Source organism: Silurus aristotelis (genome assembly GCF_946808225.1).
Source record: "Silurus aristotelis genome assembly, chromosome: 12".
In the NCBI taxonomy this organism is placed as follows: domain Eukaryota; kingdom Metazoa; phylum Chordata; class Actinopteri; order Siluriformes; family Siluridae; genus Silurus; species Silurus aristotelis.
In genome coordinates, this window is record NC_139585.1 from 24738033 (window position 1) to 24882211 (window position 144179).

At 39.6% G+C, this 144179-nt stretch overlaps 3 protein-coding genes across 7 annotated transcripts in view; 2 read left to right on the forward strand and 1 right to left on the reverse strand.

The window, feature by feature from the left end:
* The window catches only part of dnah9 (dynein, axonemal, heavy chain 9), a 145416-nt gene extending 130271 nt beyond the window's left edge, over positions 1 to 15145 (forward strand). The window contains exons 65-69 of the mRNA XM_083556808.1: positions 5049 to 5240; positions 8532 to 8702; positions 9719 to 9901; positions 10901 to 11290; positions 14700 to 15145. Of these exons, the coding sequence (XP_083412934.1) occupies positions 5049 to 5240; positions 8532 to 8702; positions 9719 to 9901; positions 10901 to 11290; positions 14700 to 14927 (1164 nt within the window). The 3' untranslated portion in view covers positions 14928 to 15145. The remainder of the gene's footprint in view (positions 1 to 5048; positions 5241 to 8531; positions 8703 to 9718; positions 9902 to 10900; positions 11291 to 14699) is intronic.
* Positions 15146 to 42857: 27712 nt separating this feature from the next.
* On the reverse strand, positions 42858 to 108876 carry shisa6 (shisa family member 6). Of its 5 annotated transcripts, XM_083556971.1 has the most exons (8): positions 108590 to 108875; positions 107186 to 108018; positions 105090 to 105250; positions 102229 to 102327; positions 60909 to 60947; positions 55344 to 55406; positions 49643 to 49795; positions 42859 to 44192 (listed from the first exon to the last, which is right to left on the reverse strand). In XM_083556971.1, exons 2-8 carry the CDS (start codon positions 107728 to 107730, stop codon positions 43387 to 43389), a joined length of 1866 nt encoding a protein of 621 aa, XP_083413097.1. In that variant the 5' UTR covers positions 107731 to 108018; positions 108590 to 108875; the 3' UTR covers positions 42859 to 43386. The 5 variants fall into 5 exon arrangements, with proteins under 5 accessions (XP_083413100.1, XP_083413097.1, XP_083413098.1 ...); XM_083556972.1 differs by lacking the exon at positions 60909 to 60947; XM_083556973.1 differs by lacking the exon at positions 49643 to 49795.
* Positions 77055 to 78427, forward strand: LOC310734902 (uncharacterized protein; the record flags this gene model as incomplete). Its single annotated transcript, XM_083557375.1, has 3 exons — positions 77055 to 77637; positions 77760 to 78042; positions 78179 to 78427. Exons 1-3 carry the CDS (start codon positions 77507 to 77509, stop codon positions 78425 to 78427), a joined length of 663 nt encoding a protein of 220 aa, XP_083413501.1. The 5' UTR covers positions 77055 to 77506.
* Positions 108877 to 144179: the final 35303 nt, after the last annotated feature.

Consider the following 144179-nt stretch of genomic DNA (forward strand, 5'->3'; position numbering starts at 1 on the left):
CATTCCAACTCAATTAACGGAGGTCATATGAACTTCACACAATGCAGATCTTTCTTCGTATTTTCAGCCAAGGGTCAGTGCAGGGTCAGCCATGATACATACTGTAAGGTTAAGGGCTACGGTTAAAGCGCCGAAGATTGGCAGCTTCCGATCAATAACCCAGAGCCTTAACCACCGATCTACCACTTCCTCCATATCTTTATGGAGCTCTGTGCACATTGTCATGCTGGAGCAGGTTTGACTCTCCTAGTTCAAGCAAAGGGAAACTTTTTACTTCCACCACATGTCCACCAAAGACATCTTATGGCTGGAAAATGTCTGATGTCCCATTAATTTTATTGGGCATTTGGTGCAACCCAGATGAGGAGGGGTTCCCTCTTGAGTCTGGTTCCTCTCAAGGTTTTTTCCTTATGCCATCTCGGGGAGTTTTTCCTTGTCAAAGTTGCTCATCAGTTACAAACATACTTACAAAGAACATATTTACGTTTAATCACCACATTATCTGTGTTAAGCTGCTTCGAGACAATGTTCATTGTTAAAAGCGCAATACAAATAAAAATGAATTGAATTGAATTGAATTAATTTCATGTATGCTGTCCATAATAATCTAATGGTAAGTTTCTAAACCCGATCCCTTTTTATCATAAACAATAAATAAACTATTTTGTTCCGTTCTGCAAAAAAATGACATATTTTGGAACACTTCATTATAAGGGGTCGTCTGCATTCGATATCAATTCATAGCTGATTAATAGCATATGATTAATTATTGCAGCAATTTTGCAACCAACGTATTACACTTAAAGCGGTTCATATCTATACTCAGTGTATATTGAAGGTTTTAGGAGCTACGTTTTGGAAATGCACATGATCCCGAACCTACATTTGGAATTTAAATAAAAATCTATTTTGTATATATATATATATATATAATATTTCTCTTTCTTTTTTTTCTTTTTCTTTTTCTCCATGGATATCCAAAAACCTGCCAAGCTCATTTAGTGTTTCTGACTCTAGGGTTCTCTCTCTCTCTCTCTCTCTCTCTCTCTCTCTCTCTCTCTCTCTGCCCCCCCCCCCCCCCCCCCCAAGGGCTATGTCAATATTTAAACAAAGGAACGTTACTCGTATTTAAGGTCGGCTTATGCTGCCGCTGAGGTTGATTTTCTGAGCGGCCTCTAACGAATATTAAAATCGCCCGAGTTTCACACCAGATTTGAGTCGAGAAGTCAGTGAGAACCTTGGACCGGTATTCTTCCTCCCTTTAAATGCTGTTCAATAGCAAAAACGTATCATTTTGTATAGTACATTTATTGTCCTTTCTTCAAAACTTAATATATCAACAGATACTAAATGGAGGTTATGAAACACTAATATGTGTGTAGCATATTAGCAATTTTAACACACATACTACTAACGATGTTTATTTCTCTTTTTTGTTATAAACACGCTTTCCTAGAGGAATCTGGCAGGTAAGCTGACCAACATTCACGTTATAACTACAAATCGCTTTCATTTCAAATGGATGATACTATTGATTCATTAATGAAGGATTCTGTATAGAATATCACAGCCCATTACATGTGGATTGTGTCTCTGAGGTTGCCAGATTTTAGCTGAGAAAATACACTCGAGTCAACTGAGAACCTTTAGACATAAGGGTTGCTTTTAATCCTGCAAATAAAAAAATAAAAAAGGAGGAGGAATGCAAAGTGGAAAAAGAAAGCAGAAAGAAAAAAAAAGCTGAAAGAAAATTGTAATGATTCATTACATTCATCACAACGCAACGAGAACAATAATAATAATGAACAAGAATAATAATTATTATTATGTAGGTGCTCATGAAATCACTTGATCCAGCAATTGTACTGATTCAAGATTTTATTTGTCACGAACACAGTTATATACAGAATACGACCCGCTGTGAAACGTCACCTGATGAAAATTGCGCATTAAATTAAAGTAACCATAAATAAATATAATGTAATGAAAGTAATTAGAAAATAAGATAAAACATGAGCGGTTAGCATAGAGGTTATTTATGGCATTTATCCAATACGACAATGATCTCAGTTATACTGAACAGCTAAGCACTTAAGTGTTAAGGGCCGTGCTGGGGGGCCCGGCGGTGCTGGGATTTAAACCCTTGAACTTTTCAATCAGAAGTCCAACATCTTATCCACTCAGTTACCACTCCTCGTGGTTATGTCACACTAATGTGTGTGCAGGACATAAGCAGTTTAAACATGCTTTATAATAATGCTATGCTGTCCTATGGAAAAAAAATGGCCTATGCTATGCTATGCTATGCTATGCTATGCTATAATAAAAAGAACCAGAATACGCTGAGGAACTGCAACCCAACAATTTGTAATGAAAGTAAAAAAATAATAATTTATACAACTTAAATAAATATACATATTGTTATATATGAAGTGAAAAGAAATTGCAGCAGTGAACCAAAAGCCAGACTACAATTATACTTATACAAGTTATTGCACATGTAAATCATTATTATTATTGCACTGAAATTATTGCACACAATTGCCCAAGATATTAACACTATACAAATGTGGCATGAAAATCAATAACTCTGACTATATCTATATACTCTTGTAATGCCTGCGATTATAATTTATAAATCCTTAATTAGTCTTCATCTGGGTTTTAATTCGAACTTGAACGTATCTAAAGTTCAAATGACACATATTGGTTATCAAATTGTCAGTGGTGATGGACCTAATAGTGCTGTGCACTTTGTAATAGAGGGCAGTGCTGTGCATAGAGTATATAATTAAGGACTGTTATGCTAAATCTTTTATAGTTTTCTCTTAATACACTGGATTTAAAGCACAATTTGGGTCCTTCTAACGTTTTATTAATTCGCATGAATTAATTTGCTGTACATTTGCAGAAACTGATGGAGAAACAAGGCGAAACAAAGTATAAGAGCAAAGAACAAAGTATGAGAGAACGCTAAATATAGGTACACTATAGGGATAAAGGTTTGTGAACATCTGATGTGCTTTTTGAACATCTTATTCCACATTTAGTCCCCGTTTGCTGTTATATTAACCACCACTCTTCTGGGAAGATGTTCTACTAGATTTTAGAGTGAGCTTGTGGAGATTTGTGCTTATACAGAAACAAGGGTGTTAGTAAAGTCTGTTTCTGATGTAGTGAGGGTGAGGTGAGGAGGTCTGGGGTGCAGTCAGCGTTCCCAATTATCTCGAAGGTGTTCAGTACGGTTGAGGTTGGAGCTTTAGAGCAGAAACTCAGGATCTTTCACTCCAATCCATGTAAAGCATATCTTAATGGAGCACAAGAACAGGTTCGGGTCTCCTAGCTCAGGTGAAGGGAATGTATATGTACAACCCTAATTCCAATAAAAAACTTTCTTTCAGCTTCTCCCATTAGGGGTCGCCACAGCGGATCATCCATATTCATGATCCGCATGTTTGATTTGGCACATGTTTTTATGCTGGATGCCCTTCCTAACGCAACCCTGCCCATTTATCCTGGCTTTGGACCGGCACTAAGAGTGCACTGGCTTGTGCAACCCTAATGGCTGGGGTTGGTTCCCTGACCGGGAATCGAACCTGGGCCGCAGCAGTGAGAGCGGCGCATCCTAACCACTAGACGTAAATTAAAAAATTTTTAATACAAATAAAATGCAAAGATTTGCAAATCTCATAAACCGATATTTTAATGACAATAGAACATAATAGAAAACTTATCAAATGCTTAAACTGAGGCTTGTTATCAGCGCTCAGTTCAAAAAGCCGCATCTCTGATGATGTTAGACTGGAATAGGCAGTTTACACATTTGGAAAGGCTTCATCAATGCTGAACGGTATTTACAGGTTTTAGAGCAACAAATGCTTCCATCCAGAAAATGTCTTTTTCAGAGAAAGTTGCATGTTTGAGCAATAGCATGGCTTTGTAGTAGAAGAGTCCGGGTGCTGAACTGACCTGCCTGCAGTCTAGACCTTTCCCCGGAATCAGAATCAGGTTTATTGGCCAAATGTGTTGACACACACAAGGAAATTGGTTCTAGATATTGGTGACCCCAAAAGTACATACATAAATAACACTATACATGTAGCTTATAGACAGACTATTCAAGATAATACAGACCATAAAGATTAAATAAGAACACACATATACAGAACATATGACAGATGTTTGAAAACATTTTGCTCATCATGAAACGAAAAATACAACAAAGGACACCCAGAACTGTTGAGCAGCTAGAATCCTGTATTATACATATGTGGAATAACATTCCTCTCCCAAAACGTCATCAGCAAGATTTCCTTAGTTCCCAGATGTATACAGACAGAAGACGTGATGCTACACAGTGGTAAACACGGCTATGTCCCAACTTTTTTGAGACCTGTTGCAGCCATCAAATTCAAACTGACCTTATTTATTTTCCTTAAAATGGTATACAGTCAACCCCTGTTAATTTGCGATTTGGAACTCGCAGCTCGGAAAATGCCATTTACATGGAAACGTAAAAATTGGAATCTTACGGAAAGTTGTGGATTATCTTAAATTGGCATGTTAAGAATAGCATTTTAAATGTTTTGACTAACAAATTTCATACAAATTTTTAAAACACTACTGTATTAAATGGACATAATGTCTAGATACATTTTCGAATTTTTGGAATTTGCAGAGGGTCTTAGAACGTAACCCCCATGAGTTCCGGGATACCACTGTATATTCTCAGTTTAAACTTTTGATACAGTATGTTTTTTTCTTGTTTGTTTTATTGTGAAGAGAATATGGATTTATGAGATTTGCAAATCATCGCATTCTCTTTTATTGACATTTTGCGCAGTCCAGTCCAACTTATTTTAAATTAGGGTCAATTTATTTTTGTAATAAAAAGGTATTGCCATTTGATAATCGAACCTTATTGTACACAGGTTATGATGTGCAACCTAGCTCTCTTTACTGCTTAAAAGATCAGAATTGAGCTTAAAGATCCACCGAACTCTCCAGAGTGAAAACGGGAAAAAAACAGCCTTTTCGTTTTTGTTCAGGTGCCATACGACGACCTTCGCTACCTCTTTGGAGAGATAATGTACGGTGGCCACATCACCGACGACTGGGACCGCAGGCTCTGCCGCACCTACCTGGAGGAGTTCATCAAGCCTGAGATGATGGAGGGGGAGCTGTACCTGGCCCCAGGCTTCCCACTGCCTGGGAACATGGATTACAACGGCTATCACCAGGTAAATGCTTCTCCTGCCATTTTTCTCTCATAGAAACCGAATGAAAGTGAGAAATCCCTGAAGGGCTATAGTTATTTTTGCAGAGAGAAATGACTGTAGGGAAAAAATTGCAGCAAGGCTGGTTATTGGAACATCAGGCACATCGGGCTAAAATACTGGTGAAATAATGGACTACAGGTGACAAAATTTAGGCTATAGGCTTCTCCTAAAAGCAGGAAAATATGTGTAATTATACTCAAGAACGTTTGGGTAGAGTTTTCGAGAGACCTTTGCATTTTCCTTTGGTTTATATGCATCAAACAAGGTCATTTAATAGTATTAGAATACGTTTCTCTGAACAATCAGCTGAAATACTTTGACATGCCAAGAGTGTTCTTCACTAGTAGATTTCTTTCTGACCTTGTGATCCAGTTAATCCCAGAGCAGTTCAATAAGATTTACAGTGTCTCATAAAAGTAAGTACAATACTATAGAAATAAAACTTGGATATAGTTTAGAGTAGTCAATGTGCAGCTTGTATAGCAGTACAGATTTACTATCCTCTGATAATAACTGTACATTATTGTCAAAATTAGTGAGTACACCCTAAGTGATAAAGGCTGTATGTCGAGTAATCATGCAAAGCCACCATACAAATTTGTGTATCTTGTATAAGACCAGTTAAAATTTGGTGTTTTAAATACAATTCTCTCGAACCGACCACTGGATGTTCAACATGGCACCTCATAGCAAAGACTCTCTGAGGATTTGAGAATTCGAATTGTTGCTCTCCACAAAGATGCTGAGGCTTTAAGATCAGTAAACATCCTGAAACCGAGTTACAGTAAAGTGGCCGGGGGCAAGACGGGTCTCACTCAGAACAGGCCTCACAAGGGTCGATCAAAGAAGTCGAGTCCTCGTGTTGTGTGTCAGGTGTAGAAGCTGCTTCAAAAAACAGACACGAGTGCTGCAGCATTGCTTTAGAAGTTGCAGAAGTGGAAGGTCCACTTGTCAGTGCTCAGACCACACACCGCACACCGCACACTGCTACAAGACGGTTTGCATGGCCGTCGTCCCAGAAGGAATGTTCTAAAACTGGCTCAGAAAAAAGCACACAAATGGTTTGCTGAAGACGACCTACCCAAGAGCATGAATTATTGGAACCATGTCCTACGGTCTGATGAGACTAAAATAAACATGTTTGGCTCAGGTGGTGTCCAGCATGGGTGGCGACACCCTGGTGAGGAGGACCAAGTAATTGGTCTTGCCTACAGTCAAGCAAGGTGGTGGGAGCATCATGGTCTAGGGCTGCATGAATGCTGCTGGTACTGGGAAGCTGCAGTTCATTGAGAGGAAACATGGATTCCAACATGTACTGTGACATTCTGAAGCAGAACATGATGCCCTCCCTTTAAAAACTTAAAAAAAAGTTTTCTAACATAATAACGACCCCAAACACACCACCAAGATAAAAACTGCATTGCTGAAGGCGAAGGTGATAAGGGTCTCCAGACCTGAACCTTGTTATTGTTGTTGTTGTTTGTTATTATCATATTATTATTTGTCTTCCTCTTATATTTCATGAAACCGCATCACTGTCAGATAGCTTTCTTAAATTCCTTAAGCCATTCACATGACATCTCACTAACATATGAATTCATTAACGCTTTGTGTGTTTTCGAGCTTAACTGCATTACATAATAGCTTAACCCAAGACATAATGCATAATGTGCATGCCATTTTTCCAACCTTTCAGAAATACTTAAGGCATATTCTAAACAGTACTGTAATGTTTGTGTATGTAAAGTCTATGTTTCCCTACAGTTGGTTTCTAAATCCTTATCAGGGAAAATGACTTACGAGTGATTTAGGGGGCACTGCTGGATAAGATCGGTTCAAATGATTTACTTACTGGGGCTGTTCTACCCTCATTAGACTTTAAGTCATGAGCAAAAAACAACTGAGTGGTTAAAAACACTAGTATTGATCTTAGCAGCAGCTTTTTTTCTTTTCGTTTGCTGCTAGATGCACAGCCTTATAGTTGCTTTTAATCCAAAATTGTGTTATATTCTTATACAGCAGACCATCATTACTTTGACAAGAGCTTTGTTTTTTCTGCAATTATCAATACATCTCTCAGACTAGCTTCCGATTATAATTATGGCCTGTGTGTTAGTTCATTGGCTATATTTCTAATTAGTTATACAAAAGGTTTTTCAATGGTGCCTATTTGATTATGTGTCAGCCAGCAAGGACTTGCCTTAGTGCCTGGTATATATTGAAAAATAAGCAGTGTAAAACAATTGTAGTGGTTTCTTACCCCAACATGTTCCAGCATAATGGTGTGCTCAAAGCTAGCTCCTTGAAGATATGCTTTACATGGGTTGAAGAGGAAGGTCCTGAGTAGCTTCGACCTCAACCCTATTGAACACGCCTTTTCATGAAATTCCGGAGTCAGAACGGGAGCTTTGAGGATGGATTTGGACTGTAGTTAATGTCAACAGTCTGCTACATTAACTCAGGACTATGCTTCTGATCATCATCACTGTACCCCACAACCGTTTATCTGTAATAAATGGACATTCGGTGAAACCCAGACGAGGATGGGTTCCCTCTTGAGTCTGGTTCCTCTCAAGGTTTCTTCCTTATGCCATCTCGGGGAGTTTTTCCTTGCCAATGCCGCCACTGGCTCACTCATCAGGGACAAACTTACTTATAAAGAACATATTCAGTTTTAATCACCACATTATTGAATTATTCAATTAATTGAATTGAATTGAACACCTTTGGGATGAATTGGAAAACGGACTGCACCCTCGACCTCCTATCCTCAGCTCACCTACATCAGTACTTGAATCTCCACAAATCTCCACAAGCAAACTGCAAAATCGGGTAAAACCTAGAAGAAAAATCTAGAAGAGTGAAGGTCATTCTAAGAGCAAATGTGGAGGAATTTTGGAATGGGACGTTTAAAAAAAAATATACAATTCCGATGATCAAGTGTCTACAAACACTTGTCCATAAATTGTAGGTCCATATAGCAAAACTAGCTAGGGATTTTGAGAAGTCCAAATGCTTATGGAATGTTACACACATAATTTGATGTCATGATCCTCAAGACTAAATCCTTGGGATCCTGCCAAAGCTTTCATTAAGTCATTGTTTGCTTTCTGTGGGATGTATATCAATAACCTTCCTAACAGGTAAATTAGTGAGCAATCTTCTTGATCAATTTAATCCATGATTCCTGAATTGTACCTGTGAATGACACAAATGCTCATTTTTTTGCTGGTTGTTGTTTTTTTCTCTCAGTACATCGACGAGGCACTGCCCGCAGAGTCGCCCTATCTGTACGGCCTCCACCCCAACGCTGAGATCGGCTTTTTGACTCAGACGTCAGAGAAACTCTTCCGCACCGTTCTCGAGATGCAACCCAGAGACGGCGGCTCCGGCGAAGGCAGCGGGACCTCACGAGATGAGAAGGTACTCGTACATCCTTCTATTAGAGGGTTTCTTTGAGTTTTCCTACACAGCTCTCAGTAATACGATGGTAATTCACTAGTGATGAAAAGATTCACAGATTCTCGTTCGCATAAAAGGTTAACGATGCGATGTGACGGAGACCGAGGGGTGTCCTGAGAATCACATAGAATACAGATTACCATGGCAGAGGTAGAGCTGCATCTTCCTGGAGACAGAACAGGAAAAGAACGTCTGTTTTTTATTTCATTAGAAGGAACTTCTGTCTGTCTGAAGCCAAGTTTTCCACTGAATCCTATTGAATTGAATCGCATTGTGTCGAATCGAATCGGATCACACCGGTAGCTTCTTCATATGTATCGTTAATGTGTCGGCCTCAGTTATAGCACATCCCTAGCTGTAATTTTCTAGTCAGGTCCACCCCCCCATTGCGATCTGTACCCGTTATTAGCCATTAGTCGCACTTCATCTTCATCGCCGTATGTCACGGCCTCTATTTATACCAAGGCATCAGTTGATAAAAATCGACGGGATCCTATTTGCTATATTGTCTCTCACTAGGGTCGTCGACCCTTAAAAGGGTCAGCTTCATTATGCTGTCACGTCCGGCCCCGTTTTAATGCAGCGAAATGGAGCCCCCAGTTCTGTCTGGAGAGGTTAAGTGGAGCTAATTCTCCAAAAGCAAGCTCGGTTTGGTTCGCTGTGACATTTAAAAGATTAGATATGGGTGCTGTGGAAGTGTGTCTGGATGCATTATGACAGCTGACCTTTTTGAGGTAAAGAGATTGGGATTTGTAAGCAATCGCCATTTCGCATTAAACAGGTCACGCAAGTGACAGAAACAAATGGGTCTTTTTTTTTTTCTGCACGATATTGATTATGTTATCCACTTCCTCTATGGAGTTCAGGTGAACTTGATGTTCAAGAGAAGACAAACTTCTACTGTTTAATGCTTTTTTTTTATGTGTGTAAGAGAGAATTGCGCTTCACTTGCTTACCGGAACATTTCCATGTTAAAGGTAAAAACTGTCCTAGATGAGTTCCTTGAGAAGCTTCCAGAAGAGTTTAACATGACAGAGCTGATGGGAAAGGTGGAGGAGAGGAGTCCGTATGTTGTAGTGGCCCTGCAAGAGTGTGAGCGTATGAACGTCCTGACTCGGGAGATCAAGCGCTCGCTAAAAGAGCTAAATCTTGGTCTGAAGGTACTTTACAGCACTTTTACACTCATTTACATACACATGCCATGAACTACAATATATGAATATTGATTTTTTTTTCCCTATTAGGATGTGGTTGTCGCTTTGGTTTCTTGGCCAATCTGATAGCCTGACATTTCAAATGTGCTCCGAGTGCTCCATTACAGGTTGTTCAGGATAAATGAAATTTAAGCACCGGGGTGCCACGAATCGATTGCGCCGCTCGTCCGAAAGCTATTTTAAGTGCATTATATCACGGAATGTCGTTACACTCTTGATTAAGGAGAGACTGGGGCCCATTTGAGCCTTGCCAAAGCGTAATCTGATTTAGTAGGTATTGACTTTCAGGATTTCGTTCTCATCAAGCGTAAAAACAGTTAAAAGCGCTACATTGTTCATGACTATCACGGGGGTCAGAGTCTCCAGGAAACACAGATTAGACATAACATCATGACGTTCTAACATCGTGACCAGTGAAGTGAATAACGCCGATTATCTCTTCATCATGGCACCTGTTAGTGGGTGGGATATTTTAGGCAGCAAGAGAACATTTTGTCCTCAAAGTTGACGTGTTAGAAGCAGGAAAAATGGGCAAGTGTAAGGTTTTGAGCGAGTTTGACAAGAGACAGATTGTGACGTCTAGACGACTGGGTCTGAGCATCTTTAAAACTGCAGATCTTGTTTGGTGTTCCTGGTCCACAGTGGTCAGAATCAATCAAAATTGGTCCAAGGAAGGAACAATGGTGAACCAGCGACAGGGTCATGGGTGGCCAAGGCTCATTGATGCACTAGGGAGCGAAGGCTGGTCCGTGTGGTCCGATCCAACAGACGAGCTCCTGTAGCTCAAATTGCTGAAGAAGTTAATAGATCAGGAGTGTTTTGGCAGCAAAAGTGTTTAGGCAGTGGGCCATAATGTTATTCCTGATCAATGTATTCATGTATAGCAACTAGAAAACTATGCCATATGGGAAATATTGATGAATTAGCTTTTTTTTTCCGTATCAGGGTGAGCTCACCATGACCAGCGACATGGAGAACCTCCAGAACGCCATCCACCTGGAGCAGGTTCCTGACTCATGGAGCAAACGTGCCTACGCGTCCACGTGTGGCCTAACGCTCTGGTTCACTGATCTGCTTTGCCGAATCCGTGAGCTGGAGAGCTGGACTTCAGACTTCGGCCTGCCATCGGCCGTTTGGCTCGCCGGCTTCTTCAACCCGCAGTCCTTCCTGACAGCCATCATGCAGTCCACGGCACGCCGCAACGAGTGGCCTCTGGACAAGATGAGCTTGCAGTGCGATGTCACCAAGAAAAGCCGCGAGGAATTCAGCTCTCCGCCACGCGAGGGGGCGTACGTGCATGGCCTCTTCATGGAGGGAGCACGGTGGGATACTCAGGTACGAAGACGGGTTTTGCACAAATCGAGGCCCGAATATGACAAAGATTTGCTCTAAAATGATTAGATCTAAAATGTCGATGAAGAAGGTGACCGGTGATGACGATAAAAACTCAGCTTGCTCTTCACCTTCTTTTAAAGGCTGATTGCAATTTGTGACTACTAGTAATCATTTATTACATCATAGTCTTATGACATTTGTCTCTACAATTAACTGCGGACAATTACACACCATAATTACACTTCTCTTGAGTTGGTGCGCTATACAGTCTTCTTCTTCTTCTTTCAGCTGCTCCCATTAGGGGTCACCACAGCGGATCATCCGTCTCCATACCACCCTGTCCTTTACATCTGCCTCTTTCACACCAACTACCTGCATGTCTTCCCTCACCACATCCATAAACCTCCTCCTTGGCCTTCCTCTTTTCCTCCTTCCTGGTAGCTCCATCCTCAGCATTCTCCTACCAATATAACTCATGTCCCTCCTCTGCACATGTCCAAACCATCTCAATCTCGCCTCCCTTACCTTGTCACCAAAACTCACTTCTAGTTTTGTCCATTCTTGTCACTCCCAACGAAAACCTTAACATCTTCAGCTCTGCTACCTCCAGCTCCACCTCCTGTCTTTTACTCAATGCCACTGTCTCTAATCCATACAGTAACTGACCAAATTCCTAGAAACAGCATTCATGCACCTTTTTGTTCAGCCAATCATATGGCAGAGCTTTAAGCTTTTCATTAATGTTCACATCGGACACCTAAATAGGGATCATTGATCAGTGACTTAGGCATGGGCTGGTTTGAGTAGTTCGGAAACAGATTCATAGGGTTTTTAGGTAGAATTAATTCACTGATGCTAGAGGTGAAAACTTGGTATCAAAAAGTTTCAAGACTAGTTTTGTAACACGCCAGCAGATGGCAGCACAAGGCTGTGCCCACAGTCACAGGGAGCACCGACCTTCATAAGTCAGTGTGCCAAAAGACATCATCCTGTGTACACCGAGAGCTGTGGGACTGGTGGAACACATTACAGAAGAACGTTGCTATTCAAGGGGACTATTTTAAAGGGGATAGTGGGTAAAACGATGATAAATAAAATACTTTATTACAATACCACCTCATAATGGGCAAACTATTGTAGTTTGAGCAGACAGGAAGGCAACCGCTCTGAGAAGAAAAGCATCAGTAAAACATTGCACAACATGTCAAACCTTGAACCAAATACACTACAGAAGAGCACACAAGGCTTCAACCAATAAATGAATCTGAGAAGACCCAGAACTGCTGTTCATCAGATAACAGAGCCCTGTTGTGCATTTCAATTCAAGATGATCAGCAGTTTACTTGCAGATACTCCACAAACATGAGATCCCCTAATTTTTGTTGAAAGCTCTTGACCTGTATTTGGTGGTTTTTTTTTCTTTCTTTATAGCACTTCCTCTACGTGATTAGCTGATTGGATAATTGCAGGAATAAGAAATGGAGCTGATGTTCCTAATACAGTCGGTGGCGAGTGACTAAAATTGGCCTACATCACACACGCACACGCACACACACACACACATGGTCATAGAGTAAGCCAGAGTCCATAGTGTGCATGTAGGAGGCAGAGGGATAATGCTATAGCGTGGGTTCTTGTGCTGATTTCATTGAGTTTTCGGTGCAAATCGATATCGCAAAAACAAAAGAGTTTCAGTGAAAATGATTTCCCGTGTTAGTAGGTGGTAAATGCACAGGTCTAATAAAACCAGGGGTGCATCAGTAACCCACGTTTGAAGTAAAAGCATTGAAAAAAATCGCATCCAGAGCTGTTATTAGGATACGAGTAAGAGATGTTTAACATCTGCTAAGGGTTGGGAGACGCATCCAGCAGTTTACATGCACACACACACACACACACACACACACACACAGCGCCACATCCTTTGAGAGCCACGTGTATGTCTAATGTTCCTTAAGTTTCTTTACCCACTTATTTCTAATAAGCGTTTACATAACGTTTTTTTATTAGCATTATTCGCAGGCGAATCCATAAATGTGGCCTGGTCACAGCTCTAGAGTTTCTGCATGGGATGAGTCTGTGGTGTAAATGTGTGCTCCTTTCCCAGGCCTCTAAAGGCGGGTTTTAATTACAGCATGTGAAAAGTGCACATGGATTCGTTTTAATTGCTCGAAGCTCGGCTGCTTTTTTTTTTTTTTTTTTTCTTTCCTATACCTTAAATCGACTTCAGACGGAGAGCCAGGTTTGCCGACGTGCCCCGTGGGAACACCCGCTCTGCAGCTCTCCAGCTGTAAAAGCATAAATAAGCACAGGTGCCTCTGAAACAGAATGGTACAAAAAAAAAAAAAAAAAGAAAAGGAAAATCTGGCATTATGTTAGAATTTGCATGGCAGAATTTTCCGGGAGAGAAAAAAAAAAGAAAAGGTATTTTGTTTTTAAGCCATGTACCTGCACCGTTTTAGGCGTTTGATATTCTGAAGTGCAGAACATGCCTTGAGCTAAAAGACATGGAGAATCAAGTTCGTGGAAATATATATATATAAAATAAAGAGAGCGAGAGCGAGAGCGAGAGAGAGAGAGAGAGAGAGAGAGACATAAGTCCTGAGTTACTGACCGTCTTAAGTAGGAGTCGTTGAATAGTAGACGGTGGCGACGGAGAGGTGGGTGGGTGTATAAGGATAGAAGGAGATGGAAATGTGGAAGAAAGTAAGTTTGCTAGGAAGTGGGCGGAGCTTCACGCACGTTTTTCTGTTCGATTTATTTCATAACACCGTATTGTGCACTCGATCTGTGGGTTTAATAGCTGTGAGTGGGCCATCAGGTAAAAAGGCAGCTCTCGGTGCAGAGGTGATTTTAGCGCGAAGGAACCCGACCACGCGTGTCTCCACATTGTGAAGTAATGTGATTTATGTGACTGTTCTAGAAGAAAAAAAAAAGTTACGACTAAGCATTAAAAGTCGCGTTAAAATTCATGCAGAAACGGCGATTTCTAACATGTTGCCTACGCTATTACTAATTGAAGACGAGAACCTGAACTGCACCTCTTTTTTGTAAACCTGAATTCGGCCTGTTGTTCATGATGTGCGAGATTCACGCGTCGGAAATTAATAAAACCTTCGGTTTTTAACGCTGGCTGTACCTGAAAATTTGCGTTTTTAAAACCCTGGGATTATGAATTTCTTTTCGGAATAACAGAAAAAAAATCTCTTAACCATGATTAATTGCATGTTTTTTAAAAGGCTTGTCGCATATTCGTTTCGCTTGAACGTATCCGTGACTCTTACTTTATTTATTATCGTTTAAGTATAAACTGTGTACACGTTTCCTATCTGTGTATACTGTATGTTTCCACCTAACAAATCCCCTAGTACTGTAAAAAGCTCTTTTCTCAACCTCTGATATCTTGTAGGCCGGCGTGATCGTTGACGCCCGACTGAAAGAGCTCACCCCGGCCATGCCGGTCATCTTCATCAAGGCCGTCCCCGTAGACAAGCAAGAGGTGCGTAACGTCTACCAGTGTCCCGTCTACAAGACCAGACAGAGAGGACCTACCTACGTGTGGACATTTAACCTGAAAACCAAAGAGAATTCGTCCAAATGGACACTGGCGGGAGTGGCATTGCTCCTCCAGATCTAGAACGCAGTTGATACTATAAGGAGCTGCATGTACGCACTTTTACCACAAATCTGCTACTTTTTTCGATTCGAATCATTCTTTTGTAGGAAGTAGTTACAGAAAGAATTTGCTATGATTCGATGCCAAATATTTTTCGATTTCAAAATTGCACATTGTTACTTTATGCTGATTTCACGAACACTGTATGTTCAGGTCAATAAATACCCAATTCTAGACCATGACCGTGTCAATTGCCTCTTTCTGATTGGTCCTGTTCAGTGTGGATTCACTTTTTCTGTAAAAGCACCACTTGGTGAAGTAACAGTAGTTCCATGTCTTGTCTAAGGGCTTGTCACGTGTACCTGACAGTACAGTGAAGTTCTTCCTTCGCATATCCCAGCAATGTTAGGAAGCTCGGGTCAGAGTGCAGGGTCAGTCATGATACTGCGCCCGCTGAAGGACAGAGGGTTAAGGGCCTTGCTCAAGGGCCCAAGAGTGGCAGCTTGGCGATATCAGGATACAAACCCTCGACCTTCCTGTCAGTAACCCACAACCTAAACCACACAAGAGTGTACGAAAAGTTCGAATCCAGGATTTAAAAAGGATTCGTGTTGAAAATACCGTAATGAAGCTATAAAGTACACTTTCTAAAACAAAGGCATCAGATTTCTATGGGTTAATACTTTATCCAGAGTAGCAATTCTTTCATAGAGACTTAGTTTTAAAGAAATAGAAAGTTTTAATAGAATCATTAGACTCACAAGGAACACTATGCATTAAGCTTATGGACAAGACTATACAGGACAATACACATTAAACAAGTCTGAATCAAACTTTAGTGGCCACATGAGAAACCATGTGAACGTAACTAAACTAGGTTTCTTCCTTTAAATCAGGATTGTGATTGGTCAATAGGTCTGGATGCATTTTCTCATTCTAACATCTTATCTTTTCTATAGTAACAGCTCATTTCCAGAGACGCTGGACGCTTCCCTATTAATTGAGACATTTCTGGAATGGTCACGACTTGAGGAGGTTACGTATATCTAGGTTCCTCAGGAACATGACGAGTTGAATCATTAAATGTGACTAGAAAAAGAGGATTAAATTTACATGAATGATTTGCTACAATGGATTTGGATTTCCACAAGTTTTGTGATGGAACTAAAAATGAATGGATATCTGGTGTCACTCTGGTTCCGCTCAGGCTTTCTTCATATCCTCTCAGGGAGTTTTTTTCTCACCAGCATCATCCCTGATTTGCTCATTAGGGTTAAAATGATAGGGACTGATTTGTGATTAAAAATGTATATCCTTAATTTATTTCTGCAAAGCTGCTCCACTGTAAAAAGTGTTGTATGATAAAATTGAATTGAATGTCTGAATTGGCAAATAAACACAGATTTTTGAATGGCTTTTTAAAGTATTATGCAGTTGGACCAAATTCTTTGTATAAACAATACCCTTAGAGTATGTTATTAAGTAAAACGGGTTGGAATCCAGACCTGCTGCTATAAGAAGATAATCTGGAGCATAGGAACATTGAGCCATAGTATCGTTCTACTGCTAATTTCCCAATAACAGCACTGTGTTATCTCCCTTACTGAGAATCCTCCCATAGCATCCTCACACACGGTTCACACAACCTCCCTTTTTTATATTGAAGTCATTTGTCTGTTCTGTCTTCACGAGTCCTTATCCTCTGAGTCTTTCTGCTCGGACTCTCAATATCCCATATCCCACCGAGCCACAACCATAAACACTTCCACTAACCTTTTCCTCATGAAATGTCTCTCATCCGCATTCAGACAAAGCTGCTACTGGTTCAGATCCTACCATGTCCTGAGATAAGGGGGAAAAAAAACCCCTCAAAACTGCTCCCCTGAAGATATTGCAATCCCCGCAATTCGCTATTTTATTTATTTTTTTCTTCCTGTGAATCGTTTCGTACAGCGATGGGCCTCAGGGGAACTTCATATCTGTTATTGAGAAAACCTAACAGCACATTGAGACACTGAGGTATGATACAGAGCCATACGGAAAGGGAATACGGGAAGAGCAATAAATATAGCTGGAATCCAATTATAATGATCTAGCAAGAGTAATTTTAGATAGCGTAAAGAATTTCTTAGTTCTGGAATCTGCGAAATCCCATTTTTTTTCCGTATGCTGCTTTTATGTAAAAAAATTTAAATAAAAATAAAATAATAGGCAAAAGATTTCTTTCTGTATTTCCGAGGCCAATGCATGAGCTAGAGTAATACGGACGTCAAATGAAGGTCTTTCCAACAATAGTAAAACACGGATATGTGATAGTGTATATCTGCTAAAGAAGACGCATTCTTTTCTCTATAAATTACGTTTCCTTTTTTCTTTTTCTTTTTTAAACATCAAACAATCCTGTAATGCAATCCTGATTGCTTATTAAATTGTACCACATCGATCCCCCCCACACACACACTAGGCGAGTGCATATTTACTGAATTACCGATATAAAAAAAAAAAAAAAACAGGTTTAAATAATAATCTAGCAATATGTAAAAGTGAATCATGCTTTGCCTTCTCAAAATTTCTCCACAACTGCTGGTGGTGTGCTGGCATGCTGGCATCTGTCCATGATTAAATGTATGGTGCATTGATTAAGGCAATTAATCAGATAATCAATACAGATTATACAGCAGTAAGAATGGTCAGACCAAGGGCAGAGAAAAAAGGAAAGAGGGAAAGTTCGACTGCAGATGCAGAAAACTTCATGTCGTAAAAGAATTCAAATTCACATTGAATAAAAATCAGCTTGAATAGAATAGAAAAAAATAATATAAAAAAGTGTTATAAAAAAATGTGCGATATATATATTAATATTATTCTATATTATTCTACCTAAAATGCTAATGATTCTGACTCATTCTGCTCTCTGGACCTGCTTGATCAGTCCAGGTGCAACACTGCTGTTAAGGATGGCTGGCCATGGAAAGCCTGTACAGTTTATTGTGGATGGAACAACATTCTGTATGTATGAACCCATGAAAATGACTGTGGAGATTCTTTCTTTGCTGGCTTGCTAAGAACACTTTGCACTCCAGCCTCTATCACTGAACAGTTGTTACTTCGGTTTAATGTGGTAGACTTGAAGCTAAAACTATAATGGATTCTGAAACTAGTATTCAGTCTCTCATACACATACAAGGTGGTAAAAAGTTTAGAAACTTCCTCTGTTTACTTCATTTTTCTATGTGTACACACAAAATAGTCCTTTTGCACAGCAATACAGCACTCTCAGTGTTCCAGCTACTACTGAAATGTGTCTTCATTTCGAGCCAAGCACCTTCTGCGCTGGATCTCTGCAACGATGATAAAAAATGGCGACCTCCGAGCCGGATCTTCATCTTCGGAAAGAGTCTGCGCTCGAGTGGAGTGTGTGCAGAAGTGAGATTGTGTGGATCATCATGCACAAGTTGCTGAATGGTTTCGACATATTCGTGGGTTGAGCTTGTTGAAGGTCTTCCAGTGATCATTGCAGCGTCGCTGTATGTCAAATGTAATGTACCGTATTTAAGCCGCTACTTTTTACCCACGTTTTGAACCCCGTGGCTTAAACAACGAAGCGGCTTATTTATGAAATAAAAAAACGCACCTCACCTGTGTTCTGAGCTGCAAGGCATTGGGAGAAAAAACGTTTTTTTTTTCAACGCACGACGATGCCAAAAGATAAACTCCCGAGAGAAATAGTCGTGAAAGGAAGACAGTGAACAATGACTTTCTTGGTAGGCTACTGTTTAGATACAAGCCGTTGTAACGCGTTGAGTCTGGGTGAAGGGAGAGCTCGCTAACTCCAGTTGCAACAGAAATCATATAAGACTTGTTTCCAAAACTCGTGCTTTTTTATTTTTCTTGGCAACAGCGTTACGGGTTAGTCAAAGAAACTTAGAAATGAGCATCAGAAAATAATAAGGACATATTCCTCGGTCTTGCACACATGCAGTAATAGCGGAAAAATGCGGTGGCAGGCTATTCCCAAAATGCGGCTCTGCTCTTAAAGGAGCCACAACATATTTCACCTGCTACACCGTGTAACAGACACTGTCTTTCATTAAATCCTGTGTAAAGTTCATTAGTTTCAGTGTAGACACCTGCGGCTTATAGACAGATGCGGCTTATTTATGTTCAAAATAAAAATCTTTGTCAAATTCAGTGCGTGCGGCTTATATATGGGTACGCTTTATATGTCTCTGTGGCAGATTTGCCCAGTTCAATGCAGAATTTCACATTTGCTTTTCATTCTAATTTGCTTTCCATGATGAAATCGCAGACGGGTCAGAAAAGCACCAGTTAGCACCATTAGTCTTGAAACTTTTTAAGACCACATTGTACATTATATAGACTATGCTATAATGGTTGTATGATGTATAGGATGTCGATGGGAGTGGAAGCATGACATTTTCCACTGCACCTAAATCCTATTGAACTGCTCAGGGAAGAACTGGATCACAGGGTCAGAAAGAAATTTTCAACTATTGAAGAACACCTTTGGTGAGTTTTACAAGAAGTGTTTCAGCCGAATGTTTGGATAAGCAAACTGTCTGGATGCTAATCAGGTGTTAGCAGATGAATGAAAAGGAACCTAAACCTTCTAAAAGAATCTTTTCTAATAAAAAATAAAATAAAAAATGTTTTTGACATTTTCTGTGGCTCAAAACATCCTTTGAAAAAAGTTATTTCAGAATTTGACACCTGGATGCAACTATGATAAGGGAATTTCTTATGCTAAACAAATATCCTAAAATAATGCCATAAACACAACAGAACAGCTGCGAGATCTAAGAAAGTGAGACATCACAAGCTTTAGTTTATTATCTCAACATCTGGAAACTGACTGCAATCACTGTGCTCTTGATCACTGGTCATTTGCATAGTAAAAGTTTAAATGATTACCTGCTATGCAATAAATATAGATTTATCCTTCTTTTATGTGCCAATTTCGTTCATTTCAGATGTAAATATAGTCCTCAAGTTATTCTACAGCCAACCTGGATTTGAAGCTATTGCTGCTAATTAGGAGCTTTATCATATTTTACCACCTGATGCCATAACAAGATGATATTCTGTAGGAGGAAGACGATATGACCAGAGAAGAAAGGAAATGGAGGAAAAGTCACAGTGCTGTGGCTTTAAGGTGAATACAGTCGAGCAAAATGAAAGCCCATCTGCCATCACACTCGCTGCTCTAATTTTGTTCTGCTAACCCGGAGAAATGCTTTACGCCTCCACCATGGACCGAGCTGCCATTTTAGAGCTGATAGATGAATGTTGTATTTCATATTTTATAGTCAAACTAGCAGCATCATTCATTGCCTTCAGTAACCTCCAAGAGCAATTTTGAGTTCTGACCATGAAAACCCATAAACATACCCATATGTGTTACTTTCCCAAACTGTTACCACAAAGTTGGAAGCAGACAATTGCATAGAATGTAGTATTCTGTCTCATTACACTTTTCCTTCACTGAAACTAAGACGTTTAAACATGTTCCTGTACTACAAAGCCCTGCACACAAAACAAGCTCTAGGAAGACATGGTTTGACCTACATGACCTGTACAGAGCTTTTGAACTGAACACCATTGGGATGAATTGGAGGCCCAACTGAACACCAAACCTCCTAGACTGACATCAAACCCTCTCCTCAATTCAATTCAATTCAATTCATTTTTATTTGTATTGCACTTTTAACAATGAACATTGTCTCAAAGCAGCTTAACACAGATAATGTGGTGATTAAAAATTAATATGTTCTTTATAAGTGTAAGTTTGTCCCTGATGAGTGAGCCGATGGCGATTGTGGCAAGGAAAAACTCCCCGAGATGGCATTAGGAAGAAACCTTGAGAGGAACCAGACTCAAGAGGGAACCCATCCTCATCTGGGTTGCACCGAATGTCCATTTATAGCAGATATACAATGTTGCGGGGTACAGTGATGATGATCAGAAGTGAAAAGTAGTCCTGAGTCAGTGTAGCAGACTGTTGACATTAAATTCAGTCCAATCCATCCTCAAAGCTCCTGTTCTTACTCTGGAATTATAAGGAACCACCCAAAGCGTTGATGAGAAACCATCCCCAGCTGCACAGAGTGGCCTCCAGTCGAAGAGAACACTATCCAGAGGCAGGCCTGGACGAAGTGGGAAGATCCACGGAGGGGAGAGGGGCAGGAACAGTGGTCATTGGAACCTCAGGAGCATGTTTAACTCTCCTCACTAAGTTTATGTTCCAAAAACTAGTGGAAAAAATGTGGAGGTTATTAAACCAGGAAATCGGGGACACAACCTGGAAGGTTTGTTTATATGCACCAGAGTAGGTATTCTAATGGTATGAAGATTTACCTTGACCAAACAAATATATAAATGTACAAACATTCCATTTTGTTTTCCTTGGAAAATCCTCCATTAGAATGAATTCCAGCTTTACACACTCTTGGTATCCGGACAGCTAGTTTCTTCAAACATTCAGCTCAAATACTTGACCATGTAAAAGTGTAAAACTCAACAAACCTGTCTTAACGAGTTGGCAATTTCTTTCTGATGCAGTTTGTCCCAGAGCAGTTCAATCGGATTTGGGTGCAGCGACTGGGCAGACCATTCTATGATACATAACACTTCAACCATCTGTTCAACCATCTAAAAACAGATCTTGGATGTACGCTTCAGGTCATTCTTTTGTTGTATGTTGAGATCAGTACCATTTATCCGCAGTCCAGATGGAATTGCATGGCGTATGTTGAAGTATGGAATGGTAGCCATGTTGACTTACTTTTCCTTTCCCCCGGAATAAGTCTCCAACTTTCCCTGGTCCAAAACAACCCGAAACTATTAAGCTTCCACCTCCATGTTTGACTGTGGCTTTGAGGTATTCTGCTAACATCTTCTCTCCTGGTAATACAGAAGGTTTTTTTTCTTGTTAGAGCTAAAAATTTCAAATTCAATCTCACTGTCCACAGAACTTTTCCTTCGTTCACTTGTCTTTTTAAACAAATAGAATATAGAAGATAGAATATACCATTTTATGTCTTAAAAACATAAAAGACTGGGTGTTTTCAGACTTTTGACAGGCACTGTATGGACTACGAGCATATTTTGAGAAGTGGGAAGAAAGTGAAGAACTTAGAAGACACCAAGTGAATACAGACAGTATTTAACCAGAAACCCTGAAGCTGGATGTTAGCAGTTTTCTGCACTGATACACCATCAGCAACAAGTTAACTGGTAGAACGAGATTGTTGACCAATTCAATGCTTTGTCTTCATCCTTTAAAGGGTTTGGTAAACTAAATAACTAAGTATGTTTAGAATTACAGAATTGAACAAGATTTCATTCGGGAAAGCAGATACAGTTGTGGAGCAGAGATCAAGGCTTTACAATAGTTTGCACTATATTTCATATATTTCCAAATATTTGCTTTTCTTTATGATTTTGTCCGTCGGAATCGTTTCAAAAGAGTCCTCTTCACTAGCTACTTCCAAGCGTCCATACCCTTTAGTTGCACTCTTTCATCACTTATTATAGTGACATTTCTTTTATGCAACGTGACTGCCATTCAAGTTTTTTTTAAAAGGCTACATACAGGCTGACAATTAATTTTTCATATTGCATGGGGCATGTTTGCTCAGCGGAAAGCGTACACCAAGGGGGGAGAAGTGTCAGTCCTCGTTGCGAAAGGTACTAAGGCTTGTGGCTCGGAATGAGAAAGAAGGTAGCTTTAATAATTTTTTTTTCTGCGGGAAACGTTAGTTGCTAGGTTACAGGTCAGTGCTGAGAAAGGGCTAATGCAAAAAAAAAATAATAAATGCCACTGAGAGCACACTATACATAATTACGGCTGCGCTCCAGCGTATCTGGGTTCTAACTAGAACGCTTATATAATGTATAGATTCCCGGCTTTCGATGCTGACGTGTCCCGGAGTGTTATTACATGACACCAAGTGCGCTGTAATTGGCTTTGTGTGCCCAAAGGAACCCTTTCGGGACCTGGCAGGAATTTTCACTTCTAATTATATTAAGGCAGACAGTTGATGGGATTGACCCATGATATTACAAGTGTAGTTATCTGTTTCTACGCAAATTCTAATTCTTTTTTGCGCCATACAATTATTCTATTCCATTATGTGCCAGATTCAGGTTTTTTATATTTAACAGTTACAATTATATTCATGTCGATTTCCATTATGAAGTCGAAATTTTTTTTTTTTATTCAATATAATTCCATTTTATCTGTATAGCGCTTTAACGAAGGACATTACCCTAAAGCAGCTTAACAGAGATGAAACAATTTTTATATGTATATTAATGCCTATACGTTTTATCCCTATTGAACAAGATAGTGGCGACAATGGCAAGGAAAAAAACTCCCTGAGATGGCATGAAGAAGAAACCTTGACAGGAACCAGACTGAAGAACTCTGGAATTGTAATGAATGCACATTTGGTGCCATCCAAATAACTATGGGGTCCCTTTTTGACTCTGGTTTCATGGTTTCTTCCTTAATGCCATCTCGGGGAGTTTTTCCTTGCCACAATCACCACTGGCTTGTTTATTAGGGGTAAACCTTTTATGTATTTACAATTATAAAAAATATACTCATTCTTTTATACACCTTTATACCCACTTTGTCTCTGTGAAGATGTTTTGAGATAATATCTATAGTTGAAAGTGCTATACAAATGAATTGAATCTGGTAGCCACCAACTGTCCATACATTACAGGTCCATTTTGTTGTGGTGTTCAGTGATGGGTGCTTAATTTCAGAACTGTCCATGCAACCTGTGGTCCCAAACCATTTTAGTAGACTGATATCAATTTTATGGCCATTGTCTCAAAGCAGCTTTATGGAGATATAAAGCTTATAAAATCCTAATATGAAAATTACTGTCTGTACGTTGAAGCTCTTTAAGTTCATCCCTAATGAGAGAGCCTGTGGTGACTGTTGCAAGGAATAACTGAGAAGGTATTAGGAAGAAACCTTGAGAGGAACCAGACTCAAAAGGGAACCCATCCTCATCTATGGCACCTAATGTCCATTCATTACAGTTCCATCATTGTTGAGGTGTTCAGTGATGCTCATTTTTTTCACCTTGGTTTTATCACCACAGTAGGTAACAGCCTACAACTACAGCTCCAACTTAAACAGTATCAATTCTATAAAATTTGATGTTCGCTAAAATATAATTTGATGGATTCTATTGATTATTACATGCATTTGGTTGATCAGACATCAGAGACTTGTAGTATGAAAAATACAATAAGTATAGGAAAAAATCTTATTGTAAATAAATAAATATTTTAAGACAATAAGTCTTTATATTAAGCCCCTTTGCCTGCACTGAATTCATTAATAAAACTTTTTTGCAGGTCCCTCAGGTCAATCACGCAGTTACTGTACAACTCGTCTCTTTTGACATCCCTGTTTTGTGCAGTGACATTATATCCTGAAAATGACATCATTATTTTTTGCTGGAACAATAACCCTGGATGTTGAGTGAGTAGCCTTACTTGTTAACGTCATGTTACTGTCTTACTTGTCTCGCTCATGTACTACAAGAGCTAACAGGATGGTGCACTGTGTTGTCTCACAAAACCTAACAGACTGGACATAGACTATATTTGTGTAAAAGAAATGGATTTAAATGTAATGCTTTTTAACATAGTAAGGTTTTTTTGACAATAGATTATTTCTCAGTAATAAAATATAATATAATATAATATAATATGATATATTTTAATATAATATAATATAATATAATATATTATAATGTAATATAAAGGGGTGTCTTGAATAATCAAATAATTGATAATTGATGCTTTAATAGGAGGCGCCTGATTGGACTACCAGTCTCACAGTCAAATCTTTGTTATGAAAACGAGGATCATACCATTTTGATTATATGGGGGTGCTAATTTTACATAGATCTACTGGTTTTCTTTTAATGTGAATATACATCCTATTATAATAATGCTGTTCTAAAAATATGAAAAGAAAGACGTGTTTAATAATACAGGAGCATCTTGGCAGGGGGAATTTCAATATTTAACAATGTCTGGAATATTATATTTTAACAGTATATTCTTTTGTAATTTAAGTCTGTAAATTAATTTCGAATGGTTTTCGGTGCACTGATGTCGCGCTGTACTTAGAGTGCCCTCGCACATGCCGATTTATTTAGATTTGCCTTTATGTGGAATGCAAATCCTGTTTGCAGTGTGGCATTTCTGCAGTTATTTCTAAGGTTTATTGATTTAAATGTTTTTATACATTTTCTTCTATGTCTTAGTGTGTTGTTCTGTATATCTTTAAAGCAATTTTACGAATGGACAATTTCTGATTGGACTATGTAAATCTTTAGTTGAGGACACATCCCTAATATAATATCATATAATACACTGATCAGGCTTAACATTATGAGTGGTGAAGTGAAAAACACTGACTATCTCTCTTGTTAGTGAGTGGGATATATTAGGCAGCAAGAGAAGATTTTGTCCTCAAAGCTGATGTGTTAGAAAAAGGAAAAATGGGCAAGGGTAAGGATTTGGGCGAGATTGACAAGATGTCTAGACGACTGGGTCAGAGCATCTCCAAAACTGCAGCTCTTGTGGGATGTTCCCGGTCTGCAGTGGTCAGAATCTATCAAAAGTGGTACAAGGAAGGAACAGTGGTGAAACGGTGACAGGGTCATGGACGGGTATAATATCAAGGCTAGCCCCATGTGGTTCGATCCAACAGACGAGCTCCTGTAGCTGAAATTGCTGAAGAAGGTGGTGTTAATGCTCGACTGGTCAGGACTGTTTTGGCAGCAATATCGTATTGTATTGTATCATATAGTATATAATAATATAATATGATATTATATATGTTCACTCATTTGTCAGTTTGTGTTTGTATATATCCAGCATCATTACACCAAGTGTTCTATGTAAGTACTTCTTTTCTGGCATAAAAATAGGTTATGGTCTCTTATAAACTGGTAATTTTGTAGAGGACATATATTTTTTGCCTGCTGAAAGCTTTGCTTAAAAGTAGCGCATTCTCATTTAAAAGTTGCGGCAGACTGACAAATGTACCCAATTCTGAAAACGCACTTACAAAGCCTCGTATTCGGAATTAAAAATGCAAACGTAAAAACCACGGACTTGAACTGAACAAGACATTGCTTTTAAAAAGGCAGAGCTCCTGAAAGGTTTTCATTATATTGCAGAGGCTCCGTCTCAGCCAGCAGCCGTTTGCACAGAGCCAGAGCACCGATATGACCCTCAACCCTGTTTCAAAAAGCAGAGGATTTTCAGGCAGCCTGCTTTACATTCTCTGTGTCAGTTCGATGTCATATTTTCATCTGCATGCTGATGGGATGGAACAGGGGCCAGGAATGTAATGTTTGCCATCGCACCTGAATGTGTGGAGAGCCGGTACTGCAAATATCGCCGCCTTTGTGGGGTGTGAAGATACCATTTTCTTCCTATGGAGTTGGATGAATTTAAATGAAGGCTTTGCACGATTTGGTAGGCAAGTCGCAGGTGCTTATTGTAATGTGCGAAAAAATGCTTTAAAATACATGTTCCTAAGAAATTGGTATATTCTACCTTTTCTTATATTCTGGTGGTGGTAGAAGAGGGTGGTTTTGGAGATCTCAGGAACCACTACCATAGAGGACCACGTTTACATATATAAGTGCACAAATAATGCATGTGGTGTAGTTCTATGACTAAAGTAGAGGGTTATCATAGATTTTTTCTTTTGAAAATAAAATAATGAAGTTCATTTTAAATCATTTAATGACCATATACTGAACCCCACATTCGAAAGCGTTAAAAAATCCCTACTGCACAATACAGTAATATTCCAGTTGATCATATTCTGAAGTGTACATATTCCAAAATGTTGTGCAGACACCTGGTCATAAATACGATATGTGCTTTTTTCGAGCATCGCATTCCACATTTAGTTCCGATTCATCCCAAAGGTGTTCAGTAATTCAAAACTACCTTGTGTAAAAAAGTTTTTGCCCCCTAAACCGAATAACTGGCCAGCAACAACCGCAAACAAGTGTTTGCGATAACTTTTAATGAGTCTGTTACAGCGCTGTGGAGGAATTTTGATCCACTCAATTATACGCAGAATTGTTGTAATTCATCCACATTGGAGGGTTTTCGAGCATGAACCGCCTTTTAAGGTCATGCCACAGCATCTCAATAGGATTCAGTTCAGGACTTTGACTAGGCCTGGTGATGTATTTATTCTCTTAGTGTCTTTAACATGAATGTGTCTCTGCAGGTATAAAACGAACGATAAACCCCCAAAAAAAAGCAGGTCAGTGTGTGGGACTTGATGGCTTTGTGGTAAAAGCCTTTGCCTCTGGATTCAGAGGTTGCTGGTTTGAATCCAGCTTGTCCTGACACTGGGTGAGTTGTGAGCCTATCTGTGTCTGGTGGGAGCAGATCAGGTGAGTGGAGGGTGAAAGGATGAGTGTGGTGAGGACAAGATTGGGGTAAATGGTGCTTCAAAAGCCCAGAAAAAGTCAAAGTGATAGTTTTTTGCAAAACTTTTCCCCTTTATATGCAAAACTAAGTCGAAACTTTTTCCTGTTTTTTTGCTGCATAACCACCTGCCTTCATCTCCTCAGGGGCCGGGGGGGCAGATGCCCGGATATTGTCCCCCCTTCTCAGCTTACGCCCTCCGATACCGACTCAACCGTCCACGCAACTCTTTCCAGAACCTTCATTATTCTCAACCTGAGCCTTTCACATCCCAGAGTCCTGGCCGGGATTTGAACCGGCAACCTCTCAACCCAGAGGTGAGGCTCATCCAACTGAGCCACAGGATCTGATATTAACTAGCTGTTTAAATGCATATTTCACTTTTTTATTCAACAAACTACACCAACAAAAAAGCTAAAGCTAAGAATCGAACCAGGGACGTCATGTACCAGAGACACTGATGATAACCACTACACCACACTGGTACAAGAGTGAATGTTGCTTATTGCTCTTTTCTCCTGTTCATTTCTGGTCTTACACAATAAAAACAAACAAAAACTGAAGGTCAGACTCGAACCAGGGACGTCATGTACCAGAGACTATGATGATAACCACTACACCACCTGAGGGCTGGACAAAGGCTGGACAAAGGCTGGACTTTTGGACTTTTGGCTTTAAAAATGTTTTAAACATTAATTAAGTTTAAGAGTAACAATACAATTTAACAATACAATTGTGTGTAATATTCCAGTTAATCATATTGGTCTCTGAAGTGTATATATTGCAAACATTTTTGCAGACACCTGGTCATAAGTATGATATGTGCTTTTTTTGAGCATCGCATTCCACATTTAGTCCCAATTTGCTCTTATAATTCCCTTCACTCCTCTGGGAAGATGTTTCACTAGATTCTGGACTGTGCTTGTGGACATTTGTGTTCATCAGACACAAGGGTGAAGAAAACTTAGCTACTGATCTAGGTGAGGTGAGGAGGCCTGGAGTGCAGTCATCGTTCTGATTCATCCCAAAGGTGTTCAGTAATTCAAAACTACCTTGTGTAAAAAAGTTTTTGCCCCCTAAACCGAATAACTGGCCAGCAACAACCGCAATCAAGCGTTTGCGATAACTTTCAATGAGTCTGTTACAGCGCTGTGGAGGAATTTTGATCCACTCAATTATACACAGAATTGTTGTAATTCAGCCACATTGGAGGGTTTTCGAGCATGAACCGCCTTTTAAGGTCATGCCACAGCATCTCAATAGGATTCAGTTCAGGACTTTGACTAGGCCTGGTGATGTATTTATTCTCTTAGTGTCTTTAACATGAATGTGTCTCTGCAGGTATAAAACGAAAGATAAACCCCCAAAAAAAAAAAAAGCAGGTCAGTGTGTGGGACTTGATGGCTTTGTGGTAAAAGCCTTTGCCTCTGGATTCAGAGGTTGCTGGTTTGAATCCAGCTTGTCCTGACACTGGGTGAGTTGTGAGCCTATCTGTGTCTGGTGGGAGCAGATCAGGTGAGTGGAGGGTGAAAGGATGAGTGTGGTGAGGACAAGATTGGGGTAAATGGTGCTTCAAAAGCCCAGAAAAAGTCAAAGTGATAGGTTTTTGCAAAACTTTTCCCCTTTATTTGCAAAACTAAGTCGAAACTTTTTCCTGTTTTTTTGCTGCATAACCACCTGCCTTCATCTCCTCAGGGGCCGGGGGGGCAGATGCCCGGATATTGTCCCCCCTTCTCAGCTTACGCCCTCCGATACCGACTCAACCGTCCACGCAACTCTTTCCAGAACCTTCATTATTCTCAACCTGAGCCTTTCACATCCCAGAGTCCTGGCCGGGATTTGAACCGGCAACCTCTCAACCCAGAGGTGAGGCTCATCCAACTGAGCCACAGGATCTGATATTAACAAGCTGTTTAAATGCATATTTCACTTTTTTATTCAACAAACTACACCAACAAAAAAGCTAAAGCTAAGAATCGAACCAGGGACGTCACGTACCAGAGACACTGATGATAACCACTACACCACACTGGAACAAGAGTGGATGTTGCTTAGTGCTTTTTTCTCCTGTTCATTTCTGGTCTTACACAATAAAAACAAACAAAAACTGAAGGTCAGACTCGAACCAGGGACGTCATGTACCAGAGACTATGATGATAACCACTATACCACCTGAGGGCTGGACAAAGGCTGGACTTTTGGACTTTTGGCTTTAAAAATGTTTTAAACGTTAATTAAGTTTAAGAGTAACAATACAATTGTGTGTAATATTCCAGTTAATCATATTGGTCTCTGAAGTGTATATATTGCAAAAATTTTTGCAGACACCTGGTCATAAGTATGATATGTGCTTTTTTTGAGCATCGCATTCCACATTTTGTCCCAATTTGCTCTTATAATTCCCTTCACTCCTCTGGGAAGATGTTTCACTAGATTCTGGACTGTGTTTGTGGACATTTGTGTTCATCAGACACAAGAGTGTTAGAAAACTTAGCTACTGATCTAGGTGAGGTGAGGAGGCCTGGAGTGCAGTCAGCATTCTGATTCATCCTAAAGGTGTTCAGTAGGGTTGAGATCAGAGCTCTATAGCAGGCCACTCAAAAGCTTCCTTTCCAAACCATGTAAAGCAGATCTTCAAGGAGCTCGCTTTCTGCACGGGGCTTTGCCATGCTGGAACAGGTTTGTGTTTTCAAGGTCAAGTGAAAGCAAAATTGTATTATATCGCATCCTGTACAATTGTGTGCCGACAGCTTTGTGGTAACAATTTGGAGAAGGTCAGGTCTTCCAATACTTGTGCCCATATAGTGTGTTTATACAGTACAGTAGTGTGAATCCTGATTTCGTATTTTTTTGCATGTTTGTTACAGTTTAATGTTTCAGATCATCAAACTAATTTAAATATTAGTGAAAGATAACACAAGTGAACACAACATGCAGTTTTTATATAAAGGTTTTTATTATTGAGGGAAAACAAAATTCAAAACTACCCTGTGTGAAAAAGTGTTTGCCCCTAAACCAAATGACTGGTTGGGACAACCTTAGCAGCAACAACTATTTATTTGTTGCATAACCCCCTGCCTTCATCTCCTAAGAGGCCAGGGTCAGATGCCCACATATCTCCCCCCTTCTCAGCTTACACCCTCCGATACCTTCTGAACTACATTCTGAACCTTTCACGCAACTCTTTCCAGAACTTTCACGATTCTCGACCTGAACCTTTCAAGCAACCGTTTCATATCCTAGAGTCCTGTCTAGGATTTGAACCGGCAACCTCTCAAACTAGAGGTGACGCTCATCCAACTGAGCCACAGGATCTCATACTAACAAGCTCTTTAATGCACATTTTACTTTTCTATTCAACAAATTACAACAAACAAAAGCTGAAGCTAAGAATCTAATCAGGGACATCATGTACCCGAGACAGTGATGATAACCACTATACCACACAAGAGCAGATGCTCTTTTCTCCTGTTCATTTCTAGTCCTAAAAAATAAAAACAAACGAAAACTGTAGGTCAGACTCAAACCAGGGACGTCACATACCAGTGACTATGATGAAACCACTACACCACCTGAAGACTGCACAGAGGCTGGACTTTTGGACTTTTGTCTTTAAAAATGTTTTAAATGTAAATTAGGTTAAAGAGTAATAGATTTGGTTTTAAAACACAAGACAAGAATCTGATTGAGCTACAGGATCTCACACTAACCAGTTTCACTTTTCTATTCAATGACCTACAAAAAAAATAAAAAATGCTACAAACAACAAACAAACCAGGGAACAAATGGAAACTAAAGCTCAGACCTCAGGGACCTCAAGCTCAAAAGACCGCAATGCAAACCATTACACCGTCCTGAAATGTGCTTACTGGCCTTATGTCTTAAAAAAATTAAAACTAAAATGATAAATAAATTATTGAGAAGTGGCTCATATGAAAACTGCAAAAAAAAAAACCCTGCAGATTGGACATTGCCCTCTTGTTTCACCACTCACAACACTCCAACTTCCAAACCACCGACTGCGTTTATCTCCTGCACCCCTGGCTGGGGTTTGTACTAGAGACTTCTCAAGCCAGGAGCAACTCCCAACTAATTAAACCACTGGACCTCATACTCACAAATGATTTCTACAAAAACAAGTCAAAGCTCAGATACATGAAGAGACATCAGGCACCAGGGACTGTGATGCAACATTACTCAACTCATGTAGACTCCAACTCCTAAAGCCAGTAGAGGTATAAGACAGACAACTGCCCCAAAAGAAGAGTCCATGCTATAAGCCTCTGGTGGTGAAATTGATTAAATCCTACACCTCTTTGAAGGTTTTAGTCAGGGTTCAAGTCTGAATATGGGGAACGTCTCTTTATTTATAAAATCTTTCTTTTCTATTTTCTTAAAAATCTCGTGTAGATCTGAGGCTACACAAAAAGAATCACAACCACAAGTAGTGAGGTACAACCCCACTGTAGCAGTCACACTTCATCTAAACTTCTCCAACAGTGACGCAGCTGCTCAGAACCTACACATCACGAGTCGCTACAAATCACTACTGAATCCGTCTGGATAAAGTTAAGGGTCTGCTTTCCTGTGACTGACACCCAACAGTGTATTCTGTGACTCAGTGGCTCCACCCAGGTGCTTGGTCCCCACAAATTACTGCCTGTGTGGTTTATTAACAGGTTCCAATTCCGTTTTTTTTTTTTTTTTTTATTACAAATGAATAATAATGGGCTCACCACCTGCAGGAGGGACCGTAAGGGGCTGGTGCTGAGAGGATCGGGCAGCAGTCGAAGGTGGGGGCCTCGACAACCCGATCCCTGGAGGGGCGTGATTGGGAGGAACGGCCCCCCTGATCTGAACCCGAGCGGTTTTCATTTATTGAACTTCTGTGCTAGTTACAGTTTGTCCATAACGAACACCATGTTCAAGCATAAGGGTGTCCATCAGTGCACGTGGCACCAGGACACCCTAGGCCGTAGGTCGATGATCGACTTTGTGGTCGGTCGTTTCATCTGACCTGCGGCCGTATGTCTTGGACACTCGGGTAAAGAGAGGGGCGGAGCTGTCAACTGATCACCACCTGGTGGTGAGTTGGATCCGATGGCGGGGGAAAAAGCTGGACAGACTCTGCAGACCCAAGCGTACTGTGAGGGTCTGCTGGGAACATTTGGCCGAGTCTCCTGTTAGAGAGATCTTCAACTCCCACCTCCGGCGGAGCTTTGACCGGATCCCGAGGTAGGCCGGAGATATTGAGTCCGAGTGGACCACCTTCATTGTCGAAGCGGCCACTCGGAGCTGTGGCCGTAAGGTCTCCGGTGCCTGTCGAGGCGGCAATCCCCGAACCCGGTGGTGGCAACCGGAAGTAAGGGATGCCCTCAAGCTGAAGAAGGAGTCCTATCAGGCCTGGTTGGCTTGTGGGACTCCTGAGGCAGCTGACAGGTACCGGCAGGCCAAGCGAACTGCAGCCCGGGTGGTTGTGGAGGCAAAAACTCGGGCCTGGGAGGAGTTCGGTGAGGCCATGGAGAAGGACTATCGGCTGGCCTCGAAGAGATTCTGGCAAACCGTCCGGCACCTCAGGAGAGGGAAGCAGTGCCCTACCAATGCTGTTTACAGTGGAGGTGGGGAGCTGTTGACCTCAACTGGGGATGTCGTTGGACGGTGGAAGGAATACTTCGAGGATCTCCTCAATCCTGCCGTCACGTCTTCCATTGAGAAAGCAGAGGCTGAGGGCTCAGAGGTGGACTCGTCCATCACCCAAGCTGAAGTCACCGAGGTAGTAAAGAAACTCCTCGGTGGCAAGGCACCGGGGGTGGATGAGATCCGCCCTGAGTACCTCAAGTCTCTGAATGTTGCCGGGCTGTCTTGGCTGACAAGCCTCTGCTGGTGGTCGGGGACAGTGCCTCTGGAATGGCAGACTGGGGTGGTGGTCCCTCTTTTTAAGAAGGGGGACCGGAGGGTTCCAACTATAGGGGGATCACACTTCTCAGCCTACCTGGGAAAGTCTTTCAGAAGGAACAGTGTGGTTTTCGTCCAGGCCGTGGAACACTGGACCAGCTCTATACCCTCTACAGGGTTCTGGAGGGTTCATGGGAGTTTCCCCAACCAGTCCACATGTGTTTTGTGGATTTGGAAAAGGCATTCGACTGCGTCCCTCACGGCGGCCTGTGGAGGGTGCTCCGGGAGTATGGGGTCCGGGGCCCTTTACTAAGGGCTGCCTGTACGACCGAAGCAGGAGCTTGGTTCGCATTGCCGGCAGTAAGTCAGACTTGTTCCATGCCATGTTGGACTCCGGCAGGGCTGCCCTTTGTCAACGGTTCTGTTCATAATTGTTATGGACTGAATTTCTAGGCGCAGCCAGGGGCCGGAGGGTGTCCGGTTTGGTGACAACACGATTTCGTCTCTGCTCTTTGCAGATGATGTTGTCGTGTTGGCTTCATTAGACCAGGACTTCAGCACGCACTGGGATGGTTTGCAGCCGAGTGTGAAGCAGCTGGGATGAGAATCAGCACCTCCAAATCCGAGGCCATGGTCCTCAGTCGGAAAAGGGTGGCTTGCCCACTTCAGGTTGGTGGAGGGTTTTTGCCGCAAGTGGAGGAGTTTAAGTATCTTGGGGTTTTGTTCACGAGTGAGGGAAGGGTGGGACGGGAGATTGACAGACGGATCGGTGCAGCTTCTGCAGTAATGCGGTTGATGTACCGGTCTGTCGAGGTGAAGAAAGAGCTGAGCCGCAAGGCGAAACTCTCGATTTACCGGTCAATCTATGTTCCTACTCTCACCTATGGTCATGAGCTCTGGGTCATGACCGAAAAGACAAGATCCCGGATACAGGTGGCCGAAATGTGCTTTCTCCGCAGGGTGGCTGGGCGATCCCTTAGAGATAGGGTGAGAAGCTCGGTCACTCGGGAGGAGCTTAGAGTAGAGCCGTTGCTCCTCCACATTGAGAGGGGTCAGCTGAGGTGGCTCGGGCATCTGTTCCGGATGCCTCCTGGACGCCTTCCTGGGAAGGTGTTCCGGGCACGTCCCACTGGGAGGAGACCCCGGGGAAGACCTAGGACACGCTGGAGAGACTATGTCCGGCTAGCCTGGGAACGCCTCGGTGTCCCCCCGGAAGAGCTGGAAGAAGTGTCTAGGGAGAGGGAAGTCTGGGCATCTCTGCTTAGACTGCTGCCCCCGCGACCCGGCCTCGGATAAGCGGGAGAAGATGGTATGGTATGGTATGAATAATATTTATATTTATCATGAATAAATTATAAGTGTGTGTGTGTGTGTGTGTGTGTGTGTGTGTGTGTGTGTGTGTGTGTGTGTGTGTATTTTCTTCAGCCATTCAGAGGTGGACTTGCTGGTGTGTTTTGGATCATTATCCTGCTGCAGAACCCAAGTTCACGATTTTTTGGTAAACAGCAGAATTCATGGTTCTATTTATCACAAGTCTTCCAGGTCCTGAAGCAGCAAAACAGCCCCAGACCATCACACTACCACCACCATATTTTACTGTAGGTATGATGTACTTTTTCTGAAATGCGGTGTTACTTTTACGCCAGACGTAATTGAACACACACCTTCCGATAGGTTCAACTTTTGTCTCGTCAGTCCACAGAGTATTTCCCCAAAAGTCTTGGGGATCATCAAGATGTTTTCTGGCAAAACTGAGACGAGTATTCATGTTCTTTTTGCTCAGCAGCGGTTTTCACCTTGGATCTCTGCCATGCAGATTATTTTTGCCCAGTCTCTTTCTTATGGTGGAGTCATGAACACTGACCTTAACTGAGGCAAGTGACTCCTGCAGTTCTTTGGATGTTGTTGTGGGGTCTTTTGTGACCTGTTGGATGAGTCATCGCTGTGCTCTTGGGGTAAATTTGGTCGGCCGGCCACTCCTGGGAAGGTTCTTCATTGTTCCATGTTTCTGCCATTTGTGAATACTGGGTCTCACTGTGGTTCACTGGAGTCCCAAAACTTTAGAAATGGCTTCATAACTTTTTCCACACTGATAGATCTTAATGACTTTCTTTCCCATTTGTTTCTAAATTTCTTTGGAACTCAGCATGATGTGTAGCTTTTGAGAATCTTTTGGTCTACTTCACTTTGTCAGGCAGGTCCTATTTAAAAGATTTCTTGATTGTGAACAGGTGTGGCAGTAATCAGGCCTGGGTGTGGCTAAAGAAATTTAACTGTGATAAAGCACAGTTTTAACAGGGGGACAAACACTTTTTCACACAGGGCCATGTAGTTTTGGATTTTGTTTTCCCTCTAAAAAAGTAGTACAAATATTTTCTGAAATTTAAATTAGTTTGATGATCTGAAACATTAAAGTGAGACAAACATGCCAAAAAATAAGAAATCAGGAACAACACTTTTTCACACCACTGTATATGGGTTTATAAGGTCACAGTGAAATGTACCATTACTGTACTATATTTAGGAATGCAAATTGTTCAAACAGTACAGACTACACAGGCTGCAAAGAAGCAACATTCTGTCTATAAAATCCTGCAAAGGCAGATGGCTGAACTCCATGTTTCATGAATATCCATGACAATCCAATTACTGCAGCCCAGGGCATAGCCATAATATGTGTCAAATGGTATTTAAAAGAGAAGAAAAAAGTTCTTGTGTTTAAGAAATGTGTTCAAGAACTATCTTCCTGTCTACAAAAAGTAGTGCCTCCACTAGACACTGGCTTGGACTGGGCAACATTTTCTATAGACGATGATTGATATGAAGCAATTATAGCCATTCTTACAGTTGAATGTAATATTTTCCCTCACTTGTTATATTGTGTTTATGTGACAAGAACAAAACAGAAATTAATTGCGTTTCCATCACTTGAGGTAGTGATGCAATGCAGGTGTAAGACAGTCAACAAATAACATGCAAAAAGAAGACCTCAAGCAATAAAGAAACTTTTCAGCCATGTTCTTGAGGTTTTGCTCAATTTGACCAATTTCTGTTAAAAGCATTTGATAATCTGAAGCTTTTATATTCTTTTACCTTGTAATACATCTTATGCAATCACGGCGGCATCGATTTGAGAATATGACCAAAAGGTTTGTGGCACATCACCATGACACCTATGTGTCAGTCTTCTCCAAAAAGTTGTAGGAACTAAGAGCCCAAGGCACTGGAACTTAGAAAGCGAGCCCAAACATTTTTCCAGCACAATAATGCTCCTGTGCACAGAGACAGACATGGTTTTGCCAAGGTTGGAGTGAAAAAAACTGTTCAGTGCTCAGCCTATTGATGATCTTCTGGCTAAATGCATGGAACGCATTTTTAAAAGAATGGAAGTTATAACAGGGTTTGGTCTTGAACTAGAATGTTCAACAAGCATTTATAGACATAAAGGTTTTGGTGTCTACAAACCTTTCGCCTATATAGTGTAATTATAATTACAATTATAATTATTTGTATGACATTTAATAATCAGCTACAGTTTCCTGATTAGGACAGATCGAGTCAGTAATGAACTGATTTGCATTGATTAGCATGGTAGAAAGGTAACAAAGTTGGGACTTGAGTTGGTATGAAAACTTTTTTTTATATTAATCATGCTTCACTGTTTGGTAGTCAAAGAGAAGCAGCATATATTATATATATATATATATATATATATATATATATATATATATATATATATATATATATATATATATATATATAAAACTCCAGTAAAAGTGAAAGTGCTCCCTTTAAACTTTAACTTGAATAAAGTTTTTTTTTGCCCTAAAATTGACTTAAGTTTACAAAGTAATATTATTTATTATGGCAATAATGTTCTTATGTCACAAAATTATTAATGTATTTTTCTGACTATAAGCGGCTACTTTTTTCCCACATTTTGAACACCGCGGCTTAAACAACGAAGCGGCTAATTTATGGATTTTTCCTGGGTTTTTCCCGGTTTCACAAACTTCAAGCCAAAAAAACTGAGCGGAAACGGAAAAAAACGCATTTCACCTGTGTTCTGAGCTGCACGGCATCGGGAGAAAAAACTTTTTTTTTTTTAAACGCACGACGATGCCAAAAGATAAACTCCCGAGAGAAATATTTTTGAAAGGAAGGAGGAAGACAGTAAACAATGATTTACTTTGTAGGCTACTGTTTAGATACAACCCGTTGTAGCGCATTAAGTCTGGGTGAAGGGAGAGCTCGCTAACTCCAGCAACAGAAATCATATAAGCACAGACAGGTTTGCAAAACTCATGCTTTTTTATTTTTCTTGGCAACAGCGTTACGGGTTAGTCAAAGAAACTTAGAAATGAGCATTAGAAAATAATAAGGACATAATCCTTAGTCTTACACACATGCAGTAATACCGAAAGAATGGAGCGGCAGGCTATTCCCAAAATACCGCTATGCTCCTAAAGAAAGCGCAACATATTTCACACGTTACACTGTGTGTAACGTGTCTTTCATTAAAGCCTGTGTAAAGTTAATTAGTGTAGACATTACTATTTCATTACTATGCGGCTTATTTATGTTAAAAATACAAATATTTGTAAAATTCAGTGGGTGCGGCTTATATATGGGTGAGCTTTATAGTCCGGAAATTATGGTAGTCAGTTTATGTGTGCTCTTCGCACACTAATCTATTAATAGAATGATATGAATTAGGCAAACACTGATTGATGTCTATTCGATTGATCATGAGCCCAAAACCTTCTTCTCAACTACTTAAAAAAAAAATAAGGTCACGGGTGTTGTGGCGAGTTCTAGTCAGGAGTTTCCTTGTCATTTTTTCCTCTCTAAATGTTCTGCTTGCTGTTGAACTGACTCTGAACTGTATGTTGGTGATAAGTAAGTACAGTAAAACCCCGTTGGACGAGCATAATTCGTTCGTGAAAATTGCTCGTACGTTCGAACTAATATTCCCCATAAGAATTAATTTAAAAGCGATTTAATCCATTCCGAGAACTTATTGATCGCTTCTTTTTGCACTATTAAAGTATTTGTAGCCTATTTTAACAAACAAATACACCACAAATTAATGTAAACATAATTTAACACTTACCCATGTGGTAGTGGTTGATTGCGAGTGTGAGACGCACACTCGACTATTTTTCGACTATTTTCTTATTGGTTTCAATGGTAATTCTATTTACTTTCTTTTTCCCAGCACCATCACTGATTTTCTTGGGAGACATTTTTCAAGATTTCTAGTGCTAAGTGAACTAAGTGACTGATGCTACCCTCGGCCAAAAGCGGGGAACCGGCAGCATGGGTTTGCTTGTGTCTTCGAGATTTGCTCGCGAAATAGGGTAAAATTTTGCAAGCAAGTTTGCTCGCATCTCATTTGCTCGTACTATTAGTTGCTCGTACAACAGGGTTTTACTGTACACCAAGTGCCAATCGACAAGTTCGGAACAGAGCGAGAGCTCTACACTGATTGGTGGATTGCTGACTGTTTGACTAGTTACGTTTTTATCCCCATAAATAAAAATTAACGATTGATTTTGCAAAATGTAGTTGAAAATTTTTCTGTAAATGGAGATACTTAAGTAAAGTACAGATACGCAAAAAAGCTCCAGTAATGAAAAATTCACTACTGAAAAAAGCTAAAGTAATGAATAACATTCATTGTGTTATTGTCAACTATTGTGGTTAACACACCGACGTTTGACGAGAATGTTATTAAGAATACAGATTAATAGCCTTGGCTGAATTTTCTGCAACATCTATTTAAAAAAGTGAAAATAAGACGTACAGGTTTGGGTTCAATACTGTCAATGTGAATACTGTCTATAAATAGCAGTTTATTCATACTTTCTTTTTCAAAAGATCTATTTACACTCTAAGGCTACTGTTTCCGTTTTGAACTGAGCCGAAGGTTGAATGCGACTCAGTTCTGACTCATAATTTTAATCAGATCTGGTCCTCTTTAGTATTTCGTCCTAGATGGAATGCAATGTGGCTTTGTAGACAGGGAACATAAATGGTAATGGCAATTTTTTAATTTGTGTGTGTTGAGTGTGTGTATATTAATGCCATTATCGTTTACTGCAACATATTTTTCTTTTTCTTCTTTAAGCTGCTCACGTTATGGGTCTTCACAGGGGATCATCTGTCTCCATACCCCCCTGTCCTCTACATCTGCATCTTTCAAACCAGCTACCTGCATGTCTTCCCTCACCACATCCATAAACCTCCTTTTTGGTCTTCCTCTTTTCCTCCTCACTGGTGGCTCCATCCTCAGCATTCTCTTACCGATATACCCCATGTGCAAACCATCACAAACTTGCCTCCCTCACTTTCTCTTCAAAACGTCCTACATGTGCAGTCCTCTAATAAAATTATTTCTAATCTTGTCCATCCTCATCACTCCCAATGAAAATCTCAGCATCTTCAGCTCTGCCACCTTTAGCTCAACCGCCTGTCTTTTACTCAATGCCACTGTCTTTACACCCAGTGGTGGGCCGTGCATTTGGAACCTGGGCCTTCAATCGGGACTTACCCGACTTAATCCACCTCTTAATACCACCTCTATCACGTTGCAATTATAGAGATATAATATATAACAATGCATGGCATTAAGAGAGAGAGACATTTCACATATGGAGGGTGAATACCATTTTACTAAAGCAAGCTCCAAACCTCTACACTACAACCGCAACTGTGCCACCAACATCATCTGGAGCAGTTCAGAATCAATATTTGACTAATAACATGACAAAAACAAACATTTACATAAAATACAACCTACTCACCAGACTCATAATAGATAAATAAGTTATTCAAAATAAGAATATGAAATCTTGGTTAAATAAACAGACCCATTCATAATATTCTCTACGGTAAAAAGGCCAGCAGTACTGAATTTGAAGGCCCTGGGCAGATTAGATCGACAAAAAATCTAACATCCACATCCACATACTGGAAGCAGTGCAGCCAAGAGAAACGCTACGAAATAAAGAGAATACATTTTTGGAAATATATTAATGCAATTTCATAGAACAAATATTAGAATTTAGCTTGTAAATGTGGGTCAGTGCTTCTGATAGTGTTTAGGCCAGCAGAGAAGGCTTTGCTCTCCCTGACCGCCCACCACTGTCTAAACCATACAACATAGCAGGACGTGGTTTACTGCAACATCTACAACAAAAAGCAGCAGCAGAGAAATTGGCTCAAATTTAAGAAGTTGACTCTAAACCTACTGAAAAGAAACATCTGTTCAAGGAGCTGATGTGCACCACAGATTTTAGGGTAAAGGCGCTTTCTCATTAAAGGCAGGTAAGGGTAACTTGTCGATAGAATCAGAAGTGTGATGCCAAGGACACGCCCACATTCCGATTTCCAACCTTCTGAGATTCTTCTAGTAGAGCCTTCTGGTATCTACTAGGGGTGACCCCAAATAGTCGAAGATTTCATTCTTCAATAAGAGCGACCGTAGTTTGACTACCAATGGAGCCTAATTCTACTACCAATCCCACAGTCGAATCTTCGCAGCAGAGGTGCAATTAAATGAGGATTATGCCATTTTGGTTATACGGGGGTGCTCAGTGTCTAATTTCACATAAAACTTTTCTTTCAATAAGTTAATATACAGCTTATTATGATAAATCTGTAAATAAATATGTGAAAAGAAAGAAGAGTTTTCTACGTATTTTTAACGTGTGAATAAATACAACCCCCCTGAGACAGATTTAAGTTTCACTTTCCATGAACCGTGACTGAAGCATCTTTCACGTTGTCATTATGGGTTTGTTTGTAGGATTTTAAGAAAAAATAATAAATTTAATCCATTTTGGAATAAAACTGTATCATAACAAAATGTTGAAAAAATGAAGTGCTGTGAATATTTTCCAGATGCACTGTAAGTCCTTAGTCAGGGACATCCCTAGTATCTAATAGGGGTGTAACGGAACAGGTATCAGTACCGAACCTTTTCGGTTCAGTGCTTTCGGTTCAGTGCACGTGTACCAAATACAATGCTTTTTACGTGTGGAACATTACAATCTAAATTCCAGATCAGACGTATTGAGTGGCAAACTGCAAGCTTGTTTAATCTCCATCTTGCACTTTGAGCACAGTGTCACTGTTTTTTTATTGATTTTTTATTATACTTGAAATCATACACAACAATTCCAGCTGTATAATACTAGCTAAGGAACTACCTACACTGCACTAAGAACTAGCGTTAGTGCAGTGTAGGGGTGTAACGGTACACAAAATTCACAGTTTGGTATATATATTATATATACAGTATATATAAATATATACTGTAGATATAGTACAATAATTATTATTATTGTTAACATTTGTGATAATGAATATCTGAACAGTTCACATTTTTTTTAAACTGTTTTAAATTAAATGCCTGCTTGGTTAAATAATTATTTTATAATATTTAAAATATTTTATAATATATATATATATATATACACACCTACATACATTTATAGAATAAATCAAATTAATGCAATGCACATTTTTATTTTACACTATTTTCTATTGATCAGTTAAATTGGTATAAATGATTACAATTAAATTAAATAGTTTACATTTGTTATACTATTTGGGTAATACAGTCTACAGTCCTTCCATCCTTTCATTTATTCACTCCCTTGATATGTGGAATTATCAGGATTATCTGCTTTCAAGAAAAATTCTTGAAGCTGGACATAAAATGCTAAAGAACTCATAGCGTTATCGTTAGCCGATAACCTATGATAGTTATTTATAGTGATATACAGTTATATTTTTTATAAACATATTATGTTATATATTATTTAACCAAGCAGGCATTTTATTTAAAATTGTTTACAAAATTTAAACAGTTGATCACAAATGTTAATATTTCTAAAAAACTGTGTTAATTAAAAAAGACCAGCAATTTTATGTTTGGCATTTTGTGTGTAGCGTTATTCCCCTAGTATCTAATATACCTTCATTGTTAATAATGTTTGGAAACAGACGCATTATGATGAAGCACACAACAGATTTACTACCAGGTGAGGTTGTTTTTCTGTTTAGAAAAATAAGGATGGTTTATTTGAAGCAACTACAACAAGCATTATTATAATCTTCTTGTGAGTCACTCACTGGAGCACAGTCTACAGCCAGATATCAAGAGTGGTCATGTTGTTTCACCCAGTTTCTCATTCTACAAACACAATTGCAAGGACACATAGGATATTTGTATTTCATTTAAAATGAGCCGACACTGGGCTAGTGGGTCATACTGTATCTGTCATAAATGCTGAATTTCTTAAAACAAAACTACAATATACAAAAAAAAAAAAATGCCAAACAGAACAGACAGATTTTCCAATTTACTGAGGCTAGAATAGCTTATTTACAATCGTCTACGCAAAGAAACTTGTCGATCGAACAAATGAGCAAAACAAGTCATTTTGAAGCATAAAAAAAGCTAAACTTAAAAACAAAAAAAACCCCATATATATATATATATATATATATATATATATATATATATATATATATATATATATATATATATATATATATATATATATATAAGAACAATTTGTAACCAGTTGTGCTTTTTAACCCACAAAACCACTTCGTTGATGAAATGGAACAGTTCCATAGAGGCACTAAGAGAAGTGCTAACATCGGTTTTGTTTAAGAACTTCTAAAGCTATGACTAGGACTTGAAGTACAAACAGTATGTGTATTTATATATTTATAAAGTTATATAATTCCATTACACATTTCACACCAGCCAGTGCTTTCATTTACACCTTCTGCTGTTCTGCTAAAAGTCTTTGCACGTTTTCATTTTTTTTTCCGGCACAGCCCTTAAGAACTGGAGGAATGGTTTCTGACAACTTTCTGGTCCGTCCTTTATCGGTGATCTACAAACACACAAAAACGATGGCGTACGCACAGAGAGAAGGATGTCTTGTCTGAGTGGAGAGTATATGCGGAATAGAGTATAGTCTAGATGAGGACATTGTGTCTGTAAGTTCCTGATTGGGTGGCTGAGGTCCGAGATTGAAATCGTTTAGGGTTAAACAGTCACTTCGGTCTTACTGCCTGTACGGTAGTGGTGGTGATGCTGCTGCTGTGCCGCCTGCGGGACATAGTGCAGCTGTTCCACGGTCTGCGTGCGGCGCGAGGCGAACGCCTGTCTCTTGGATGTGGGTTGGCTCTTGGTCAGCGTGTTGTGCACCGCGGGAGGGCCGCTGTTGTTCGAGGCACTGGGATGCGAGTGCATTTTGGTCATCTTGTAGCGGTCCATGAGGGGCGTGGTTGGCACGAACACGTCCGTGTGCGATATGGCTCGGGAGATTGACTTGTCGCCATGAAAGCTGCCGCGTTTTGATGACATCGTCTTATCGGGAGAGAGCAGCGGGTCCTGCGAGCGTAGCCTGTCCTGGGAGTAGAGGCGCTCTTGCGAGTGCATGCGTTCATGAGAATGCAGACGCTCGTGCGAGTGAACGCGCTCCTGTGAATAGCGGCGGTCCTGCGAGTGCAGCCGGTCTTGGGGGACGAGGCGCTCATGGGAGCGCAGGCGCTCGGCCGACAGCAGCTGCTCGTCCGATAGGATGCGCTCACCGTACGGGGACGTGGGGTAGGCAGAAACGGTGTAGTCCTGAGCATAGCCACGCTCGGGAGACAGCACACGGTCTTGAGACATGGCTCTCTGTACACGGCGAGGACGCTGGCGTGAAGACTGCTGCTGCTGCTGCTGAGCTTGTTGGCTGCTCTGGGAATCTTGGCTTATCTTGATCATGTGTAGGGGAAGGGTGCCGCGTGCTGCCAGGTCAGGAAGGTGCCTCTTCCGGGTGTAGTATTCGTCAACGTCCTTGTCCGCTGTAGAAGAGCAAAGGCAGACTCAATCAAAACTTATCATACTTCCACCAATCTAATTTTCATTTAAGAGGAAACACAAGGGAATAAAAATGTCCACGGTCACCATGCAGTTTGTAACTCGGCCCGGACTCGCTGCTGTCTAGGTTCAGTACACTGATTAGAGGATTTTTTTTCTGATATGAGGATAAGTACAATTCTTTATTCTAAGCAAATTTTGTGGCAGCAAAATAAATTATTCGCAATAAAAAAAACTATAAATACACCAGATTAAAAAGAGTGAAAAATGAAGTACTGTATACTTCTGAGTGAGAAATACGGCATCAAATGCATTTCTTTGTCTCTGCCAACATGGACTTTACCCTTAGCGCCAGGCATATTATGTTTTTTGCTGACTAACTTGAAGTTTGAAGGCTGCCTATGTTAATAGTGATCAGACCATGTGCATATAAATTAATGGTCTGAATATAAAGCCATATTAAAAGTAATAAAGTTTAACATCCATGTTGATAGGTGATTAAATAAGCAGTTTAAACACAATTTTATCTGTTCTAAATGTACCCTTAATTACTACTTTTCAAATTTTTAAACCATAGAGCATAAGAAAAAATATTATTGTAAATCTTTTACATCAATTATGGTGTTTTAAATTACATAAATCATCAGGACTGCAAATTGAACTTTTGCTGTTTCCACACGGACGGTTTTAATTGCCGGATGTGTGCATTAAGGCAGATTGTGGTGCTTAGTTTGAGAATTAGCGTATCAATAAAACAAATGTTTAGTGATAAATAAAAAAATTCTGTGAAGTTTTTTTATTTTTTATTATATTATATCTGAGTGAAGAAAAGATGTCCTGGATAAATGTGTGTGCGTTGAGGGTTTTAATGTCACCTATTTTATGTTTATTTATTAATATTTTGAATTAAAACGGTCACGGAAATGCTCGCTGTATCAATCGCGTGTTAATATAATTTGTGCCTTAAAATGTATTTGCATTAACGCATTACACACACATACATATATATATATATATATATATATATATATATATATATATATATATATATATATATATATATATATATATATATACATACACACACAGTGAGGAAAATAAGTATTTGAACACCCTGCTTTTTTGCAAGTTCTCCCACTTAGAAATCATGGAGGGGTCTGAAATTGTCATCGTAGGTGCATGTCCACTGTGAGAGACATAATCTAAAAAAAAAAAAATCCAGAAATCACAATGTATGATTTTTTAACTATTTATTTGTATGATACAGCTGCAAATAAGTATTTGAACACCTGAGAAATATTTGGTATAGTAGCCTTTGTTTGCAATTACAGAGGTCAAACGTTTGCTGTAGTTTTTCACCAGGTTTGCACACACTGCAGGAGGGATTTTGGCCCACTCCTACACACAGATCTTCTCTAGATCAGTCAGGTTTCTGGCCTGTTGCTGAGAAACACGGAGTTTAAGCTTTCTCCAAAGATTCTCTATTGGGTTTAGGTCTGGAGACTGGCTAGGCCACGCCAGAACCTTGATATGCTTCTTACAGAGCCACTCCTTGGTTATCCTGGCTGTGTGCTTCGGGTCATTGTCATGTTGGAAGACCCAGCCTCGACCCATCTTCAATGCTCTAACTGAGGGAAGGAGGTTGTTCCCCAAAATCTCGCAATACATGGCCCCGGTCATCCTCTCCTTAATACATTGCAGTCGCCCTGTCCCATGTGCAGAAAAACACCCCCAAAGCATGATGCTACCACCCCCATGCTTCACAGTAGGGATGGTGTTCTTGGGATGGTACTCATCATTCCAAACACGTTTAGTGGAATTATGAACCAAAAGTTCTATTTTGGTCTCATCTGACCACATGACTTTCTCCCATGACTCCTCTGGATCATCCAAATGGTCATTGGCAAACTTAAGACGTGCCTGGACATGTGCTGGTTTAAGCAGGGGAACCTTTCGTGCCATGCATGATTTCAAACCATGACGTCTTAGTGTATTAGCAACAGTAACCTTGGAAACGGAGGTCCCAGCTCTTTTTTCAGGTCATTGACCAGCTCCTCCCATGTAGTTCTGGGCTGATTTCTCACCTTCCTTAGGATCATTGAGACCCCACGAGGTGAGATCTTGCATGGAGCCCCAGTCCGAGGGAGATTGACAGTCATGTTTAGCTTCTTCCATTTTCTAATGATTGCTCCAACAGTGGATCTTTTTTCACCAAGCTGCTTGGCAATTTCCCCCGTAGCCCTTTCCAGCCTTGTGGAGGTGTACAATTTTGTCTCTAGTGTCTTTGGACAGCTCTTTGGTCTTGGCAATGTTAGTAGTTGGATTCTTACTGATTGTATGAGGTGGACAGGTGTCTTTATGCAGCTAACGACCTCAAACAGGTGCATCTAATTTAGGATAATATATGTAGTGGAGGTGGACATTTTAAAGGCAGACTAACAGGTCTTTGAGGGTCAGAATTCTAGCTGATAGACAGGTGTTCAAATACTTATTTGCAGCTGTATCATACAAATAAATAGTTTAAAAATCATATATTGTGATTTCTGGATTTTTTTTTTTAGATTATGTCTCTCACAGTGGACATGCACCTACGATGACAATTTCAGACCCCTCCATGATTTCTAAGTGGGAGAACTTGCAAAATAGTAGGGTGTTCAAATACTTATTTTCCTCACTGTATATACACACATACAGTAAGTTAGACTTACAATGAACATGTTTTCCGATGACTCCATTGTAACTTAAAGCTATCATACATGTAAGTCGAAATATGGTCTAGCCTGCACAGGAGTCTTAAAAAATGGTGATCAGTTTTGGGTAGTATACTGTAATTTATTAATAATTTACAGTACATAGTGTACCAAAACAAAGCAATTTACAATACAGCACACTATAATTTATATAAGACTAAATAGCATATGCTGCTACATTTGCCAACAGTGCAAAACTTTACACATTTTTACATTTTCATCATCGGAAGATTAAAAAATCGTTATGAACCATCGTAACTCAGGGACCATTATATAATACCCAATGTTATATCCACATTGGGTCTTTATTACCTCTTCATGAGGTTTGCCTGACAGGGATAATATTAAATCATATATGATTTTGCCTTTATATGAGAGAAGTACTTCGTGACTACTTGTCACCCTGCCAGGTTTACTTTATATAGTCTCCTTAACTGGCCTAATACGTTCATGTTATCATTATAAAATCATATATAATAATAGGATATATTCTGGCACATTTAATCGTTATTTCAGCTTATTGAGAATTACTTTCTCTTTTCTTTCATGCAGAAACAATCACATATACTCTATAATGTGACCTTAAGTTTTTAGTTTTAGAGACGTTCCATCATTGCCACGATTTATGCGACGCTTATGAATGTTATAAAAAAATCCCAATATAGGTACCCTTCGAGTTAAAAACAAAATAAGCAAGAAAATAGACTTTTTTACTTTTGTTCGAAATTTTGGAACTTCCCAAATCTACAAATGTAATACTTACACTCCTGCTGCAACATAATATGCTTATATTATGACTACAGCATGATTATTTTTTTTTTTTCCAGCTCTAAGAATAATACCAGAAACACCAGAATGTTGAATACAGGACGTTAAACAAATGCTAAATTATCTTTAGATGTATTTAGACGTCATTATATGTTACTTAATTGTCCTTGGAATGGTACAATGGTCCTGTTAGGATTCTTGTTCAAGACAAAGCATCTTTCACCGGTCTATCTAAACTGCATCGCATGACTCCTGTATCTCTAACTGCATGATTAGCAAAGCAAAGTAATTAAATTACGGCCTCCTCCAAGATGAAGAATGAAGCTGATGACCTTGAGATCGGTTCCACTCGACAGATCTCTTCTCGCACGCTCTGTGTCTGAGACACTGATAGCGCTGAAACGATGGGGAGGAATAAAGCCGTGTTCGAGGAAATTAAAACCTCAAATCAAGGAAACGTCATTTCGGTAGTAGTCCCGAGGTAGAGGTTTCCAGATCGAAAGCTAACGCATTCAGAATCCCTGAGGTGAGGAGGCAGTGGATTTTCAAGACAATATATAACCAGCTTGCTGTGTGGACTACTCGATCAAGCTTACTGCAAATTAAAAGCAGGTTTCACTGACTGTTAAACCGAGTACGAGTCGTACAAACTCGACGGATTCCCAGTTCATCACGCGGACGCCACAACTGCACATCATACTCTATATTCTAAAGAAAAACTAATCTTGCTGCACGAGGATATTACACTACACAGAATCTCCACTAATCAGATCATGGAGACTTTGGAGAAACAGGAGTGAAAATATAAGAACGTAGCGCAGACCCTGCATGTATGTGTAATCTCAGTTTTTACCTTGGTGGCCTTTGGCGAATCTTCAGACATTTACCCGTATTTCATCGTTCATTATCATGAAGAACTTGTGAAGAAACCCGTGTTTTTCTCCGCCTTCGAGGCATAATAAAGCAAGCTGGCATAGCTACATGGTTGCCAATTATTGTAGGACAATCGGGGTTTTTTTTTGGAGTTTAACTGTATGAAATTATATTGAAATGCTAATATCAACGAATAAAATTGCTAACATCTAAATGAATCCGAGTGCAACGAGTGTTTCTGTTTATTCAGAAACACTTAATGCAGTGTACTAGGAACGACCAGGAAAGGAAAAATTTGTCAATTTCCCATAGTTCACTTTGAAGGTCTAAAAGGAGGCCTGGGCTAATCCCTATTAAATTACACATGACATTTGATATATTTACTCTCTACTTAGGGAGCATTATAAATGGAGATCTTATTACACGCCATAAATCTACAATCAGTCAGATCGATAGACTGGAGCGCGAGGTCACAGAGAAGTCCTCGGCAGCAGCGACTGAAGCAAACTGCAATAAACACGTTCATCGCCTGAATTCTGTATTGAATGGCATGCTTTAAAGAGGGGTTTTGGAATGGGGAGAAGGGGGGATTTTTTTTTTTTTTTTTTTTTTTTTAATAAGGCTTGGGTGGTCTGTCGAGCACAATGGTTCTACCATTGACGTTTTCTTCCAGGTGGTAAATCTTGCTCCTGGAGAATGATCCCCCTGCAAAGTTTAGCTCCTGACAACCTCAATAAGCTGGCTCAGGCTTGCTAAATGCGATTGATTTCGAGGAGCGGGTTTGTGCATTCTTGATGGAGAACACAAATACAAAAGAGCATTAAGAGCTTTCAGCGTGGCAAAGTGTACAATTCTAGGGTTGGGGTCAATTCCAGGATTTCAAAGCGATACTTTTGAATAAAGTAATAGTTATGCAGTAATTAAACATTTTTCGATTTGCGAGAGACGGATTTTCGGGGTCGGCGAACGGGGACGAAAACTAAATTGATCCTAGCCGCGATAAAAACAAATCAACAAGTGAAGAATGAGAAAGCAGGTCTGACTCAGTCTTTTGAGCGAGGAGTACTTGTTGAGGTCAGCCTTCATGGCAGATTCGTAGGATGGAGGCAGGTGCGAGAGGCTCTGGAAGGAGCGGGAGAAGGACAGATCGTACGGCTCCGTCTGCGACGTGAGGATGCTGTTCATTCGCGTGCTCTCTGAGGGACGACAAGACAGCAGACCAAAAGATGTGTCAAATACAAAGTCACAATTCTAAACAATGCTATCTGTTTCCTGCTCAGGGGTTTATGGGTGGGGGGAGGTTGATGCTAGGGGTGTTCGACAGAGCAGAAGCAGAAGGACTGCAGGGATATCAGTGGACAAACTCGAGTCTATGACTTAGAGGCTAATGAGCCGTAGTGAGACAGTGATTTAGTCGAGCCCTGGTAAACCGTGGCCCATCTCCAGCCTGCTAGTCAGGAGAGGACGCTTGTTTCCTTAAGCCATATGATGTGAGTCAAAGCCACAGAGGAGGAAGAAGGTTGTCACCACGGGTTTCTCTGTTTCTCCCGGCTTTGTAGCCGTCACGCCAGCCTGGCCAGGGTTTGGACATGCACCTTGGATCGTGCTCTGGTTAAAAGTAGGCCAGACACCAGTGTCACGGAATGGGCTCCGAGAAAAACATGATGCATCAGGGAGCCGGTGGGTGCAGTGAGACAGGAGGGGAGTGTTTACCCAACACCCGGCACTCTATTTTACACTGTTCTACACATGCTGCGAGCTTTGAATCCCAGCTTTGGCATGGCAAGACAGCTTCATCTTGATTTCAGAGTGGAGGAGGAGGAACATGGGTACTGTAGGTGGCTGTGCAAGTGCAAAATGCATTAAAAAAACCAAACACAGAACAGCAAATATAGAATCCTGACATCCAAATCCTGAACACAACGAACTCAAAACGGACGTATCACATGCTTATTGCTGACTGGCTACACTATGGGTCAGTCTGAGATGCTGTAGAAAATCTGAGAACTGAATGATATTTGGAAGGAAAATGAGCCTACATGGATCTACTAATGCAATTATTTAATAATAATATAGATACAACTATAATATGGGTTATGCAAATCCAAACAGTAACAAGCATGCGACGTCAATAAGGACTCTCTCTTTCCATTCTGATTTACTCATTAGGTGTTTTGGTTTGGTGTTCATTTGCTGTTCTGTTTTTGGTGTGTCAGTCTGCTTTGCACATAAATACGTGGCTGTAGTGTAAGAGGAATAAAGTGCTTATAATAACAGATATACATTATATGGACAAAAGTATTGGGGCACCTAAAAATGGGAGGCATGTTTTAGCCTTTTCTCTGTAAAGCGGCAGTGAGACAATGTTCATTGTTAAAAGTGCTACAGAAATAAAAAATGAATTGAACTTGCATGGAAAACAAGTTGATGTGGGACACAAGCATATATTTATATATAATAGGTGCAGTTCAAGTAGATTTTACTTTCACCTGACTTTTTCAGCCATATGTGGTTCTTCTCCAAACAGTGTTTGGGGCACACAATTTTAAAGGACATCGTAGGATGTGGTAGCAGTACATTTTCCCTTCACTTCAACTAAAAGACCTGTTCCAGCATGACATTGCCCCTGTCCACAATGCCATCACCAAGAAGATATGCTTTACATGGATTGGAGTGGAAGATCTTAAATGGCCTGCTACAGAGCTCCGATTTCAACCCTGCTGAACACTTTTGGGATGAACTGGAACACTTACTTCACCCCAGGCCCCCTCACCTCACCTACATCAGTACCTGACCTCACTAACAAGCACTGAATGACCACAAATCTTCTTCTTCTTTTGTCTGCTCCCATTAGGGGTCGCCACAGCAGGTCATCCGTCTCCATACTACTCTGTCCTCTACATCTGCCTCTTTCAAACCAACTACCTGCATGTCTTGCCTCACCACATCCATAAACCTTCTCCTTGGTCTTCCTTTTTTCCTTCTTCCTGGTGGCTTCATCCTTAGCATTCTCCTACCGATTAACCCCACATCCCTCAATCGGGCCTTTCTCACCTTGTCCCCAAAACATCCTACATGCACGGTCCCTCTAATAAACTCGTCTCTAATCCTGTCCACTAGAAGACTGAATGACCTCAAATTTCACTCCATAATCAAGTGGAAGATCTTCCAAAGATGAATGAAGGTTATTCTAACAGCAAATGGGGACTAAATATGGAATGGGATGTTCAAAAATCAGAAACAAATCTTACGATCAGGTGTCCATAACTTCTATACATATAGCATAGATAGATAGATAGATAGATAGATAGATAGATAGATAGATAGATAGATAGATAGATAGATAGATAGATAGATAGAGAGATAGATAGATAGATAGATAGATAGATAGATAGATAGATAGATAGATAGATAGATAGATAGATAGATAGATAGATAGATAGAAACCCAATTCATTAACAAAGGGGAAAAAGAGTGATATTCGTTTTTTGGTGTATCATCTAGGATGTGGAACTTTTACTGTAGCCAAAACATGGAGGAAAAAATTCTCTAATACTGTTTCTTCCTCTTTTCAGTATTAAACATAGTTATTAACATTGTATTTCTGTTTTCTAATCGAATCATAACATCTCAAGGGATACGGTAATAGTAATAAAAGTGTCTGGGAGGCTGCAATGCAGTGTTATTGAGAGGAAAGTTCCGTTGCCATAAACAGAATTAACCTCTCTGAAAAAGAGAAATAACAGGCTTTGTCTTATAACAACCAATCTGCTGAAAAAAAAAAAAAAAAAAAAAAGAAAAAAAAAAATTTGGAGCTTGTTAGGGAGTGCTATCCATCTTCTCACCCCACCCGCTTCCTCCCCGGTCGAATTAAAGCGCTCACCAAAAGGCAGTGATTTAATCCTTTCACTAACAAGATGAGCAGTTGCCTGCTTGCTACGTTGAGCGTTTCTATCCTCCGCATTTTGAGGACACCAGTCGAGAGCTCTTTATGTGGTGCTCACATTGCACACATTCCGAGCTTTCCCTTCATCTTTTGATCAGTGTGTGTTCATTAGGCGGAAAGAAATAAAAAAACGACGATGGAGTATGAATACCCGGTTGTCAGCTTATTTATTTATTTATTTATTTATTTTTATCTAGTTTTAGTCCCTGCTCAGCTTGTTCATTTGCTCGAATTGATTCTTCAGTACACGTCATGAGTATTGTGTGTGTGTGTGTGTGTGTGTGTGTGTGTGTGTGTGTGTGTGTGTGTGTGTATGTGCGCAGTGCGTCAGGCGTAAGTGAATTGGCTCGTGCCTGGAATGGCCACGTTGGCTGCTTTCTACTTCATTTTGTGGAAAGGAATGCGATTCTGAAGGCCAATGCTGCTTCTAAGTAAAAGGCATATCAGAAGAAATAGGGAAGGAGTGGCAGATCTAATTGTTGTCTCAAACTTCAGATGTAGCTGAAGATATATACATATATTTGAAGTTTATATAGATGTAATGCATTAATTAAATTTTTTTTACCTCAGATACAAGTGTACATGAACATTATTTTGTGACCAATATTTTATAAGTAGATCGATTTCCCCTTAAGAGCTTTCTCAAGCTCGTGCTCTCAGCACCGCTGCTGCTGGGTGAATATGACGTATCACATCACTACCGAGACCGAGGCGTGTCCTGAGAGTCACACGGAATATTAATTAGCATGGCAGAGGCAGGGCTGCATCTTCCTGGAGACAGAACAGGAAAAAAACGTCTGGTTTTATTTAATCTTTTTTTCTCTTTTTTTTTGTTTGTGAAAGGACCAAAAGTCAGAAGGCAGTTAAATAAAATGAAGGAAAAAAAAAAAAACTAAATTAAAGAAATAAAAGTGAACGATATTGAATCGCATGGCATCGTGGTTTTTGCATTGTATCGTATTGCATTGAATCGGAGAGAAATCGGAACGCACTGCATCGTAATGGAGGTGAATCGGATCGCATTGGTAGCTGATTTATAGGTATCTTTAAATGCATTTGTATATTTTACAATTGTACATTCTCAATAAACATATCTTAAAAAAAAAAATCCTTATCATTCCTTGTGTTCTGCATCATTTGTTCGCATGTGTGTGAGCTCACTGGTGAGCTTTACTCTGTACAAGAGGAGCGGGACAATCTTGTATCGGTATCGTATTGTTGGCTATGCATCGAGATGCAAATCGCATTGGCCTTAGTTATGGAGCTGCACATTCCTAATTTATTTATAAATATATAGTGCCAGCGGTGAGCGAGTAGCAGCTAATGAGACTAATCATTGCTCTCTGTTTTAGTCAGGTGATGCCAATAAACAGGAGAGAGAAACCAGCCTCAGGGAGAGCGCCACCAAGCATAGAAGAGCGGAAAGGACGCCAAACGGCGGGCGGGTGCCGAATAAATACGTGCAAGAGCTAAAGACAGGAGTGTGCCGATATATATATATATATATATATATATATATATATATATATATATATATATATATATATATATATATATATATATATCGGCACACTCCTGTGCATATATATATATATATATATACACACACACACACACACACACACACACACACACACACACACACACACACACATAAAATGTAAAATAAATAAAAACTACATTTACATTTACACCATGTACTGCCACTCTAACTAACATCGCTCTGAACCTGATTTATACTGTGAGTGTACACAAGGCACTCAGCTGTGGCTGTTTATTAAATTAGGTGCCTGGCTTTTCAGTTACAGAACACATCTTTGCATTGTAGTCATTATTTTTTTCAAATGCACCACTAAATTCCTAATAAATAAGAACCCTATTCATTTGCATGTCCTATAGTCGTTTTATTCCTCTTACACCATAGCCAGTTTTATTTTATTTTTGTTTATATCATACTTTTTTTTTTAATCAATTTATAGTTACAGTCATTGTTATGCAACATTCTAACTGTGTACCATCCTTTCTTTTTTTTTCTCAAAGTATTTTTTTCCTAATTTTTCCAATTTGGTCTCCTTTTCGAAAGTGTTGCTCATGCTGGGCAGAAGAAAGAATAATCTGCCTTGTGCCTTTGATTGGCTCCTGTTGTTCTGATTTACGGTCTAAGGGACAGTTCTGCCGTTTCCCCCACCCAGAGAGCACAACAATCTTTCAACAATAAGGCAAACTGTTTTTTTTACCTTCTGAAGTTAATAACTTTTCAAAAAAAGAGGTTGTTACTAAGAACCTGCACAACACTGACTTTCACAAGGCGGAAAAACTCTCTGGCTGATAAAACGCTGCTGATGCTGGAGAGACTATCCATGAAAGTTCAAATAAACATCTCAAACCAGGACAATGATTATACATTTTGCATACTAAAGAAGATTATTAATAGAGCGTCCACCATACACATCTCTGAGAATTTGCTGTTGGCTTGGTCATGCCCAAATGGCAGAAAGACCGAAGCTGAGCATGTCAAATTTCGAGCACCAGACACTCCCGAATCCTCCAGAGAACAATAACTCAAATCAATGTAAAGCATCTTCTTGCTGATGACAGTGTAGAAGATCTACAGTGACACTGGCTGGTTCAGAGAACCATCAGGCTTGGAGGCAGATGGTGTTCAAATAATATTGAAAAATAAATGGCAGTGATAGACATGTAGTTTTTTTTGTAGCATGGTAGTCGTTATCATGGTAGACATAAAAATATTAATCTTGAAAAAAAGTGATGGAAAGTGAGGAAAAAGTGATCCTTACCATTTTTAGGAGTTCGAGTAGGACTACTGAGACCCACATGGTTGTAGTTGTGTTGGTGTGTGCCTGCAGAAGAAGCAATGACATGTCTGATTTGCTTGTAAACCAAAAAAAAGAAAGAAAGAAACCAAATAAATACATGAAACGAGCTCTTATCTAGAACTTGGATGCCCAGATAAGAGCAATGGTGCATTAGGGGAAGTCCTAATCGTAATGAGCGAACAAATTGGTCCAGCACATAAATTACATGGACTGCAGAGCAACAACACAGCGATGGTGATGAAAATGCGGATGAACCTGTATACCTGTAGGGCAATAACAGTGCTTTATGTTCAAAATGACAGAAGAGAGATGTCATGCAGGAACAGCAATGTGCTTCATGCACATCAAGTACACGCCTGTAGATGTAAATGGGTAAGAATGATACATTAGCAACAGCATACTATTATACATGAAGCATAAATAAGGCTCATCTTGTGTTTCCACCTTCATTTCCTGGCTGTCACTTTGTAAGGTATGTATGTTTGTTCTAGACAGCAGTAGATGTAGAGGTTTTTATGCCCCGGTACTGCGGTGTGTGACTTCTGTGGAGATTGGGGAGGGACCGTGGTGCTCTCAGTTCGCTGTGATGAATGGTAGCTATCGTGTGTTACCAACAACGGACCAACAAAACGCCGTGTGATAAATGATCGCATTGTGGTACGGATCCCACACACCAATATCGGGGGTGGGTGTTGCTCTGCCTGTTTAAAATGAATTGCCCCAACTTTCAACAGTCAAAACTTGTTTTATCTTAGGATTCAGGCTTGTACAAAAATGTAAAGTGCAAGTGCTTATATTGTAGAAAAACTATCAAACACAGCTATTTAATTCAATGCTTTGTGGAATATTATATTTTATACCCATAAATATGAACTAAATTGGCAAGTTTTTCTAGGACCCTAGCCTTGCCTGTACCACTAGCAAAGATTGTTTTGTGTACAATCTGCGTTGTACTTTCAAAATAGTTTATATTTGAATCAGTCTAATAAATTAGGTGCACAAATGAAATCGTCAGAGTTGTATTTCTTCAATCAAAAGAAATAAATAATAAATTATCTTTTCTATGTAGCTAGCTTAATTCAAGTGAAGAGTAGTTTTAGCAGTAGCTAGGCTACTATAAATCATAATTAGCTTGACAAAGTTGCTTCTTCCTCTCTACACATATTATTTGTGAAAACCTGACCATAAGATTGATATGTGACCTTTTTTTTCATCCACATTTAATCCCGCTATTCTGGGACGATGTTAAACCAGGACTTGGAGTGCTCTTGTGGAGATTTGTGCTCATTCAGCTACAAGGGCATTAGTAAGGTCAGGTATTGATGGGAGGGTGAGGATGCCTGGGGTGCAGTGAGCATTACAATTTATCAGGCCACTCAAACCATGTAAAGCGTATCTTAATGGAGCTGGCTTTGGGAACAAAAGCATTGCTATGCTGGAACAGGTTTTGGGTCTTCTTGTTGAAGTGAAGTAAAATGTTATGCTATTGCAGCCAAAGATGTCCTATACAATTGTGTCTTTCCAATTTTAAGGTAACAGTTTGAAAAAGAAAAGTCCGTTGTTACAATACTTTTGTTCATATAATGGTAGTTAAAAAATATATCTTTCTGTAAGAAGCTCAATTCCTGAAAAAAAGAAACTCGGCACTGAGTCCGCTTCTACAAACAGTTGCTAAATTAAATGTCGAAGTTCAAATAAAAAAAGTTAAAAAGCGATTTGAAAGACCAGTGCACTATCAAATTAAGTCACATATCAGACCAATTGTGTGTACTGCAGCACAGACAGATATAAACTAGTTTCGTTTTGTGAGACCTAATTAATACCAAGCACGGTCCAGTTGAGTGATCTCGCTTTAATCTGGGGACCAATTAGTCGCTTTTCAGGGGGCTAAAGCGGAGAGCTAAAACCTAGCTGCAGCCCAAGGTCCGTTACGATGACCTGTCACTTTGTCACACTCTCGAATCAAAAAAAATATATATATAAAAAAAGAAAGGGAAAAAAATAAAAACCTCTTCCAGGCAACAGGGGACAGCTGGTGAAGAGGGTGGAAAGTTATTAATAAAAACAACTTAAACCTCTGCAAAAAGCGCCTGCCTGTTTCAATTCTCTTCCTTTCCTTTCTGGCAAGGTTAAGAATGTGAAAATTAATTGGAGGCACAGGGGCACGCTGTTGTCTTTTGTTATGGAGATGCTTCCCATTTTGCCTTTAAGGCTTTTCAGGTAAAGTAGGCGGGCAGTCAAGTTTCAGTTTGTTTCATTCAGGCTCCTTGGAGGAGGGAGAACAAAACTGTCGTTGGGGTGGAAGATTCGACCGTGCTGAATCCGGGAAATTTCTGACCCACTGCCTTGAGCCTCGACATCCAGAGAGATGTTGCCTGCAAGATGGAGTCGGGGAGGAGCCGCGCTAACTCGCGGCGTTAACGCTCCCCCGTTTCGCCGTGAGGTCTACTTTGTTGTGAATCATGTACAGCCTACGTGGTTGATGGGTTTAGCCTTTCAAAACAAAAACAGTATAGGGAGCAGCAATCACTGATCCCAGCGCCTACGGCCGAATGAATCTTCGCATCGCGCGCATTCCTGCTTCACACCTAATACATCCTGACAACAACGCTCCTGCCAGTCCGCATAATAATATCCAGATGGTATGCCAGTGATTCAGTATTCTGACATTTCTGTTGCATATTCACATGGCGGGGGGATTGGGGGGGGATTATACGGCATCACAAAGAATGACAAATGTTATATGTAGGCTGTATCGCTGCAAAAATTTTGGAGAACTCTTTGCAAAGCAAATAATTTACCTCGCTTTTTGCATTTCCAGTAAAACAGAAGGTATTTTGCATAGGCATTAATCTTATCGAATGAAAATATATAATAAAGTTCAAAAACATACATGTCCAAAAGGTGCATTAGAAATAGACTGAAAACAAATCCACAAAGTCTGAAATTATATAAGCTTTAGTGGTTAAAGCAAAAACTTAAAATGGTATAAAAAAAAAAAAAAAAAAAAAAAAAGATGACATAGGTCAAAAAAGGAAAAACTTCCAGAAAATCGAAGAGGAAGAAAATAAACAAGGTCATAAAAGAACATTTGCATGAACAGCTGTGTAGCCTCCAGTGCTGCAAAGCACCCCCCCACCCCCTTCTATTCTCTACAGATCACCCTCAGGCCAGGCCAGAGTTGTTTTGAAGCGACTGCAACACACAAATTGCCTCCTTAATAACCACAACATGCCAACTATCTGAAATCAGGAAACGTTCCCTTCCTACACTTTGTCTGATTAAAAATGACTTTTTCTTAATTAATAAAGGTTCTGGTTTATTAATACCACGAATAACATAGTTGGTTGACCTTTAATAAAACATCAGTTTTAAAAAGTGGCTGTTTAGGATATTGGAGTTTGCTGGCATCAGTATGCAGTGAAAAAAAAAAAAAAACACACCTAAACATCCTTATAAATGTTTTAATTTAATTTCATTTCCACCAAAAAAAAAAAAATCCTGATCCATTTCATTATCAACAGTATTGTGTGATAACCAAGGCAGGGCCAAGTGAGGTGTGAGCTCCAGCCCCATTGGGCATGTTGACAGGGCACATGCAGTACTCCTGCCCTTCTCATGCTGCTCAGATGGTTGTAGGGAAAAAGAAACCGATGGGAGTTGGCATTTAGCGACTGACAAAGAGAATTAACATTTACTTGCAAAATGTTAAATGCCATAATGGTCCAGCATGCAGATTTTGAATAGTACTCGATTGTTTGGCCAGGAATCATCAGGAATCATCTGGAAATGTGGGCTCCTGAGTGGAAAAGAAGCATTCGACCTATTGTCAGGGGGTTAGAGTTCAAATGACGATAAAGACACAGCGATCCGTGTTTTCTAATCCAAGAGAGTAGAATTAGTTCTGGTGGGTGTGTGTGTGTGTGTGTGTGTGTTTGGGAGACATTACTCTTACTCTTGTCAATCAGTATAGACAAGCTCTAGGCTCGAGAAGACAGAAGAGGGCACAAAGGATGACCAAAGAAATGTAAATATACAGTGGAGTGCACCATATTTATTAGGTTCAAATCCAGTAACTGTCATAGCGGAACATTGATTTTGTGTTTCTTGAACCATTTCTGTATTGATTTGCATTGCAACAATGCCACAGGAAGTCAGGTGAGCAAAATCCTCAGGCTGCGAGGGGCAAAGGCTCTTTCTCGCTCCCCTGAGTATCACAGCAAATCTAGACATACGTAAGCTTCTGTACATGAACGTACATAAGCAGAAGAGGGCAAATAACACTGTTTTGAAAGATAGCAGGTGTTATGCTGGTTGGGAGCTTTAGCATGATAGGGGTTAGCTGACTGGTCGGTGTAAAAATAAAAGGTAACCGAAATCAGATTTTGGTACAATTGTTTCACAGGAAATAGTTCAAAATTGTCTTCAAGTATCTCACTAGCAGTTTTGAAGCGCTAGCTAGTGGGTGGCAATTAGCAATGACTAAAAATTAGCCAAAAAACTAAGAATTCAGGCGTTCCTTCAGTACCATGAAGGTTTAGGTTGTTTATAAGGCGGGTAAAAATAGGAGTAGTAAGCCAGTGAAGCATTTACCAGCCATTTGCGGTTGTATTTACTAATACTCATGGTAAACCTGAGGCGAGAGGCAGGAGCTGTGGAAAAAGCTTCATCTGTAAATAATAGCCTGGTCTTTCTTGTGAAGTGCTTGGTCCCGCACTGACAAATTTACGCTGACAGCCATTTCAAGCGACTATATAACCCATCTCCAGAGGTCACTGCGAGCAACACTTCACTGCCTCATTTAGCATTATCGCAGACATGCAGTAATTCGAAGAACACTGACCCCATACTAACGCATGTATGGGCTTCTTGAGTGTACTATTGAGGCTCACTATAGACGCTCATGGCATACTGTGTTGACTTGTTTTTCTTTTTTTTCATTTCAGCCTAAATGTGTAACACCAATAATAGCAATATTAAATAGGTTTCTGCAAAGAAACAAAAGACTTAATATAATTAAGAAATGTTCTTTTCTTGTTACAAATCATTGTAACACATACCAGGCTTCCTGTGGCTCCCCAAGTCGAAGTCTTCTCTCTGTGGCGTTGAGTTGTTAACAAGGATAAGCACAGATTTATCTGATGTCTTCTTTTATTAACAAGAAGTAACATCATCAATAAAACTGTCTTTATCCTTGCACAGGTGTTTGCACTTTCCTCCCCCCCCCTCGGTTCGGAGGTGGCCAAAGTTTGCGTAACAGGCTCCAGGAGACAGAAAAGAGTCCAGAGGAACAGAGACACTACGGGGGAGTGAGTCAAGCAGAAGGGGAGTGCTGGGCATTTAATGAAAGAAAATAAAGAGAATGAAAACAGGACAAATCTAATTGAGCGTTGGCACAGGTCTACGAGGTGAAGGGGTGAAGAGTACATGGACGCACACAACCACCACAAACACAGACAGAGGCTAGCGTCAGGGGTCGGTAAAGAGGGGAAATACACACTCAACAGCACAGAATTGCCTTCCTACCATGGTGACTCTGAGAGCGCATCGGCCACTGCCTTTCTCCTAGAAAACACAACCAAGCAGAGCGAGGTGGTGAGTGGGTGACCATCCAGCATACTGAGCACAAACACACACTGTTCAGAGAACATTATATAACATCCGGTTTCCCAAAAGAGGGCACTCCATTTGTAACGTTTTTCGGAGTTGAAATTCACAGGTAAATAAATCGACGTCCGCGAACGGTGGCTTAATTTATTCAAAACAATCAAATAAAACAAAATGCTTGTTAATTAAAGGTAATGAAGTCATGTCAATGAAATATACTATGATAATAAACTAGTGCTACTTTTAAAGGGTCCCATTAAAAAGCAATGCTAAAAGTGCATAGCCAAGACCTGGAATCTGAGCCTGCAGTTCATTAAATAAATTGAGCAGTTCGGCAATTATGTTTTTTTTCAAACATTCCAGAACTAATTCCAGGTCTTGGCTCAAATTCGTCCAGGTTCTTGACTAAAAACTGATGTGGATTTCTGCTGGTGAAACCCATCCACCTTACAACATATTATGTAACACATTGCAAAACTTTTCTGCTTTGCCATGGATGTAATAAGGAGTTATTTAAGTTACCTGTAGCAATTCCATCTACTCTGACCATTCTCCTCCTCCCACATTAGCTACAGTATTGCATTTTTCTTTTCTTTTTTTAAGCACTATTTTGTGTGATCTCTAAAAACCTTAGTGGATGAACATCTCTGAATATTAGCCGTTTCTGAAATTCCATCAACACTGCTTCACTATTCTGATCTGCATACAGTATGCATTGCATTACGACCACACGATTGACTGACCTCACAAATGCATGAATTTGCATGTGTTTAGAAGCAACAGTGAGTGACGAAAATGTGCCCGTTGCCTATCAATGGATCCTGTGCATCGTCCGGCTTGCAAAAAAATGGCATTAGAAAACAAACGGCAGGAAAGGAAGCTTTCGCGGATAGATTTGTAAATTGCTGGTTTGTAAGCATGTCTCAAAATGCTTCCTACCATTTATCTTGTGAAACATACAGTTAAAAATCTAAAAGTCTACTGTTTTGTACACACATATTTCAATGCTATAATTCGTAATATATGTCGATTCCCAAAAACCTATAAGTAAAAAAAATATATATAGTGCCTTGAATATCTGAGCAAGCTTCCATTAAAGTATTCCATTAAAGCAGTGCTTGACTATCCCAAATACTTCCAACACATCAAACACATTTACACACTTCTAATGGAAGTCTCATTGCAGTAGCTGGAGCATCCAATAAACATTTATGTAAAATACATTTTTGTACTGCACTTTCATGAATGTTTCGATCAAAGCTAGTCTAATGTAGACTCGAAATCTGACAAATTTGTTCTTGCAGGGAAGAATGTATGATTATACATTACAAACCCAGATAAAAATGACTTTGGCAAGCTTGCTCATCAGTACCATGGAACTTTCGATGAAACATAATGTATTGTGCCAGTCTTGGATAAAACGATGTAAGAGCAGTTTCGGTAAGGCATTTTTCTTTCTATTCTTAAATTTATATTGCTGTAAGAATAAAATGACAAAAGCAGGTTTTCAGTTCCTTTCTTGGTAAAAAAAAAAAAAAGGTAGATTATCCAAAATGACTGTGGAAATTGCCTTTGCAGTAGAGATACAGCAGAGAGATTTATTTGACAGAATGCCGGGAAAAGTGCCTTCAATAAAAGCTTCAATTATTCAGGTTTTACTACCGTTTCGATTTCTGCATTTATTTTTGGTACATTTTACTTAGTGAGATATAATAACATCATATACTAGGCTCCAAAAGTATTGGAACCACAAAGCCAGTTCTATAGTTTTTTATTTTACACTTAAAGCTTGTCAATACCTGATATTTCCATCAAGATGTGTTAAACAGCAAAGGGGACGGCACCTTTGGTTACTTACAATAACTACAGAAAGCTGATGACCCTCCACACTGCTGCATTGGTCTATCGCCTCTTTTAATTCATTCTTGTTTTTTGTGGATTTCACCTTTCAGTCTACTCTTCTGAAGGAACAAATGTTTAACTGGGTCTGGCATTTGACATGGCCAGTCTAGAACTTTCCACTACTTTACCCAGAATAACACAGAATGTTACTGTTGACTTTCAAATTCATTTTGCTGCAACTATTATGAGTTCCATCATCAATAAAGATTAGTAAGGCTCTTCTAGAAATGGGTATGCAATAACACAAGCCCAAGCCATGACACTACCTCCACCATGCTTTACCGATGAGCTCGTATGTTCATCTTACTTCGGAAGATCCTGATTTAGCTTTTTTTTTTACCTTATCTTGGTTTATCTTTTGGCATTCAAACCTGACATCCTAATTCTTACTGCTGATTAGTGCTTTGCATTTTGGGGTATGGAACAATCCTTAAACTGTAGATTGTGATACATCAACCCCTGGAGGTTGTTGATGCAACTGATTTTTAATGTTTTTTCTTTATAGCACTTACAATGTTTCCATTATCATCTGCTCTTGACTTTGTTGTTCAGTTTCCACTTGTTTAGTACACCAGTGGTTTCTCCTCTTTTTTAAGACATTCCAAATGATTGTGTTAGCTATGCCCAGTGTTTGTACACTGAGTGTGGTTAATTTATCCTCTGTTGTTGACTTCAAAATGGTTCGGTTTCTTTTATACACAGGTAACACAGTTCCCTTTCAGGAACTCGAGCTGTGTTGAAACGCTTTGGGAACGTGCCCGAGTGTTCACGCTCTGAAATAATGTGTGTAATCAGTCAAAAATTCGAGCCTCTAGCCGAGGCAACTTTCAATCAAGACTACGTTCTTGTTGGCCATCTGTTCTTTCAAGGGGGTAGGGGACCTGCAGGCCCTTTCTGTGGCCCCCTCCTTTCTGGAGTTTACCCCAGGGTATGGCCAGTGCCTTTCTGTACCCATCTGTACATCCCCAAGGTGCCCTCGGTCATCCCACGACCCGTAAGATTACAGGCATTCTATTCTCCTCAGTTTCAGGCCCCAGACTAGGAGAAACTGAACCAGCACTGTCCGGTGCACGCACTGGACACCTACTTCCACAGAATGGATCCTTGGAGAGGGACCGATCAGCTGCTCATCTGCTACGGCCCAAGAAAGGCCTCCCTGCTAATAAGCAGACTCTGAGCAGGTAAATTGTTAATGCTATCACTATATCTTATAAGTCCTCTGGTCTTCCAGCTCAATTCGGGGTCAGAGCTTACTCTACCCGGAGTGTGGCTGCTTTAAAATCTTGGTCCCCTGGAGTTCCCCTCCAATACATATGTAACGGTGCAGGTTGGTCCACCCCGCTGACCTTTGTGCGGTTTTATCAGTGCCACTCCTGGCCCCTCAGCCCTTCTCTAGCAGTGTTGACAGACACACACTAGGCATGGACTGGTCAGTCTGGCGTGATTGGACACTTGTTCCCAAAACGTTTCGACACAGCTGAAGTTCCTAAAAGGAAACGTCTCTAGGTTAAATATGTAACCCTAGTTTCCTAAAAGAACAAGATGTTGCGTATCTATGCCACACCTCCAGCGTCCCTACAGTGCTACCTTCTCCCTTACAGAAGCTGCTCCTGGTCATGACGTCACCTCACCGGTTGAGGGTAGAAATCAATCAATTTAACGAAGCAAACCAAGGCAGCAAAAACCACAGGTCTGTCTTCTGTTACAATATTTTTGTCAACAAAACCAGCCATGTTCTAAGGCACAGGTGGCTCAACTTAAGACCCATGGGCCGAATCCATTCCGCCTCACCATTTTTCTGTGGCCCACAAGACCTGGAATAAGCTCTATGAAATTTAAAGCACACATTGCCAATAAACTCACACTATGCACCGCTAGAGAGCAGTGTTTCTACTTCACAGCCGTTTTTTTTCAACGAGCGGACATTAGAAATATAAACAATCAATCCCAAAATGTCCAAAAAGAAAAAAGTTGACGCTAAAAAAAGAGTAAAATATATGTTGGCATTTCGACACCAAAGATAGAGCCTTGTCTAAAAATTATGAAGCAGACTGCAATCACAGCAGGAAATGTTTACTAAAGCTACCGTCAAAAATTTAAAATCTTAATAAACAATTTGGTCCACAACTAGATTTTTGCCCCTTGTGTGCCCCTGTTTTAAGCTAACACATCTAGATGCAAATATTTGCGAATTAAAGCTAATGTTTATTTTTGAAATCCAAAATTTTTAAGTCTCCAGTGTGGGAAAAAAAAATAAAGAATTAGTGTTACAGTTCCAATCCTTTCGGAAAGTCCTGTTTATCAGGATATAATTTAATATTCACAGACGATCATTTGTCAGTCAGGACATATTACAACCTGTAGTGTCGGTAAAAATGTCGTCGTGCTGCCAAATGATTAATGGGATTCCATTAATCTCTTCCCCCAACGGTTTTTATTGTCTTCTTAAATAATGGGCGAATGTGCGCGTAGGGTGACGACGAGATAATCGCTAACTACACTTTTCACCACGAGACTCTTCAAACACGAAAACGAGTTCACAAGTAGCAACCTGAACTTGCCCACATCTGATTTCAGCAAGAAGCCCTAATTAACCCTCAGGCATGCCTATTTTTCACATATCACTTTATTATAGTAGTTCTGATTTGATATGAGGAGTAGGAGGCTGTTGAGTGGGAAAGTGCCAAATGACTACAGCTCTCCAAAGATGGTTCTTGGTCTTCAAATGTCAGTCGATGCCTGGCTGAAATCTGTACTCTCTACTAATTAAAGTGCAAGACAGTTTAAAGAGAGAGAGAAAGAGCAGGAATGTTCTTCATCGAGTTGTGAACGACATCAGCAGAGAAGATGAAAGGTTGTGGAGATGCAACACTAACGTGATATTACTCCCAGCTAGTCGAAGCCCATCACTTTGATCCCTTACTATTAATTAAACATCAGCACGCGTAGCCATCACCGACTCAGAACTGGGGCATCGATTTCTACACAGCATCCGGCTAATCAGCGAGTCACAATGGCACCCCGATACCACAGCCTAGATGAATGACAGCTCGAGCATTACACCCGTTTAAAAGTCAGTCGAGCTTCTGCGCTACCGCTCAATCATGTCAGCTGATGTCAACCCTAAATCAGACTTTTCTCTTCATCAAAAATGGATGCTCGTAGCAGGGGGTGCAGGCTAGATGGTTCTCTGGCTGATTTGGGTTCCATGACAGGTCACAGGTCTCCAGGCATCCCCGGGGAGCACACTAGCCCTGATCTCAATCAATCCAAGCTAAGATTTTCATTTAGATTGCAGACCAGAGTGAATAGTCTTATACGGGCTCGGCTTCTGTGCCGTTCATTCAAGCAGCCCATGCCGAGTTGGTGCATTTTTCATGAAATCACTAAAAAGGAGTTTGCTCAGAAAGGTATTATTGCGAGGGATAAGCTGTAAGACTAATGCAAAGAAATGGATGGTGAGAAAAACATTAGACTCACATCAGGAATCTATTAAAGCAGCTGTATTGAGTTCAGGCCTAAAGTTATAAGCATTTAAAGTTCTGAATGAACTCGTCTTCTTAACGGCATGTCCTTCATGAAACAATTCGAACTGTCAGAGTAGTCAGCATACAAATCGCATGGCTTTCCAAGAACACCACATCATTCAATTTGGATCACCATTCTGAGATCCAGCACCTTGAAAACATTCCAAATATGTAATTTTTTTGCAGTCTTTAAGGGTAAAATTATATTCTTTGACACAATGCAATGGTCTTAATATACATTTCTGATAAAGTAAAAAAAGAAAAACTTGAATATGTACATGACGTTTCCATTTCAATGGATATAAATGGTGAAAAACTCTATACGTTAGAATGTGACAAAAATACAATGTACAGGATTAAATATTTGCTTCCTGGGTTGCCAGTAGTGTCTTTATTGTGACTCAGAAGAACGAGTAGTCTCAAAGAGTGATCCTTTCATTTTGTACTGGGCGTACATGAGCAAAGCATCGCAAATCTCCATAGGAGATTGTGTACAGGAAACAGAATTTAGTAGTTAATCTCATGACTCCTCTGGTCCGAGTCATTCGTTCTTTCGTCACATGACTCCTATAGATGCTACACAATGCAATAGATCTTTTTTTGGTCCGAATTTTGTCATTATTGTTGCAAGACACTACACAATGCAATAGTTCAGGTTCTTGACATTTATTATTCTCAATCTGTTTATTATATTTTGTCCTTAGCTGCACTGTCATATTTGAATTATTAGAACTATAGTCAAAGTTGGTTTATGTAGATGTGCTGGGGATCTGACTATTTAAAATGTAACATTTTATATTATTTCTGGTTAAAGTAAAGAAATGGAGTAAAAAAAAAAAAAAAAAAGATTTGTTCATTTTGAGGAACGAGAATCAAAGAACCAAGTCAGTAAAATGTTCCTATATTCACATTACTAGTTGCCAGGTCTTGGCAAAGTTTCCAATACAACAGTCCAACCACCATAACGATCTTATTGTCTTAAAGATATTGTTCTCAGGTGTGTGTCTATGTTGTGTGCCTTAACCAAGCCAATCCTTTGCCATTTTTTTGGTCAGTTTGCAACCCTGAGTGTGTCTGAATTCATACAGTCCTTCATTGTAATGGGTGTTTTCATATCTGCAGCGATAAACTACCCCATCACCAGTGATTTTCTTAATGCCAGATTTAATCGAGAAAAACAGGGAAAGACAGAGATACAAAAAGTGAGAAAATGTATGAGAAGATTTTTGACCTAAATCATGTATGCAGTGGTATCAGTGATGACTAGTAGCCTAGCGCTCTAATATGCTACATTGCTCATGAACAACAGCATAATCAGAACAAACTGAGATGAACACTTAGCCACTTTATAACACTTGGAAGTGTGCCACAGATTACCATTAATTACATTTTGATGTTTACTACACCCCAAGGATATTTCTTTACAACAAATAACCAGTGTGTCCGACGCAATGTTTGATATGCTAACTGATCAACTTGAGAGACAAAATGACATGAAAAAATACACTGTATTGTTCTACCCCTAGTACAATGCTCCTTATTATCCAAGGTCAGGTTGAGAAGCCATTCCGTATCCATGTGCTATCCTAATTTGATTGTGTTCTGCGTGTATTTCCCAGAAATGGGAAACCGGCTGAAAGCAGCATTTCCTTTCTGAGTGAGAGTGAAGTTCAATAGCAACTCTAATCTTAAATCTGAGGCATCTCTATTTATGCTACAAAGCCCATTCGCATTTCTCTGATAGTTGCTTAGCATTCGGAGTCTAGAAAAATGCTGCCTTCTGTCTCAAAAAAGGTCTGTCTCGTGTTTTTTATCTTCTTCTGAGCTTTCTTTGTCTCAGCCATTACAGTTTTAAGCATCTAAAAATCAACATTTGCTGAGATAAGCACATGGGCGCAGTAATAACTCACATTAATTAAACATCCTGAGCACCGGCAGGATCGATGGGGGCCCTATTGTTCTGAAGCACTGAGACTCTCTGTCATTAGCATATTAACAAATCAAATCAAGTAGCAATGCCAGACTGAGGCAAATCGTATCTGTAAAGCGAAAGCGAGCGAGACAGCTGAAGTACATACGACTGGCGTGACGTCCCACCGAGAGCGTTCGGCTGCTAAGTGCCTGCTCCATCATCATGTCAGCATAATGAGAAACATGTGAGACAGGGGAGGCTGCGTATATTGTCGCCCTTTCAGAGTTACTCAGGTAACTCGGTTATATGCAGTAAAGTGAGAGGTGTGTTTGAACAACAGCTCGTTCTCGAGTGCCAAGGAAGCCAAAGCTCTGATAGACTCTGGAAACTGAAATGCATCAGTGACTCACTGTGATTAGACAGAAGCTCAGCTTGAGGCCTCTTCAATCTGTTTACTTGCTCTTACACTTAAGCAACTTAACTGTACGTGTGTGTCTGTTTCATAATTCATTTCGGATCCATTAGACAGATCTACCTCGTTGATATATAAATATATCACTTTAGTGATAAATATGCAAATGCCAAAAACAGCAGCGGTGTTGGCACTTTAAACCTGTAGGTTTAATCATTTAATAGCAGGCACCATTAGTTTGCTTGCATTTCAAATGTAAATTGTCGGGGGTTATTTTTTGAGTTCAATTAACTTCAAAATTCACAAGTGCTACTCTGCTGGTCTAAACTCCATCAGAACCACTGACTTATGCTATAAGATATTTTTGTCCATGAATATGCATTAATTGTCTATTCTCTTCATTTCGTAGTGGGTGCAAGTGCATCCGAGTGTAACTTTAGGTTGCAGTTTCTATCCAACCAGATTTCAGCCGTCACGTCAAGTGTCGCAGGGTCACAGGGAAGGGTGAGGCCTTCAGAGAAGTCCTACCTGCGTCTTACAATCCATGTTGCTTAAATCTGTCCTTAACCAATCTGATTGTGATATGCTGATTTCGAGGCCCTCTGGAAGGCATCTAATCACCTCAGCATTTTCACATCCTTTGACTGGATGGTCAGTGGATGGCCAAAAGGCACAATTGTGAAACCATCACAAAGTCTATTTTGTAGAAGTTCACTGATGAAGACTAGAATGCAAAAATGACTGTTCCTAAATCATTGTTGACTCTTTGTTCATAATGCAATTTCCTTGAACTTTTTCCTCCTCCATTTTTCTCAAGAGGTACTATTCGATTTTTAACATGCCCGAACAAAAAAGACATTCTTGGAGAGGTTTCCCATGTGATCCACAATGCCCGTGATGTCTTTTCTGATCAAGGAAGAATCACACAGCACACAGAATGGTGCATACGTTCTTCAGATTAATGCAGATAACAGACAAGTATATACACAGATTGGAAAAAAACTGGGCTAAAGCCTTTTTTGACTAAATAAGAAGAACCAGAGATGTGTGAGCCAAGACAAAGACATTCTATTAGCTTACAGCATCTTAAAGATTCAATAGAGTCTGAACAGACAACATAGGAATGTCTGTTTAGAGAACTAGTGTGAGGCTCACCTTAATACTAACAGGTACATTTACACACACTTGTTTATAAAAACCTCAAGCCAGACTAGGACTTGGACTCCAAATATCTTTATACTCTACATGTAAAGTACGTTCAATAGGCATGATTGTCACAGAAATCTGTGTGTAGATCTGAATGAAGATCCCTAATGAAGAAAGAAAAAGGGTAAGATATCATGAGAAAGGAGCCTTGAATGGAACCAGACAAGCAACCCTTATCTGGCTGTCACCTGAAAGTGGATTCTAAACCATTTCTACAGCATGACTGTACATAGTAAGTCCAATAGTACTAACATTTTCGTCAAATGCCATCAAATGATAGTATGAGGATCCAAAGGCTAGGTGTGATCCCGCAATACAACTGGAAAATCATTCTCAATTGAAACGCCCATGGATTTGTAATTAACCATATTTAGTTATCTATTGCCTTTTGTATAAAAATTTTGTATAAAAGCAATTCACATTTACTTTGCACAGGTTATTAATCATTCTAATTTGAGTAAAGACACAGTACAGTAAAATGGTTTATTTGCGAAGTTAGAAAGCTGGGGTCAGGGCACAGGGTCAGCCATGATAGCACAGAGGACAATGACTGAGTTATTTCATAGAAGGGTTTTGGGTAAAGCCCAGAGCATTCTGTCAGATGATTTTAAGAAACACAATTATTTAGTCAAGCATTTTGTCAGTAGGTCTTCCTAAGGTCTTAGATCTTTCCTTTACAGAGCCCCAATTTACACCCTAATCACAGTGTAAAGTGTCCTTAAACACTTAAACAATGAGAATGCTTAACAACCTTTATTTTTTCTCTTCCTGTCACCCTTCTTTTCTCTCTCTCTCTCTCTCTCTCTCTCTCTCTCTCTCTCTCTCTCTCTCTCTCTCTCTCTCTCTATGTCAAGTAAACACGCCCCTGAGATTCCAGTGAACAGTGTTTCTGTCCTTTCTTCTCTTCGGATCTGCCTGGTTCATCCTGACAGCCTACCTCTGTATGGAGACCTGCTCAATTGAGACCACTCTGTGCAGCTCTGGATGGTTCCACATCTACAGCCTAAAGATCCTTTAAGCTGCTGACCTACTCAAGAACTTTGAGGATTGATCTGGACTGTAATTAATAGCAACAGTCTACAACAGTGGCTCGGGACAGTTTGCATGAATAGATCTGCATTTGCACACCTATTACTACACAACTAAACTATGTTATTACAATGAATGGACATTCAGAGCCACTCAGATAAGGATGGGTTCCCTTTTGAGTCTGGTTCCTCTCCTCATACCATCTCAGGGAGTTTTTCCTTGCCACAGTCGCCATTGGCTCGCTCATTAGGAACTAACTTATACAGGCAATATTATTTTAGAACTTTTATAACTGTGCACAAAGCCAGCTCCATGAACATAAGCTTTGTATGGGTTGAAGTGAAAGATCTCCTGCTATTGAGTTGTGATCTCACAACGTGGCCGATGAATACAAATGTCCACAAGCACACTACATAATCGAGTGGAACATCTTCCCAGAAGAGTGGAGGGAATTATAAGAGCAAATTGCGACTAAATGTGGAATGCGATGCTCAAAAAGCACATAACATACTTACGATCAGGTGTCTGTAAACGTTCGGCAATATAGTGTATGTGACAGGCTGCAACCGAATTGCCTAATAAACAAAATATAAATAAACAGATGAACTAAAGGTTAAGGATCTAAGAGTTGTACTTTGGTAATTGAATTCACAACCATTCAAACTGGAACCCAGAGCCTTTACCACTAAGTTTCCACTTCCCCTAAAGTGTGGGAAAGGGCATACCATGGCTCGGCTTCAAACCGGTGTAGTTGTCGCCACAACACAGAGAAACAACCACTATATGATAACGCCATAAGACGCCTCCGCTGTCAGGCCGCGTGGTGAACATCAACTTTTTAAAGCAGAACTTTCCCCATCTGTTTGTAGACAGACTCAAAAAGCCAAGAGAGCAAAAACGCTAAAGCACAAGGTGTGATAGAGAAGTGAGGGTTGCAAAAAAAAAAAAAAGAAAGAAAGAAACCGAGATTCCTAATGTGAGATGGCAGATTTTATTTCCATGCCATGCACAGGGCTCGGGGATCAAAGGGGAGAAGTAATTTTAATTCAAAAACTCATACCTCATCGGCGGCCGACAAGCTCATTACTGAAAGCTGCTAAAGTTAGGTGGCAGGAGAAAACGATGAAGGCCTATGATAAAAGACAATCTTACACGTGCTTGTGGAATCATTGATTTGTGCCATTGTTCCAGTCATCTCCCGGCTCCACGGGCTACGAGGAAGATTTATGGTCCCTAAGCCTTTATGATTAACTCTCGTACAAAAAAAAAAAAGGTGAGCACAAAACGTGAAAAGGCTGACAAGATCATCATAAAGCATTATAAACTGTAGCACTTAAAGCTCAATGTTGGTATCATTAGAATTTTTTGTTCCACTTTTTGTCACACCATAAGACAAAAAAAAAGAAAAAGAGACGTCCGTTATATAACACTGTTTCCGCTCAGTAGTCAAATTTCACGGGTGCATATTTCCAGTGCCTGGTTTTACCCTTTAATTAGATCCAGAAGAAAATGCAGGTCTTGGTAATGTTCTTCAGCGTTATAACGGTGAAGAGACACAGGATAGCCTCATTAAGCAGAGGCTCGGCCTAACATGGCTTCTCTATGCTCCTACACAAAAACATCTAGTGCATATAACACAATAGAGATAAGCACAATAAGAAGTCATGTTCAGTGAGAAGGTACAGTTTTACTATGGAATTGGGTGTTTCGACCGAAGAAAGTTGGTGTGGGGGGTGAGTGGGGGTGTAATCAAATGCAGCAATCAAATCTTGACATCCTTATTGATAGGTGCAATTTTTCAATTTCCCGCTGGTCTTTTTTAACCATAGTGCTGGTTTAAAATGTATTTTTGCTTCATGCACCGTTGCTCTGTTGCAACCAGCCTCCTGTAACCTGCAGAGCTTTTCTTACTCCATAATATCAGATTGAACGTTTGCCCTATTTGCTATAACGTGTCTTTTTGACAGACGCTTACTTCTCTGTTACTGCATTGAGACTCAATAGAAAACTGGAAATGAGTGTTAATAAAAAGAAATGTATTGAAAGAATGAAAGCATACACACATAGCACCCAGACATGTTTTATCCTCTCTGTGTGGAATGTTTGACTAGGGACGGTTCGCTAATGAATTCAAATGACATAAAATAAAAGCCGGAGAAAGCGCACAAAAAAAGTCAAAATAATCATTTAGATAATGACAGCGAAAGAAAAGCGAAAAGCGCCGTGCCAATGGAATAATTTGGCTATGGATAAATTAAAAACTGCATGAGCCTCATGAATGGAATTACTGCTTCATCAAACAAGCAAATGAATTAAATCCCCAGTCGAACAGCGGCCCATTAGGGGAACGTGTGCAAGTAAGCAAGCACGTGAAAAAAACATGCTAGCATACGAGTGCTCATGTGAAAGTCATCACTTGGGCTTGTTTGATTGTGCCACAGAGATGAAAGCCACATCTATCATTAGCATGCGAGCTTGCATTATGGCTAGTGCATCTGTCAAATGCTACTAAACAAGCATGTACTCTAGTGCATATTTAGGCTAGAATCCAAGTGCACAAGTATGCTAACATGCAAGAAGGCAAGGAAGCAAGAATGAGATTTAATATATCTATTAGGATATACGTAAATTAGTATATACACTGATCAGGCATAACAGTATGACATGACAGGTAAAGTGAATAACACTGATTATCTCTTCATCATGGCACCTGTTAGTCGGTGGGATTTATTAGGAAGCAAGTGAACATTTTGTCCACAAAGTGAATGTGTTATAAGTAGGAAAAATGGGCAAGTTTGGGAATTTGATTAAGGCTCACTGATGCACATGGGGAGTGAAGGCTGGCCTGTGTTTTACGATCCAACAGACAAGCTACAGTAGTTAAAATTGCTGAAGGAGTTAATGCTGTTAATGTTTAACGAATAAGGACTGTTTTGAAAGCAAAAGGGGGACCAACACAATATTAGGCAGTTGGTCATAATGTTATGCCTGATCGGTGGCCATAAAGTAATGCTTTGTCGGTGTATGTGCATGAGTACTTTAGTATGCAAGTGCATACAGTGCATCTGGAAAGTATCCACATTTTGTTATTCCAAAATGGATTAAATTCACTATTTGCCTCAAACTTCTATAAACAATGTCCCATAGTGGCAATGTTAAAGAAGTTTGTTTGAAATTCTTTTTCGAAGTATTTACAGTCTTTGCTCAATACTTTGTTTAAGCACCTTTGGCCCCAATTACAGTCTAAAGATTTTTTGAGTATGATGCTTGGCACACCTATTTATTTTGGCAGCTTCCACCATTCTCTTCTGCAGAACCTCTCCATCGGATAGGATGGGGAGCGTCGGTGCACAGCCATTTTCAGATCTTTGCAGAGATGTTCAATCGGGTTCAAGTCTGGTCTCTGGCTGGGCCACTCAAGGACATTCACAGATTTGTCCCGTAGCCACTCCTTTGTTATCTTGGCTGTGTGATTAGTGTCATTTTCCTGTTGGAAGATGAAGTCACCCCAATCTGAGGTCCAGAGCGCTGTGGAACATGTTTTCATCGAGGATGTCTCTGTACATTGCTGCATTCATCTTTCCCTTGATCCTGACTAGTCTCCTAATTCCTGTCGCTGAAAAACGTCCCCACAGCACGATGCTGCCACCACCATGCTTCACTGTAGGGATGGTATCGGCCAGGTGATTAGTGGTGCCTGGTTTCCTCCAGACATGACGCTTCCCTTCAGGTTAAAAAGTTCATTTTGAAAGTCCTTCAGGTGCCTTTTACTAAGGAGTGGCTTCCATCTGGCAACTCTACCATATAGGCCTGATTGGTGGAATGCTGCAGGAATGGCTCTTCTGGAAGGTTCTCCACTCTTCACAAAGAAATGCCGGGGCTCTTTCAGGGTGACCATTGTGTTCTTGATCAACTCTTTCCCAATCGCTCAGTTTGCCCGGGCGGCACGCTCTAGGAAGAGTCCTGGTGGTTCAAAAATTCTTCCAATCACGAATGATGGAGCCTACTGTGCTCATTGGGACCTTCAATGCTGCACAATATTTTCTCTACCCTTTCCCAGATCTGTGCCTTGAAACAATCCTGTCTTACGGACAATTCCTTGGACATCATGGTTTTGTTTGTGCTCTGACATGCACTGTTAACTGTGAGACCTTATATAGACAGGTGTGTGCCTTTCCAAATCATGTCCAATCAACTGAATTTACCACAGGTGGACTCCAATCAAGTTGTGGAAACATCTCAAGGATAATCAGTGGAAACAGGATGCATCTGAGCTCAATTTTGAGTGTTATGGCAAAGGCTGTGGATACTTATGTGCATACGCATTTTTTTTTTCTCGTCTTGCTTTTGTAATCAATTTGCAAAGATTTCAAACAACTTCAACTTCGTTCATGTTGTCATTATGCTGTATTTTTGGTAGAATTTTGAGGAAAATAATGAAATAGTAAGTATGTATGTGTATAAGCAGGTTAATGTATACTGTAAGTAAGATGGGATATGCAAGTGCATAAGAGGTCTAATATGTAGTTGTCAAGTAGGATAGTTTTGAAGTCCATAAGCAGAACTGATTGCAATTATCGTGGGTTAAAGAAAATTTCTGTCAAATCCTGTTGCAAGCATTTTAATATTCAAGAGGATTCAATAATCGAAACTATGATAGAATACAAGTTGCCTGCAAGTAGGTCAGTGTGTGTAGGTAAGCATTCGATAAGCAAATATATACAAATGCAAGGTAGTATAAGGTAGTGTGTGTGTGTGTGTGTGTGTGTGTGTGTGTGTGTGTGTGTGTGTGTGTATATATATATATATATATATATAAACAACAACTATGCAATAGGCTAGTATGCAAGTACTAGTAGATTAGCATGTGAGCAGGTTAGTATGTGATTTGAAGGTATTCTCATATGCAATTGAATTAATTAGCTAGACAAGCATGCAAGTATGCAAGGAAACAAGTGTGATATTAGGTTAGTATATATGTGCATAGGTTGGTTAGTATTTGCAAGTGCACAAGTATGCTTGTACACAAGTTGACTAGTTAACAAGTATTTAGGTACGTATACGTGCACACTAGTTGGTTAGTAGTTAGTATGCTGGTAGGCTTGAAAGGAAGTCAGTTAGTCAACTAGTCAGTTAGTATACATATATGTAAGAAGGTAAAGTGAGCTAGGATATGCAAGTGCATTAGTATAGTGAAAGCTAGTGTGTGTGACTAGTCTAGTAGGTTAGTATGCAAATGTGTAGGTAGGTTAGTCTCCAACTGCAAATTACGGGTAAAACGCTGTCAAAATAACTCATTAACAATGTGTTAACACAAATTCTATTTTAACGGCACTGATTTTATTAACGCAAGATTAATGCAGTGTGCATTTTTTATAAACTATATAAATAAATACAAAAGAGGCAAAATTAAAACCTTCAATGGCACACAAATTTATTTATGATGTCCTTTCTTTACTCAGATATAAAGTATAAAAATAACCAAGCCTCAAATTAAGCACCAAAATCCGCAATGATGCACACATCCGGCAATTAAAACCATCCGGGTGGAAACATAGCAAATGTTCCATTTGGTGTCTTGATGATTGACTTAATTCAAAACACCATAATTACTTTAATACATTTACAAGAATATTTTTTCTTCATGCTCCACATTGAGTTTGGTTTCACTAATAATAAACATACATTTGCATAAAGATCCATATTTATCCATGCCCATGCTGAATAGAGTATTAAAAACTTTAAAAGTATTAATTTAAGGTACATTCAAAACAAATAGAAATGTGCTATTAAGTTGCAATTAATCACTCATGACAATCGTACGATTAATCACAATTAAATATTTGAATTGATTGACAGGCAGTTAGTGCACGTGTAACATCTATTACAGTTTTTCTCAAATGCTAAAACACAAAAGCCAATCCTCTAAACCAAATGACCAGTTGTCTAAACACATTTACTAAATCTAGCCATCATTTTCCAATATCATAAATACATTTCACATGAAGACACAATTCACAAAACACAATCCTCCATTCTCATAAATCTTAACACATTTTTCTTTGGTAAAACACAAGTTGCAAAAGAACTTCCTTTGCATATTCTCAAATGAAAGCTCATGTGATGCAAAATGCTTGCCACAGTCAGCAATATTTGAACACAATGAACACACCTGGCGTCATTCATTACACACAACGACTCAAAATTGAAGACACTTGTTGCTAATGCTGTGACCACATGTACAAAAGCAAGTTCAGAGTGCACAGTTTGCTGAAGATTCCAAACAAACACAGTGGATGAAGGCAGAGTCAGGGGAAGAGGAATTCGAGTCAGAGGAGGGAGAAGAGCTGGCAATGGAAGAAGAGGAGCAGGCCAACGAGGAAGAGGAGTTCAAATCAGAGAAGGAAGAGGAGCAGGCCAACGAGGAAGAGGAGTTCAAATCAGAGGAGGAAGAGGAGCAGGCCAACAAGGGAGAGGAGAAGGTCCAGGAGGGAGAGCAAGACAACCTCGCACCATCATTACGGACGAGATGCGAGCAACAGTCATTGACCATGTCATTGTCCATGGCATGACAATGGCTGAAGCAGGACTACGAGTCCGTCCAAACCTGAGTAGGTTCACCGTGGCCACCATTATCAGGGCATTCAGACAACACAACAGGTATTGTACTCTATTGCTTTCTTTGTCACAATACAATTTTACAAGCCTGTGAAAGTAGTCTATTGGTTTCAAATCAGTTGTTACTGTATTGTAAAACTGACAACACATGTTTCTTTCTATAGAGTTGAAAGAATGCCACATAGAGGTGGGAGGGTTGCCATATTTACAGCGGCACAAGAAACCCTCATTGTGGATATGGTTCGTGAGAACAACCTCATCAGACTCCGGGAGATCAGAGACAAAGTCATTACCGATAATGTCAACTTTGAGAGCATTGATGATGTCAGCTTGGCCACAATAGACCGAGTTCTCAGGCGCCAAAAGATGCGGATGAAACAGGTCTATAGGGTTCCCTTTGAGCGCAACTCTGCACGACACAAAGACCTACGTTACGAGTATGTGCAAGTAAGTATACATCCATGTTCACAGTACAGTTAGTGGACATACCGTGTTGCTCAGTGGCCTACATTACTTCTGGACAATACTGTGCTACCTGATTGACTGTTGTTCTGAACACCTGTGCACTTTCACATTTTCACAGAGGATATTACAGTTGGACACGATGGCCAGACCTCATGAGTACCTCTTCCTGGATAAGCCTGGCTTCAACCTGCAGAAACGAAGGCAAAGAGGCCGTAACATTATTGGCCAAAGAACCATCACTGAGGTTCCTGGCCAACAGGGGGGTAATATTACTCTTTGTGCAGCCATGGGTTTGGAGGGGCTTGTCTACCATGCTGTCCTTGGGTCTTACAACACCCAACGTCTCCTCACCTTCTTGAGGAGCTAAAAGACATCCTCCTGGACCGCCAACAACACCATCCTGGGCCCGCACATCAAATTTATTTGATCATTTGGGACAATGTACGCTTCCACAAAACAACCCAAATCAGAGAGTGGTTCACCACCAACAGTAACTACTTTTTAAACGTTTGTCTGCCACCCTACTCCCCTTTCCTGAACCCTATAGACGAGTTCTTCTCATCATGGAGATGAAAGGTTTATGACAGACAACTATACACTAGAGAGGACCTCCTAAGGGCAATGGAGCTGGCCTGTGTTGACATCCCAGTGGAGGCCTTCCAAGGATGGATTCGCCATTCCAGGGCGTTTTTTCCTGCTGTGCCTGGAAAGAGACAATATAGCCTGCGATGTGGATGAGGTGATGTGGCCCGATGCAGCTCAGCGACATGATGCCGCACAGTGATTGTAGTGTGTGTGTGTGGTGTGAATAAAGTAAATAAAAAAAACTTCACACCCTGATCATGTTTTCAAGAGTACGGTTGTGTGCAATAGATTCTGTTTTGGCATTGAGTTGTGTTACAGTAGAGTACATGCAGAATTTACTATAGATTTATACTCTTCATATGAAACTCTCAAATCTAAATGCCTAATCGTCTGCAGAGATCTAAGAACATCCATTACTGTGAAGTTTCAAAAATATGCATGGGCAGTTATAAAACAAAGAACCTTCTCACAAATTGAGCATTGTGTTTTCAATTGTTTTGCTGTAGTGTGTAATGATGTATATAGTGTTTACATTTTTGAAAGCTTCGAGCTGCTCTTTTGGTGTGAAAGTTTGAGCTTTTGAAGTGAGAAGGTGTGGTTGTGTTTATGTAGCTTTAGAAAAGGGTGTTGTGTATTGGGGAACATGGAGGAAACGTTTGTGAAATGTGTTTTAGCATTTGAGAAAAACTGTAATATGATTATCGCGCTAAAAGAGTGCAAAATTATAGACTGAAATTGTCTACTTAAATTCTTATGTACATTCATTCATTCATTCATTCATTTTCTCCCGCTTATCCGTAATTCGGGTCGCGGGGGCAGCAGTCTAAGCAGACCCCCGCCTTCGACTGCTGCCCAATCCTCACAGCACCGTCCCTTACGGTCCCTCCTGCAGGTGGTGAGCCCACGGGAATCTTATGTACATGTGATATAAAAATGTATATATTTTTTTTTATAAAATTGACAAACATTTCTAGATTTCTGTTGTCACTTTGTCATTATGGGGAACCGAGTGTAGGTAATAAAAAAGATTATATATATATATATATATATATATATATATATATATATATATATATATATATATATATATATATAAAATTTTTACGACTGTAGCATCAGGGTGCAACATAATGTCCATGGGTCGTTCATGAACTATTCGTTCATTTTGAACGAGTCTTCAATGTGACTTGGAAGAACGAGTAGTCTCAAAGAGTGATTCATTCATTTTCTACTGGACGCGCATAAGCAAAGTTTTGCAAAATCTGCGGAGGTTATGTACAGAAAACAAGAATTGAGTAGTTTATCTCTCGACTCTTCTAGTGTGAGTCGTTTGTTTTTTGTCACGAGACTCCTCCCATATATATATATATATATATATATATATATATATATATATATATATACGCAATGCAGTTATATATGCATATATACATTATTGGAACTATAGTCAAAGTTTGCGTATTTGATTTCTGATCAAAGGAACGAAATGAACAAAATGACAAAAAAAAAGATTTGTTCATTTTGATGAATGTGATTCAAAGAACCAAGTCACTAAAATGATTCTATCTTCCCATAACTAGTGGACACTGGAGTGTGCTGTCTATTTATCAAGCCTTAACCTAAGCCTCATTACGTTGCAAGTAAAGTCTTAGACAAAACTTAATCACTGTAGGCTTCTTTTCAAGGAGAAAGATTGGATTTACTGTTACAATAATAGCCGGACTGCTGTTCATTTAATCATGCACATGAGTCACTATTATCAAATAGCATGCAGGGAAACTTTTAATGTAATTTGAGATAACCGAAGGAATCTCGTCATCCATGCGGTTTTAAGACCCACTATCGATTCATCTTTGATTGCAATATGACGCTATTATCTTTTCTTCCCTGGTAATAGAGAGGAAGCGTGCCGATCAATAACTGCATTGCAAACATACACGAGAGCACCGAGGCGACCAACAGCAGACAAATGACTGACCACAATTACAACTAGGTCAGTGCTGGCCTCGCAAATGGCCAATTAATGTTGTTGGATGGATGGATTCGAATCGGCCTTTTTTGTTATCTCCGCTAACAACGCTGCAGCATTCTTAGTTAAAAGGACGGCTCGGTATTCCAGGTGTACACAGAAGCAAAAGAATAACATTAAAGCATGATCCTGAAATAGCAGCGGTGTCATCTTTTAGCTACCCCGCTACCCGCTAATCATCTTAACTCGCTCATGCTTAATGTTACTTCTAGTACACACTAGCTACACAAAAGCACTCACATCAGTCAGAAGACTTTGCAATTCTCTTTGAGCCAAAACAAATATCTACATTTTATAAGTTCAATAAACAATAGAAAATTTATTTTGAAACCATAAAGCAGAAATAAAGAACAAAGAAGGACTAGAAATGCGAGAGGTTTAGCAAGCTACAATAGAAAGCAGAAAGCATTCATTATGACTTCACTGATGGCTCAAAGATAGCTCATTGCCACTGAAGGCTACTAGCGAAGGCTAGGGCTAGGTAAAAAAAAATTGACAATGAATCCCAGTGGATTGACTTTGTAATCTTTGTGTGAATCTTTTTTATTTTATGGAGCCGAGGTTTTCGGTTTTCTGGTCCGCGCCGATACACAGGTCATACTGCAGTAGCTAATGCTAACCTAATAGGGATTTGCTATATCTATTTGCTACAAAAGCCCATGTCTCATCCCGATTTGTTCATTAGCAATATTTGAATAGTATTGCAGCTTTTAATATTATAAATCATTATTAACCTGCTGTTTATCATTTCTGTCAAATTCTTCAGTTGCCAGTTTTGAAAATCCTCCATGGCACTGTCATGGCAGTTACTAAGTAAACATGAATAAAAAATTAATAAATAAATAAATATATATATATATATATATATATATATATATATATATATATATATATATATATATATATATATATATATATATATATATATTTATTTTTTTTGGATAGTGTTATAAATCTTAATAAGTGTCTATTCTCCATGTGGACTACCACAGAACAAAAAACACACATTTTTAGCAAAAGCTTTTATCACAACATTACCATTAAAATTAAAGCTATAGGTATTAACATCATAATAACAGGTGAAAAAAAAAATCCTTCACTTTCTTTTCGACATTTACACTCTGCATTAAATAAAGTGTAGGGGTCGATAATTCTCTTGAGCTGCACTCGTTACGTCTAAAAATTCGATTACATTTTTTATTCAGTTCTGTCATCAAAACACTGTGACCAATAAACTTTGTTTATGGCAAGGAAAAACTCCCTGAGATGTTATGAGGAAGAATGCTTGTGGGGAACAGGACTCAAAACGGAACCTCATCCACATCTGGGTGACACAGAATGGCCATTTATGCATTTATGCATCAGCTGTCCACATTTGAGTGCAAAACCGTTTATAGCAACTGTAGTCTCGAGCCATTGGAACTAATTACAGACCAAATCCATCTTCATGGTTCTTGTGGAACCATCCAGGGTACCTCATGTATCAATACATACAGTTCTTACATACATCAATACATTTATACCCTCTGTTGAGGAGATGCTGTAGATATAGTTTGGGTTATATTAATAATGGTACCTTATGAAAATGATAAATAATTACACATATGTTAGCAATCTAACGATTATCGATTGGAGTTCGATATCATCTAATTAATGCTGTTTCTTTTCCAACTTCATTCATTTGTAGAGACGTGGAGGAAGTGGGCATTTTGTTTGCAGAAGAAACGGCGTTTAAACCGACTGTTCTCCGGCGCGTTTAAGATGCTGATTTAAATGCATGCCGGTTATTCACTGGTGCGATCTTTCAAGCATGAAGTGCATGAGCAATGCATGACTGTTTAATATTTAATCAAAGAACAAAACCAGTTGTTATTGCTCCTCGGGAAGCTGTAGGCATAAATGCATTTGGCATCTGGCTGTGGTTTGTGAAAATATCTCAGGTAGAGAAACTCTTTCACGCTTGAATGTACTGACTGATGGGAATGGATAAATAAAGAAATAAAGAACTAATCTGATGATCAATCCTCTTTATATATATATATATATATATATATATATATATATATATATATATATATATATATATATATATATATATATATATATATACACACACATGTATGTATGTATGCATGTATGTATATGTATGGGGAACTGGAAGCTTACTAGTTAATGCTCTGGGTTACTAACTGGAAGGCTGACACAAGTTTCCTAACATCGCTGGGATGTGTGAAGAAAGAATTTTAATGTGTTGTAATGTATATGTGAAAATTAAAGCATATATATATATATATATATATATATATATATATATATATATATATATATATATATATATATATATATATATATATAAATAATATTTCTTTTTCTTTTTTTGAAGAGATTCAGACACCTTTGCTTATTATGATCTAATGACTGGTAACAGTCGTTTGAAATGGAGTTTAATTTCAGTCCCATTTTACTTTTTTTATATTCCTGTTCATCTGATTGAGACAAGCATTTACGCTGAATAAATGTGACTCACTAAGAGCAAAGTGAGATTTATGGAGATCGTTCCATCAAAAGAGGCCTTTGTTCGTTCACACATTGCTTCTCGTTTCTTTAATTGCACCTCCTCGTTTAGTTTCCATGCTTCCCGTTCTCGCTCCTTAGCCCCTCCCTTCCCGGGGAAGCGAGGAACGGATGTGTAGAAAAGGACAGGAGAATCGAGAACAAACATATTCCCCAAATGAGACATCCTTGTTCGCTCAAGCTTCACTTGCTATTTGTGCCCATTGTTTATTTATCCTAATTATAACCATTCGTTTTTTGTACCCGTGGTGCTTATTACTGCATTGTGTATTTAAATGTTTTAAGCTACTCATTTAAAGGCTTAAACGGGCTTATGTCAAAGACGTTACAGAAAGAAGGATTTACTTTATCTGTGATCTAGAATCTTCCGATCTCCGCTCTCTTTGATTCCTCAGGGTCCATTTGAAGACCTGGTACCCCCTTAAAGATGGCAGATTTCAATCGATTTCCAGGTCCTGAAAGATGTATGATCGAGGGAGCAATTAGGGTATTGTGATGTCCCCTTACTCACTTTTAATTGCTCGAAATGTGTGAAAGGGACAAAGAGGACACTTTGCACACGTACAAATCCATGAAACGCATTCTAATCATAATCAGTCTTTTTGGCGAACAAGACAAGGCATCCTCGCACTCGATTTGAAAAATGTTCCTAGTAATCAATCGAAATAAAATAAAGGGGGAGACGCTGATGGTTAAGGCTTTGTGGAGATGATGCATTTCTTATGCGCCTGTTTTCAAAGGCCCTGTCCATTGCTCACACTGCTTTAGACTGTGTCTGTGAGCAACAGCAAGAAGAAATGGGAATACAGTCGAGCATGCCGTAATCAATATCGAACAGCGGAATACAAATTAGAAATCTCTATTTATGTCAAAGCCTCCGAGGAAAATCCCCAATGCTGAATGAACACCTACAGAGTTGAACTAAAACCCAAACCCATGTGAACTTACACAGACACTGACCACAAGCACAGAAAAGAAGATATACACGCAAGATAAAACAACTTTTAAAAAAGCCATTGGAACTGTTATCAAGAGAAGACATGAATATGTGCATCATCATGAGCTGCTTTTTTTTCTTTACTGTGTTCTCATATTTCCAATGTTTTAGTTATCATCGATAAAATTCCAAAGCAATAAAAAATTAACGATTGCTTTATAAGAACTAATTGCTCTGACTCAAATACCGCCATAAAAACAATGATTATTTCTTTTCAGTTTTTCTTTAACGCTAATTAGAGGATATGTATTTTATATGTATTACATCAGCTTACAGGTAAAAGCACTAATAGATCTTTGTTTCAAGTTGAATTATCTAAGAAGTATAGAATATTCACCAGTGTGTTTTTATAGAAATATGAATATTGTAACCTCCACTCTTCTGGGAGGATGTTTCCCTAGATTCTGGAGTGTGCTTGTAAAGATTTGTGTTCCTGGGCTGCAGTCGACATTTCAATTCATCCCAATGGTGTTCAATAGTTTCGAGTTCAGTGTTCTATAGCAGGCCACCCAAGATCATCCACTCCAACCAGTGTAAGCCATATGCTGGAACAGGTTTGTAATGGGAAAAATGTAATGCTATGGCAACCAAACACATTGTGTACTACAAAATTAAGGTACACAGTTTTATAGAATGTGTTTGGTTGCCAGAGCATTACACTAAATAACAGTAAAAAACAGTATGGATGATAAATCATACTGTTTTAATAGAAACAGTATGATTTATCGTCCATACTGTTATTTACTCAGTAGGTACGTGATAAATAAATAATTAAACAAGTACTTCTGCTAGATGCTAAACTGCATTCCTGTTCTGTGCGATAACAATAAAATTGCATGTATCTCACACCAGAGCAAGTTCCAACTGCGTTCAATTGGTATTGATTAAAGAACGACACAACATACTTAAACGCTCCTTCACTTCCCACTATGTTTCTGAGAAATGCACACAGTGTCAAAGTGTTAGAGTGCACACAAAGTGCAATATCTAATATCCTCTGTCTATTCTATTGTGGTGCAATTAAAAGAACAGTCTGACTGCTTTGCCACAAGAATGAATAGATTCCTATGCTAATGAAGGATCACTTTTCTTAATACGTTTTTCGATTACATGGAGCATCTGCCATACAAGTCCTCGTGTGAGTAGTTACTATAGAAACATTCACATTGCATATTTATATACATTTGTAAATTGTCTGGCAGCTACAATTACTGCTAAAGTCCTTCTGACCAATCAGAATAAAAACCAAAAAAACCTTGATGCTTCATATATTACGGTTTAAAAACAAGAAAATGAATCAATTCAATCTACAGAAATCGAAATATGATGATGTTTAAAATATAAAAAATATGGCAAATATACAACAAGAAATAAGTACACAAGTACTGGAGCTGCATGTTGAAATATATGTTGAAATATGTGACTGACAAATCTCTGCTCGTAGCACGAATATAGCTGATGCAAGGCAAGCTATACACATCTGATGTGATAATAACCTCCAAATTATATATTCTGTCATATCACAGCTCGCACATACCTAAAGCAATATACTGCAGCAATAAGCAATTTCAAAACTCGTGGCAGATTTGTACAGGAAAGCTGACTCTCAATTTGTCAGTCACTGATTGATTATTCTCGCTGAGAGACGGGATAAAAGAATGCCTGGACTTCACAGATGCTGTTTTTTTTTTTTTTTTTTTTTTAAACGAGATATGAGGCTTGTGGTGTAAACAAGTGAGCTACATTAGTTTAGCATCGTGCCAAGTGCAGATTTCAAATGATCACACACTTGCTTCGAATCATATGCAGATGCTAACCTTGCATGCATTGTCCTTTCGTAAGTGGGCACTTAGAAGTTGCAATTTTTATGCATAATATGATACAGAATCATAAGTCTAGGCATACTGCTGGAATCCTCTTCAGCATATTAGCTTGTGACACTCTAGAATTTGCCTTTCAAAGCATATCAATATTCCATACCAGTAGCGGTGATCTTGAAGCGGAATTTCTCTATTCCTTACAAAAGAAGTTGGTGTCGCGTTATGTGAAAGTAATATCGGATGATGGATCAAGTTTATTGGGCCCGGATGGCATTAATAACGACACTGCCTCAAAATAAATGGACTAGTCCAGAACTTTTGGCAAATGGATATCGAAGGCATGTTATTCTCAGCCTTTATTCAGAAAATAAGGTCATCGTGGAACACGTGTATGTCCCTTTTCACCTCTTCAAATCTAGAATTTGCAAGCAACTCAGGTAAATAAAGCTGGATTACATTTTTATATGTGTATTATTGATTTATTAAAAGAGGAACATTTGATAGAATAGAATATACCATATGGAAAAAAGTATTGACACCTGACTTTTCCACATTGTTGTATTGGATGTACTTTTGTATTTGATGAAAAATCTCGCTTCACCTGACCTAGAAGACCAAACCTTTTCCAGCATGATAATGCCCCAGTACACAAATCCAATTTTATGAAGATATGCTTTACAGATAGGCTGGAAGACCTTGAGTGGTCTGCTCTAGGGTTGAGTAGTGACCTCAACCCTTTGGGTTGAATTGGAATGCTGACTGCACCGCAGGCCTCCTCACCTCACCTACATCAGTACCTGAGTTTACTAACACTCTTGTGGTTGAATAATCACCAATCTCCAAGCACACTCCAAAATCTAGTGGAACATCTTCCCAGAAGAGTGGAGGTTATTATAAAAGCAAATTAGTTTCAAAAGTGGAATTGGATTTCCAAAATGCAAATCATATGGTCGGATGTCCACAAACGTTTGTGAATAGAATGCAGATATAGTGAAATGAAATCGTCAATGAGGACTTTACAAAAGAGTAAAATTCTGTGCAGTTGGAGACAGTTTCTCATTAACGCCTTTGGTGGTTCCATAAAATTCCAGTGTAAGAACGGGAGTTTTGAGGATGGATTTGGACTGTAGTTAATGTCAACAGTCTGCTGCTTGCTTCTGATCATCATCACTGTACCCCGCAACATCATATATCTGCAATAAATGGACATTCGGTGCAACCCAGATGAGGACGGGTTTCCTCTTGAGTCTGGTTTTTCTCAAAGTTTTTTTCTAATGCCATCTCCGGGAGTTTTTCCTCACCACAATTAAATTGAATTGAAAAGAGTAACTTTTGTTGAATAAAAATGCTACAGAAAAGTCACCACCCTTTTTGCATTAGCATCGTTCCCATTGAGCCTTTAATGGCCAATTGACCACATTTAGGATTTGAGTAACATACACTGAGCAGGCGTGACATTATGACCGATGCAGTGAATAACACTGATTATCTCATCATCATGGCAGCTGTTGGTGGGTGGGATATATTGGGGGAGCAAGTGAAGGTATTGTCCTCAAATTTGATGTGTTAAAAGCGTTAAAAATGGGCAAGGTCTGAAAAGGGCCAAATTGTGATGGCTTGACGACTGGGTCGGAGCATCTCCAAAACTGCAGCTCTTGTGGGCTGTTTATGGTCTGCAGTGGTCAGTATCTATTAAAAGTGGACCAAGGAGGTAACAGTGGTTAAGCAGCCACTGTCCAATCCAACAGAAAAGCAACTGTAGCGAGAATTGCTGGAGAAGTTAATGCTGTTAATGCTCGAAGGATCAGGACTGTTTTTGGCAGCAAAAGGGGGACCGAACGGTGGTCATAATGTTATGCCTGGTCGGTGTAATATTCTGCATTTTCCCCCAAAATTTTCAGCATAAGGAACACTTTCAACAATTAAAGTGTTACGTGCAACAGTATGCTGAACTTGAAACTTTTTTGATATGTGCAACATAGCTTAAAGCTGCTCTGTTCTATCGCAATCTTCTCCAAGGTCTCCCTCGCCTCATATCTGATGCATGACTGCCTTTCTGTCTTCCCAAAGTTTAATTAATTGTTTTCACGCTTGCTTAGCCCGCTGAATCTCTTACAGGAATCAAGCAGCATTGCAGAAAGGATTTCTCTCGCAGAGCTGACGAAGCAGTCGCTATGCACCGGCAGGATCTTACACTCCAAAGAGGCTCGTCACAAGGTTAATACCGTTCTCATTACATCCGAACGTAACTGCACTTGTCGCATTCCGCCTTAAGCAGGCAACTCCGAAAGGGGGGTGGCTGCCTGCTCTCGGAGCCATGAGCGATTCGAACCTGACGCGAGAAACACGACGCAGTCGAGCGTTATGCAGATTTACCTCTTTGTGTTCCGTGTCCTGATGATGAACAGAATGAAATTAAATTACGCCGCACAGTTCTGTGTGTCGTTACACACCCCTTTACTCGGCGGCTGCATATAATATACGTCGTCGTGGGTACACCTTCTATCGTAGGATAAATGGAAACGAGTCGACGACACTGGGGGCTTGGAATAACAGCTTTGCTGCATGCGAGGATGTTTTGGCTGGGCTCTCCAACAGCGGTAGGTGGGTTTGCCGAGGTTTTGCCGGTTGCAATGTTGTTTAAACAAGCTAGACGGGGTATTAATAGAACAGGGATGGCCGACAATGCTCTCGCAGGAAATAAATCAATACAGTGCCTTTGAGATGCGGCACATCGGAGAAAAAAAAAAAAAACTCGCATGGTAGCAGGTTGTGACAATGCAGACATGCAGAGAGCCTCAAAAGCTTATAATGCAAAGTCATCCTTTTGCTGTGGGGTATGACAGCGCGAGATAATAAAAAATAGTCTCTTTCTGCTGACAAGAACAGACTATCTATTACAAGAAAAAAAAAAAAAATATATATATATATATATATATATATATCACAGCACAAGCACACAGTTGTGAATCAGTGGTCTGAACATATCCATGCTGGTCAATGTGCAAAGGCTGGAACCGAGCTTAGGAGGCAGCTCTAAAACAGAGAGCGAAAGTGTCACTGAACACTTAGCTGAACAAGGCCTCCGGGGTCATTGCTTTTAAGAGAAAAGCTGAGTGTGTCCTCCCATCAGCAGCACAAGTTTCTGAAACAGCTTCCATTTTGCAGATAAAATAAAAAGTTCAGTTCAAAAGTTCAAAACACAAGTAAGAAAAAAACTTATTTTGACTATATTTATGCCGCCCTAGAGGCCATATTTCACAAAAGGGGCGTGCACTTAGCAATGGAAAGTCTGAACAATGCTGAGAATCATATTCATCTCTGACAAAAAAAAAAAAAAAAAAAAAGCCTTTTCTTTTCGCATATAAATTTCATTTCTAGGAGGAAAAAAAACACGTACAGACAGAATGTTATCCGCAGTCGTCCGCATTCTCCTTTGGACTTGACACAATAGCAAAATGCTACTTTTGAGAAGTGCGTTTAAAGGCTCAACACAAAGCTGTCTCAGCTATACATGGTGGCCGGTGGGGTTTCTCTTTCTGAGCGTCTATCTCACTCGTTTTCTTCCATTACCAATCCGCAGAGAGCCTCCCAACACAGCGTGTCATCTCAGATATGCCTTCTGACAGCTTTTATGTTAACATCTACCTATCTCTTACTGTCAGCATTAAAATTCTCAGAGCTTCTTAAGAAAAGTGCAGTGCCTCACTAGAACCAAGGGAATACGACTGTGACTAAAACATATGTCTTATTAATGTCGACATTCATACACGGTATATTCCAGGACCCCCATAAACAAGCTCATTTTACAAAATCGTCACTCTCCGCACTGCACGCCTACATCTTTTTTCCATGAGATAAAAGCAGCGTTTGTAAAAAACCCTTACGTTTGACTGATTTGGACATCTGCAACTCAGGATTTTCAACCAAAAACTAACATTACGGCAATATGAGGAGAGATTACATAAGCCTCATTTGTGTCTCAATCTGCCTTTTTTTTCTAATTCGATTGCACAAACATAAAAAAAAAAAAAAATGAAACGTCGATTCATTGCCTTCATTTTATAAACTCACAACTTCCATTATCGTGCAGAATTGTAGGAGGCTCCCAGCAGGAGTCAGATCAACAGACTCAGAGTGCTTTATCCATAGCCCTCACCTCGATACACGTACTAATTGGATCTCGCAGCATTTATTACCACTGTAAAAGGCTGTCAATTATGTAACAAGCGCATCGAATCAATGTGATGCAGGAAGAAAAACACCTGTGGCCTCCAAGGGCATTTGGCAAGTTAGTCAGAGCTGCAAGAGCTGCTTGAGGCCTATTAGCCGGGTGATGCATCTAATAGGATATGTTGTATAATCTCTGTACCGAACGTTATCAAATTTCTAATTTGTCGCGGTTACAAATCTTCTATATAAAGATTTATTTTTTCCCTTTTTTTCTCAAGGGTGCATACGTCCTTCCTAAATCTTTTAAAGATTTGGTGTAATTCCAAGATGGCAGCCAATGTGAACTGTAATGAGGCAATTACTCACAGCCTGCTTCAGTCAGGTATAACGGAAACGAAGTGCTCCAGCTATGCAGTTCCCCATCACTGACCTTCCTGCTTTTCACACAACCTTTACGCAGTAAGAGTGGCGAACAAAAAAAGCCACATGCACACATAAGCCCTGTCTGGATTGAATAGATTTTTCATTTTGTATTTTATTTTTTTGACTTGTCCTTAGTGCTAAAATATTCACAGGAAGAGTGGGGTTTTGTATCGGCAAGATTCTGGCGATACGATACATATCACGATTCGATATGTTGCGATACATCGAGATACTGAAAGCAAGGCGATTTATTGGAATATTTATTATGTTAGGAATAGGATATTATTTTGGGAAAGCTGTCATTGATAACACCATATGCAAACCTTAGCAAAAAACAGTTTTCTTGTATTTGTGTATATATATATATATATATATATATATATATATATATATATATATATATATATATATATATATATATATAAGCCGCACCCACTGAATTTGACAAAGATTTTTATTTTGAACATAAATACGCGGCATCTGTCTATAAGCCGCAGGTGTCTACACTGAAACTATTAAACTTTACACAGGCTTTAATGAAAGACAGTGTCTGTTACACGGCTTGTATCTAAACAGTAGCCTACCAAGAAAGTCATTGTTCACTGTCTTCCTCCTTCTTTCACAACAATTTCTCTCGGGAGTTTATCTTTTGGCATCGTTGTGCGTTTAAAAATCACCACCGGTGAAGCTTTTCTCCCGATGCCGTGCAGCTCAGAACACAGGTGAAGTGCGTGTTTTCATGCCCGGTTGTTTTCAGCGTGACGAATGATTCGCATTTCCTGTAGACAGTCCGAGTGAGCGGCAGGTCAAACGTCAGAGGAACATCATCCATATTTATGATGTGGTGCGGCCCGATTCAGTGGGAGCGCATCTGATTTAATATAAAGAGTTTCATTGGTTCACCTGAACCCGTTCGGCAATTTCATTGGTCTAGTGTTATGGGGCTCAGTTTTTTTGGCTTGAAGTTTGTGAAACCGGGAAAAATCCAGGAAAAATCCATAAATTAGCTGCTTCATTGTTTAAGCCGCGGGGTTCAGAGCGTGGGAAAAGAGTAGCGACTTATAGTCCGGAAAATACGGTATATATATATATATATATATACACAGTATATACCTCAGCTTTTTTAGTCTCCACCTCACACTTTTGTAAAACCTTTTATACAAACCATATCTGTGTAAAGCTGCTGTAAAACCTTATCTGTGTAAAGGCAATTAACCTACACTTTCTTTTATACAACTTTCTATACATTTGAGACAATGTCCCTTGTAAAAATCGCTATACAAATGAATTAAATTGAATCTACACTTCTGTTTGTTTTTTTGCAATAAAATGTCTTTTTTTTTTTTCTTTTTTTTTTAAGCCTGGGCTTTCTTGGCAGGTCTTCAGGCTCACACAGCCTATTATGAATGTTGTGTTTACACTTGATGAAGCCCCACCTCGGATTTACAGCCCGTTGGGGAGAGTAATGGAGCTGTCACATCCATCACAGTCATCAGCATTGAATGAGAGGGTGCACATGAAATTTAATAGCAAGAGTAATACAAATAGGTGGATTGCTTTCTCCATAATTCATTTTTAATATCTGCTTTCCACACTTCCTATGAAAGCTAAAAAGCAAAATTCAATGTCTGACCTGTACATTTTCGGTCTCTTAGTTCGGAAAAAAAAAGCTAGTTAAAGATAAACGATAATCATGGCTCTTCTTGCTATTATAAAGGGACGTCATGATTATGGACTTGGAACACACATTAGGCTGTGCGAATACTACTGCCTGTCTCATTAAATATGTACACTTGTTTTACTCTTTAGTCTATACAGTGCGTGCTCTACGGTTTACTTCTAATGGTTTTATAATAATAATAATAATTCAATACCCTGACCAGTCATCACTGATTTCATGCACACGCACATCGTCTCCTGTATAAAACCCAGAGAAGCTTTTGCCTAAGATGACAAGCCTAGTTTCCAGATAAGCGCGGGGAATTTCGCACCCACAACAAAGAGCCTCCGCGTGCCCGTACAATAGTGCCTCAGAGCGAAATGGAAAAGAGGAGAGAAGAGACGGAGGAATAACAGCGATCTGCCTTCTGTCTTTCTTTCCTGCCGCTTCTATATGAATAATAGATCACAAATGAAAACGAGAGATTGCCTCGCATGTGGGGAACATAACATAAGGTCAAGAAAATCCCCATGGGAATTCGGATGATTCGGATTCGCCTACTTTCGTTTTTCGCCGATTATTATTTCGTGGATAATCTCTATCGCTCGGTTTTGACGATGGAAAGGTCACCTTGTACATCGGGCCAGGCGGGGTTCATTAAATCGCGGCTTTGTTACATGTAATACCATCAGGAAGATGAATTCGCTTCAATCCGTTTAAGAAAAAACAAATCCATTACTGTAACATTAGCCTGGAAAAATGGTGGCTATTACAAAAATTATACAGGATTGATAAAAATAAGAAAAAAAAAAGGAAGTTTATTTTCCATCCCAGTCTAGGCCATTGTGGGTAATGTCTTTATCACTGGCTGAGAGTGTGTAGCCTTAACTGTTATACAGTGAAACACAGTTTCGACTGCAAATCCCTGCTATTGACACATCTCTGACTGAAAGTACCTGAGATTTCTCAACCTCCAGTCTGATCCCAAGCACATCACTACAAACCCCCAACACCTTTGGCGTGAAGTCGCACGCCAGTTTTAACAGAAACACACTAAACTTACGATAAACACAAAAACACTGTGTCAGAATTCTTGTAAGAAATTCAACAAATATAATTATTAAAAAAATGTAGACACGACCGACCAGCTGTGGAGAAACTGACAGTGATTATTGTTATTATATTTTTATTGTCCCTCTGATTTGTTAAATATAGCTGCTCACAAAGGTTTGTTTAATGTCTACTCTCCATGTGTGAATAATGATCCAATGAGACATGTCACGTGTCATTATAGAAACGTGTACGCATTTTCTTTTGGGTTTTTCTTTTCGGCTAAATGCTGCAAATGTTAATAAGGACGTAAAATTTAAGTACGCCGATTAAGCCAACAGTGCACGTAAGTACCTTGTCGAAAATAATCGCAATGATTAGAATAATAAAAGTGTTGATGACGGGTCAGGTGGGTATTCGTACTCAGTTAGAAAACATATATGGAACACGGATTCATAATGGTAATATATAACAAGTGGACATGAGGGAAATTAGCACGAAAAGCTATTTATGTTTCGACTGCTGTAGAAGACTCTAATAGGCTCTAATAAAACGTTGCCTCCCCATTGGGGAAAAAAAAAAAAGATACACTGATCAGGCGTAAGTTTATGGCCACAGATCAGGAATAATATTATGACCACCTGCTTTATATTGTGTTGGTCCCCTTTTTGCAGCCAAAACAGTCCTGACCCCTTGACCATTAACAGCATTAACTACTTCAGCAATTTGAGCTACAGTAACTCGTCTGTTGAATCAGACTGAATCAGACCCAGTCGCAATTTGGCTCTTGTAAAACTCACTCAAATTCTAATGCTTGCCCATTTTTCCTGCTTCTAACATGTTAACTTTTGGAGGTTCCCTAGTGGTCTAGTGGTTAGGATGCGGCACTCTCACCGCTGCGTCCCAGGTTCGATCCCCGGTCAGGGAACCAACCCCAGCCGTTAGGGTTGCACAAGCCTTAGTGCCGGTCCCAAGCCCGAATAAATGGGGAGGGTTGCATTAGGAAGGGCATCCAGCGTAAAAACATGTGCCAAATCAAACATGCGGATGGTCCGCTGTGGCGACCCCTAATGGGAGAAGCTGAAAATGTTCACTTGCTGCCTAATAAATCCCACCCACTAACAGGTGCCATGATGAGGAGATAATCAGTGATATTCACTTCACCTGTCAGTGCTCATAAAGTTTTTCCTGATCGGTATATATTAAGGTTCATGTGTTTTTTGTCCTTAAATTCACTTCGGAAACAAAAAAATGACACATTAGTGGTACACACACTCAATTTCAAAGTGAAACAGAGCATAAAATCACAGCTGCTGTCCTTCCACGGGCATGTCGCAGCTTGTGACTGCAAACAGCTTTGATTTCCGCGAGAATAGACGGAACCCAACGCCGTAAAGCAGGCGAGAAAAATCCAGTCGCGCGAATCGAAAGAAAGAATATGAACCAGGAGTGAAACGAGTCTGCCACCCCATTTCCTGTGAGACTTCTTATTGGTTTTTCAAACCATTTTGCACTCATCGTGCTGTAAGTGGGTAGTGACCAGTCTCAACAAGAACTGAGCAGGAAATCCTTCCACGTTTGGTAAAAAAAAAAGCTGGATGAATAGAATGAAAGGCAATTTTCGGGAAAGTGTGTCTATGGTATAGCGTCTAGCTGCGCTATACACAGGTTGTTATAGGCATTTTTTCCCCTCCCCACACACGTTCTATAATACATTACCACTAGCTTTTGTGGATTTCAAGGCTCAGCAAGTACTTCAGTGAAATGCCACCTCTAAAGTGGTCTTATGGTCACACTCAGGGGACAGCAGGGAAAAAAACATCCAAGAATTGATCTAGTTCAAGTCACAATACAGAGAAATGGAGCTGGGAAGGACCTTTTTTTTATTAATCTGTAACTGTCTAGAACTGATATGCATATTTATAATTCAAAGCAGACTATAAAATCTCTTTCCAAGCAACTATATGCATTTGCCTTTACCGTAGATTATAGCATGAGCTTCTATAGAGGCTGCGAAACATAAGTGATGAGGCGACGTTATGGAGATATCAAAAGTGACTTCACTATCATTTCCCTCCAAGCTTTGGAGACAGGCCTCTCAGCACACAGGGGGTATTGAGTGAGACAGCTGGACCAGAGGAGCCAGAGGACGACTGAGCTGACATTTCGAGACTTTGCTGTTTATGGGCACAGCGGGACGCATTTCCTGTTTGCTGTCAGCATAATGAATTTTCTGGTAAGGATTCTGACAGCACCAGCCAAGTCACCTGCCCACTGAAGAAAATCACCAGCTCCAATCTCGTCGCCAAACCAAGCCACACACACACACACACACACACACACACACACACACACACACACACACACACACACTTTATCTTTCAGGAGTAATATATATACATATATGTGTGAGAGAGATGAAGATACACCCACTCGCGGTTCCACAAAATCCAACGACGTACGACGCAAAAAAAAGCCACCGTTCGTAAATCATCTGTGCACACTTCACTTCAAGAGCAAATGATGAAATCCACTCGAACACACCAACATCCTGGCCAATTGCAAACAGTCATCTGTTTTCAAGTGCGGACAGGTAATTCACTCATCTACCATTCTTGAATAAAAATAGGCTTATTGAATGGTAACGGATCCCTCCAATATATGCCAATATGTCATGCACCATTATGACGGGGAAATTGAATAACGCCACGTATTTCCGAAAAATAAACTCCAATTATGCCTCAACCCGCTTTCTGGCCTTTATTAGGAACAATGCAAGATGCAGTAATGGCTTTGGGATCATAAATAAATCCCTTACATTTATTAAAGATCTCTTATGATGAGTGTCCTTATCGCTCATGTTCTTTAAGACGACGCATATCGTCAAATATTGTCCATGATTATCCATCTACTAGAGATAAGGTAAAAAGATTAAGATAATGTAAGAATATAACTCCAGTAAGTGTAAAAATGTCCCTTTAAACTTTCACTTGAGTAAAAGTACAAAAGTATTTCATTCAAATGTACTTAAGTATCCAACGTACTTTGATTTATTACGGCTATAATGTTCCTATTATAGTTTCTGTCACAAGACTCTTTGCTTAATCCACTCAGTTTCTGTGAAAAGACTCTAATGTTACTTTCAGCACACTGATCTATTAATAAAATGATATTAATAAGTCAAACACTGATTGATATCTATTAAATAAGCCCAAAAAAAAGGCCACAGGTGTTGTGGCAAGTTAGAGTCAGGAGTTTCGTTAAATCGGAATACATTTTTAATAATCATTAATAAAATAAATCATTTATCATCGATTAGTTGGGCTGCACAAGTTACGGGTTAGCGTAATTGCGTAAATGGCGGAGAGTACAGGTCAACCGGCAGCAGGAAAAAGTGTGCGTCACAAGTCATCCTAGGCACGGGAGCATTTTATATTTAACGCAACAAAGAACTCGCAAGTTATGCAAAGTGGACCTTGTGTAGGATGGAAGTACCACAATAATGCACAAGCACATGTAAAGAAAACACACTGGTGTCATGGATGAAGGCGAAACATCAGCACGGTGAGCAAAAACCATCTAATCCTTATCATGTAGAGTTTGTAGAGTTTAATAAAGTGCTATTGTTTAATTGTTTGTTCATTATATTTAATCTAAGCATATATCATTGAATTATTATACAACATTTAATGAATTATGTATTCTAGATGCTTCACAACTGAAAAAATTTATTTTTCAAACAAAAATTGGCAAAGCAATGTTTTATGTATTGATTTTTTTAGTTTTCAACTTGTCATCTGCAAAAAACAACACAAATGTTGATTTAAAAAAAAAAAAATTGCTTTACCTTTTATGCGCAATTACTTTTTATTTGATTTTTAACAGAAAGAAACAACCTAGCATGAGGGAATTCATTTAAAGGAGAAATCTCTTATGCACTTCGTAACAAGCAGCCACTATACGCTTTTAAATGTCTAAATAAAAGATAGTTAAACTCACTATGGCCTTTGCATTTCTTAAATACACTTTTGTACATAAATACTCTGAATTAGGGTTTGATATAGTTATAATCAGCAAAACATAAAAAAAATGTATAAGCATGATTAATCGATTAAAACGGAAAGATTAATCGTCCGATTAATCGAATAGCAAAACAATCGTTAGTTGGGGCTCTAGTTTCTTCCATCATTTCTTCCTCTCAAAATGTTCTGCTTGCTGTTGAACGCTGAACTGTATGTTCATGCTGAGCTCATCAAAACAAAGCGCTTTACCCTGATTGGTGGATTGCTGCGTGTTTGACAAGTTCCGTTTTAATCCACTTATAAATGAAAAGGAACTGATTCTCAAAATGTAGTTGAGTAAAAAGGAAGATATTTGACTTTGAAATGTAGTGAAATGAAGTTTAAGTCTCAGCAAATAGAAATGCTTCAGTAAAGTACAAATATATGTACAAAAAAAAAAGCTACGTGAATTACATTTACTGCACTTCTTTACTGTCCTAAAACCCAAGCGTTTTCTACAGCAGCTGCTCGATGTCCCTATACGGTTTCACTGTTCCGACGAGTCAATTCATACATCCTATCTATTACAAACAATTCACTGATGAAGTCACCGAGTCATGTATATTTAATATGTAAACAAATCTGCATGCTTGCTTCAAACCTTTGGTTACGGTTTTACTTTGTTTCCAGAAATGATGTCGATTGTAAAGAGCAAACGCTCTAAAACTTTCAATCAGCACTTCTCAATTCTCAAATCATCTCATCCAACCCACTTCATCTGAGTCAGCTCTGGTTCCTTTTCATTACCCGATCGGCTCTTATAGAAGATGGTGTTTTCTCGAAACTGTGGAGGAATGGAGAAACGCGCCAGAGATGGAGGATGCATGTGGACAGTTATGGATGGCTGAAATGTGGCGCTTCGCTACTTTCGGCGAAAGCAATAAGAGGAGGCGCTCGAGCAAGTTTCTTCTAAAAGCATCCTGAACAGATGGCTGATCCTCATTAAATTCTACCAGTGTGTGCACAGCTTCGGGGAATTCTGTTCTGAATGGTGAGTGATTCACCGGGCCGAGCGTCCCCTGGACCGCTTCTTCGGGCCAGCGCAAGACAAAGGAGATCCCATAAGAACGTGCTGCCGCAGTCTTGTTCCATCGCCCTCGCCGCCTGGGCTGATGGCAGCGCCCGATTGCGTGCGCTGACGGATGAGGGTGCGAGTCTATTGAAAGTGAGACTGAATGTTGATAAGAGTATCTTGAAAAGAATGAGCAGCTTTCTTCAGGGAGCTATTCTATATTCACGAAGCACAAGCAAAGGTCAGAGTCTGACAAAGCAATCGCGGCTTTTTTTCCCCCCTCCTGCCCATGAATGACGCATCGGAAAAGTACGTCTGAACATCAACGTCTGAATCTAAGATTTATGAGCATTGCAGTTTCTACGTGCTGGTTTAATGAATAATAATTAGCGCCGTACCGCGTTCGCGGCTAAAATCGAACAGGGTGGCGCGAAAAGGAAATTCTACGGAGAACGCATTGTTGATCTGGTTTTCTGGTTTGAAGACTCCTAGCAGAACGTTTCAACCCCGGAGATAAGAACCCTTTGAGATGAAAAGCGTTTGAATGAGCGGAAAAAGAAAGAGCACCACGCTACAGGTCAAAAAGGAAGGACGAGTCAAGTTCTTTGAGGTGCGCTGTGCTCTGTGAGCGTCCACATGCGAAGCATGTAGCGAACATGAAGCTCATATCGCCCTTGTTCTGACATTCCTAGCATTTTTCCTGGGAGCTACAAACGACTCTCTGGGTATAATTAGGCACAAAAACGAAGTGGAAATTATTTAATACTAAGCTTCCCCTCAAAAATCTCCCTTGTGCACATGCTACAAGTTTTAATTTACATGCTTGAGTGCGCTTTCGCTTAAGATAAGATAAATAGAAATATCTCGGAGTTGCCCGTATCCCTTGATTTTTGCATTAGAAGGTTTTTCAATGTTTAATGGCGTAAAAATAGCGTCTGTAATCGATAGTTACGTTTGCTAGGATCTCAACTGGTTTCCACTTAAAGAATGGAAATAGCAAGCAGCCTGGGGGCAGGATGACAAGATGCTGTCTGAAGTCTATTAAAGGAAGAGACACCGAAAGAAGAGGATGCCAAGAAGGAAAACTATTTAACATGGTGGATGCCATTGCACCATAGGTCCACTTTCGTTGAGAACAACACTAAAAGCCAAGCTTTCGTAGCTAGTCATTACCTCTCTGTGACGTCCAACGGTCTAAAAGCTAGTATTACAGAGGGAGGAAAAAAAATAAATGCTCGCTCTGATGTTCAAGGATTTCAGCTCAGTCGAAACGATTTTGCATTATGCATCGAGTCAAAGCTGACCTTTATAGGATGGGCCAGAAAGGAACATTTCACAATGGAGTAGCCGAAAAAAAATAGATTTTGAAAGCTGCACAGCCAGTAGCACTACGTTCATAGGAGAGCGTTGATTGTGGCCGTGTCTTAAAAAAAAACGTAGTCTGGAAACACACCAATACCTTCGCTACTCAGATTTCGTCAAGCGTCTCTAAAAATAACTAGCACTTCTGTCGTGCCCGCGCACGGGTGAATAGGCTTTGGCGAAAAGAAAGAAATAAAAAAAAGGGGGCACTTAAATATACGGAAAGCAAAAACAAACCACCCGGGTAGAGTGGTGGGGCGAATGAGTCACGGCAAAACAAAAAAGAAATGGATTTCAGCTCATTGCTTTGTAGTCGCATACAAACAAAATAAATAAATAAATGCAGGCAGATAAATGGTACCTAATGGAGGCTGGCTGGGATGCAGCTCACGCCTTTCCTTTCTCCTCCGGCTCACATGGATGCATGATCTATGATGCTTTATTTCTAGGGGAGCTCTTGATTTATGTAGGCAATGGACACTACTCAGAGAAGCCCCAGCTCTCGCCCCGTAATGCTTTATGGCGGCTGGAAGTACCAGCTGGTGAAGCCTGAAAGCGAATCCTTCTCTCCGGGCAACAAATATTCAACCAGTGACGTGTTTTCTCCTTGGGTGCAATTCAGTTATAGGGTTTTATTCATGGCGTGCTGTAGGTTTTTGCTTAGAGACGTGTTCTGTTTGCCAATTATTCAGTGTTCGATGGAAACATTAGACCGCTGTAATCGTGCTGCACACAATATTTCTATATATGTGTTCTGTAAATGAGAAAGATTTACATCAGGAGATATGGCTAGATGCTGGAGTTATACCAGAATGAGAATGCTTTATTGTCTGTATAACAGTCATAGGAAATCATGAATATCACATTCTAGCCCCTATTTCTGGAAGCCCTAAGAGTTCATGCATTATAACATTTTGTTCTTTTTTTGTTTTCTCGCGAACGCAACGTAACGAGTCATTTTTTTCCATGATCGCGACATAATTGTCTCGCCTTAACAAAAGTTGTTTTTCTGTTGTATCACGGCTTCATTGTTTTCAAGATCCCGACAGTTGTTTTCTCGTTATCGAGACTTGTTATGTATCAGTTTTCTCGTGATCTCAAAATCAAAACACGTTTTCTCACGCCATGATAGTATCGCGAGCAAATCTCGCGCCTTGTGAATGTTTCTGGTGTACAGTATATCATGGGAATAACAACAGTTGTTTTCTCGTTATTACGGTTTAGTTTTCTCGTGATCGCACTGTTAAAACCCTTATTCTCATGACGTAATTGTATTTCGGGAAAATGGAAATCATGAAGTTGGTGCCTGAAATCTCGATCGTAAAGCATCAGAGAATGCGATCATCCGTAATGCTGCGATGAAGCTGCCTCTAGAACGTGCCGGATCTTAATCCGAAGTACTGATCATGAAGAAACAATGTTTGTTATTCTGAAAATTAAGTCATGATAACAAGAAAACTACTTTTGCTATGTCGAAATCGCGAGAAAACAACTTTTGTTATGGTGAGAAAATAATGTCATGATTACGAGAAAACAAGAACGAATATTATAATATAATGCATGGCCCCTTGGGACTTCTGTATCTATCTATAATTGATCACTGGGGTTAAAAATGTCAGAGTTGGGAAGTCATGATAATGAGAAAATATCTCGTTATTTCGAGATCGCGAGAAAATAAGGTTGTTATCACAAGAAGGCAAGAAAGCAAAATATATTACTACGCATATTACTCTTAGAACTTCTGTATATATAATTGATCACGGGTTACAAATTCCAGATTTGGGAAGTCATGATAAGAAAACAAGTTTTGTTATGGTGAGAAAGTTATGTAGTGATCACGAGAAAACAACTTCTTATGTCGAGATCAATAGAAAATTAAGTCATGACCACAAGAAAAACAAGAAAGAAAAATATGTCTGTCTGTCTGTCTGTCTGTCTGTCTGTCTGTCTGTCTGTCTGTCTGTCTGTCTGTCTGTCTATCTATCTATCTATCTATCTATCTATCTATCTATCTATCTATCTATCTATCTATCTATCTATCTATCTATCTGTGTTCACTGGGGTGAAAAATGTTAGATTTGGGATTATATAATAATATGTGTGATTTTACCTGCTTTCTAACATTACGATTATGTAAATCATTTGTTGGTTTAAAAAGAAAAAGAAAAGCGAGTTAAGTGTTTGTCAAACATTTGCATAGTGTAAAGGAACAAGCACTTGATCTGCAGGCATCACTCAGTAGTACTGATTATAAGAGCTGGGCTTTATCTCACTAATAGCACTGTGCTGTTAATGAACCTGAGTATATTACACTCTGCGAGGCATTAAAAATAAATACCCCGAATATTCTTCATAAAATATTACAGTGAGTCCGATATGGCTGGAGATTGTTTCGTTTTTTAAACAAGAAGCATAGCGTTACCTTTGGCATGGCCTCTCCCCAGGGTCACGAAGCCGGACGAGATGAAGTTGTGAAGGTCGTGTCCTCCGCCGCGGCCACTTTCCTTTGAATAGTGGCCACCTGAAATGAGGGAGTCGACAGTGAGAACCTACGAGGAGCATATGCACTTTTAAATTAGTCAGCTTCCCTTTAAACAGAAGCTGAATGAAAATTTCCTTGGCACTCTGAGTTATAACGGGCCATAATTCAGACATGGAGTCACCTTTCTATCAGAATCATGCAGGCATCCTGAAGTGGCATCTCTTCCCTGACATTACAAAGTTGTACAAAACTACTGTATGTTGATATTCTGATTATAACCTCAGATGTCATTTGGGAGCATAAACCCATCGGATTTATAATCCAATGCCGATTAATTGGTGTGTGGCAAAAGAAGAATGGGAAGTATTCTTGAATCAAATATTCAATTGCATCATGGGATTGAGGACACATCAGAGATATTAGACAATTATTGATTCCATGGGTGGGGAGTGGTGGCTCCAGCGGTTAAGGCGCTGGGTTGCCGATCGGAAGGTCTGGGGTTCAAGCCCCGGTATCGACAAGCTGCCACTCTTGGGTCCTTGAGCAAGGCCCTTAACCCTCTATGCTCCGGGGGACCCTTACGAGGGAAATATAAAGGTCTGTGACGTGGGGCCGCCTTCCTGTGGGCTCACCACCTGCAGGAGGGACCGTAAGGGATGGTGCGGATTACGGATAAGCGGGAGAAAATGAATGAATTGATTCCATGGTCTGGTCAGAATAATAAAAATGATATTATCATCACCGCTCAGGGCTAGAAAGGACGTGTGAAATGGAGCAAGGTGGAATATAAAGCGGACTGGTCTTGTAATAGATTGTTTTCGGAAGCTTCACCTTTCCAGCTTTTCAAAAACATTATGATCCGCAGTAACAATTGGACAAAGAAAAAGAAAAAAAAACCCAGCAAGAACAAACTGCCTTGTGCTGGTCCAGCCGAGCTTTGACACATCATATGTATAAAATAATTGAGTGTGTGACAGGGTGGTGGAAACTGAACAAAGCCATCGAATCGAGCAGACACTAGGCCTTTAGAGCATCACCACAAGCAGCTGACGGGAGCAAGTGAGTGATCCAGTGAAGCGTTCGTTAGAAAGCGGCACTATATGCGACGCTCTGGCTGTTCTATTAATCTCTGTAGGGGATTGTAAAAAATCAAGTTCAGCCTTCAGTAATGTCACAGGAACTTTGAAATGGCAACACCTTCAAGGTACTGTCAGTGCAAGTGTGTGCGTTTGATCCAACACATTGCCTGAGGTATGTCCTGAAGCGGGGGTCCTCTACAGCAGGTGTTAATGTCCTCATTTCTGGATGTGTGCGAGAGTTTTTCAGAGCCTCCAGAGAAAATCTCGCTTATTACTAAGAGATCGCGGCCTGCACGATTTTCGTTTTAATTGCCGGAGAACAGGCCATGATGTTAAAAAAGAAAAAAAGAAAAAGCGAGAGGAGGTAAATGCATATCATTATAAACGTGCCTAGTGGGCGAGCCTCTTGTTGAATGAATTAAAATCACTGTTTGACTAGTAATGTTCACGCCTCTTTTTTAGCATAGGAGAGACCGTCACACTGACATACTGACCTACGGCAATACAATCAATCTTTGGCGATCGTTTAAAGAGGATATTTTAAGGCCCTGTTCTGCTTTGTCAATTCATTTGTTTAATTTATTAATTTGGTGTAAATTAATCAATCTAATTAACCCTGTAGCAAGGACAAACTTTCGGTCGGTTTCAAGTCTGCAAGAATATGAAGGGCATCGGAAAGTAGGGCAAAAATGCAAATAATGTGTGTATAGAAAAGATTCATTCTTAGAATTTCGGAGGGATGAGATTGCATTGTCGTTTATTCCTCCCTCTGCCAGGGCATATATATATATATATATATGGACTCACATTTCCCTGGAGCCTTTCAGTAAATCTACTGTCGGACAGAGTCTCAAGTGCAGGCACTCTCCTAGCTGACCTTCGGTGCCATGATGACAATACAAGGTCAGCAGGGACAACCAAGATCAGCATAACACACAACGAGAAGTCAGTCATTCGCACCACTGACTGGAGCTCGGAAGACACAAACAGGCGCGACCGAGCTTCGTTCCTAGTGAGGGATGGTGTAATGTGAGATTGCATAGTCTCCACCTAAGACTTCAGTCCTCAGTGACTAAATATGCAAACCATGGATTACATTATCTATCAAATACCATGCAGAAGACACATCAATTGGTCAATGTAAAAAAGCTCATGCCAGCATCGATCAATTAATTAAGACATCTACTTACCAAAAAATTAAAAATAAAAATCAAGAAAATAGCTGAACTGGCAAAATGATTGAAATTATATGAAGCAAATGGTGTTGAACTGATGACGGCATGCAGTTTGAATCCGTCCCAAAATGATTTGCTCGAATTTGCATGTGCCCGAGTTTGGCTTGGGAAAATCAGCCTATGAATGAGGGGGTTAACGTGCCAGATGAATCTGCGTAAGTGCGTACGCGAAAGCACGTTAGCTTGTTTTCGACTGTTCTGCCGAATGATCCACTGACACCCGTCTGGCACCTCGACAACAGTGAAACTCCGGCGATATGCTTAACACAGCAGTCTAACACAGGGTGGCTGTGACTGATGCAGGCAAAAACCTAGACTGAGCTTCAATTTAAATAGATACAACGCTGCTTTCTATGTTCGTTCGGCTTTTTAAATACGCACTTGTACTATCACACTGACATCATGCAAAAACGTTGCTTCACGTGACTACTTTCCCAGTTCCTTTCGAAAAGCCCGAAACAAACATGAGTGGTGTCCGGAATCTCACCGTGATTGGATTTGGACGTGTGAACAGGGGTGTAGTGGTTTTTGGAGCCTGTCCGCTGCGGAGTGTCGTCTTTGGATGAGCTGTTCATTGCCGCAAAGTTTTCACAGTCATACTGGGAGATGGGAATGGGTCCTTGCTGCCTCAAAATATCTGCTAGGGCTCTGTAAAAAAAAAAAAACGATTATACAGACACATTGTAAACACAAATGACTTACGATTCCTCCGCTTGTGCGGTTTCACACAGTGCAACAATCCGTCATGCGAGTACACCGCACCTGGATTTAAGCAAACTGATCAGGCTCTATAAATGTAATCGATTTAAACATTGCAGCATACATGTATAGGTCGCATACTTGGAATAATTCCAGATTACGGATGTTATTGATGTTTATTAGAAACACAGAGAAACCCAATCTCTTTGTATGCAATTTGCTCCACTTCGCTCCATTAGCATAATGGAAATGTCAACACCGCACTTTCCAATTACACTCATATTCGCCCGTGTATATTTGTTGGCTCCGATTCGAATATTTGCACGAAAAGGATTCTGTACACCACAACTATTAGAACCTCCTTCACCTCTATTACCAGCTTACCTTCAAAATAAATTTGCATTGCTTTTGCCTGTTATTTATTTTTGCATCCAAGTGCAATCACTTAAAGCACAGATGTAATGTCACCATGGGCTGCAATGCAATATGGCGCGATATAATGTGCGTTCCTTTTAATCAGATGTATGTTTACAGGAGTCAGAGACCATCTATTGCGGATCTTTAAACCTTGCTTGATTCTGAGCAGGAAAAAAAAAAAAGGTGAGAAATATTCAATAATATATGTGACACCACTATTTATCTGTCACACTGGATTTATTGAGTTCACTGATGGACACGTTTTCCTCATTAGTGCACCGTCATGCCTCTAATCCTGCCGCTGTGTCACACAGCAATAGGTTTATGATAGTTGGAAGATATGATTGGGGGGGAGAATACCACCTAATCAGCCTTTTTTTCCCGTTTTCATTTGCATATTATGAAATAGCGAAATAGTCTATTATCCAGTGAAGAATAATCTGATCTGAGATCATGTTCTCCTTCGTAAATGAATTGCGAGGCTTTATGATATACTCGGTCAGGGGCATGCCATTGTAAAAATCAGCTTTTATTATACACTTCAAATGGAAAGTCGAATTGAAGTATAGTTAATGAGCTGTAAAGCCTCTCTCTTTCTCTTGACCGTATCCATAAGGCGTTTGACTAGAACTGATGACCACCAAGCATCATAACGCCGAATATCGCGCTCTGCTTGGGAATCTGGTCACGACCGGCTCATACCACATCTAATATTGCATGCAGGCAGTGATGTGAGAAAGAAGCACATCGACAGAAGAGGAAGACCACGGTTACGATTTACTCCGAAACCTCCTATCTCTGAAGCCAGAAGCTGATTTTTTTAAGACCTCCCTACACATAATTTGTCGTTCCATAGAAAAACAGCGAGGGCCTTAGAAATATTCGGATTTTCTGATAAAGTGACTAAGTTTCACAGTGCTCTTTTCATAGATATGTGCCATTTGTTTATATTTTTACGCTATTTAAGTGGGTCTTAAATATAAAAAAAAAGTTTTTTGGGGTTTTTTTTTTTTTTTTGCTTGTATGTAGGGATTGAATTCATTTATGCAAATAACTCATTTTTCTCTGTCGAATCCCACACTGCAAGTGAAAATTTCTAGTCAATTTGATCCATTATAATATTCCAATAAACCGAATATACTGTAGGATCATAAATCCCAAGCCATTTGTTCTCATTTCAAGCTGGACATGTTGTTACTTTATTGGCGAACGCTTTGATCGGCCAATAAAATAAGAAGTAATGATATCCATAAATAGGTTTTAATATTCATATAATGAGGAATGCAAATATTTAAATTCATGCAAATATTCTATGCAATGCAAATTCTCTATGAAATAGTGTTGCACTGATAATGAATGTGAATGGTGCAGGTTTATTTGGGTTTTTACGCGCACTTCTGTATATAGTAGATTTGGTGAGGTGTTTAACGGTGTGTGTGTGTGTGTGTGTGTCCACACAGTCCTCACCTGTGTATGTTCATTTCCTGAGGCGGCCTCGTGGCCTTGTCGTAGGCGACCTTCGCCGAGACGCCGAGCGCGATGACGAACGTGATGACGCCGCACGTGATGTACACCGCCGTGTTGGTCTGGTCGGCGCTCGGGTCGTAGGGCTCGCTGGTCGGCGCGGGCGACGGCGCCGCGGTTTTCACCCAGTCGGGCTTGTTGTAGTTCTTGCAGGTGCGCTGCTCCAGCCGGTTCCCGCGGAACTGGCAGCAGAAGCGCAGGTAGCAGGAGCCACAGCAGTAGCGGTGGTCCGTGTTGTTGCACTCGAACTCGCGGTCGAACTGGCCGCTCACGTCGTAGTAGCCCAGGCACGTGTCGTGGCTCTGTCCCGCCGCGGAAACGGGAACGGGCGCGGGTGCGGGTGCGGGCGCGGTGCCGTTCAGCTCCTTGGGCTTGGCGGTGCGCCGCGGTGCCACTTTCGTGCGCTTTGCCGTCGACGTGCACAGCACACTCAACCCGTCCAGATAAATCAGAAGGAGCAGGATGGCCCAAGGAGCAGGATGGCCCATCCTTTTTTATTTATTTTTTATTGTTGGTTGATTTCACCTTTCTTCACCGACTATTCGTGTCCTATACGGTCCCAAAGCTCCAGATTCCCTGCATCTCTCCTAAGAGTCTTGTAAGGACATTGCAGTCTACATGCATGCCGCCATCGGTGTAACTCGAATCGCGTGCTTCTTGATGGACACCGTAGAGACGCGCCAGGCTCCGAGATGAACCCACATCGCTCGTCCCGGCGTCTCCACGAGCGTGCGCTCTGAGCCGGCAAACTTTTACCTCCTGCTTGTCATCTTGCTCTGGCAACAAGCACACACACACACACACACACACACACACACACACACACACACACACACACACACACACACACACACACTCGAACTGTTACTGGAGCGTCAGTGAACGCAGAAAAAAAAACCGCATTGACATGTTGATCATGCGAGCAGGAGATGTACCTTCTCTCGAGTGCTTTGACGCGCATTTGCTGCGCGCACTCCTCCTCCGTGCCAAAGGCGCACCGTGGCCACGGCTTGTACTAAGTGCCTTGTTTAACGCATTGTACTATTCATAACGATTAAAAAAGCACATTTTCACGTGTGATTACTTTGTGATTTGGTATTCATTGGTGGTAGAGAGCGTTCTAGAGCGCACACGCGTAAAAGGGGGTTTGGGAAGCGATCGAGAGATCTATAGGACACTGGCTGCGTTCCAAATCCAAATTGTAATCGAGTGTTTATTACTTGGTCCATTTGTGATCGCGTCCTTTAAATACATATGCAGTGCAGAAAGAGGCGGTTTGGCACGCAGTTTTTGTTATTTAATATATAATATATATATTAAAGCATAGGGGTATAAACAGGGTCTTACCTGCGCGGTGCGGTGGTCGCTGGGCTGCGCGGCTGCTGACGGAGGAGCGCTGAGTGAGCGGGGGTCTCAGCAGCCTCGCGCCCTCCTGCCTTGCATCATTAAGAGCGCTGCTGACGTCACGGCACCGAGCGCCGTCGCCCGCCGCCGCTCTCGCGCCAACGTGTCAGTCTCCGCGCGCGCGAGCCCCGTCACGCACCGCTCACAGTCTTCTTCTGATTCGCGCGTCGAAAAAAAAAAACCGTTCACGGACACGGAATGGCAAGAGTTCATCCACTGTTTACTCAAACGCAGTGTTTTTTTTTTTTTTCTCCTCCTCACTCACTTACTCAACGCCCCCCTTCCCCCGCCCCCCTTCTGCCTCTCTATCTTTCTCTCACTCATTCCATCTCTCATTCCCTATATCTCACGTTCTTTTCCCGTCCCTCGTTCTCGTCTTTCTGTCTTTTCCTTTGCTCTCACTTATCCCCTCTTTTTCACCCATCCTTTCATCTCTCATTATTGTCTCTCTTTTATCTCGCCCTCTCATTCCATCTTTCCGTCCTCATCTCTTCTTCATCTTTCACACGCTCTTTTCCTGTCCCTCATTCTCATCTCTCATTTATTCCCTCTTTTTTTACTTATCCTTCCATCACTCGTTTTCGTATCCTTTTTATCTCCCCATATCTCTCCTATCCCCTCTCTTTCTCTTTCCTGCTATCATTTCATCTCTCTTTCCCTCAGTCTCTCTTTCTTATCTTTCTGTCCTCCCCCTCTCTGTCTGGCTCTCACTCATCCATTCTTTTTTACTTATCTTTCCAACACTCATTCTTGTCTTCCTTTTTAATCTTTCCCTACCTCCCCTCTCTCTTTCTCATTTAATCTCTTATTCCCTCTTTCTCATCTTTCACACGCTCTTTTTTCTGTCCCTCGTTCTCATCTTTATGTCTTGTCCTCCTTCTATGTCCACCTTTCATCCCATCTTTTTTTACTTATCCTTCCATCACTCATTTTAGTCTCCCTTGTCATCTTTTCCATCTCTCTCTCTCTCTCTCTCTCTCTCTCTCTCTCTCTCTCTCTCTCTCTCTCTCTCTCTCTCTCTCTCTCTTTCATTTTTATTTTCCCCTCTCTACCCAACCTTTCTTACTTATCTTACTGCATGTCAATTATCCTTCTTTCACTCTCTCCCTGTCCCCCCCCTTTCCCTCACTGACTCATTCCATCTCTCATTCCCTCTATCTCTCTTTCTCATCTTTCACATACTCTATTCCTGTCCCTCATTCTCATCATCCTTTCTTTTTCTTTCTCTCTGTCTAGCTTTAATCCCTTCTTTTTTACTTATCCTTCCATCTCACATTTATACCATATTTCCCTATCTCTCTTACCCTTTCCTGCTTTTTTTTTATCATACCCCTGTCTGTCATCTTTTCCAATCTCTCTCTTTCATCCCTCTCTCCCTTTTTATTTCTCTCTCTCTCCTCACCTTTTCCAAATCTATCATGCCACTGTTTCTTATCTCCTCCACTCCCTCATCTCATTTATCAGTCCCTTTCTCTCCCCCTTTCTTTTTCATCCCTTGCTCCATTATTCTCACTTGTGCTTTTCTATCTTCCTCTCTTTTAATTCCTTCTTTTTTCCTCCTCTTTGTTTCTTCTTTTTCATTCTCCACCCATTTCATCGATTTTCCATGCCCGAAGACGTTTGGCAGGTCGAGATGCTCGGCTGTCAGAAGCAGTCACTCTCACCGCGCCGATGGAAGAGGCTTCGGCTGACAGGACGTCTCGGGTTTGAAATCGTGCGCTCGTGAAGCTCCAGCCGTGCCAGCTCCATCTGCAGTTCCCTCTCGGAGCCTCACGTATAATCATACTATACGCAGAAGCTCCATTGGCTACAGCTGGTTCTCACAAACACACATAAAGCACACACCATAAACCATAAAGCATGCGTTTTTATTGTTTAAATGCTACCTTCAATCTTGAGAGATGATGAGGCGTGCTGCTGCATTAGCCTACAGAGAGATCCAGGCCCAGATGTTGTAAAAAGTAGAAATTAATTAAAGGGGGAAGACCTACTGTACCTCGACATGAGAGATCTCCTTGCTGGCAGTGGCTGATGCTGACGTCTTGCTTCATAGAAAGTCCTTTTGCACACATCACCTTACATTCATACTGGTTTTTACTGGTCATTCCATACAATTTGTCTTTCCCTTTTTGCACCTCTAAACATATCTGCACTGTTTTGAATTCCTGCTTTTATCATTATCTAATGCTTTTTTCTTCTTTTCTCATATTTTCTCTTATTTTTTTAATTGATTCATTTCATCTAATGCACAATTTCTTGAGCAGCCAATCAGCTTTATATTTCACTGCAAGTTGTATTCTGTGTATAACGACAGGATTTTTAGTGGCTTGGAAAAAAGAAAAAAAAAAGAACACCTAAGATTACGAAAATAAAGTCGTAGCAATACTTTTACAATACAAATATACAATTTTTAGCTGTTTTGCATAAAATGGAAGAAGAATGGTCTTTATTTGTCACGTATACATTACAGCACAGTGAAATTCTTTCTTCGCATATCCCAGCTTGCTACGAGGCTGGGGGTCAGAGCGCAGGGTCGGCCTGATATGGCGCCCCCTGGAGCACAGAGCTTGCCCAAGGACCCAAGAGTGGTAGCTTGGAGATACCAGGGCTTGAACCTACGACCATCTGATCAGTAACCAAGCACCTTAACCAGCAGCAGTTTGAGAATCAAGTCAACATTTTAAAAATAAAGTCGCACTATTTTGAGAATAAAGATAAAATTGCAAGAAAAAAGTCAAAATATTTTAAGAAATTAAGAAAATAAATATTTTTAGAATAACGTCGTAGCAATACATGATTGAAGTGGTAAAATTTTTAGAAAAATATAGAAACGTCAAATTTACGAGAATAAATTTGCAGTAGTATAAAAATAAAGTCGAAATATTTTGAGAATAAAGTCGAAATATTTTGAGAATAAAGTCGAAATTACGAGAATAAAGTCAAAATATTTTGAGAATAAAGTCGAAATATTTTGAGAATAAAGTCGAAATTACGAGAATAAAGTCAAAATATTTTGAGAATAAAAGTCGAAATTACGAGAATAAAGTCGAAATATTTTGAGAATAAAGTCGAAATTACGAGAATAAAGTCGAAATATTTTGAGAATAAAGTCGAAATTATTAGAATAAAGTCAAAATAGTTTGAAAATAAAGTCGAAATTACAAGAATAGTCTAATTATTTTGAGAAAAAAAGTATAAATATTTTGAGAATAATGTCGAAATTACGAGAATAAAGTCTAAATATTTTGAGAATAAAGTTGAAATATTTTCGAAATAACATTGTGGCAATAAAAAATTAAGTGGCAATATTTTGAGGAAAAATTACAAAATTGCAAGAAACATTTTACTGTTTTGCATAAATTGGATGTGGAGGATTTGGGTAAATCCTATAGGTTCAGGATTCAGCAATAAGCAAATTAGTTGTCTTTTGGCACATCAGCACGGAGGTATATTTAGTAAGCGGACACTTCAGTGGGTTCTTTCGGAACCTAATTTATTCACAAGGGAAAAAAATCTGAGAGACATTGAGGAAATTGCCTCTTGTGCAGTCTGGAGACCAGTGGTCAACTCCAGGGATATAGATATTTACATCTGCATGCTATTCGAAAAGAAGAAAATCTTGTTATGAGGATGATGATTAAAGAAATTAAAGAATTAAAGAAACACTGGCGTTTGAGATTTTATTCTCGTATTTCTATGACAATATTCTCATTGTTTGTAACAAACAAATTCTCTGAATTCTTTGAATCTTTTTTTATAAAATCTTTTCTTTTTGTTCAGGACATCGACAGATGCAAGTCAGCATACAAGTCCCCTTTCTAAAGTACATTTATAATCTATACAATCGTGTAAATGAAATGATTTTGTACATTAACAGTACCCTTGAGGGAACCATGCCGGTAATAAGAGTCTGTTCCCTAAAAGGTACATCACGATAACGTTTTTGTTTTTCACCTCCCCAGAGCGCGTTATGAAAAGTGTTGCTGCTAAACAACACTTCTGTAGATTGTCCGAGCTATAACCGAAACACGGCTCGGCTATGTTACAGTTTAATAGTAATATCTAACACAGGCGCTTTAATGCTCGACTGAGTTTTCTTCTAGCAGGAAGCAACACAGTAGCTGATGTGAAGGGTTCAAGAGTATAAGTGTATGCATGAAAAAAGCAACAAAAAAAAACAACAATCAGGTGCTCTTATATAATGAAAAAAGAGTAAATAATTGGAAATGTTTTCATATGTAGGCTTCGAGCATCTCTGAATCAACATCCTACACAACCCTCTGATTATAAAGCCTGGGAGCAGTTGCTAAGCTACCATTTTTTTTTATGCCATCCATACTAACAGTAAGGAAAATTTGAAATAGTGAAGTTTTCCTTCCAAAAAAAAAAAAAAAAAACCACGACATATTGGGCTCAGAGGAAAAACGCGTACTCCTGTCCAGGCCTGTTACGCCAGCGGATTATACAAAGTGCATAAATTTGATGAAAAGTTCAGCCACTCGCAGGAAGCCGTGTTTTCTCGTTTGGTTTCTGTGCACCAGGGGAACGCCACGCCGCGAGGAGACCCGTTTTTGTATTCGATGTGGCTGTGCTTTCGAGAGAGAAAAAAAGAGGGAGGGGTGCGGTTTTGCAGTGTCCTTAAAGCAAGTCAAGAGTTCTGCCTCACTCTGTAGAACAAGAGGCGGTGTCCGGAGGAAGATTAAAGCCTGCAGTATTTTGAAGAAAACTACCTACAGTGTGAGCCTTGATACGGTTATACTGCTATTTTAAAGTCCCACGAATACCCTTTTTAGGCCTAATTTAAATTTTAGATGATTGCACTACTGGCCATATAAACCAGGTAACACCAGGAGAGTAATTCGCACGTCTCCGTCTCCACATTGTTTAGAGGCATCAAGAAATACTCATTTTGTGTCAGCTCGTTTATTTCCCTGGGTCACAGCATGTGTGCTTACCTGATTACGGAGAACGCCGAACGACATATAGCAAGCGGTACAAGAATCCGTCTCGGCGAGAACAACGCACTGCAGTCTACAGAACTGTTAGAAGTGTGTGGCCACATCGGCGACGTTAATCCTCTCCATCTAATCAGGCCAGTAATGACTTTGCTCCTTCCGTTTAATCCAGAATATGAATTCCATTAGCAGTTAGCATTGTATCTGGCGTAATTACAGAGTTAAGGAGCTGATTGTGGGTTTATTGATTAACTCGGCCATACAGTAAGTAACAGTGACTGCATTATCGCTTCATTATCCGCCAGCAGTGTCGTACCACTTTATTATCATTTTAGTCTTCAGTTACAAGTTATTCTCATGTGGGGAAAGAGATGCCCTGGTAATCCAGTTTAAACTGGCTTGTTCTTACACTCATTATGTTCAATTACGCAATTAATAATAGCCATACTACACTCATTAATTGGAGATACACAATAAAAACGAGTTGTGTACTGTACTGAAAAGGTGCACTTATACAAAGTAAACTAGCAGTGTACATTAACCAATATGTAGAATTACATTCATTACATTTTTGTATAGCGCTTTTAACAATGAACATTATCTCGAAGCAGCTTTACACAGATAATGTGGTGATTAATTAATAAGATGTTCCTTATAAGTGTAAGTTTGTCCATGATGAGCGAGCCGGTGGCGACTTTGGCAAGGAAAAACTCCCTGAGATGGCATGATGAAGAATCCTTGAGAGGAACCAGACTCAAGAGGGAATCCATCCTCATCTGGGTTGCACCGAATGTCCATTTATTACAGATAAACGACGTTGAGGTGTGCAGTGATGGTGATCAGATGCAAACTGTAGTCCTGTGTCAGTGTAGTACAATGTTGCCATTAACTACAGTCCGAATCCATTTCCTGAATACTCACAATGTGGAGCTACAAAAAAAATAATTAGATATTTCTCACTTAGTATGTAGAATTACACAAAAATACTACAAATTTGAAGTTATACAATAATCACTATCCATATACCCATATCCATATACACCCAATATGTGAAGTCATACAATAAGTACTAAAAATGTGGAGTTACGCAATAATCATTACCCACACCACAATCATTATGGTACAAAATCAATAATTTGCCATATCACACTTCATATGCTACACAAAAATACTACGCAAAAAATATTCAAAATGTGGAGTTACACAATAAATACTCAAAATGTGGAGTTACACAATAATCATTAACCATACCGCACACAATATGTGGTCGTACACAATAATCACTAGCCATACTCATCTAAAAATGCGAAGTCGAACAATAAACGCTAGCTGTGTATAACTCTCAAAATGTTGCGTTACACAGTTTTACACATTGTGCGAAGTTACACGACAAACACTAGCCGTACTAGACGCATTAAATGGTACCGCACAATAAACACCAGCAGTGTACTACTCTCAAATGCAATTACACAATATAGCAATGTATTGCAATCAATATGTGGAATTACACAATAAATACAAGACATAATATACTGAAAATTTCGGTTTACACAATATATTATATTACATGGCTACGGTGTTGGGCTTTGCGCAGAAGGTTGTGAGGTTGAAATCTCAATGCTGCCATTTCTTGGCTCTTGAGCAAGACCCTTAATTGCTAATTTTATATTAAAATATGAGCAAATTATAAGTTGCTTTGGATAAGGGAGTCTCCCAAATGCCATAAATGTAAATGATTAGCTGGTATGTACTCGATCAGGCTGCCCGGAAGTTTATTTTTATATTAATACGTCTGGATTTCCACAATACTTTACAACTGCTTCCATATGGTGTATTTGTCCTTGCAGGCAGCACTGCAGACCTGTTTGTTGGTTTCAAAGCATTGTACCTTTATTCCTTCCCGCATATGAGATATATTCAGAATGCTTGACCCAGCACTTTCTTTACAGAGACCCCACACACATGCGTATACACGAGGGGACGATGTGTTTAAAAGCAGTGCTGCTGCCAAGTGCTGTGTTTGAGAGCTGATGAAAAAAAAAGAAATAAAAAAAAGGAAAGGTTGCGAGACATGCTGAAAATCTCTCAGCTTTTGTTGCTTTTGATCGTGCTGTAAATGGCAAAAAAAGGATTGCGTTTTATAAATCCATTTTAGATGATCTGAGATCAGTGAGTACCTTTTCAGGGTGTAAATGTGATCACTACAAAATGAGCATTTTTATATAAAGTGTGATTAAATTCCACATGACATTGAGTATAAGGCTAGTGTTTATTGCGTAATTGCACATATTGAGTGTAGACAATGCTAGTCAAATGATCTAACTTCATGGCAGTTGGATTACAACCAAGCAGTTGAGGGTTAAGGGCCTTGCTTAAGGGCCCTTAGATACTGTAGCTACTGTATTGCTAAGATACTTAGCAATACATTAACTTCTGAGATACCACCCTCCTACAAAAAATAGAGACTAGCCATGTGGTGAGGTTGTGGCTCATTGGTTGAGGCATTAGACTTTGGATCAGAAGGTCACAGGTTCAAATCCCACTGCTGGTTCCTACTTTTCTACTTTGTATTTTCTATAGAGAAGTACAAAATACATCTGTAAACTGAGGAGACCATTCGGGAAAGGAATGGTGTCCCATATGTGTCTAATACAGGATTTTAGCTGCTCAGCAGTTCTGGGTGTCCTTTGTTATATTTTTCACTTTATGATGTGCCAAATGATTTCAAATGATGAAAGATCTAGACTGCAGGCAGGCCAATTCAGCACCTGGACTCTTCTACTATGAAGTCATGCTATTGTAATAGATGCAGTATGCTAATCATGGCTAATCATTTACATATATGTCATTTGGACACCCTTTTTCAGATCGACTTATAACCAAGCGGTTGAAGTTAAAAGCCTTGCCCAAGCGCCCAGCACTGGCAACTTAGTTGTGCTTTGATTTGAACTTGTCTGCCAAGCCAGAATCCAACACCTTAATCACTGAGCTACCACCCTCTTAAAGAGACTTCCAAAGAATATTTATAAGCGAGCCAGTTATCCTAGTGTGATTTGGCCAGTAATAGATGTTTCCCTTTGTCTACTTTGCTACTCGTTGCTACTATATTTTGTATAGAGAAAACATTCCCTGGTGGAAAATGTTCCTATTAACATTGGTAACATCTGTTTCTCTCCCTTTCTTCCCACTGTGCATATGGTCGTTATTTTTTTCTGAAGAAATATACATTTGATTTTGCACCACATGAAGTGCTTTGGATTAATGTTGCAATCCAATACTTTAATGTCTCTAATTACTCTACAAAACACTCTTTGAAATTTTAATACTTGCGTTGTCCGTACTTGCGTTGTCCGTATTCAATGTGTAGCCTTATCCTTCTGTAGCATCAGGAAGGAAGAGTCTAGAATACAAATTTGAACTGGTATCACTGAAGAAAACTTGCGAAATATGTCGTTGGTCTTTTTTTGTTCTTACATACAAGTGGTCCTAATCTATTAGAGTCAATGAATATCTGCTGATGCTAACTAAAATTCGCATTCCACCGGTGCCAGAGCCAGCACGCATTACACACTTCCCTCCATCTCATCAAGGAGAAAGCCTAGCCTGCATGACCTGCATTAACCATGACTTTGTCATGCACAGCCTGGTGCGTGTCACTGGTTTGCCACCGCAAGACGTAATGCGAAGGCGGAACGCGGGAATGGGGCGATCCATGGCACAAACTGCCGTGGATCATGATACGTAATCTGTATACGCGTTCGGAGCAGGCCCCTAATAACGCATGCAAACGAAACAGCATGGACACATCAGTGTAAAATCTCCTTAAGATCTCAGTCACAGGTGTTGTCAAGGCAACTTAGGCGCAGCTGTGCACATTTAGCTCGGTGAACTTGGGGAATGCATTAGCATTCCGATTACGTGGCCGACCATCCGAAGCTATTATTTCATTCTATGTAATGTACTCTAAATATGTTCAAATAAGTAAGAGATATAACCTGGAGTTATGAGGAAAATAATCAGCTAGGTGCTGAAGCGAGTGACTGTAACCTCACATATACATACACATACCTGCCATAAAGAGTTTGATTCTTCTTATACCGCTGCAATATGCCAGGACTATTTTATTGTATTGATAAATTACTGAATAACTCTATTATTTTTATGTGGAAAGCAGATGATCACTTTCCCCTCAAACTATTAATACCAAATATGAAGCACACAGTTGTATCATATATCCTTGTATACTGTATCATTCCAGTTTCCCTTTCCTTGAACTAAGAAGGTGAAACATGTTCCAGCATAACAATGCCTATGTGCACAATACGAGATTATAAATCCCTGGTTTACCAAGATTGTTATGAAAAAAATTTGTGTCCTGCACAAAACCCTGACCACCACAATGAACACTATTTGGATGAATCTGAACTCAACAGTTCCTGAATTGTGGCTGAAGAAACTAATATCCACAGCCAAGCTCCAAAAACGGAAAACCGTCCCAGAAGAGTAAGAGTGAAAGTATATTAATCATATACGGCAGCATTTTAACCACTTCATCATTATCTAATACATTTTCTCACATTTTTTTCTTAGTTTCTTGTATTTTCTCATATTTTCTCTTATGTATATTTATAGTCCCTTTTATCTTAAGTACAATTTTCTGAGCAGATAATCAGGTTTACATTTCCCAGCAAATTGTGTTCTGTATATAACCATGTTTTGTGACAAATAAAGAATCTTATAGTGTGTATTTAACATTGTGAAATGTATGCTATGCTATTTAGCACTTTATTTACATTTTTGTACACACATTTTCTCTCTCCAGGGATTTTTTTTCTCTCAGGCAGCTTGACATATTACTGTGAAGCTTTGCAGTATTGGAAATCTTGACACTGGAGACTCCTTCCAAAAATTGGTACATCATTTTCATTACAGAAAACTTTATATATACTTTATTATATATACAGCAGATTATAGGCAATGGCCATGCATTTGACACCTAGGAATTCAGTGGTGTTCTACCTGAATCAGTCCACCTCTTAATACCCTCATTATGACACCACAGCTGTAGAAACCATCTACAGGAATAAAATGCATTACTTAAGCAAGAAACCCTATGAACAGTGTTCATGAAATCTCCTTTCACTGCAACCACAGCTGCACCACTCGCATACATCATCTATAGCTATTTCTTCCCACTTCGTCCAGGTCTGCCTCTGGATAGTGTTCTCTTCGTTTGGAGGCCACTCTGTGCAGCTGGGGACGGTTTCTCATCAACACCTTGGGTGGTTCCATGAAATTCCAGAGAAGAACAGGAGCTTTGAGGATGGATTTGGACTGTAGTTAATGTCAACAGTCTGCTACACTGACTCAAGACTACAGTTCGCTTCTGATCATTATAACTGTACACCGCAACATTGTATATCTGTATTAAATGGACATTCGGTACAACCCAGATGAGGATGGGTTTCCTCTTGAGTCTGGTTCCTCTCAAGGTTTATGCCTTATGCCGTCTCGGGGAGTTTTTCCTTGCCACAGTCGCCACCGGCTCACTCATCAGGGACAAACTTACACTTATAAAGAACATATTAATTTTTTTATCACCACATTATCTGTGTAAAGCTGATTTGAGACAATGTTCATTGTTAAAAGTGCAATACAAATAAAAATGAATTGAACTTAATTATAGCAGTAGCATCGATATTAACGTGTGCATTTTTGTGCATTTACTTTTCCATGCATTGTTTTTCCTGGGGATTTCGAGCAAATGGTGTGTTTCTGTACAAATTCTACTGGAAAGAAAACATGAAAGTATAAATGGTTTATGTTTAACCACACTTTGAATTGTTTTGCCCGACCTTTCCTCACGATGTCCAGCTTTTCTTGAAAAACCCGTCTTGTAAATCCCCTTCTAAGTGTATCTGCAACCAAATCTATTTCTTCTCCTCTGTCGGCCATTGTGAAGTGAAAAAACAGCTATTAAATCTACATTAATATAATTGAGCTTGTGAAGTTTTCAGCAGATACTGCTTGCGAGTCTGCCTAGTGCATTCAATAAACATCCAGTCAAAAGACATGAAAATGCTGATGACACCTTCTAGAAGGCCTTGGAGTCAGCAAGTTGCAATCTGATTGTGTAAAGCAACAGCTTCAAGCTACATGTATTTAAATCTACCGAGAGCCCATACTTTTCACTTCTGCTGGCCTTTTGGCAACATGTGAGGTAATTGCTAAAATCTGATTGGTTAGAAACTCTCAGCAAAACTTACACTCAAGAGAGACTCTAAGAAATGAAGAGAGTAAACTATTGGAAATAATTTAATACAAATTTATGGACAAAAATATATTAAAACTCAGTGATTTTGATAGAGTTTAAATCAGTAACTGTTTAACAGCAACACACGTTTTGTTTATACTGACACCAAGAAACTCCCAATTAGCTGTTGCTATAGCGATACCAGATTACTATAAACACTTCAATGAATACTGGGACTCCAGTCAAGCTCTTATTATATAAAATTAATTCAGATAAACACCCTCTGACAAATCTGATTCAGGAACTATGATTCAGGGCTGTGGTATAAAGTATATTAATGCAGTCTTGTCCTAATCTTCACAAGACTCCATCATTAACATCAACAGAAACAGTCTGACAATTCGTTTATTTCGTTTAAATCGCCGGCGTTACATTTCAGTGTTTACATTTTGAGCTATCTTTCAAACCAGCCAGGAATTCGTCACATCCACAGTTTTAGCTGAGTTCCTGTTTGTTTCAGTGGACGATAGTCGTTGGTGAATATTCAACCATACGTTTTGTGACAGTCTAACCCAGACAGGCAATCTGTTAAGTTACATAAGGGAGACGATGAAGTGACAGGCAATTGCAGTTTCAGAATTTTAAAGTTGCATGTACACCCAAATGCCATTCTTCTTTTGGGATGAAAGAAATGAATGCAGTGAGATAATTAGTGGTTGGAAATAGTGTGGGTGAAAATTCTCTGATTTCTTTTTTTTTTTTAAGACAGTAGCTCAGTGGTTAATGTTCTGGGATAGTGATTGGCAGGTTGGCAGTTTAAGCTACACTATCGCCAAGCTGCCACTCATGGGCCCTTAAGCAAGGCCCTTAACCCTCTGTTCTGTATCATAGCTGACTCCAGGTTCCTAACATCACTGGGATATGCAAAGAAAGAATTTTAATGTGCTGTAATGTACATTTGGCAAGTGAAAAGTCCCCTTACCCCCCTTTACATTTGATGTCGAAGCAAACCATGGATCGATTAATTGTCTGCGGAAATTTGACGCATGGTCTCTTAAAGAGTCGCCTGCTTCGCCATCACGCACATCTGACATCTTTGCATATGTCTGGAAGCCCCCTGTCAGCTGTGTGATTGCTGCAAACGGAAGTAAAAGAGTTATTAGAAGCGACTCGCAGCTTATGTGATCCACGCCTGAGCTTCCCATGGGAATACTTTTACAGCTGCTTCTGTTTTGCTTACTCCTGATGTTGTTCGCTGGATGAACGCATTAAGTGGGTCACAGCTGCCAGGAGAAGTGCATTTCGGCTTCTCTGCAGGACTTTTCCTGGGGCTGAGGGAAAAATGTTCAAAAAGCCCTGTTTTTTTTTCAACTTAGACCTCTGTGCCTTTCTCATGGCCCTGTTTCTTGTCAAAGAGCAGAAATGCATGCGCTGGAATGTTAAATCATTTATTTACCACACGAGATGCACTTTCGTTCCTTCTCATCCCACAGAGCCATGTTTTATTCTGTGGCTCTTTGCCTTATTTGTTCAGAAAATGCCATATATGGTGTATTAGATGTAGCAAAACTTTATTTATTATAATAATAATAAGAAGAATTATTATTATTATTATTATAATAATATTAATTAGTATTATTAGTATTATTAGATCGTATTTTATTACATAAATTAAATCCTAAATTCTTTGATTTAGGATTTAATTTATGTAATAAAATACGATCTAATAATAATATTAATTATTATTATAATTATTATTAGATCGTATTATATTACATAAATTAAATCCTTAATTAAATAATTTAATTCCAATGCAGTTCTTTCTGAACAGCGCTTTTAACAGTGTAAAACACAAAGCAGCTGCACAGAAATATAAAAATACCGTATATAAATTTTTAATTCATACATTTACCCGTAATGAGAACGCTGTAAGCAACAATGGCAAGAAACTAATTCCTGAGACTATATAAGTAAAGACTAAGGAGAGAAACCATTCTCAGAAGGGACTTGAGCGCAATTATAAATAACTTTTCTTACACTATACAGTCAAAAAGTGCAGTTATGAAACCAGGACGTCATGAGATCATGCGCAGCTTATGAATATTGCTTATGAATTGCGATCAATATAAGTTCGTGTAAGGGGGAGTGGTGGCTCTAGCGGTTAAGGCGCTGGGTTGCCGATCGGAAGGTCTGGGGTTCAAGCCCCAGTATCGCCAAGCTGCCACTCTTGGGCCCTTGAGCAAGGCCCTTAACCCTCTATGCTCCGGGGGTCCCTTACGAGGAAAATATCAAGATCCGTGACGTCGGAGTGACGTGGGGCCGCCTTCCCGTGGGCTCACCACCTGCAGGAGGGACCGTAAGGGACGGTGCTGTGAGGATTGGGCAGCAGTCGAAGGCGGGGGCCTGCTTAGACTGCTGCCCCCCGCGACCCGGATTACGGATAAGCGGGAGAAAATGAATGAATGAATGAATGAATGAATAAGTTCGTGTTCTAATTGTGCGATGGAATTATAATTCGATTTATAGATATTCATCTCGCTTCGCTAATTAACACGCGACAGCATGGCGGCATGCTTCCGATCGGCTCTACAGCTCGGTGGTTGCAGATTTAACAGTCACAGAGCAGAGAGATTGACCTCGTTTCATTTACTCCTCGCAGCTTGAGCCGCACAATACTCACAAAATGCGCGACCGATCTTTGACCTTTCTGCCCGTGCCGCCAAAACGTGACCGCCACTTCAACCATGGACAACGGCCGTTAAACGGACTTAAGGGAGCCATCTTTTATGCAAAGATTATTACAGACCACCTGACTCTTACATTAAAGCTGTCAAATCCCGGGCGCATATGATATTAATGCTGTAGGCAAGCGCATCTGAGCACAACCACTATAAAATACTACACTGCGGAGTTTGCAGGCCCCTGGAGATAAATGATCTCATCTGGCTTTTAACATAACCACAGAAACTGTGCTTCATCTGCCATGCAATCTCAGGGAAGTAACCTAAGACATTCTGAAAGGCCATCAGCACCACGGCTTGGCTGTGAAGAAGAGTCTGGAACAGACTTTCTGACGAAGAAGTAAGAGCAGAACTGCACATCGCAGCACATGCAGATTAAGAACCGCAGAGACTTGTCATGTTCTTTCCTTTGTTCTGTCAATAGAGCGAATGCCCACAGAACACTCTGAAGAGTCAACGGAAAAGGGGCACATCAAACACCATGCACACACCCTTGATGTTTTTTGTTTCTTAATCTTTTTTTTTTTTTTTTTTTTTTTTTTGCTGGGGGTACCGCTGCTTCAGCATTCTGTTTAGTACTTCGAGGTGTAGACCTGGTAATGTGTTCAATGGTAGTCGAGCAGTGTCTTGTGGTTATGTGTGTATATACGCTGCATTTACACTTAAAATCCCATTTATTAGGAATACCTGCACATTCATGCAATCTTATCAGCAGTGTTGTGCTAGTTACTAAGGAATAGTAACTAGTTACAGTTACTCGTTACTTCATTCAAAAAGTAACATAATTACTTTGTTGATTACTTACACCAAAAGGTAATGCGTTACTGTTAAAAGTAACTTTTTATTTACTTTTTTAAAGAACCTTCTTTAATGTTCCCATTAATGCCCTTTTATGCGTTATGGTCTACACAAACACAAAACTGACTTAAACACAGAGTAATTTTTAAACACTATTTTATTAAAGTCAGACCAGCACAAACTGAATATAAGGATTTCTAAAATAAATAACAAAACAAGCTGAATAATATAGTCACAATCAAAAACTAAAGTGGCTTCTGCATCATAAAAGCTGTTGTGTTGAGCTCTTAAACATGTTCCTTTCACAGCTGAAGTATGAAAACTATCAACAATGTAGAACAGAACACCGGGTTAGCGCATAGCTTCTAGCTTCTAGCGTGGAGTTTCTGGAGGAGCTTCAACAGATTGGAGTTGCTGTTTATCGCAGTAGATACGAGCTTTGAACCAGAAAGACACAGCTTACATTTGACTAAAAAGTTTTTGTCTTTATGCTCAACTAAAGTGAAATAATGAGCATATTTCCACTTTGAGAAACTCGTCTTGCTCTCGCCTCGACTCGCCATTACTGCCGCACAGACCTGAATAAACGGAGACACGCCCACAGTGTGTCTTCTTCGTGTTTACAGTGGTTCATCCACCAATCATACAATGCGACGCTGCTGTAAACAGATTAGACTGTAGTCTACACTTCAGCCAAAATGTATTCATTTAAAAAAGTAACAGACAACACACCATACGGTAACGGAGTTAATTTATTTAAAAAGTAATGCGTTACAGTAACGAGTTACTAGTAACGCGTTATTGCCCAACACTGCTTATCAGCCAATCATTTGGCAGCAGTTTGATGCATGAAATCATGCAGATGCAGGTCAGATGTGATCTACAGTATGGGACATTGATCATGATATTGGTGGTACCAGATGGACTGGTAAAGCGTAGGAACAGTCTCCATATTACGGATGTGCATCTCTATAACTGAGGCCAATGCGATTCGCATCTCGGAGCATAGCCAACAATACGAGACATTAAAGATACATATTAAGTAGCTACCGACGCAATGCCATACAATTTAGCCCATTACGATGCAGTGTGATCCGATTTTGATTTGATTACATTCAATTGCGATGCGATTCAATATGGTACAGATTCATTTTCATCTCTTTTGTTCAGACAGACAGCAAATCATCAGCTTAAATACCTTCTGACTTCTAACACATGGCCCTTTCATAAACATGGCTTTGTAGTTAAAAAAAATTAAATAAAACCAGAATCTTTTCCTGTTCCTTCTCCAGGAAGATGCTGCTCTACCTTTACCATGTTACTCTATATTCTATTACTCCTAGGACATGACTCGGTCTCCGTACTGTTGTGATAATGTACGTGAAGCTGTTTTGCGAGGGGAAAACAGTCTACATATAAAACACTGGACAAAACGATTGGTCACTTTCTAAATAATAAAAGAATAGAGCATCTACTAATAATTATATTAGTAGATTAGTATATAACTAATTTATTTTATATAAATAAATTGGTTTGTACTGATGCAAATATGTGAAAAACGATATGTAGTGACTTTGTGATATATCGTGACTTTTTTTAAATGAATGCAAAACATGGGGAACTTTTATGCCGATGCACCAAATCGTACCATCCCTATTCTACAAAAATCTGACAAAACACTTGTGTGATAAGAAAGCTCAAATTCACAGAAACTGGTAACTCAAATAACTCATAGTAACTCAAATAATCACTCTTTACAACTGTGATGAACAGAAAAGCATGTCAGCATGCAAAATTGTTAAAACGTGAGGTGGATGGGCAACAAAAGCACCAGCTCCATTAAGTCTGTGCCCATGTTATCATCCACCTCAATGTTTGATGTTTTGTAGGAGCCTTCTGAGATACTTTCCTACTCATCACAGTGTTTCACTGCTTTTTTGACTTACTGTAAACTTCCTGTCATCACAGACCTGACTAGTGACTCCAGGTTATTTCAGCCTACAGTTCTTCTGCTTAAAGGAGTTTTTTTGTTGTTTGTTTTTTCACACCATCCTGAAGGCACATAACATATTCAAAGAAATCAAAAATATATTTAAGGTATCAGAAGCATTGGGTACCCTTTTTTTTTTGGCATTAGCTTTGGAAACAGAATCTCTTTTTGCCCTGTAATGCATTCATAAAAGAAAACACCTCAACTGAAATTGTGTCTCCAAAAACTGGAACAGTTTAAGTGTATTGTGATAGGGGAAAGACAAAATCCTTATCACTCTAATTAGGTGCCTGTAACACACCACATATTAATCTGTTAATTCACTGTCTATTGTGCTTTTATCTACTGCCTTCCTTTAATATTGAAGCACTTCTTTAGAGTCCCATTAGGATCTAAGAACCACCAGTTAATAAGTTCGACAAAGATTTACGTTTCCTCATATAATTGCTGTGTTCGTTTTTTTTTTTTTTTTTTTTTGCTCTGTAGCATTAATAGTATTTAGGCATCAATAATTATAATAGTAATATATATATATATATATATAGGCTCTGGGTAACTGATCAGAAGGTCGTTGGTTCAAGCCCCACAATGGTCAAACTGTCACTCTTGGGCCCTTGAGGAAGGCCCTTAACTCTGTGCTACAAGGGGCACTGTATAATGGATGAACATTACTGGGAAATGCGGAGAAAGAATTCCACTGTATCGTATAAGACATGTGACAGGTAAAAAGCACCTTTTACAATAATAATAAATCAAAACTGTTGATCTCTTGTCATTATCATAACATCTTGTCATTTTCCAGAAGTTACTGTAAGTAGAATGGTGCAAATAAGCATAAAAACATCCAGTGTGAGGTCTATGAGCAGAAATGCCTTGTTGATGAGAGAGGTCAGAGGAGAATGGCCTGACTTGTTCAGGCTCACAGAAAGGCTACTGTGACTCACTGTTAATCACTGTTTCTCAACTGTGGTGTGCATAAAAGCATCCTAGAGTCTATCTACCACTGTATATACAATGTCCATATCTTATATAATGCACACATTTATATCTTACATTCATCTACATACTGTATATTGTGCCTTACGCACATCTCGACATATACTATGGTACTTTTTCATATAGAGATCTTTATGTACATATATATTCTTACTCTCACTAAGCTGGTGTTGGATCTGTGATGATCGCAAATGTTGAGCTATTTTATGAGTTGCTCAGTAGCTCCTAGTTTTATAACCACAAATGACTGTAAAAGACTGTAGAAAGAACATTACTTATAATCTTACACTCCAGTGCTCATGTTAGTTCTCACTCTCCAGTGTTCTGTATTGTTTAATGATTTGTAATAATACACTTGATGTCACCCAAATGATGATGGGTTCCCCTTTGAGTCTGGTTCCTCTCAAGGTTTCTTCCTCATAACATCTAAGAGAGTTTTTCCTTGCCACAGTCGCCATGGCTGATTATCAGGGATAAACACACATCGTTCACCTTAACTGTTGATTTCTGTAAAGCTGCTTTGAGACAATGTCTGTTGTAAAAAGCGCTATAGAAATAAACTTGACTTGACTTGACTACTCTACTTGCGCAATGGTTTCTGCACATTTTCACTGCCCATAGCGTATATATTTACTTGATATATATTTACATATTTATCTACACTTGCTAATTTTCACAGTTCTGGTATTTGCTGTGAACCTGTACATTGCAATGATTATAAAGTTGTAGCTCTCTCTCTATCTCTCTCTCCCTCTCTCTGTTTCTGTCTCTTTCTCTATCTCTCTCCAGCTATCTATCAAGGTGTGGCTCAAACCTTGAGGTAGATGGTCACAGCTGTGATACACTGTAACCTCAGATTCCTGTCGTTCATAAAGAAGTGTGGAACTCAGTGTCATCTGCTTTTGAAGTTTAAGCCACCTTTAGATAGATAGATAGATAGATAGATAGATAGATAGATAGATAGATAGATAGATAGATAGATAGATAGATAGATAGATAGATAGATAGATAGATAGATAGATAGATTAACACAGACAGACAGACAGACAGACAGACAGACAGACAGACAGACAGACAGACAGACAGACAGGCAGGCAGGCAGGCAGGCAGGCACGCAGACAGTAAGACAGACAGACAGACAGACAGACAGACAGACAGACAGACAGACAGACAGACAGACAGACAGACAGGCAGACAGACAGACAGGCAGCCAGGCAGGCAGCCAGACATTGGGTTCCACCCACACTTCTTTACGAACAAAAGGAAATGAGGCTACAGTGTAGCACAGCTCAAGAAAACTAAAAACAGTTGAAGGTTGAAATTAGACTTGGCAACAATTTTCCAATCTGCATCTGTCTATTCAAAGAAATAATGTGTTTCCTTTCTCCATTCTAATGAAGCTCTTGACCCATGTGATTTTATGCACCGTTCCTGTGCTACATTATGAGCTAATTGCATGTTGCCCATACTGTATGTGCAGGTAAATAAATAACTAAAGTGGCCAGTGTATATATCAGCATCATTTTTATGCAAGAGTACACACTCCAGTACAAACAACATGAGCAAATTGTCCTGGGTGAAATACAGCTAATGGAATTGCAGATGTCATGGATGAGGGCGAATTTCAAATGGTCAGCCTGATCATAATTATACATGCAAGAGAAAATGACTGTTTAATGTAATGATGAGAAATTATAAGACGTAAAAGAAAAAGAAGCCAAAGTCATCAGTTGTCATTAGAGGACAGAAGATGAAACTTCATTATTTCACTTCAAAATTTGACACATTACTTTTTTCTTCAGAGACTGGCTTTGGTGCGCAAGTTTAATCTGTCCTTTTTTAAAGTTTGTCCTCTGATGTGAGTAATTAAAAAGGAACACTCTACAATGGTCCAATTATTCGAGGTTGCTATTAGACCAAGCTGATCACTAAATGGCCCGAAGATTAATCTAAGCAAATCCACACTGTCACTTCCAATCACAGCTGTAATGGTTAAAGTAACAGCACCTTTACCAGGCTTTTCCAAACTCTTAACTCACATTAGTTGATTGCTAGGCCTCTGTTAATCTGATATCATTCCTCGCTGTATTATCTCATCCAGTTTTTCATTATACAGCTTGAATAAAAAAGATTGCAAAAATTGATTACAAAAAAAAGTTTTGTGGGAAAAAAGTTACCAGAAACAACCATTAAACAATTTAGCACAAACTATTCCGCAGGTCATCCGGGCTGCTTGTTTCCTATAAGTAGAATAAATGTAATGTATATGATTTTGAGGGAGGAGTGTGAGCTATTGTCCCATCTCTCAGGTGTTGTACAAATCCAGCAGCGCCGACACTATTAATCAAAACAGATGGCTTAAAAATACATTAAAGAAGAACTTGGCTTCAATTGCTAGCGTCTTAGTTTCTTGTCATGGTGTTTCACAGATAATAATATGTGAAAATAGGCGTATCAGTCAAAAGGCAATTTATTAGCCAACAAAGTCTGCCAAATCCCACCATCTGCTTCTGTTGGAGCTTATCCTGAAATTGAAAGCCGTTCTTTACTGTCTTGGAAGAGGAAAAAGAAAGGTCGAGGATTTTCATTTACTGACAGGCTTCCACAAATACATCCAAAAAAGAAAAATCATTATTGATAATTAAAGAATTCCAATTTAAAGGACGCACCGACCTTTGAACGTGTTCAACAGAATGTTTAACAATAAAGCATTTCAGAAATACAGAAATATCTAGTGTTTGCATCATTAGTTAGTTCAAAATGACCTAAACGGCACTGCATGTCATATAAAAGAGACTTGATTTCGAAAAGAAAACACTTAAGCGCATTTTTATGCTTTTTAAATGCCACGTTTTGCTTTTTAGACAGGCAACATTCGAAAAATCCTTCCCAGGCTTGTTTTGCGTACATTTTTCTTTTATATAAATGATACATTTAGTCTTTATAAACATACATGACATTTTATTTCCGACTCGTCTACCACAGTGTTTACTTAAATAGACGGCACTGACACAGGGAATATTTCCTCTCCGTCACAGTATGCTGCTGAATTTCCACACCCAGAATAATGGCTAGTCCTCTCTCTCCACACACATACTAATGAACCTGGGTGTTTGCTAAAGCATGCTAACACTTTATAGAGGTTTCAAATATTCTTTTATTCATGAACCATAAGAGGTAATGCTGTTGAATTTTAGATTTATCTACAAGCAGCAGACTGGCACTAAGAAGTAAAAATATTGCTTGATGTTGTCACATTTATATACTCTGTAATTTTTTATACTTAGTAGTAAGACTAGGAAAAGCAAATCATACATTTGCATTACTAATCACCAAACGCAACCATATGCAATCAGAGGTTTTTCTTTTGGTAACTCGCATGTGTTTTCTGCCAACTGAATAATTCCCATGTTTAAATGAGCAAATTAACTTGTGTACACAGATTTATATAAAAAAAAAGTATGAAGAACTTATGTTTGTTAAGTCAACACTGAGGATTTGTTTTGCTTGTCTTCTTCCCTCTTGCCAACCACCAGCTGAGACCACCCGCTACGCTTTAATATTCATAGCCATCATCAATATTACAAATACCTCAGGAAACATAAGTCCTGACAAAATAGAGCAGCGTCTCATAATGAAGAGATGTAAAATATTTATCTATGAATGGGGCATAAACTTTCAGAGTGTTGCATTTATACTATAGTTTATCAGCAGTCATTGTGTTACTACAGCAAATCAGCAAACTTAAAATAAACTCAATTTGCACATCCTTTGGAATCAGTGCTTTGAAAGATGTTGCTGTTCCAAAGGAAGGAAAAGCTAAATTATTATTGAACTGTAATTATATATAATGAAAGATGTACCTACAGCTGATAGAAGTCCTGGAAGACTGTTTGGAGGATCGATACAAATCAAATAACCTCTGACAAAATATTTGGGTCAGTATGCATGGTACAGTACTGGTATATTGTATATTGGTATACTGGTATATGGCACTAATAATTAATATATATATATATATATATATATATATATATATATATATATATATATATATATATATATACATACATACTGCTGGAGGTTATTTTCACACTGTGCTCATCACAGCAATCTTCTACTTGATCAGTCTACTTGATACACTCATAGCACCTACACACACTCTTGTATTAGTGCCACTTATTGTATGTACTGTACCATGAATAGTCCGATGCATGGAGAATATTTGTTCAGCACTAGACCTATGGTGGTTCCTATGCAGTGATGTACCTAGCAACAAATGTCCAAATCTGAGTTCTTATTTCCCTACAAAGTGGCCTTTATGGATGGTGTACCTGATAAAAGGCCATTTATGATCCAGGAAGTGGGTGTTCCTAATAAACCATTCACTCTGTGTATATATATATATATATATATATATATATATATATATATATATATATATATATATATATATATATATATATATATATATAAACACATGTATATCGTGAATTTATATGATTTCATGAGAGGGGAAATGTGTTTCCAGCTTTAGTGTATCATTTAACCTGAATGGCAAGCTCTTTAAATCAGGCACCCTTTAATAAACACGTATGAGAAGTTAAAAATTTAAAGACTGCAATCTCTTATCTATTGTTCTGGTCGAAAAATGAAACCATTTAACAGGTCTATAAAAGGAGTCTTCACATTCCCATAACTAATTTATACCCTCTGCACAGCCCCTGCAGTATAATACCATTTGAAGCCGCCCTTTTTGAAAATGCAATACCATGACATCTCTAAATCCATGACCTGTCCTGTTATCATAGTAAGAAGCAAAAGAATGAATTTTTCATACATTTCCAGCCATAGTTGGGAGCTTCACTGCTTGCGGCCAAATGGAATTCAGAGGAAAGGTTGCTTTAGTGATATGTTGCTTATGTGATATGTGACCACATTATGTTTTCACAAACAAGCCAATATTAATGATTTCTCAATTAGGGATTAATTCATGCTTTAATTCTTGGTTCATCAGGAAATGATGGATTATATACATATAATAAACAAGTGAGTCTTATGTAATAGAATGTATTATTGTTAATGCTGGTTAAGTAAATCATTTTATCACACTCACGGTGTATTATTATGAGTAGGTAATTATTTCTATAAGCTCATTTCTAAAACAAAACACTGTATAAAATATAAACACAAAATTGCAAGGCGCAGTTTGAAACATGGATCTATGTAGAGTGTGCTAAAATAAACTCCACACACAGCTCTATACTAGGCCATGCCAACAAAACATTAATCATGCTCTTTTGTATTGAAAAAAGCATATTTTTCAATGCATAAAAAAAAATTCCCCCCTTCCAAAAAAACAAAAAATTCTTCATCAATATTCAGGAAGCAGCACTTGATAAATGTAGCCTTACAGGGCACAGATCATCAATTTGCGATATCGGTGCATTTTCCTATAAAATGTATTTTTGAGCCTTAACCCTAAGGGAGAAAGTATTTTTTTCATCACTGGAAAATTAATTAAGTACAGAGCAGCTATGATTATTCTGATAAAATGGCATATTATGCGGCACGTGCGTCATCTGTGGGGCATTAGTTTAACACACTTGTTCTGTGTTTTCCATTCATTAGTCATCTGCTTAGATCACAACATTAAAATGAAGTCTGTATAGCAACATAGGGTGCTTAGCTATAATGTGTTGTTTCGTCGTATTCTGTACACTTGCCACGAGGTGAGCAACAATAACCAGGACGAATATTACAGCAAATTTCCTGCCCCCCAAATCTGGCATATGAAAACAATATCCTTTGCAGGCTCCCAAGTGACACAACAGAAACTCATTCACCACAGACGTCCTTAGCCAAATTAGCCATGCTCTCTGTCCTGTCAATCACAGTAATATTAGCCAATTGTGAGCGTCTGTGAGCTCCTGTTTGCTGGAAATAGACAGATCAAGTGTGTTTAATGTTACCCTATAACACAGCATGGGCAACAGCATTGTCAGCTAGCTACATGTTACACGTTCCATGTTCCATGATGCACCACAGAGAGCCACAGGAGATCATTTCTGCCTGTGGTCATCAGACTACAACACAACAAACTCCTCACTAAGTGTTAAACAGCTGGTCCACTATGTGTGATATTTGATTTTGATAATATAGACATAGCTATAGTAATAGATGTTCATGCCACACTCATATAATGTTAATATCTTAAAAATATATATCTTAACATGTATATTTACTACAATCTCCTTTTTGTTTTACTTTACTTCAATCTTTACTTTCATTTTTTTCTGTGATCAACTGCAAGCCAACAATTTCCATGTGGGATCAATAAAATATTCTGATTATGATTCTGACTGATGAAAGCCTTCCCTGGTTGTTGTGTTCCTGAAAAATGTATTTCAAAATATACAAAAAATGGCCAAAGAATATATTTGCTGAATATATCATTTACATAAATATATTTTCTATAAATAAGGAAGAAAAACGAACGAGAAAATACATTCACATAACTTTTTAAGAAAATCTTTATTTATATTTATTGCATTTGGCAGACGTCCTTATCCAGAGTGACTTACAACTTAACAGGGGAGGGTTAAGGGCCTTGCTCAGGGGCCCAGCAGTGGCAGCTTGGTAGCGGTGGAATTTCCGATCCAAAGTCCAATACCACTGAGCTACCACCTCCCCACCCTTTTATGTCTAAAACATGTACATATACAGTAACACATTTCACAAATCAAGCAAGGAACATTTCGATTTCAAAAATATATTTTATTGAGCATCACAGCATACAAGATATATTTAACATATATATTTTTTTTTACCTTATGCGTGATAGCAGAGAAGTGGCTGGTTGGTGAGTGACAAACTTTTAGGAGAAAAAATGCGTAAAAATACCAAACTATTTTCTATGTTGTCAAGTTTGCTTTTATTGTTATTCCAACCTACAAAGAAGAAAAAACCATTTACAAAAATGAACATGGAACTACACAAAACCCAAGACATTGATTAAAAATGAATAAGACGTCAGTGGTGGATTCTATTTTTGTTTTTTGGTAGCGTGGTTTTTAATAAAAAATGTTTATGCACACATTCTATCAGATACATTGTCATTGTAGCAATGGTAGAGTAATTAAGAGACAATATTGTCCGACCACATGATTCTGGGCCTGATTAACCGCTCACATGTGAGAGCATTCTATGAAAAAATGTCATGAAAAACAGCGTCTAATGTCATGGAGACGGGTGACTCGTCACGTCAGTATGACCTTGTGCCAAAGAACGGTAGTAACGTTTTCTCTGTGGTTTGGAATTGGTTAGGATTTGAGAGGGTCAGACTTTGAGAAAACCCCCACCAGTATGTCCACCACTAATTTATTCCAGCATTTGTGATAAAGACACCAAGCTGGAAGGGAAGAATGCTCAAAGCTAAAAATACTTGTAATAATACTACTGGTTTGGATTTGCTTGTTTGGTTTTTAAATTGACTGAGATAATGTTTACATTGGTTAAAATGGGTCTTTTCTTACTCTGTGTCCAAAAATATTGAATGTTTAATTCAAACTGCACAGTATTTGCTTTTATATTTCATTTACTGCAAAGATTAAACTAGAGAATTTGTTTTACAATTATTTACACCATGTTGGCCACTTTATTTATGGCATGCCCACTAAAAAAATGCTCCCTCACCAGATGTTTTTTTCGAATTACTAATAAAGAGAAAGTTAAGTTGACTAATTACACATTTAAAAAAAAAAATCTAAATCAAAATCGTGAATTGGTCAAACGTTCTAAAAAAGGTCACCCAGCCCTAGTGGACTCTGATGAGACAGTTTGTACCTGGACCTTTCTCTTAAATTTAACAAAACCAATACTCCAAATTTTCATATTTCTAGTTGAAAAACTAAAATAATTGATAAAACTGTTTGAAATAGCATGCTTGACATTATTTCTATGTCGAACAAAGTCCTGAACAATTCCCACACATAGACGAAGCACTTAAACAGGTGGTGTTTTCACGAACAAATTAATCACAGAGTAAAACTTCCATTCTTTCGGAAACCGATCCCCACCCACTCCAGTCATTTGTCTGGCAAACCACCAACATTAATCGATGCTGACAATTGCAGAAACTACAGTAGCACATTTGTTCTTCTCCCTTGGGTTTAGACGTCAGTTATCGTGAACCACTTCCAAGCACCGCTGCGCATAAAGACGAGGCGGAAGGGCACCTCTATACAAGGGAAGAAGTGTAGGAGGGCTAGCCGGCTGTCAAACATTCAAATAGGGTTAGAATAATACTAATGTTCAGGGTAATATAGCACCAGTCTCAAGTTATTAAAACAAGTTTCGAAGTTTTTGAATTGGAAATGGCAGCCAAGTTAAGTGGAAGGTCTGCACGCGGGCGCGTCCTGGAAAGAGTTTCCACTCGTAGCTGAGATGTAAGCCTGAACGAGGCAGATGGGGCTCTCGAAAATGAGTTTGATTCCAGAGAGCGTAGGGGAACCCTGGAGATTCAGTAAAAATTTAATGCACGCACCATTCGGTCCTTTAATTTCAGCCTCCTTACTGGAGGTACAGTGCTCTATGGCTGAGTGCTTCCTTTCCTCATTACAAAGGCTGCTAGGCACACCCCAGAGAGTCTCTCCCATCAGGTCTACTATATATGACTTATTAAAAAGCCATACAAGCTCTTCATAAACAACTGACAAAAAAAAGAAGGTTTGAGGAGACTCCATGAAATAGCAAAGAATACTGGTATTTTAAGGAAAAACGAACCTCACCATGAATAAATACTGATTAAATAATGCTGGTGGATGCTTTTTAGACCTTGAGTAGAAAGAAAAAGAATTAGAGAGAGAGAGACATTCAGAGTCTTTCTAATATTTAATAGTGAATTGATCATAGCGGCTGCTGAAACATGTGCCACACATACGAAAATATACATAGCGGACAATTGGCAGGTATTATAACGCTAGATTGTTAAAATGAGCTTATTTTGGATAAAGCCTCATTAATGATATATAATTCTTTCAGCACTAGCCTCTAATTGTGTTCTCTTGTAACCATTTAATAAAGCTTTATTATTTATGATTACATCCAGTGTTTAGAGACCTAGACCGTGCTATAGCGGGATGAATAATGCTAGCGGAAATTGCTCCAGCGTGATGGCCTATATGAATTCTGTGATATTTATGACCAATTTAGATCCTATAACTCAAATAATAAAATATAAATGTCATACAGTAAAGGCTGGTGCAACGTGGGCTTTTTTCTTTTTTTTCTTCTTTTTTTTTTTTTTTTTCATTCCATTTTTCATGAAGGAACGCTCCACGGTTAAAAGTGCCAGAGGCCCAGTCCTGCTTAATCATATCTTGCGAAAGAGTAGAGGGGTTTAGTTTGTATTCTATTTTTTGGAAATCTCCAGTCAGAGGCCAAAGTACTGGCAAAAGTGAAGGAAAAAGGAGAAAAATAGAAGGTATTTCTTGCAAAACATCACAAGTAACGAACCTTGAGCTATTTTAGGCTGTTCTGTACTTTTTTTCTTTACAGGTAGCTCAGGGGCTGGTATTCAGTGAAGGAATTATACTTGTAAAGTAGCGAAAATGCACCATCAGGAGGGGAAGCTATCTGGGGTTTGATCCGATTGTTATGTAAAAAGCTTTTCCAAAGGATTGTTGAATCAGGTGCATGTATATATAATGTCTGATTACTAGAATCATTTCTCAACGATACACAGCGCTTTTATTGTCACAGTCATTTCACATGGCATTTCTTTCCTACAGAACATTTGTGAGAGAGACATTTTCTGGCCAATTTAATAGGAACACTTGCACTCCTACTCTTTGTAGGATTACACACAGCATGATGCGTGTAATCAGGTTTATATCAAACATCAGAACTGGAAACAATCTCCGTGATATAGGCGTTGGCATCATTGTTGGTACCAAAAGGGCTGGTTTTGAGTATTTCAGGAGCTGCTTCAGTGATTCAACAGTCTCTAGAGATTACATCGAGTGCTGAGAGAGGTCAGAGGAAAATGTCATGACTGCTTTAAACTGACTGGACAGCCATGATAACTCAAACAGCCCCTCTATATAACTGTGGTGAGCAGAAAGGTCTTTTAGAATTCACAACAATACCGAAGCTTGAAGCTAAGGACCACACTGGATTCTACTCCTGTCATCTAAGAACAGGTATCTGAGGCTATAGTGGGCATAAGCTCATTTTTAATCCATTTTGGTGTGGTCATCTGACTGGTTAATGGGACATACTCTAGGAATAGGAACGGGTCAGCGAGTGTTTTTACATGCCAGGTCACTTTCTAAATATTCTGATACATCATCTGGAACTCTCTTTCATCGTAGAGCTGGTCATGTGATCTCCATTAATGTAATTGCAGTGTCAAAGAACCCTTATCTAGCCACTTGGCCAAAATGGGTCGATAATCAATAAGAAGCGAAGCATATTTCCACCGCAATGAAGCAAACGTATTTAAGCTGCTGAGCAGTGATTATGAATTATTTAAAAGGAAAAAAAAAGAAAAACTAAAAGAATCATTTTCCACAAACACTCACCTTCTCCGCACTTAGCTCCTTCAGAACGTAGTAAAAGGCATTCATTTGACCACTTTGACATAATAATCACTCTTTATAAATGTCAAGTTACAGGTCAATTTAAAACGCATGAGCTGCATAAACTGTATTTTTGCCTTTCATTTTATGGTCGCAGCCGCTGCATTATAATTCGAGTGTCCAAAAAAATTTGAATAAATTCATTTTGAATTAGAATAAAACTTAACTTGTCATACTACTGTGTCCAGTATGTAAGCGTGTTCATAAATTTTAAAAGATTTGACGAAAATATGTACATACAGTTTATATGTATATGTAATACATAAATATCATTGCGTTTCATATCTCCCATTACTGCTGTATTTTGTGGAATTTTCAGCTGGACAAAATATGTGTGCTTGTGTGTGGGCTTTTTTCATTCCGACAAATCTGAAGAAATTTAGTCACCAGTAACAGATGCATGAAATCGATTGATTGAAGCTGCTTCAGTTGCCAAGCAATCACAGTGATATCTTGTAAAGGAAATAGGTGTAGCAGAAGCAAGCAAAATAAAAAACAACCACCAATTACACCGTAATTCGCAGACCTGGATCTCATGATCCTGGCCAGATGATTGGAAAAATATGTCAATTTGTATTTGTTAAAAGATTTTATTTGGTACTAATAAGGCATTATCTTTCAGATTAGGTTTTCACATTAAGGTTCGAAGCACTGGGAAAACCCTTCATATAGTTAGAAATTGACCTGATATAGTCCCCATTGACAATGTATTACATTCCATATACATTATCAGGAAAACAGTTTGTGGATACCTGTCCTTAAGATTTATTTGTTCCACATTTTGTCTTTATTTGCTGTAAACTCTACTCTTCTGGGAAGATGTTTCACTAGATTTTGGAGTGTGGTTGTGGATTTAGTAAAATGAGGAACTGATGTAGGTGAGGTAGGAAAGCCTGGGGTGCAGACAGTGTTCATCTGAAAGTTGGTCAACGGGGTTGAGGTCAGAGCTCTATAGCAGAACATGCATGATCTTCCACTCCAACCATTTGAATCATATCTTCATCTCCAAATTTCAGGCAACCACATCCAAAAACATCCTATACAAGTGTGTACCTCCAACCATGTGGTGAAAGTTTTAGGAAGAACCACATCTGGATGGAAAAGTCAGGTGTCCCAAAACTTTTGTCCATACAATGTATATACAATATAGTTCATTCCTGAATTCCCTTTTGTACGTATCTCATATTTCAAGCTGCAAGTTATAGCACTTTAATATTTGCTTGCCTGAAAAAGTGAGAAAACTAGTCTAAAAGCTGCTATTTGCTATTTATTTTAATATTTAATAATTAATATGTAATTACTGATATTATAAATTATAAATATGACCATGAAAATTGTCTCTCTTTATAGTAGCATTGTATTTATAGCAGAGGCTATTTCAGACATCAAGCCACCCGGTAGTCATCCGATGGTTTCTTCCTCATACGATCTCAGGAAGTTTATTCATTGCCACAGTCACCCCAGGTTTGGGTATTGTGAATAAAAACACATACATTTAAATAAAAGTGACTTTTGTTCTAAAATGTTTTCTTTCTGGAAATCTGCTTGAGACAATGTCCATAATGAAAGCGCTATTGAAATAAAAGAATTAAAAACTTGAATAATTAATAATAATAATAATAAAAATAATAATAATAATAATAATAATAATAATAATAATAATAATAAATAAATAAATAATAATTAATTTTATTATTATAATCATCATCATCATTATTATTATTATTAGTAGTAGTAGTATTTATTTATTTATTAATTACTTATTATTATTATTATTATTATTATTATTATTATCATCATTATTATTATTAGTAGTAGTAGTAGTAGTAGTAGCAGCAGTATTTACTTATTTATTAATTACTTATTTATTTATTTTTTAACCCAGCCATTATGGATGCACAAGCCAGTGCACTCTTAGTGCCGGTCCCAAGCCCGGGTAAATGGGGAGGGTTGCGTTAGGAAGGGCATCCAGCGTAAAACATGTGCCAAATCAAACATGCGGATCACAAATGAGAATTTCATACCGGATCGGTCGAGGCCCAGGTTAACAACGATCGCCACAGGTATCGTCAGCCGACAGGGTACCGGTGGAAATTGGGCTACTGTTGGCCGAAGGAGGAGGAGGAGAGGAGGAAGACGTCTACAGAGACGGCAGGGAAAGGAGCAGTGTAGGAGACTGGAGGTTCGGGTTGGTACGTTAAATGTTGGTACTATGACGGGTAAAGGGAGAGAGGTAGCTGATATGATGGAGAGGAGAAAGGTAGATATGTTGTGTGTTCAGGAGACCAAGTGGAAAGGGAGTAAGGCCAGGAACATTGAAGGTGGGTTTAAACTGTTTTATCATGGTGTGGATGGAAAGATAAATGGTGTAGGGGTGATTCTGAAGGAAGCGTACAGTAAGAGTGTAGTGGAGGTGAAGAGAGTTTCTGATAGGGTGATGATCGTGAAGGTGGAAGTTGAAGGGATGATGATAAATGTCATCAGTGCCTATGCTCCACAAGTTGGCTGTGAGATGGAGGAGAAGGAAAGATTCTGGAGTGAATTAGATGAAGTGGTAGATGGTGTACCTAGGAAAGAACGATTGGTGATTGGGGCAGACTTTAATGGGCATGTAGGTGAAGGGAACAGAGGTGATGAGGAGGTGATGGGTAGGTATGGTTTTAAGGAGAGGAATGTGGAAGGGCAGATGGTGGTAGATTTTGCTAAAAGGATGGAAATGGCAGTGGTTAACACGTATTTTAAGAGGAAGGAGGATCATAGGGTGACGTATAAGAGTGGAGGAAGGTGCACACAGGTGGACTATGTGCTATGCAGGAGATGCAACCTGAAGGAGATTGGAGACTGTAAGGTGTTGGCGGGGGACAGTGTAGCTAGACAGCATCGGATGGTGGTCTGTAGGATGGTTTTGGAGGCAAAGAAGAAGAGAAGTAGAGTAAGGATTAAAAGAAGAATAAGATGGTGGAAACTGAAGGAGGAAGAGTGTAGTGTGAGGTTCAGGGAAGAGGTCAGACAGGGGCTTGGTGGTGGTAAAGAGTTGCTGGATGATTGGGCAACTAATGCAGGAGTGATGAGGGAGGCAACTAGAAAAGTACTTGTGTGACATCTGGAAATAGAAAGCAAGACAAGGAGACATGGTGGGGAAATGAGGAAGTGCAGGAGAGCATTAGGAGAAAGAGGTTGGCAAAACAGAAGTGGGATGAGAAAAGTAGGCAGGAGTACAAGGAGATGCGGCAGCAGGTAAAAAGGGATGTGGCGAAAGCCAAGGAAAAGGCATATGAGGAGCTGTATACGAGGTTGGACACTAAGGAAGGAGAAAAGGATTTATACCGATTGGCCAGGCAGAGGGACCGAGCTGGGAAGGATGTACTGCAAGTTAGAGCAATAAAGGATGGAGAGAGAAATGTGTTGACTAGTGAGGAGAGTGGGTTGAGAAGGTGGAGGGAGTATTTTGAGCAGCTGATGAATGAGGAAAATCAGAGAGAGAGAAAGTTGGAGGATGTGGAGTTGGTGAAGCAGGATGTAGATAGGATTAGTAAGGAGGAAGTGAGAGCAGCGATTAAGAGGATGAAGAATGGAAAGTCGGTTGGACCAGATGACATACCGGAAGCGTGGAGATGTTTAGGAGAGATGGCAGTGGAGATTTTTACCAAATTGTTTAACAGGTTTCTGAAAGGGGAGAGGATGCCTGAGGAATGGAGAAGGAGTGTGCTGGTACCGATCTTTAAGCATAAGGGAGATGTGCAGACCTGCAGTAACTACAGGGGAATTAAGTTTATCAGTCACACCATGAAGTTATGGGAAAGAGTAGTGGAAGCCAGGCTGAGAGAAGAGGTGACCATCTGTGAGCAACATTATGGTTTCATGCCGAGGAAGAGCACCACAGATGCCTTATTTGCTTTGAGAATGTTGATGGAGAAGTATAGAGAAGGACAGAAGGAATTGCATTGTGTATTTGTGGATTTAGAGAAAGCTTACGACAGAGTGCCAAGAGAGGAGTTGTGGTATTGTATGAGGAAGTCAGGTGTGTCAGAGAAGTATGTGAGGGTGGTGCAGGACATGTATGAGGACAGTGTGACGGCAGTGAAGTGTGCAGTAGGTACAACAGACTGGTTCAGGGTGAAGGTTGGACTGCATCAAGGATCGGCCCTGAGCCCTTTCCTGTTTGCAGTGGTGATGGACAGGTTGAAGGACGAGGTCAGACAGGAGTCTCCCTGGACTATGATGTTTGCAGATGATATTGTGATTTGTGGTGAGAGTAGGGGGCAGGTTGAGAAGAGCCTGGAGAGGTGGAGATATGCGCTGGAGAGAAGGGGAATGAAAGTCAGTAGGAGTAAGAAAGAGTACATTTGTGTGAATGAGAGGGAGGGCAGTGGAGTGATGCGGTTGCAGGGAGAAGAGGTGGAGAAGAGAAAAGAGTGCAGGCAGGGTGGAGCGGGTGGAAAAGAGTGACAGGATTGATTTGTGATAGTAGGGTATCTGCAAGAATGAAAGGGAAAGTTTAAAGGACTGTGGTGAGACCTGCGATGTTGTATGGATTAGAGACAGTGGCATTGAGTAAAAGACAGGAGATGGAGCTGGAGGTAGCAGAGCTGAAGATGTTAAGGTTTTTGTTGGGAGTGACGAGGGTGGACTAGATTAGAAATGAGTTTATTAGAGGGACAGCACATGTAGGATGTTTTGGAGTCAAGGTGAGGGAGGCGAGATTGAGATGGTTTGGACATGTGCAGAGGAGGGACATGAATTATATTGGTAGAAGAATGCTGAGGATGGAGCCACCAGGTAGGAGGAAAAGAGGAAGGCCAAGAGGAGGTTCATGGATGTGGTGAGGGAAGACATGCACGTAGTTGGTGTGAAAGAGGCAGATGTAGAGGACAGGGTGGTATGGAGACGGATGATCCGCTGTGGCGACCCCTAATGGGAGCACCCGAAAGAAGAAGAAGAAGAAGAAGAAGAAGAAGAAGAAGAAGAAGAAGAAGAAGAAATAATAATTAATTAAATAATTAAATAATTAATTAATACTACTACAACAACTAATAATAATAATAATATTAATAATAATAATAATAATAATAATAATAATAATAATAATAATAAAAATGTGATTTGTTTTTGTATATTTTTAAACCAAACAAAAAAAAATTTGATTGTATGGGAATCCATAAATATTAAATCAAGTCAAGAAGCTTTTCTTCTCATTTTTCCAAATATATAGCTTACGCAGTATACAGTGAAATTAGACGTTGTTCCTCCAGAACCCTGGTTCTACATTAAACATAGAGCTACATCACAAAACAGAACAGAGCACTGTGCAAGGACTAAAGTAAGTGTCCTTGCCAAATAAAGTGCATCCTCCTGATCCAACATAGTGCAAATAGTGCAGACAAAAAACAATGCAGACATACAACACAAGACAGTGTGGGACAGAAAACACACAAAACACAAAATCGCACCGACCAGTAAACCTACTGTATAATATGATTATACATTGCTGTATAATCATATTATACAGTAAACCTACTGTATAATATGATTATACAGTAATGTGCAAAAGAGAGCTATAAACAAGAGTGTGTTTGTAAACATAAACACAATGTTGTGCAAAAACAGCAGTAGCAGCAGTCAAAAGGTGCAAAACAGCATGTAAACAGTATAATATGATTAAATATAAATATAATATGGGTGGTGGAATGGATTGAGATGAGTAATGAGTGTGTGTTGAGTCCAGGTTGTACAGTTCAGTAACACACAGTTGAGTAAGTGTGTGTTTTTTCTACAGTTCAGTTCTGTGTATTGAGAAGACTGATTGCTTGAGGTAAAAAAAACTGTTGCACAGTCTGAATGTGAGGCCTGAATGCTTCAGAACCTCCTTCCTAATAATAGGAGAGTGAACAGTCCACAATGCTGTTGGCTTTGGGGATGCAGCGTGTGATGTAAACGTCCGTGATAGAAAGGAGAGAGACTCCAATGATCTTCTAAGCCATCTTCTCTATCCTTTGTAGGGTCTTGCGATCTAAAACGGTGCAGTTCCCAAACCGGGCATTGATGCAGCTGCTCAGGATGCTTTTGGTGGTCCTTTTGTAGAACAAGTTTAGGATGTGGAGAGGGAGATGTGCTTTCCTCAGCCTTCTCAGGAAGTAAAAGCACTGCTGGGCTTTGTTGGTGATGGAGCTGGTGTTGAGTGACTAGGTAAAGTTCTCTGCCAAAATGTACACCAAGGAATTTTGTGCTCCTGACAATCTCCATGAAGGATCCATCGATGATAAGTGGGAAATGGCTGCTTTGTGCTCTCATTAAGTCAACAACTATAGCTTTGGTTTTGTCAACGTTTTTGAGACTTGTTGGCTCTACACCAGGCTGTTAACTCCTCTCTGTATGCTGACTCATTGTTCTTGCTGATGAGACCCACCACGGTCTTGTCATCTGCAAACTAATGTGGTTCAAGCTGCGCATTGCTACACAGTCGTCAGTCAGCAGAGTGAACAGCAGTGGGCTGAGAACACAGCCCTGAGGGTCCCCAGTGCTCAGTGTGGTGGTGCTGGAGATGCTGTTCCCGATTAGGAATGACTGAGGTCTCCCAGTCAGGAAGTCCAGGATCCAGTTGCAGAGGGAAGTGCTCAGGCCCAGTAGGCTCAGCTTCTCAATAAGGAGCTGTGGGTAATTGTGTTGAATGCTGAACTGAAGTCTATGAACAGCGTTTGTATGTATGTGTCCTTAGCATCCAGGTGGGTAAGGGCCAGATAAAGAGTCATGGCAATGGCATCGTCCATGGAACGGTTTGTACGATGCACAAACTGCATAGGGTCCAGTGAGGGAGGAAGCTGGGTCATGATGTGCCTCTTGACGAGCCCCTCGAAGCACTTCATTATGGTGGGTGATTGTGAAGGGGTGATAGTCATTAAGGCAGGAGACTGTAGACTTCTTTGGCACTGGGACAATGGTTGTTGTCTTTAGGCAGGTAAGAACAACGTCGCTGCTCAGGGAGATGTCAGTGAAGACACATTCCCTAAGCACTCTGCCAGAAACGTTCTCTTGTCCAGCAGTAGGTTAACTCTGCATACAGTTTTCTTAACTTCAGCTGTGGATAGACAGAGCACCTGGTCACGGGGAGGTGGGGTGGTCTTCCTTGCCTCCACATTGTTCTGCACCTCAAACCGACAGTA

What these genes read in the sequence shown, in the direction of transcription:
- shisa6 (XM_083556971.1), bottom strand. Translation starts at nt 107,730, where the DNA reads ATGGGCCATCCTGCTCCTTGGGCCATCCTGCTCCTTCTGATTTATCTG. An exon ending in GCGCTCTCAGAGTCACCATG is followed by an intron (nt 55,407 to 60,908) that starts GTAGGAAGGCAA and finishes CTTCTTCTGCAG; the next exon opens with GCACACACCAACACAACTAC. An exon ending in CTCCTCGCTCAAAAGACTGA is followed by an intron (nt 44,193 to 49,642) that starts GTCAGACCTGCT and finishes GCTCTTCTACAG; the next exon opens with CGGACAAGGACGTTGACGAA.